Source organism: Callospermophilus lateralis, chromosome X (genome assembly GCF_048772815.1).
Source record: "Callospermophilus lateralis isolate mCalLat2 chromosome X, mCalLat2.hap1, whole genome shotgun sequence".
NCBI classification, from domain to species: domain Eukaryota; kingdom Metazoa; phylum Chordata; class Mammalia; order Rodentia; family Sciuridae; genus Callospermophilus; species Callospermophilus lateralis.
This window is the reverse complement of record NC_135325.1, coordinates 117693807-117837985: the sequence shown is the minus strand read 5'-3', so window position 1 is coordinate 117837985 and position 144179 is coordinate 117693807.

Here is a 144179-nt window from a genome sequence, read left to right as displayed (position 1 = left end):
ATTGTAAAAGTCAGTGTGATGGTGTACCTTGAGGATAACAGCCATGTTAAATTCATCTCTTTACCTTCAACATCTAACACAGTACTTGGAAAAAGGTGTATACCTGATTAGTGTTTAATGGGAAAATTAATGAATTATGGAGATGAACAAGATATGGACTATGGACTCAGATAAAGAGGCAAAGCTAATGATCATGCTGCCATGAAGATCTGGACATGAAGTATAAAATTTTAAGCTTGAGTGTTATCAGTGTGAAAACACATACACAAAGACATTAAAGAGGAAACATTATCTAAATCTAGAAACACATTGTAGGCAAGAGAGAATTCAAAGATCACCTAAAGATTGTGATATTTTGATGGTAATTTCAGAAATCTGGCAGCCAGTTTGTCAGTATTTTTTTGTTGTTGTTGTTTGTTTTGGTACCTGGAATTAAACCCATGGGTGCTTCACCACTGAGCAACATCCCTAGCCCTTTATTACATAATTTATTTTGAGACAGTCTTGCTAAGTTGCTTAGGGCCTCAGTAAGTTGCTGAGACTGGCTTTGAACTTGTGATCCTCCTGCCTCAGCCTCCTGAATCGCAGGGATTATAGATGTGCATCACCATATACAGCCTGTCAGTTATCTCTTACCAGGTTTTTTTTTTTAGTCAGCTTTTCCACTACTGTTACCTAAAGAATGGGCAAGAACAATTTTAGGAGAAAAATTTATTTGGGGGCTCATAGTTTCAGAGGTCTCAGTCCACAGATGACAGACTTCGTTCCTCATTGCCAGAGAAAAGGCAGGGCATCATAACAAATTAGTATGGGGAAGGAAAGTGGCTCAGGACATGGTCCTAGAAAGTAGAGAGAGAGTTCTGCTCACTAGGGAGAAAATATAAACCTTAAAGCCATGCCCACAGTGGCCCACTTCCTCCAGCCACACTCTACCTGCCTACAATGACCACTCATCTAATTCCTTTCTCATAACCCAATCGTTTCTCTTCTAAGCCTTCTTGCATTGGTTCACACATGACCTTTTGGGAACACCTCATAACTAAACAAGAACATAAGTGCAATGAAGTCTACAAACTGAAAGAAATAAAACACACTGCCACCTGAAAGCATAATAAATCTGAATCCTGTATACATGAGTTTGTCTTATATAAAGAGTGAAATACTTTTGGGTGTGGTTGTGCACTCTTGTTATCCCAGTGACTTGGGAGGCCAAGACAGGATGATGGCAAAGTCGAGACTAGCCTCTGTAATTTAGCAAGAATGTGTATTAAAATAAAATAAAATAAAATAAAAAGGAAAAAAGTGCTTGGGTGTAGCTTACTGGTAGATTGTCCCTGGGTTCAATTTCCAGTATCACAAGGGATAAAAAATACCTGGAATAGAGTGAAAGGGAGGTGATGGAGGCAATAAATACTCTTGACTTATCTTCTCATAAATTTTTTCACTTTTTTCTTTTAGTCAAGTTGTCTGCTCAGTGGCATTGACCAAGGTATCACTTGTTTATGCATTACAATATGGAAAAGTAGAAATGATTGTCCTTTACTAAAGTGACCCTACCTGTGCAGGGTATGTAGCTTTTAAAAAGTATAAATGCCTTAACTTTCAGAGTGCATAGAGCCAAAAAGTGAAGAACCTCACCAACTCTATCTTTGATACCTTAATTTTGTTGCAAATTTATCATGTCAGAGCTCTATCACACATGAAATACCTTCCTTTTCCAAGTGATTTCTGAAGTTATTAAGCTTAAAGTTAGTGTAGATTTAAAAAAAAATAAAATTTTCTCCTTAAGATTACTTTCATGGTTCTAAGTAATATGAAATAGTGTGCAGAAGCCTATTTATTTTTTTATTTATACTTTAATTTATTTTTGTTTATATGGTGCTGAGGATTGAACTCAGGGCCTCGCATGTGCTAGGCAAGTGCTCTACAGCTGAGCCACAACCCCACCCCCCAGAAACCTATTTATAAGGGAAAAGAAGTTTTAAAAATGCAATAGTTAATGGTCCAGTTAACTTAAATGATTCGCTTTATCAGGCCAGCAAGGGTGAAGGGATCATAGGTAGACTTAATATCCTAAGAATCATTAATTGACCCCTGCAGCAGCCATAGTCTATGGCCTGAGGCCAAAAAGAAGTAATAAAAAGAGACAAACAAGTGATCATTTATGTTGGTGGTTGCACCTTTAATGGATATATCCTAAACCTTCAAGGTGATGTCTTTGAAGCAAAATCCATAGCTATTAATACCTACTGGGTGAAGAAAATTTTTTTTCATACTGGATATTGAAACCAGGAGTACTTTACCATTGAAATACATTCACAGGCCTTTTTATTTTTTTATATTAAGACAGAATCTCATTAAGTTGCCAAGGCTGGCATTATGCCTCAGCTTCTCAAGTTGCCAGGATTATAAGAGTATGCCACTGTGCCAAACACAATTTTGGACAATCATAATTCACCAGATTAAAAATGTGAGCGCAAAAAAGGATATAGCCTCTAATAGTCAGGTAGTGTTCTGCCTTCAGACTGCTCATGAAAAGACGAAGCATATCTTGAATTTCTCTGTTCATGTCAGCATTGTAATGGATTCATTTCATAAAGGTATGGGTATCTAAAATTTCATTTCCTGGGCCCACTTTGAGGGTGATTATACTCAAATATCAAATATCCAGAAATTGCTGAAAGAGTGCTTGAATGAAAAGCCACTCAACAAGACCATCAACTCTGATGAGGCAGTAGCACAGTTGTAGCTGTGAAAATAGTTATTTTCATGAATGATATATCAGAGAGTACAAATGTCTCCTCTTCATTTATATTTCTTTAGGTTCTCTTTATTTCTTTCTCCCTTTTTTCCATTGAAACTTTAGGGAAGATTTTGACACCCCTTATCAAGAAAATCACCATCATTTCTGTAATGCAAGCCCAAATGTTCAAAACTCACATTGACAATCACACCATTCTCTTATTGACAATGAAACAGAGAGAGAACTTTCACCCAAAGTAATAAACTACTGGGTGAATGGAAACTTTCTGGGATACTCTAGCTTAATCACATTCACAAGTTTCAAAAAAACTTTGAAATAATAGCAACTACATTCTCAATGTAACTAGTATATTGGAAGTACTGGCAGAACAGAGTCTTAATTACCGATGACAGAGTCTTTCAGATAATATTGATCAGATGGTAGAGGAAGCAGAAAAAAATTTAAGAAAATGAGATAAATGGAGATAGGATGGCAGCCGCAGCCACATATAACGTAAAATCCTCAGCTGACTGCCCTGCCTCCCAATTCTTAAAAGAGCCTAGGTCTAGCATTGATGAAGTGGAATAAACTGTTTCTTAATAAAAACTTTCCAGTTTTATACACAAATTATATAGTTTATACTTGAACAATCCATGTTTAGGTTTGAGAACTGTGTGTAAGAAAAATGAAAAACTTAGTTTAATATAAGAATTTATGTTTATTTGATACACTAATGTTTCTCTTAATGCATCTTAGAGTTTGTGAATTTCAGTATTGTTTTTAAACCCTTAACATTTGTGAATATAGACTTGCTTAGGAATTAACACTTCCAAAACATTTAAATGCCTAACTATGGTAACTAGAAACAGGTTGTATACATTTTAATACTAATTATTATTTGCAAGCAAGTATCCTGGATGCAAACTTACATGATGATTTTATTCTATTCCCCTACAAACTACATTAGAATATAACACATTTAGTCACATTTCTGTATATTTCATCAAAAAGTATGCACACCCCACTGAAGTTTTCGTCTTTCAGTATAGAGTAGAACTGGGTGCATTTTTTAGGTCCAAGTTACCACTTGAGATTATTTCTTTCATGTATATGGTACTAGGGATTGAACCAAGGACCACTTTAGTCCTGAGCTGCACCTCCAGCCTGTTCATATTTTATCTTAAGATAGGGTCTTGCTAATTTGCTGATACTGGCCTTGAATTTGGCAATCCCCTGCCTTAGCTCTCTGGGTCACTGCAATTACAGGCATGCACCAGTATACAAGGTGTCATTTGAGATTTTACCACTTTTCACTGTATGAGTATGTTAGTTAATAAGTACCACTACATTTATTTTCCTACCAGTGATTGCCAATGAATTATCTTCTCTGCTATATATGTAAAAATATCTATTGGTATAAAATCCAGAAAATTCATTTCTTGATCTTAAACTCAACACAATTTTCACAAAAATGTGATTTCATATGAACTTGTCAGTGATTCCTATGACATTTATTGATTGTTAAAAGTAATATTAATTTGCTAGGGCTTCTATAAATTATACCACAGATGGGAGACTTAACCATCAGAAATTTGTTGTTTCAGAATTCTAGAAGCTGACATCCTGAAATCAAGATGTCAACAGGGTGGGTTTCTCATGAGATCTCTTTCCTTGGTATGTAGATAACAATTTTCTACCTGTGTCCTCACATGATCTTCACTCTATATGGATCTATTTCCAAATTCTCCCTTCTTAATACTTTGCCTGCTATATTCAATTAGGATTACAATAATCACCTCATTTTAACTTCATTACCCCTGTAAGACTCCTGTTTTATCGTTCTCTTCTGAGATACGGGGGATTAAGACTTCAAAATATGAACCTTGAGTGGGTGGGGGAACAATCCATCCTATAACGTGTAATTTGGTTTTAGTAAATGTTCATCATCTCCTATTCTATGTAACTACTAGATTCTGAGCCAGATAAAATGGATGAGCAAGACAGAGCTCTTGATCTTACATTGGTATCTATTGTCATTGGAATGGGCCAATTGACTGGGACCATTTTGAAAATTGAGACAATGCCTTGCAGTAACTATTTGGGGACATGAAAAATAAACAAGGCTGAGAGGATGGTAGTGTTTATCCATCTGTGTGATGTGAATTTAGTCATATCTAGAATTAAATGATTACCTAGAATCTTCTGATAGAAATAAAAATTTTCTAAATTTTTGTTTGAGAGTACAAAAATATTGTCCATAGTGAACCTCAAAATAAACCTGAGACAATATTTTGAAGCTCCCAGTAGTTATTTTAGTACTGGGAAAATTTTACTATGCTGGATATAGTAACTGATCAAAAATACCTTATTAAGTAATAAATTCTTGGATTTTATGGCCTTTAAAAGCAAAATTATATATTACTGGTAGATTTACAAATAAACCCTGTATTAAGATTATTAGTTAAATTTATCAAACATAGGCTATTTTGTAATATAAATTATATTTACATAGATAAATTTATATATACATTATATAAAATATACTCATGCTATTACCCTTTCATACAGTAATACAGTGGTGAATTATCGTACACATGCATGCATAAAATTGGTATGCCAAACAAGGGCACACATAAAATAGTGTTTAATGTTTTAACTTTCTATCACCATAATAAAAACAGAAGATTTAACCAATGCAAAAGACATTTAAAAAATGTGTATCAGCCTTGATGATGTCTTCAGACACTTCTAGTAATCATTACTGAACTTTTACTATTTGTAATTGGTGACCTACCTCCTCTTGTAAAGGAGAGGAATTATTCTCAGAATTGAGATTACATTTTTGGGGGAGAATTATACCAGATTCAGTTTGGTTATGTTCTATTGTGATTGAGTTTTTGCTGATTTGTATTTTGGGCTTCTTGCCCTTATTGCTTAGTCACTTCTACATTGTTCTATGGGCTAATTGTAAGTTGTATATTTATCCTAACATTAGCTTTTGAAACAAGATGAAAATCAGGAACACTGTGTCAAGGTCATTCATAATTCCCATTATAAGTATTCTGTTTGCAGAATTCCTAATAAAGAGCACCAGATGCTAAGGTATTCCACTCTCTTGTCTTATTATTCTCCCTAGCTTATGGATTTCACCAGGTTTTTTTCTGTACAATCAATTTCCAGTAGAAACCTTTGGCCACTCACCTCTATATGCAGTTACACATCTGATGCTTTGGTTCTATCTCATGGAAGAACAGACTAATATTGCATGACTCTATTCCACCATCTTGCCCAAGTCTATTACTTATTTTAAAATCCATTCAGAGAAAAAAAAAGAATAAACTGAATGCCAGCAATTGAGTAATATTCAAGTAAATTATTGTCCTTCATAGTATATTATATGCCCATTAAAATGGTGAATATAGGGTTAATATTAACACAGAGATCCACAAAGTGTGGTAGAGTTGGGCAAAATCCGTCCTACTACTTAGTTTCAAAAATAAAGTTTTAATGAAAAAAGTCAAAGCCAAATTCTTTAATGTATCTTCTATAGTTGCTTTTATGTGACCATGGGAGATAATTGATTACTTGTGACAGAAAATTTATGGTCACAGTACTCAAAATATCAGGCTGGGGTTGTGGCTCAGTGGTAGAGCAATTGCCTTGCATGTGGGAGGCACTGGGTTCTATCCTCAGTACCACATAAAAATAAATAAATAAAGTAGAGGTCCATCAACATGTAAAAAAAAATACACACACACACACACACACACACACACACACACACACACATACACACAGACTCTTGGGTCCTTTACAGAAACAGCTTAAAACTGCTGACTTAGAAAACAATTATAATGAAAGTAAAGTAAAACTCCAAACTGTGTATGCATTAATTATAATCATAAATTTGATTCTGTAGATACTACACAATATATACAGGTAACAGGTGGAATAAATGGACAGACATTGGTATAGCTAGAATATAGAGGTGATATTAGGTGTTTTGATTTTCCAAATCTTTTCAGTGTTCCTGCTTTAAATTAATAAAACAATACTTTAAAACTTAAATGTGTCCTTTTAGATTAGAGTGTATGACCAAAGAATAATATATGGCAGTAAGTGGTAAGTGCTCGGAGAGGCCATCACTTGTTGGTTCTGGCAGCCTAGCACTGTTAGCTAGTGCAAATAAGACTAATAATACATGTGATTCTGTAGGACACCCTTACACTGACAATGTTGCTTGTCTGCTTACCATAGACAACTCTTTCCCCTGCTGCATCCCTAGATTATAAGCAATTCAAGGATTGAGTAAAACACTGATGACAAGAAAAGCATGTTTTGCTATTCTGTTATCCTGACAGCCCAGCAGTACTGAAAGAAGTGAGATAATTTAGTTATCCACACTTCACAAGCACTTAAAAAGTGGTGGAACAGTTCAAGGCTTGAACTCCTAGAACCACTTAAGTCTTGAGTTGTCTATAAATTAGAGAAACCAAACATATAATGGATATGTTGAACTTGAAAGGGGATGAGTCAAAAACAAGCTGACATAGTAGTTACCTCTCATGATGTGAACAAGGCTCCTTTTTGTAGCCTCAGAATAATGTTTTATTCTCTATTTCCAAGAAGAATATGCTAGAATTGTAAGGTTCCAAAGTGAGAACTGAGAATAACTAAACCAATCAATTCCTAGACCTCAATTTCTCCATCTGGAAAAATGAAGCCTGTATCAAATGACTGTATCTCAACCTTGACTGCATATTAGAATCATCTCAGAATCAGAATTATAAGAGGGAGGAAGGAGAGATTGGGAAGCTGGTAATAATATATTCTTTGAAATCTATCTAGATGATTCTAACATGCAGCCAGGCTTAGAAACCTTTAGGGTAAATGATTTCTTCATTTCACTTTAATTATGTTTTAGGATATGTATGCGTGCATGTCTGCATTTTATAGATTATCTGTTTTGTTTTGTCATCAAATTTCAATTATAAACTATGAAAACAAATTATTTAACAGTATAGATGCCATCTACTGAACGTCTATATAAGCCTGGTACTTTCTACACCTTCCTACTTTTTCAAGTAAAAATTTTCAAGTTTAAAATTCCCATCTATAAACCTCTGACATAACCACTGTCTTCTCTTTGCTGTTAAAGGTTTTCTGTGTATTCATCAGGGTTTCCCAGAGAAAACACTAATAAAATTCACAAACAATACTTACCCACATGTTTGTTTATTTTAAAAGATTGCTTTATGTATTTGTGGAGGGTGGCAAGTATGAAGTATGAAGCTCTCAGGCCGAAGTCTTTCTAAATTATATTTATTTTAAATTAAAACAATTATTGATATTCATGGAATACAGTGTATTATTCATATATATATATATATATATATATATATATATATATATATAATTCATAATGAGCAAATGAGAGTAATTAGCACTTTGATCACTTCAAAATTTATCATATTTCATGTGTAAGAACATTCAAAATCCTCTCTAGTAGCTATTTTGAAATATAGAGTACATTATTATTAGCTATGGTCACCTTACTATGCAACAGAGTAATAAACATATATGGTATAAACATAATTCTCTAATTGTAATTTTGTATCTCTTTCTAAAATATATTCTTTTTAGTTATATGCTACACCAGGATACAACCTTACATTAGCACAAAGGTATTGAACTCAATCCCCTACAATTCAATCCCTAGCACTCTGGCCCCCTTCCCCTCCCTACTCTCCACTGTTCTCTCTCAAATCCATTTACAGTTTACATTTTTAAAAATTTTAAAATTTGTTCTTTTTAGATATGCATGACAGTAGAATGTATTTTGACATACTATACATACATGGAGTATAACTTCCTACTCTTGTGGTTATACATGATGTGGAGTTACACTGCTTGTGTATTCATATATGAACATAGGAAAGGTATGCCAGATTCATTATACTACCTTTCCTATTCCAATTCCCCTCCCTTCCTTTCATTCTCCTTTGTCTAATTCAATAAATATCTATTTTTCCCTTTCTTGTTATGGGTTAGCATCCACATATCAGAGAGATCATTCAGCCTTTGGTTTTTACTTAACTAAAAAAAAATAACCCAGTCAATAAATGGGCAAAGGACTGAACAGACACTGCACAGAAGAAGAAATGCAATTGCCAACAAATAGATAAAAGAATGTTCAACATCTTTAGAAATTAGAGGAATGCAAATTAAAGCTACACTGTGTTTATTTTACTTTAAAGAAACCTCTGGACATCCTAGGAGGGTACCATTTTTAGCTTGGGCCCATATCTCAGTTCCCAGGCCAGGCCCCTCAGATTTGCCAACTTCTGATTTCATGACAAATAATGATACTGCTTACCCTGCCTTTTCCATGGTTAATGAAACAGGTCACTAGTCACCTGTTAGGCAGGCATCTTGAGGCAGAATTTCTTCTTCAGGAAGCCATAGTTCTGCTTTTAAGTTCTTTCAACTGATAGGATGAGTCTCACCTACAATATCAAGAGTAATATAATTTACTTGAACTCTACCAATTGTAGATGATAACTCTAGCTACAGAAGAGAAGACCTATGTAGCAACACTTGTCTTCCCATCTATGAACTCAGAGTATTTTTTTTTTTTTACTTTTCATACAGACTTACAAAGTTAATGCATTTAGACTTGTCAGAATGAAGTTGGATGTTGGACATTCAGAAAGCAATGTTTTTGCTGTTAAAAAGATTATGTTTCATAGTTCTTAGCATGGCATCCTATACATAATAAGTACTTCAATATTTGAATGACAGGAGAAGAGCTCGTTATTTAAAAGTCTCTCTAATATTTATGCCAAAATCATCAAAGTTAATATTATAATCATCTTTTACTCTTTGAGTGAACTTCATCATAGATATATCAGTCAATCCAATACTTTGGTCCAAGCATTTGATGAAATTTCAGAAAATCTATTTATCTTAGCCAAAAATGAATTTTCTTGTAGTAATTTTATGAAAAAGTTCCAAATACAGATATTTCATATAGTAAACATAGGCTGTGGTTTCAATTTCCCCCAAAAAATATTATTTCAGTGAATTCAATATGAAGAAAAAGAGAAAAACCTACCTAGTTCCTTAGCATCGTAAAGTTAGTATCCAATCAGTACCTCAGTATTTTCAAATTGCTTTTTTACTGGGTGTTTTGCTGCTGTGAAATGGAACTAAAATTATAACATGTTTGGAACTAAAGAATTCTATTCAGTGAATGTTATGGCTCCCTTTCCACCCAAAAGAGCTAGGAAATTATTGAAGATATCATGAGTTACAATATTGAGAACAATATGAAAATTTAAGTTTTGGCACAACTCAGTAGATGGACATCTCTAAGTTATTTCAAGTGTTTGTAAATATTAATGAGATGATAGGTGTTCATTAAATACTTTTGCAGTGATAGACACTATATAAATATAATCCAACTTCCTCTTAGAATTCATCTACCTGTTTGTTATGTGGTATTTTTATATATTACAGTTGAGGAAACCAAGACTCAGTTGGACACACAGCTGGGAAGTGGAAGAAATGAAATTTGAACCTAGATATTTCTGATTCTAAAAATTGTACTCTTTTCATTATTCCATACTGTGTCTCAGTAACATCATTCTTTATTTTGTTGTGCAAAAAAGTATTCATTTTGTAACTATGCTAATATGCTTATCATTTAGTTATTTCAAAGTTGTAAAAAACTGTCATTTATCACTTATTTTGCTAATAGGTTATCCTATTGAGCTCTTTTAAGATGATAAAAGAAATAATCACTCATGCCTCTTTTTTGTCGTGTTTTTGTTTTTGTTTGTTTATTTTATACTGAGGATGGAACCCAAGAGCACTCTCCCACTGAGCTATATCCCCAGCTCTTTTTCATATATACGTGTGTGTGTGTGTGTGTGTGTGTGTGTATGTGTATATATATATATATATATATATATATATATATATATATATATATAATATACACAAATACATATATTTTTTGGGGGGGACAAGTTCCCACTAAGTTGCTGAGGATGAACTCAACGTGTGATCCCCCTCCTTCAGCCTTCAGAATCTCTGAGATTATAGGTTGCCACTGTACCTGGTTCCTTTTAAAATAACTATTAAAAATTCATGGTTATCTCAATACCCTTTCAGATGTTCAGATGTCAGAGTACTAAATCAAGGATGCTTCCATTTTATGAATAAAACATTTTTAAATTTTGCCTTTCAGCAATAGTTTTTCAATCATGCTTGATTGGATTGTTCTTTTCTTGTGAGCATCCTATCTCACGTGGTTCATATTCACTGGTTTGAAATCAAGCCAGATGTACTGGCACACACCTGTAATCCCAGAAATTTGGGTGGCTGAGGAAAGTCTCAGCAACTTAATGAGACCTTGTCTGAAGAGTAAATAAGTAAATAAATAAGGCTGGGCATATAGCTCAGTGGGAGAGTACTCTTTGGTTGTATACCCAGAACATTTTTTTTTTTAAATTTTGGAATTGTTTAGTATTGAGTGAAGTAAATGTGATATTTTAGAATGCTTCTGGATCTCTCAGCAATGGGAAATTAACCTTCCCACCCCTAGGACATTTTTAAAGAATTTTAAAATATGAAAATGGGTTTTTCAGTCTGACTATTCAAATCATATGTGATCTGGCTGACCACATAATTGGTCATTAGGGTAAAATTAAAAACAGACCAAATTTTGCCAGATCATATTGAAAATAGACTTTAAGCGATGTACACAGACTAATGACAAAGTGTCAATAGAATCATCTTGTTTCATGAACATGATCATGAAAACACTGTTTCATGTATCAGAATTTTAATGGTAAATTACCATGTACCTAAGTTTGTCATTCATTTTATTTGTAATTCAATCAACATTTATTAACCCTCTACTATGTATTAGGTTTTATATTGGGCATATTAGATTCTGTGGTGTAGAGATTATAATGTACATGGTATTAACGAATGGACTCAGTGTTGGAGGATGAGCATAAAACAGAAAAAAAGGCCACAAATGACCACTTCTAATGTAATTAAAATGGTGGCACAGTTGAGAGTTTTCTTGGTATATAGTGAATGTGATTATAAATTGTGATCCAAATTTGGCATGGAGAGGAGAGGACTATGGAAGACTTTTGAGCTGCTTCTTATAGGATGAAGTTTCAATAGAAGGTAAGCTATTCAAGGAAGAAGGCAAAGTCTTTGTGAAAGCAATTTGGTGTGAGTGTGCACATGATTTAAAAGAAAATGCAGCTTGTTGTGTATGGAATATGAAGAGGATAGGGAGATAAAGTAACAAGTGAGGTCCAAGAGTAGTTACAAATAAGATTTCAAGGGCTTTGTCACTTCAAGAGCCTTTCCATAAATTTAGAAAAAGAATACTTCTTATGTAAATCACTTGGAGAGAAAAATCAGATAATAGCACAAGTAAATTTCAATAACTTTGCCAAGCAATGTATGTTCACATGTTTTTCATCATTTAACCAATGTTACCCAAAGTGCAATCCTCAGACCACAAGCATTAACTCCACTTGGGAACTTATTTGAAATATAAATTTGTGTCCACAACCCGATCTGCTGACTCAAAATCTCTGAGAATGGGACCAAAAAAACCCCCTGGGTTTTAAATAGCTTTACAATGGGAATTATAGGCACATTCCATTTTGAATACTAGTGCATTAAACATTATTTTGTCAGCTTCTATGCTGGGTGCTACAGATGGCATTGAGTTGAATTAGATTCAGTTTTACCCTTGATAAAACAATTAATACCAAAATGGAACTTCCTTAATTAGAAAAAACAGTATATAATTCTTAGTAATAGGTACTAAATTTTCTTTTACTCAAATACTAATAATTTGCAATGCATTCCAGTATTTTATAGGAAAATATGGGAATCTTTTCTTAATATTAAATGTAAGCATTTATTTCATTGCATACAATTTTAATAGGGTTGAATTTATCTTAAGAGATATTTTAAATGCTACTGAGGAATTCTAAGAAAGCTAAATTTTTTAGATTTTAGATTTTAAAAATAACTTTATGTTATTTTGCTTTTCCAATGTGCTTATCCATTCAGAAAATTTGGGTACTTGATAATCCTAACCATGGGCATTTGATTTTTGCTATTATCAAACAATTCAAATATACTGAAATAACCATGTGCAAATTATGTAGATTTAATATTTCTTTTTATAATAAATAATTATTTGAATTTGTTGCCATGTTGAAGTGATTGAACCCAAGGCCTCATGCATGCTAGACAAGTGCTTGGTTGCTTAGCTATACCCAGAGGTCTGAAATAATTATTTAAATTATTTCAAATCAGATACAAAGAAAGATAGAATAGAAAAAACTGTAATGGTTAACATTTGAGGAGTACTGAGATAATGAGGAATTAGTGAGCCCTGAACATTTTCCACAATGGATGAACATCTTAAATCCGTGGAGAGAGTAGATGCCAGGCATACACAATAGAGCATGCTAAAAGAATGACATATTTTTTGTGAAAATGCAGAAACACAAAGAAGAAAAAAACACTAATCTCAAAATTAATTATCAATGAAATGAAACAGGATAATAATTCTCAGACAGTTGAAAGAAAATAGCCATTAACCTAGAATTATGTACACTTAGACAAAACATATGAATGTGGGTGGAAGTAAAAATACTTAATATAAAACTGAGAGAATATACTCATAAATGGCCTTCATTAAAGAGTGTTCTAATTAATTTATCCAGGAATAAGAAAGATATCTGAAGGAAAGTCTGAGATGAAAACAAGAATAGTAAAGAAATCAATTATTAGATAAATAGATAAGAAAATTTTCATCAAGTAGATAAAAAAAACAGCTAAATCATGTATAACAATGTTAACAAAACCTCAATTCACAATAGCCAGGTAATGAAATCAGTCTACATGTCTGTCAACAGATGAATGGATTGAGAAAATGTAGTATATATACACAATGAAGTTTACAGTCACAAAGGAAAATAAAATTACATCATTTGCTGATAAATGGGTGGAACTAGAGAACATCATGCTAAGTGAAATAAGCCAGACTCCGAATGTCAAGGATTGAGTGTTTACTCTCACGTATGAAAGCTAGAGAGGAAATAAAAAGGTAATTAAAAAAGGAATCTCACAAAAGTAAGAGAGAAACCAATAGAGAGCATCAAGGGGGAGGGAGGAAGGAAAGAAATGGGGAAGTACTGGGGAAGAAAACTTATCAAATTATGCTATGTCCATGAACAAATATACCACAATAAATATAGTTTTTATATATAATTTTAATCCACCAATTAAAATAGTAATAATGAAAATAGATTAGTCAATGGAGTGGAGCAAGCTGATCAAGAGAAGTTAGAAGGAGGATAGGGATAGGAGAAATTCACCTTGATCTCTGTCTCTTCATGTTCTCCAATGTGCCTGAAGTACTTCCCATTAGCCATAATTGCCTAAAAGCCAGAATGCATAATGTTCAGGTAATCAGTTTATTGTGGTTAGCCACTAAGTGCATAGGACAACATCAGAAAGAGCAGAGAATAAATGGTGAAGGGTCTCTAACAGAAAATAACTTGCAAATTTTGTGAGATATGCATGACATGCTTTATGTATGTTCTACTTTTGCTCACAAATAATATATATTTTTATATATAGAGATGAATTATAATTTAAAAAAAGGGTTAACAGAAAATATTAATGCAGGTAAAACAAATTGGGAGGTGAAGCAATCTAGAGATTAGCAATAGCAGGAAGCTCGCTATCATCTTTAAATCTAAAGAAATGCAAAGAATAGGTGGGTACTCACAGAAAAAGGAAAGTTTGTTCATCTTAAATGAAAATTTAAAAAGAATGTGGCAGGCTAAAGGTAATGAAACTTTATATATTTTGAGAATATTTGGTTAAAATGTTTTAATATTTATTGATTTCTTTTTTCCTTTATCATTATTACATTGTGACTCTGTTTTTGCTCTTTATGAAATTTGCATTTGGTGTTTTTATTTTCACAGGTGTTTTAGTATTTCCCTTTCATATTTTTGTTCTATCTTCAGCCTATGTGTAGTTTCACTTATAGTATTTCTCTTTTAGTACTCTATAACTCAATGTCATGTTGTTTGTTTTTTTGTTTAATATAGAAATGATTGATCCCAGGTGTACTTAACCACTGAGTCATATCCCCAGTCCATATTTTTCTGTTTTGTTTTGATACAGGGTCTCACTAAATTGCTTAGGACCTCACTAAATTGCCTAGGCTGGCCTAAAACTTGCTATCCTCCTGCCTCAGCCTCCTGAGCTGCTGAGATTACAGATGTGTATCACTGTGCATGGCTATGTCATGTTATTTTAATATGATGTGAAAATATCTTTAAATGGCTGAATCTAATCCTAATCCAATTACATTTATATTGATTGAGATTATTTTCAGATATTTTGTCACAAAATTTACTTGGTTACATGTGATGATCAAAGTTTTACTTTCTTCTGTTTGTTTGAAGAGTGTTTATTGATGACTTTACCATATACACTAAAGGTTGTAAATTGTCTTTTGGTACAACTGACATCATTTAGCATTAAAATGAGGCAAGGATCTTTAGAAATTTTGTCCTAAATCTCATCATACTTTGATATGATGGATAAATTTTTTTCATGGTAAATTTGGATTTTATTTTAAGTTGGGGAGATATTAAAGAGTTTAGAATATGGAAATGATATCATTTGACTTAAACCATAAAACAATCAGTCTGGCTGTAGTGTCAGTATATTTTGGGACTGGGTTGGAAGCAAGGAAATTTATCAAGTAAGAGATGAATACAGTTTAGGCTAGGAGGGTGGTGGTAAAAGTGAGAAGAGAGCAAACTCTGTATTTTGAGGATAAAGCCCAGGCACTTGGTGATGGAGGAAAATGAAAGAATTTACATAGATTCTTATGTTTTATATTTCAACAACTAGATTAACAATGATGCCACTTACTGAGGTATGAGCGGTATGATTTAAATGTTTCCTTCAAATTTTATAGATTGAAAACTTAATCCCCAGGCTGGGGTTGTAGTGGCAGAATGCTTGCTTCACACATGTGAGGCACTGGGTTTGATCCTCAGCACCACATAAAAATAAACAAAAAAACAAAATAAAGACATTAAATATATATTAAAAAACTCAACTCCCTAATTTATATGGTATTGATATTTGGAGGAGAAATTTTGAAAGATTATTGGAAAAATTATTGGCAGAGTACTCATGAATAAATTATGGATTAATGTGTTATTACAAGTTATTTTATCATAAAAGCAAGCTCTGTCTGGCACACTTCATTAGTCTTTCCATGTAATGCCCTTGCCTTGTTCTGATGCAGCATGAGGCCCTCATCAGATGCTGAGTAGATGCTGGCACCATCGTCTTGGATATCTCAGTCAGAACCTAGCACTAAACTCTATTGTTTATATTATGTAGTCTGGTATTCAGTCATAGGAGCAGAAAATGGATTAAGACAATGAGTTAGGGAGAGGATCAGGTTTGAAGTGAGGAATATGCAAAATTTGGTTCATTGATATATTTAGTCAATGACCATATACTCAGTAGTCACCTATGTCAAGTACTATTTTGAACGTGTAACATGCAGCAGAGTTGAAATTGACACCACCAAAATCCTTGCCTTCATTCCAATTATAGAAGATACCCAAAAGGCAGTAAGTATAATGTACAAGTACTGTGGGAAAAACCAGAACAGTGAAAAGCCAATGAACTGTTGATGGTGGTAGAGGAGTACTATGATTTGGATGTGTAGTGTTCCTAAAAAGGTCATATGTGAGATAATTTAAGAAAGTATGGAGGTTAAATGATTGGGTTAGGAGAGCCTTAACCTAATCAGTGCATTAATCCTATGACAGGGATTAACTGGGTGGTACCTGTAGACAAGTGGGATGTGGCTAGAGAATGTGGGTCATAAGAGAATGCCTTTGGGGTATATATTTTGTATATGCTGAGAGGAGTGTGTCTCTCTCTCTCTCTCTCTCTCTCTCTCTCTCTGATTCTTTTTTTTTTAAATTAATTTTTATTGTTGGTTGTTCAAAACATTACATAGTTCTTGATATATCATATTTCACACTTTGATTCAAGTGGGATATGAACTCCCATTTTTACCCCGTATACAGATTGCAGAATCACATCAGTTGCACATCCATTGATTTACATATTGCCATACTAGTGTCTGTTGTATTCTGCTACCTTTCCTATCCTCTACTATCCCCCCTCCCCCCTCCCCTCTTCTCTCTCTACCCCCTCTACTGTAATTCATTTCTCCCCCTTGTATTATTTTTCCCTTCCCCCTCACTTCCTCTTGTATGTAATTTTGTATACCCCTGAGGGTCTCCTTCCATTCCCATGCAATTTCCCTTCTCTCTCCCTTTCCCTCCCACCTCTCATCCCTGTTTAATGTTAATCTTCTTCTCATGCTCTTGTTTGGCATTTGTTTTTAAGGGATTGGCTAGCTTCACTTAGCATAATCTGCTCTAATGCCATCCATTTCCCTCCAAATTCTATGATTTTGTCATTTTTTTAATGCAGAGTAATACTCCATTGTATATAAATGCCACATTTTTTATCCATTCGTCTATTGAAGGGCATCTAGGTTGATTCCACAGTCTTGCTATTGTGAATTGTGCTGCTATGAACATGGATGTAGCAGTGTCCCTATAGTGTGCTTTTTTTTAGGTCTTTAGGGAATAGACCGAGTAGGGGAATAGCTGGGTCAAATGGTGGTACCATTCCGAGCTTTCCAAGAAATCTCCATACTGCTTTCCAAATTGGCCGTACCAATTTGCAGTCCCACCAGCAATGTACAAGTGAACCCTTTTCCCCACATCGTCACCAGCACTTGTTGTTGTTTGACTTCCTAATGGCTGCCAATCTTACTGGAGTGAGATGGTATCTTAGGGTGGTTTTGATTTGCATTTCTCTGACTGCTAGAGATGGTGAGCATTTTTTCATGTACTTGTTGATTTAATGTGAAGTCCTGAGACACTTTTCCTTCACCACTTCTGCCATGGTTCTGCCTCGCCTCAGGCCCCAAGTAATGGAGCTGGTCATTTATGGACTAAGACCTCTGAAACCATGATCCCCAAAATAAACATTTCCTCTTCTAACTTTATTTTTGTCAGGTTTCTTGGTTAAAGAAAAGCTGGCTAAAACAAGGAGCATGTGTTTATGTATGTCTCATTGAAAATGTGCCTTCAAGAAACATGTTGATGGAGCTGACAGAAAGTCACGAAGTTACCTGAAAGAAGAAGACTCCAAGGGGAAATAGCAGTGTATGCAAAGACCCTAAGTTAATACTATGAGTAGCAACTTTGAGGAAAATGCTACAATGCTTCTAAAAGAATGATTAAGGGCAATATTATTACGAAATTAGGTTATACAGTTAACTGTAATGGATCAATGCATGGCTATGTAGAATTTAAATTTTGACTCTAAGTCCAAAGCTCAAAAGTGATTGAGAAATTTTTTTAACCGTTGTGACAAAATAGAAATTCTGATTTTGAAATAACAGGATCTTTTATTTCTATCTGCTATATGGATAACAGGTTATGGGGAATATAATGGAAACAGGGAGAAGACTTAGGAGTCTTTCACAATGAACCAAAAGATGGTGGTGGCTTGGAAAACATGAGGTGTTAAAGGATTATATGTGAACTATGAAGGAAAGAGAAAAATCAAGGATGATTCTCAAATTTTTGAATTGAGCCCTGAAAAGGATGGAATTACTGCTTACTGTGTAGGAAAGAATGAGAATGATGTAAGTTTTGGTAGAACATCTAAAATTAAGTTGTTAGCACTTGAGATATACTAGTGTATATCTCAAACAGTTAAGAGAAGATATTGAATGTTTTCAGTAAGGAGAAATGATAGATGATTGAGGAAATAGATATGCCTAAACTTATTTAAATATTACACACTATGTACATGCAAGAAAACATCACATAGTGCACTTTTATTATGTAGTATATTTCTGTTTTGTACATCAGTTAAAAAGAAATAAATACATGAATAAAATACTGTAGCAACAATGGGTCCAAAATGACAGTGAGCAAAATTAAGGTATTAACATGCTCATTTTGAAGCATCTATTAGATTAGCAGTAGAGATATTGAATATAAAGTGAAATGTGCCCATATGAAGTACAAGACAGAGGTATGATCTAGTGATAGAGATTTGGGAGTTATGGGGCTGGGGATATGGCTCAACTAGTAGCACACTCACCTGGCATGCATGAGGCACAGGGTTTGATCCTCAGCACCACATAAAAAATAAAATAAATATATTGTGTTCACCTAAAGCTAAAAAATAAATATTAAAAAATATTTTAAAAAAGAGATTTTGGAATTATGGATGGATAGATGGTATTTAAATTGAAGACAGAAGTTAAGATAATCAAAGAGAATGTAAGTAGAAAAGACAATAGGTCTAAGACTGAGACCTAGAGCCAATAGGGTTAAGATTGCAAGGAGAAGAGGGGAAATAGAAAAGGAAAGGTTGATAGTGCAATCATGTGGAAGAAAAATTCAGTTTCTACTTTCTGGAAGCCAAGTGAAGAAGTAAAGTGTGTGTTAAGAAAAGATAGGAGGAATATCAATTATAGTCAATCCTAGCTATAGTCAACTAAGATGAGAACTGAAAATTGACCCTTGTATTTATAGTACAATGGTCAATTTTGAACATGAAAAGATCAACTTTGCTGAAGGCAGGAGTGAAAGACAGATTCTAGTGGGTTCAAGGAGAAAACCTAGGAGATCAATTAGAGTCAGGTGTATAGAGAAGGTTTCAATGGTTTTGTTGAAAGTGGAAGAACAGAAATGAGGATATATCTAGTGGGGGAATTAAGGTCCAAGAAAGTTTGTGTTACTGCTTGTTTTATAAAATAAGAAAAATTATAGTATTTCTATTTAAGTATTGATGGGGATATTCAAAAAGAATTGAGAAAAATGTAAGAGAAAGGGTTAGGGTTAGGGTTAGGAAGAATTGCTCATGTCCTTTAGTAGGTAAGAAAAAATAAAATCTATGGTACAAGTGCAGTGATTAGCCTTACATAGGAGCAAGAATTATTTTTTAATATTTATTTTTAAATTGTATTTGGACATAATACCTTTATTCTATTCATTTATTTTCATGTGGTTCTGACAATCAAACCCAGAGCCTCAAATGTGCTAGGCAAGCGCTCTACTACTGAGCAACAAACAGCCTCACAGGAACAGAATCTTTTAGATATGCTAATGAAGATGTGACTAAATCAGTAACCTAATTATAACATTTAAAAGTTCTCAAATGTTTCATCACATGGTCTGTTCTGAAATTCCACATGCCTACAATTGACTAGGGACAGTGTAGATTTTAGAGAACATAGTAGGATGTCTAATTAGTGCCTAAAAACATACTGGGTGCATTGTAAGAAAATGGCTGATTAAAGTGGACTGGACTGTAGAAGTGACCCCACAACACACTGCTTCTAGTCCTAGAATTTCAGCTGCTCCTGATTATCCCTCTAACCTTTGCTAGGCAAAGAGTGTGGTTGTTTTAGAGCATGAAATCACCTCAATTAAAATATTTAAAGTATTTAATTTAAGAATACCCACTCCCCTGCTTAAATTTATAAACTGAAGTCAACAAAGTACTTTGTGATATGTTTACAGTAAAAGTGTATTCCTTATTTCTAAGCAAATGAAAAACGTTTCAGGTACATTTTTTGTTCATCTCTTTTTATATTTTCTGTCACAGTGTTGGTTCATTTAATTATTCACAAATATAAAAATATAGCTATTTTAAGCATTATATATGAAACATATAAATGACTTAAGAATTATGATTTGACATAATAATCTTTCATAGTGTAATTTATAATTTGATGGTAATGAAATTCATAAATAGGAATAGCAGAGCTACAACATGTAGAAAAAAATTAAGTTATAATGACCAGTTACAATAAGAAAATAGCTTTTTGAATTGTTAAGGTTGCTAATAAGTTAAATGCAAGCTATTAAATCTGAAAAGTAATCTTTCAGTCTTCTTAACCTTTAAATTAAATATTTCTAATGCCAATTCTTTCCTGTATGAAGTAGTTTTATAGGAAGTAAAATCATTTTACCATACTAATCCATCTTTATAACAATTGTATCAAATTACCATTGTTAAAACTTTTGGGATAAAGATAATGTGGAAACTAAGCAATTCTAAACCTATGTATATAGCTAAGAGTAGTGAAAATAGACATTCAAAAAGAAACTTGTATGTGAATATTCTTAGAAACATTAATCATAATAGAGCAAATGTGGAAAGAACTGAAATTTTCATCAAGGAAAGTATTAATGAGGGGCTGGGGTTGTGGCTCAGTGGTAGAGCACTTGCCTAGCATGTGTGAGGTACAGGGTTCGATCCTCAGCACCACATATAAATAAATAAAAAATAAGGATACATCTACAACTAAAAATATTTTTTTAAAAAGAAAGTATTGATAGGAACATATATGTCCACAGTGAAATATTATATGATCATAAAAAGAATGGGACAATAATACATGCTGAAATGTGTATGAACCTTGAAAACATATTAAGTAAAAAAAATCAGACACAAAATTTGCAGATTGCACTATCCTATTTATATGAAATATCCAGAAGAGAAAACTATGTGGACATAGAAACAGGTTACTGGTTACTTGTGGTGGAGGGAGGAGGGAGTAGGAATGGGCAGTGATGATGATGGTTATGGGGTACCTTTTTAGGATGATGAAAATTTCCCAACATCAGATACTGGTGATGATTGCATAACTGAATACATTAAAATGACTTCATTATAAACTTAAATAAAGGAAATTTATAGTATGGTAATTATGTGTTAATAAAATTATTAGCAGCTTAAGTAGAAGACAACATGAAAGTTAGATAGTTACTGAAGACCACCTTCCAAATAAGTTCAGAAGTTTAATTTGTATTATACTCTTTAAAAAACAGTCAATATATGACTCATTGTAAGAAAAACTGAGGTAAAAAATAGGCATTTCTCATCATTTTTCTGCTATACTAAGTGGCTATTAAAAAGTTGATTAAAGGCCAAAGGAGCACTGTATTTGTAGAAATATTTTTAAGCTACTTGAAATCTCAGACAATATGTGTTGATTGTACAAGGAGACATACACAGATGGATTTGAAAAAGTGTCATTTCAAAACCAACTCCATACTTGGAAATTTCATTCTAGAGAGATCTTTCTTTCTTTCTTTCTTTCTTTCTTTCTTTCTTTCTTTCTTTCTTTCTTTCTTTCTTCTTTCTTTTGTTATTGTTTTTGGTTAATTTTTCTTTTGTTCAGTCTTTTCCCCAGCTAGAAACAATCGTGGGAGCCATAAAACAATTCCTCTTTTGGGTGAGCTTTTGAGGGTCACAACAGAATTAGAAATGCTGATGTGATGATATCCAGGTCCATCACATTGCTACAGACCCAGACTAGTCTCTGACCAGACAACTAAAAAGTTGATAACCACATTATTCCCTGCTAAGAGCCACAGCCAATTAATATGATGCATGGCATTTTTGATTGAAAGGTGATGCCAGCTAGCCATTGAGATGATATGATTATGTTAAGAATTACATTCATATGGATACCGGAATCCTGCTGTTTACCTCGGCCTGCTGCGGGACTCCTGGAGAGTTCCCATTAGTTGGGAAAGTGCAGTAGGAGGGAATTCCAGGGGAAGAACTTGCTCTGGGGTTCCAGGAGGAGACCAGGGGAACGCTGTGTAGATCGGGAATCTTCCCGGGCGCGTATGTGGTATTGGCGGCTATTTCAAAAATAAAGTTTGTTCCTATTTGAGTGGCTCGTGATCTTGTGCCCAGCCAGACAGTGCCAATTGGTGGCCCGTACAGGGAGACGCCTGAAGCTTGGAGGTGAATAAAATTGCTCGCCCCTGAGGGAAGGCAACAGAATGGGTGACCATTTCAAAAAACAATGTGTTCTTCTTTTGATTTATTTAGTTTTTGTTTCAAGCTGCCTATCCCTAGAATTTTCTCAGGCAAACTGGGAAAAATGGTTGGCTCAAGGTTTGAAGTTGTTCGGCCCTAAGAAAGAGAAAATTGATACAACTATTCTTTGCTCCGTTTTTGTTTCATTCTGATTCGGTTTTGTTTTATGTTATCTTATTGGGTTGCGTTACCTTTATAGTAGATTAGAAACTAGTAAAAAACAAACCAAAAGACTGTTAAGTAAATTATTAGAGGTCCAAACTGTGGTAGAAAACATGTCAGGTCAAGCAAAAGAGAAGGTCTCTCGAGTTAGTCAGACAGAGGAAAATTTGAAGAAAGAAAACTTAGAGGAAAAACAACCATCAGGCAGGGAATTACAACAGGAGGCTGCTACTAACTCCATTCTATCACCAGAGGGCATAATTCAACCAACAGCTCCACCTACAGCTGAGTGGCCCTCAACTCCCGTAGTTGATGGACAAAATCCTGAGGCAGGACCCCCAAAATTAGCATGCCCTGTACTTGAGCAGGCAGGAAGGCAACAAATTCACTGTGCTTTAGATTTCAAAACAGTGAAGCAATTAAAGGAGGCTGTAACAATCTATGGCCCGCAAGCACCCTTCACCATAAGTATGGTCGAATCTATTACCAACTTGGACATAACACCAGCAGATTGGGCTAACATGTGTCAATCTGTGCTAAATGGAGGACAATATTTGTTATGGAAGGTTGCCAATGAGGAATTTCGCACAGAGACAGATAGGCAAATGCAGCAGCCGGTTACCCTCAAAAAAATCTAGAAATGTTGTTAAGAAAGGGACCTTATGAGGGTCAACGGCAACAAATTGAATATGATCCTGGTGTATACGCGCAAATTGCTGTAGATGCGGTTAGGGCATGGAAAACTTTACAGGGGCATGAAGATTTACAAGGACAGTTATCTATGGTAATACAAGGAACTAATGAACCTTACGCTAAATTTGTAGCTAGGCTTATTCAGACAGCTTCTAGAATATTTGGAGATACAGAACAGGCAATGCCATTTATAAAACAACTGGCTTATGACCAAGCAAATCGTTGCTGCAGAGAAGTCATTAGACCATGGAAACATGAAGATTTAAACACATATATTAAATTATGTAGAGACATTAATGAACAAGGGCAAGTCTTAGCAGCAGTACAACAGGCTTTAGATGCCAGGCCAAAAACAGAACATTTTAAAAGGAGTTGCCCCCTAGGAGGAGGGTTTAACAAAGCTAGGTATCAAAGGAATAGAATACCCGGTATTTGCCCACAATGCTGTAGAGGGAGACATTGGGCTAATGAATGCCATTCTCAAACCACCATAGAGGGTACTCTATTATCAAAAAATGGACAAGGACCAAGTGTTTACCCATGATATCGTGGAGAAAGGCATCAGGCTCCATTGCAAAAACACTAGTTCTCCAAGAGGTATATCAGTAATTTCACCAGGAGATAAAATAGCACAGTTATTAATAGTACCCAGCCTACATGATAAATTTTCCAGCTGTACTGTAGAAAGAGGTACCAGGGGATTGGGCTCCACAGGTGTAGATTGGGCTATGCTGTCTTTAAATTTAGATTCTCGCCCCATGCTAAAACTAAATATTCAAGGACATGAATTTAATGGGCTGCTGGACACAGGTGCTGACCTCAGCATAATATCTCGTCAAGAATGGCCAAAACATTGGCCATTACAACAAGCCACTCAAACGCTTCGAGGCCTAGGAGTGGCGACTAATCCCCATAGAAGTGCAATGGTATTAGATTGGAAGGATCCTGAAGGATGTGAAGGAACTATACAGCCCTATGTATTGGATCATCTTCCTATAAATTTATGGGGACAAAATGTCCTAGATCAATTAGGTTTGACATTAACAACTAACATCAGTCCTAACGTGCCCACTTCTAGGGCTAGACAAGGCTTAAGGAAAGAAAAAAGATTAAGAGAACAAGAACAAGGTATGACAGCACCAATTCAAATAGATCAAGAAATAAATAGACATGGATTGGGTTTTCAAAAAGGGCCACTGAGACAATCAAAATTACTTGGAAATCAGACAGACCAGTGTGGGTTCCTCAGTGGCCCTTGACTAAAGAAAAGATACAAGTAGCCCATGATCTGGTCAAACAACAATTAGCAGAGGGACATATACAACCGTCTGTATCTCCCCATAATACTCCCATTTTTGTGATTAAAAAGAAATCTGGTAAATGGAGATTATTACAAGATTTAAGAGCCATTAATAATGAGATGGTTATTATGGGACCTGCTCAATCAGGGATTCCCCAATTGTCTGCTTTACCAAAAACCTGGTACGTTTTAGCTATAGATATTAAAGATTGTTTTTTTTTTCAATTCCAATTCATCCTGAGGATAGTAATTTTGCATTTACTATCCCTGCACTAAATCATGAAGGTCCTGATCAGAGTTATGAATGGAAAGTACTCCCTCAAGGGATGGCTAACAGCCCAACTATGTGTCAAATTTATGTTAACAAAGCAATCCAACCACTTAGAAATCAAAATCCTGAACTACAAATATTTCACTATACGGATGATAGGTTATTGGCACATAAAGATAAAAACACATTGCTAGAATATTATGCCACACTTACAAATTTATTAAAAGGTTGTAATCTAGAGATAGCAATAGATAAAGTACAATTAAATCTTCTAATTAATTATTTAGGAGTTCTGTTATCCTCAACCATGGTCCGTCCACCAAAAATTCAAATATGAGTAGATCAACTCAAATCACATAATGACTTTCAAAAGTTATTAGGAGACATAAATTGGATAAGGCCTTATCTAGGTATACCAACAGGAGAGCTAGGACCTTTATTTGATATCCTAAAAGGTCCATCAGATCCAAATTCACCCCGCATGTTAATGCCTGAAGCAAGAAAGGCATTAAAAATCATTGAAACATATATGGAAAATATGCACTTGGATAGAATTGATATAAGTTTGCCTTTATTATTTATTGTACTACCAACAAAAAATATTCCTACAGGAGTATTTTGGTAAGAAGGTCCATTATTGTGGATACATTTATCTTATTCTCCTAATACTATTCTTACTAGGTATCCTGAGACTGTAGGACAATTAATATTCAAAGGAATAAAAGCAGCAAAGGGAGTGTTTGGGATTTCTCCCAATAAAATTATTACTCCATATACTATGGATCAAATTGATAATTAGCTAATGAGTTAAATACTTGGGCAATAATCATGTGTAAATCTAATGTTTCATTTGATAATCACTTACCATCTAATCCTTTGTTGTCTTTTTGGTCTAAACATCCTATAGTTTTTCCAAAAATGGCAAAAAAGACCCCTATCATGAATGCTCCAAATATATTCACTGATGGGTCAAATAATGGTACAGCAGCAGTAGTTACCCCTGATCAAACTTTTACATTTTTAGTACCCAAACAATCAGCTCAAAAGGTAGAGCTTAATACAGTATTACAAGCTTTTATGATGTTTAAAGATTCTGTATTTAATTTATTTTCTGATAGTCAGTATGTAGTTAATGCTATAGTATCCCTTGAAGATGCTGGTAGGATTTCCCCTTCTTCTACTGTTTTCTCTTTGTTTTCCACTATACAAAGTCTAATCTAGGACAGAAAAGATCCATTCTTTATAGGACATATCAGGGCACATACAGGATAGCCTGGAACCCTTAGTTTGGGCAATGAATTAGCAGATAAATCTACACATGACATACATATTTTCTCCACAATAGAAGAAGCTATAAATTTTCATAAAAGGTTCCATGTCAATGCTAATACTTTACAAAGGTGTTTTAAAATAACTAAAGAACAAGCCAGACAAATAATAAAACAATGTCAAAATTGTGTGACCTTTTTACCACAAGTTAATCTTGGAGTCAATCCTAGAGGACTGACACCTAACCATATTTGGCAGATGGATGTCACACACTTGCCAGAATTTGGAAAATTAAAATATTTGCATGTTACAGTTGATACTTCTTCCGGATTTTTGATGGGCTCCCTTCATGCCAGAGAATAAACTAAAGATGTTATAGCTCATTGCTTACAAAATTTTGCCACTGTGGGCGTTCCAAAACAGTTAAAAACAGATAATGGTTCTGGTTATGCTTCTACCTCTTTTAAACAATTTTGCTCATCATTTGGCATTACTCACATAACAGGAATCCCATACAATCCACAGGGACAAGGCATAGTTGAAAGAGCTCATCAAACTATTAAAATGTACTTATTAAAACAAAAGGGGGGAATTGGAAAGGGGTATATATCCCCCAAAGATAAACTTAAAATAACCCTTTTTACTCTAAACTTTTTAAATTTGGATTCATCAGGGCTTAGTGCTGCAGAAAAACATTTGAATCCAAAAAATGTACATAAGCCTAAGGTACTTTGGAAGGATATTCTAACAGGACAATGGAAAGGTCCTGACCCAGTGATTGTCTGGAGTAGGGGCTCTGTTTGTGTTTTTCCACAGGGAGAACAGCAGCCGATTTGGATTCCAGAGAGGTTAACTAAAACAATTTCTACAAACCAAAAAGAAGATGATTTGACTGAAATCCATAACAGCTGATATCCAGAACTCCAGCTTGGCTATTCTTTCATCTGCGACAGTGATTAACCAGGATGCTTTTTTCAATATCTATTTTATTATTGCTTTTTCCCACATCATAAAGTTCTATTTTATTTTTGAGCTCATACAGACCTAGGTTAATGTTTTTCTGATCAGTTTTATTTTTTGACTGTGGAGTTTTTAACATTGCAATGGAGATTTCACCTAGATAAAGCTACAAGGCCTTTACTATTGTCTTATGTGTTGTATGTTACATGTGCATACTTCTGTTTTGTGTTGTATGTCTGTATATGCATATGTCCATATATCATATATGAGGAGCGCTCATGAATAAATGGATCCAAATTTTTTTATTATTTACGTGATTTTAATGGTTTAATTTAAATTGGGTAAACAGCTGTTGAAGATTATTTTAATATGTGTACAAATAAGCAGGTTAACAGATCTGTTTGTTTACTTTCATCTTTCCTTTTCATTATATTTAATAATTCTGTTCAGGATAATGTAAATTGTTCTAAAAAATGTTTTCTTAGTACCTGTTGAAATGTTACATTTTTTTTTTTAACATCATTGTCAAAATTCCTATTTTCACCCCAGTTCCGGTGAAGACAAAGATGAAACCAGACTACAACGTCTTCGATAATTATCACAACAAACTATATAAACTGATACATCAATGAATAATAACTCAACAAGTAATGCTCAATGAAGGAGTCGATTTATCTTGGGAGGAAATGGACATATTGATAGATTCCTCCACTTCGAACTGCTTACAAAACTTGCCTGGACTATGTATCACTTGTATGCACTGTGATCTGTCTGTTGATGCAGCGAATTATGGCAATGCTGGCGTATCTTTTCTGATGTGTCACCAGTGATACAATTTTTCCTAAGGCGTCGTCAATTGATTTGGTGTCGTGGCATTTCTGCATCCTTCTCCCTTCTACTAGTGATGGTCTAATTTTGGGGGCCAACAAAGGTGAGGCAAAGAACCTCAACCCCCCCCACTAGCACCAAGGCCAAATCTGGGGGCCAACAAAGGTGAGGCAAAGAACCTCACCCCCCCACTGGTGCATAGGCCTATCCACAAGTATGGCTTTATGCTGGACCGGTAGTCAGTGACGGGTATGATCCAATTGCAGTGGTATCAACCTAAGACAGGAGGCTGACGCCTAAAGGTCAGTTTTCCGATGACGGGTAAGAACCATATGTTGAATTGGACAAACCTAACAGGCAGGGTCCCTAGCCACATTGCTTGTTGCTTAATTAAACAGAAGGGGGGAAATACTAAGAGCCACAGCCAATTAATATGATGCATGGCATTTTTGATTGAAAGGTGATGCCAGCTAGCCATTGAGATGATATGATTATGTTAAAAATTACATTCATATGGATACCGGACTCCTGCTGTTTACCTCGGCCTGCTGTGGGACTCCTGGAGAGTTCCCATTGGTTGGGAAAGTGCAGTAGGAGGGAATTCCGGGGGAGGAACTTGCTCTGGGGTTCCAGGAGGAGACCGGGGGAACACTGCGTGTGTGGATCAGGAATCTTCCCGGGCGCGTATGTGGTATTGGTGGCTATTTCAAAAATAAAGTTTGTTCCTATTTGAGTGGCTCATGATCTTGTGCCCAGCCAGACTGTGCCAATTCCCCAGGAGAATTCTTATTTGTTTCATTTATTTTGAAGAAGTCAAGGTGAATAAAAATAGAAGATGGTGGAATAGACTACCAGAAATGCTAAAAGCTCTAAAAAGCCTGCTTTGAGCAGGATGGTCAACTGTATTTGCTTGTTTACATACTATACTCAGAGAAATTATTCTATATGATTCTCCACAACTTTTGATTTTGGTTGAATGTACACCCTTATCTCTATTGTGCAGGTGAGGAAGTAATCTCAGTAGTTGGAACTTACTTAGGGTCTCTAGTTGAATAAGCTTGCTAGAGAAATTGAAACTTCAGTTCTAACTCCTCCTTAGGAATTTTTCTCAAAATTGTTGCCACCATCAACCAGTTGCCAAATGAATAATCCTCCAGGAATCTACTTTGACTCCTGAGGCAGTTGCTCCTGATCTTTTATGAACACCAATTAAGTCCTGATAGAGAACTAATGCCATCAGTTTCAACTCCAGCTTTGATCTCTTTGCATAAATAATTGTTGTGCTTTCCATTATCAACTTTACAATTGCCATATCATTTCTACTACATATATTTGTGTCATTTCATCCTTGTTCTCCTCAAGGGATGCATCACAGTCTAATTGTCAAGTCTTTGACCTTAGAGTCAAATAGAACACAAGTTATTCATGAGGCTTTTGTCACTAGCTTTTCAAACATGTACAAACAACAATCTACTTGGGGTTAAGTTTTTTATGTAACACAGGAATAGAAAGTAAATGAATCTTAAGTGTTATAATATTTAAATGTATAGTTGAAATAAAATTCATAATTCAAATATTCACAATATGACAATAGGTATAAATGGAATTGACATAGGCCACCAGCACAGAGTCAACCTTTCTAAACAAAATAGTACATGGAAAGGGGCTAACACACTGCTTGTAGCAGTACCTTCCCTCTTGATGTTCTCTCTAATTCATTCTTTCCCCCAGCTCTTCCCTGGTTGGCTATTTCTCATTCCTTATGTTAATTAAAATATCATGTCTTTGCAGCAGTCTTCTCTGACCCACCAGTCCAAGTTATTCTTTATTTTTTTAAAGAACTTAATATTCTTTCCTAATGGAAGTTCCTTGAGGTTGGGACCATAATTTTTCACTTTCCAGTGTACACTCAAAGGTTGGGACCATAATTTTTCACTTTCCAGTGTACACTCAAAGGCTATCTTAATGCTTAACATACAGTAGGCATATAAATATTTATACAGTGAATAAATTAATGCATGAATCTCAATCTCCTTTTTCTATTACTTGTGTTTCTCAATTTGGCTTATTTTGTATGCAGGATATATTTGTCAATGTATGAAGACATTTTTGGATGTCACAGATGGGGCAGAGTTTCTATTGGTATCTAGTAGGTAGAAGTATGGATGCTGCTAAACATCCTACAATGTACTCTATTTCCCCTCACAACAAAGAATCACCCAACCCAAAATGTCAGCAGTGCTGTAAAGGAATCTTGCCCTATACCTGATGATTTGAGTGATTTTTTTTTACCCTGCCTGGGTGCCAAGGTAATGACAGTATTGGAAAGTTATTTGAATTTCAATCTTAAGAATGCATATCATTAAACAAGTAAAATATTATTAATTAGACTCATTTTGTATCTTGAGAACTAAGCAGTAGATGGCACCAGAAGACACCATAATGACTTCAATTTCTTTGTAGGTAGGTCTTCTTCATGATTTACATTTTTCATAGTTAATTTTACTCTCTTCCTACACATTCTTATTTTTCTACTAAATTACATATGTAAAAATTATATAGTACTATTTCTACCATTCATCTCAATAGACATTCATCCAGAGCCTAATATGCACTGTACATGGAGATAAGTAGGACACAAACTGTCTTCAATAAGCTTACATTCCCCAAATTGTCCCATATTATAAGTATCTTATTTTGACAGCCTAAGAATAACACTTGGAATATTTCTTGTTATTCAGTATTTCCAAGGTTCTTGATAGCTATATTACTACAATAGGGTATAGAATGGCATTCATGTCTGAAAAGAAAGTGCTATTTTTCCTCCATTTTTTCCATACAGTAGTAAACAATGGTTCTATGCTTCAGTTCTGTTAAATTGAAAAGATTCATAGAAAACACTTCAAATATTATGGACAATATTTGTTACAGGAAATCTAATATAACGTTTCTTTAACTTATATTTGTCAGTCATTATTTGTGTGTTGGATAGTGTAGTAAGCACTCAAGATAAGAATAGTAATAAAACACAATTTCTACCCTACACTGACTTTATCTCAGGTATTTCTACATTTTTTTTTACAGCCAAGTCTACCAGCATCATCTTCTCTCCTTGGCTATTGCAACAGCCTTATAACTGGATTTTTTTCTTCCATTCTCTTAATATTGATTTTTTCCTTCAACAACCCAAGTGACCTTTATAAAACAGAAGCTAGATTTGTCCATCCCTTCCCTGGTTTCCCACTGCAATTAGAATTAAATCTAAACATTTACAATCAAGCCTATGCCAATCTGTCTGATCTCTCCTACACTCTGCTGTAATCACACTGACCTCTTGTTTTATGGACAAATAAAGTACATTGTCACCTCAGGGCCTTTGTACTTGCTTCTTCCTCATTTTAGAATATTGTTGCTGCTTTTATTCAAACTTTGTATGACTCCTGCATAAAATATCATTGGTTAGCAAGGCTTTGTTTGTTTAACAGCTCCTGTCTTCCTCTGATCTTTACCCTGCTTTATTTTTTTCATATATTTCAGGTGAATAGTGTATTTGGTGGTGATGTATCATTTTTTTAAAGTATTTATTTTTCAGTTGTAGTTGGACACAATACCTTTATTTTACTTATTTTTATGTGGTGCTGAGGATCAAACCCAGGTCCTCACACAATGCAAGGCATGTGTGGTTCTGGCTCAATTTTATGTACCACTGAGCTACAGCCCCAACCTATAATGTATAATTTTTAAAGCTTATTTACATTTTTAGAGAAATAAGGGCAAAATTAAATCACTTAATTTCCCAGGATTTCATTTAACATGTAAAATCTCCCAAATTTTAAATTGGGTATTTCATTGGTAATTTAGACATATAAAGGACATATTTGAAAAAATAGTTATCCCAAGAAACCAATTAAACATAATTATTCAAACAAGACATTTTTGATTAATTACCAGCATTTGAGAGATTTGAGTTTCTAGTATAGGCTGTATACTATGTATAACTTGAGCAAATAATTTCATTTGTTAAATTTATTCCTTCATCTGGAAAATTAATGAATAATTCTCACTGTGCCTATCTCATGGAGAGTTGATGTTTATATTAATGCATGTAAGTGAATGTCATTGTAGATTATACTGTGTTGTATGTCTAAATGTGAAAGTTTGTATGTTTTCTTTTTTGAGGAAAGTACTGAATCTTTTAATTCATTTGGTTGGATATATTCTCATAACATAAGAAGGCAAAAAAAAAACACACCTATTTTGTGGTGGTTTTGGCTCAATTTTATGTATTTATTTTTTCCTCTACAATACTAGGAATTGAAGCCCAGGGGTGATCTACCACTGAGCAATACCCCTAACCCATTTTATTTGATTTTATTTTATATTTTATTTTATTTTATTTTTTCACTTTGAGACTAGGTCTCACTAAGATGTTGATGGTGACCTTGAACTTAGAATTCTCTTGCCTCAGCCTTCAGAGTTTTTGGCATTAAAGGCATGCCCCTTCATTCCTGGCATTTCATGTGTTTTTAAAAGCTATGCTATTGAGTTAGCATTGAACTCATACAACTGAGAAATTAAGAAAAAGGAAAGATAAGGACACTAGAAGATTTAATATGAGTACAAAATAATTAAAATTAAATTGGGAAATTAAAATAAAATATTAAGAAAGTAAAAATGGTAAAAAAAACACAATAGCTTCTTTTATTGTTGCATTCAACTATTTTGCTAATTTTTCTGTGATAAAGTGAATTGGAATTATCAAATCCAAGACTTAAATCTAGAGCTAACATAAACCCGTAGAAAGTGTACAATGTTTTATATACAGATTATCACCCAAGAGTTCATGTGTGAGCCAATGCAAGAAAGTTTAGAGGTGAAATGATTAGGTTAGGAGACCCTTAACCTAATCAGTACATTAATCCCCTGATAGGGATTATGGGTATATATTTTGTCCCTGGAGACTGAAGCAGTGTCTCTCTCTCTCTCTCTCTCTCTCTCTCTCTCTCTCTCTCTCTCTCTTTCTCTTTCTCTTTCTCTTTCTCTCTGCTTCCTGGTATCATGTCCTGAGCATTTTCCTGTGATGCACTCTTCCACCATGATGCTCTGCCTCACCTTGGGCCAAGAGCTATGGAGATAGCTGTCTATGGACTGAGACTCCTGAAACCATGAGTGCCAAATAAACTTTTCCCCCTCTATAACATTAATCTTGTCGGGTCTTTTGGTCACAGCAGTGAAAAGCTGACTAAAACAAAAAGTAAGTTAATAAAAAAAGAACATCATCAATCCTTCAGATAGAAGAGTAAACCAAAGTGGTTGCTGGGGTTTACTTATTGTTTGAATTGACTAATCATATGATTAAACTATTAAATAAACTGTTTCTTGTATTGAAAATAATAATGGTATTATAGGCCAACAAATTAGAACTTAAAAAAAGAATCCAAAAACTGTATTTATTTAAAGCACCTAATCATTTGAGAATTTGCCAGTATCTGAACAAACCAAATTGTGTAGGTTATAAACTAACATATTTTTTACATGTCACTTAAAATTTACTACCTGTAGCTTTTTCCTAATGAGCACTTAGAATTTTCAGCTATTTTGTATAAAGTCTGGGTTGCAAAATCTCTAAATTGATACTCACAGCATAGGTAGTTGCACTTTCTTTTCATAGATAAGGAAATTAGTTAAGATTAAGTGAACTGTCTACTGTCATAAAACAAATAAATATCATGCAATTTGTAATCCAGTGCTCTTTTCATGAGCCCACACTACTGTCCCATCTATTATAGAAACAGTACAGTAGTTTCATAGCAATTTTCATAATTAACTAATATTAACTTAGCATGCTTGGAGAAAAAGCCCATTAGATGCTTGCTTCACCCTCAAATAAGTGAGAATTGCTGGGCATAGTGCCACATTCTGTAATCCCAGTGATTCAGGAGGCTAATATAGCAGGATCACAAGTTGGAGGCCAACCTCAGCAACTTAGCAAAGCCCTAAGCAACTAAGGGAGAAACTATCTCAAAATAAATTAATAATAATAATAATAATAATAATAATAATAATAATAGGGCTGAGGATATGGCTCTGTGGTTAAGTGTCCCTGGGTTCAATCACTGGTACCAAAAAACAAAAACCAAAAAACAACCAACGGACCAAACAAAGAAAACTCAAGCATCTATTGAGGGATAAGTCATATTAGTGTTGTAATGAGGTAAAATGGGTCAATAAGTTGTTTCTCATTAAGGGAAAGATATTTTAGAGGAAACATTGAATTCTATCATGGAAAATAGAAGGAGATACAACAAGGTCAACTTAAATATAGTAGGATGAATTAACTCAAATATTAACTGAAAAGGAGGAAAGACAACAAATGAAAGCTTCATGAAGTTTCTTAGAGCTTTGACCTAGAGTTGTCTATGTACAGGCAAAACGTAAGGATTGCAAGGAAATATGGGTATGTTCCCACAATTGTTTGGGGTTATTTATTTCTAGGAAATAAAGGGAAAAAAACCTATTCTAGTTCCATTATATGCATTATTTCATTTGATTCTTACAACACTGATATGGCATCAGTGATATAATGCATTCTGAAAACTCTGGAAGTTGAGGCACATTACTTGCCCAAAGTTACATAGTAAATAATTGGTAGAACTGATATTTGAGTCTACTTGCTTCAAATGTCCATTTTAATTCTATCAAGACATGCTACATTCCTATTATGATGTTATAATTAATAATATCAACACTATTACTAGTTACATGGTAGAATCTCACAGATCACTAATGACTAAGTAAATGGAAACTACATTTTGAAAAGTTTCAATAAATGAAACATGTCAGGTTTACCCAAAGAAGTTCTTTTTTTTGCCTCAGTGACTCTTTGGAAAATCCTTTTCCTTTTTTCCCCCCTTTAAATGTTGGGAATTGAGCCCAAGCCTTGTGCATGCTACGCAAGTGCTCTATCACTGAGCTACACCCTTAGTCAACCTGGGGAACCATTTTCTATAAATGTGAACGTATTTGATCTGTTAAGACTGTTCTAAATGAATTGCTCATTTGACTAAACATAAATTTTGTTTGGAAAACACTTTCAAGTATAGAGACAGTTTCAATATGAATTATGATGCTTCTAGTGCTCAAATAAGATTGATAGTGGCTGGACTCAGAATTAATGTCATATTTCTCTGCAGAAGAGCTTTAGTAAGTTTAGTTATGGCACCATTTGAAGTCAGCTTAGTCAGTTGGGAATTTTAATTAAGTTCTGGGCAGCCACTAAGTATACCCATATTCTGAGGCCAATTTTTTCTGAGTGGCCATTGAAAACTGGGCATGTGTACATGAGCATCACTCATGAGCATAAATCATGGCAAGCCAGAAGGTTCAGAAGGTAGAAAGTTGGCTCAAAGCAATGAATACAGAAACTTCAAGTCAAACTAGCCATTGTACTGACTTGCATTTATTTTAAAGTAATATTCAAAATGTTCATTTTGTGTCTGGAAGGTTAACTTATCGCTTAAAACCATACATACCCTGTAAATTTATTTTTCAGAAATTCAATGAGGATGGCCAAAACTCAGCAAAATTGCCTGACTTTTAGTTATGGGCAAAATTAGGCAACTTAATATTTGTTTTATTTAAGTATATTTTTCTGTATGTGATTTTTTTTCCTTAAAAGATTTCCAAGTCTCTTGGTATGATGCACTATGATGTAATTAGTGATGCAGTCATAAAAATAATGGGTGGGTTGAGGCTTCTGCCTCTAGGTCAGTGTTTGTTATTTGTAGACCTGCTCAGCCTAATGACACTGTTCATGAAACTTCTTATTTGAAAAATGGCTATTCTCAAGTCAAAACTTCAAAATTATTCTATTTTGAATAAAACTCAAAACTATACCTCATATACCCTGCACAATAAAGCAAGTAGATGGTTTTGAAAATTATAAATAAATATTTTTTGTTTCCTTTCTCTCTTCCTTCAATACAAATCTTTACATTGGATGATGATAATACCATTTTTATAATCACTTGGACTTAAAAGCTCAATCGTCATTCTATTTCTGTTTCTTCCTTAGAATCCTTAGAATCGTATGTCCAATCAGTTGCCAAGCCCTAGAGTACTTCTTCTAAAATGTTCTACAGTTGTCCTTTTGTTTTCTTTGCACTCCCTGTCTCTCTCTCTGTTTTATCCAAAAATTAGGGTGAGATTATACTCTACCATTTTCCACTACAACATCTGTCAGACTCTCCCCATTTCTAAACAACTGGAAGAGTCTTCTAGTTTGTCTGAATTTCTCTACTCTGTCCCTACTGCACAAATATTTCTTTGACTACCTATCTAGATCATTAACCCCTTGACAAAAAGAATACTGTCATACTCAATGCTAGCTCTTCAGTAACTATTACAGTGCTTTATATACAGAATCAGATAATTCAATTTTATTTAATAAAACTTATTGAGCACCTACTCTGTGCAAAATACTATGACTTATAGAAATAGATAAGACTGTCATTGATGTCTTTCCATTTCATTTGAGATTTAATGGGTAGTTACAGACCAAGAATAAGTAAGAGATAAACCTGACTTAAGTTGTATTAAATAGTATGATTTAAACAATTGGATGAGATAGAGAGTAACAGATAAGAAGGAACTCAGATAAGAATCACAGAAGTGAGAAGAAGGAAAGGAAGACAGACACATAATGAATGGGCAAATGATATGGTAGACAAAGGAAGCAGCTGATGCAAAAGTCTTGATTTAGGAAGTGCTCAGTCCAACAAGAGGAAAACAACAAAAATGACTTAATTATGGTGTGCTTAAGTCAGCTTTTTGCTTCTGTGACTAAAAGACCTGACAGGAACAATTAGAGGAGTAAAAGTTTATTTTGGCTCATTGTTTCAGAGGTCTCAGTCCATGAAGAAAGCAACTCAGAAAAACACACCAGGAAGCAGAGAGAGAGACTCACCTCACCCCACACAAAATATGTACTCCAAAGGCACACACACAGGGACCTACCTCCTCTAGCCACACCCTACCTACCTACAGTTACCACTAAGTTAATCCCTATCAGAGGATTAATGGACTGATTCCATTAAGGCTCTCCTACCCAATCATTTTTCCTCTAAACCTTCTTGCATTGTCTCACACATGAGCTTTTGGGGGACACCTTATTTCTAACCAGAGCATGATAAGATAGCCCACAGCCAGTCAGATATGGAAAAACATTAAAGTCTATGTTATCAGTTTTCAAGGAAGGTCAGTGAAAAGGATCAGAATTAAGACATCATCAGATAAGCATTTGAGAAGGCTCAGACTTGCTCTATGTTGTGGAGTTATTAGATACCATTGTAGGGAATCAAGTAAGAGTTGTTCTTGCATGAGTAAATTGTCTTTTGCCTGAAATTCTATAATTGCCTACTATTTCAATGTCATTATATTTTATTTTCCATTCCAGATTTATTTTCCTAATGAAGCTTTAATCACTTCTCTGTTCTACTTTTATCAGTGCACGGAAGATGAAGTTACAATGCTCAAGGAATTTAAAACTTCATATAATACTTCTCTGTAGAGACTTATCTTCCATTTTGTTCCTACAGTATTTTGGACTCAAATTACACCTGTACTGGTCATTACTATCCAAAGGTATCCTTTGTTTTCCCTCTTTTGTCCTTTTAATCAGGCAATTGTACTTTGAGTACTTTCTTCCTCATCCCTTCTCCTAAATGTTGTGCACCCTTTTGGGACAGGTTCTGGAAATAATGCTTTAATGAAACTTTCCTGATATAAAAAAACCAGAAGTGGTACCTTCTCATTTGAACTTCAATTTACAGCACATTTCTTTCCCTTTCCTACTATCCTGTGTTATGTTAGATTCCCCTGTGTCTCATTCCTTTATGAATCTACCATAGAACCTTAGACATAAGTAACATGTACTCATTTGTTTATTAAAATCAATTCATTCTGTGCATATGGTATTTATAAAATAATGTAGTTATGCATTCAGTATCCTATGGCCTAGTAATTAATATAAAATTGTAAAATAATTAAAAGAAACAGGTTGGGTTAGAAGACTTTTATTGTTGGATATACACTCAGTTTGAATCTTTGAAGGTCTGATTCTTAGATATAACCATATCCTGTATCCTTATATACTTTAGAAAGTTCCACTCCTTCACAAGAATAGTTGTGCCTGGCAGTTATCACTAAATCACAATTGTGATATCATAAGGTAATATTTATGAGAGGCTAGTAATCAGATAATAGTTGTTATAACAAAGAAACAGTGACAGGAAAGAAATTATGCCAAGGTTGGCATTAACCAAAACATTAGGCCAGGAACAAGCTCAGATATGATTGAAATCTGAAATTCCAAAAAAATAAAGACTGTCAGTTGTATGGATTGGTGATCATATAAAAGAAACAGATGTTTATTAGTTAGATGGTTGAATAACTCTGAAGAAAATTCTAATGTGCTGCATTTCAGGATAAACAATGTAACTGGTATTATTGATGAAGTAAAGGGCATTGCTCTAGATGTATTTAGGTTCTTCTACTTTATGTCTCTCTGGTTTGAACTAACTTTTGAAGTATTTTAGAAGGTTTTTCAGTGAGGATAGTGTTTTAGCCCCTTCTCTTTAGTGGTAACTGAATACAAGAGTCTGAAAACTTTATCAGGACTAGGGATTTATTTTTCTCCTGATTCTGAAAACTGGAAAGTCCAAGAACATAGGAACAACATCTAGTGAAGAACTTCTTGGTGCATCATGGCATTTTGGAGGCTACCATATGGTCAGACAGAGCAAATGTATTAGCTTACATTCTTTCTTCTCCTCTTATGAAATCATAATGATGTCATGACTCCATTAATACTAATTTTTCCAATTAACAAACTCCAAATAGCATTAACATACAAATTTGAAGACTGTTTTGATCACATGAATTTTGGGGTAACATTCAAACCACAGCATTCAGATGTATACCTCCAAGTAGAAATTGTCTCAAATGATAATTTTCTAATTAGTAAATTGATTACTTTGGAAAATGTATTTATCACACATTTTACATTTGGAAAATGGCAATAACAATACCCCTTACCAGATAAAGTTTTCGTAGAGAAAAAAATAATTTTTCGATTGATTTCATTATTAAAAATACATGACATCAGAATTCATTACAATTCTTATTACACATAGAGCACAATTTTCATATCTCTGGTTGTATATAAAGCATGTTCACTCCAACTCGTGTCTTCATGCATGTACTTTGGACAATGATGTCCATCACATTCTACCATCCTTGCTAACCCCCTGCCCACACCCTTCCCCTCTAAACCATCTTCCCTATCTAGAGTTCATCTATTCCTCCCATGCTCCCCCTCCCTATCCCACTATGAATCAGTCTCCTTATATCAGAGAAAACATTGTACATTTGGTTTTGGGGGATTGGCTAACTCACTTAGCATTATTTTCTCCAATGCCATCCATTTACCTACAAATGCCACGATTTTATTCTCTTTTATTGCTGAAAAATATTCCATTGTGTATATATGCCATGTTTTTTTTTTAATCCATTCATCGATGAGGGGCATCTAGGTTGGTTCCACAGTTTAGCTATTGTGAATTGTGCTGCTATAAACATTGATGTGGCTGTGTCCCTGTAGTATGCTGTTTTTAAGTCCTTTGGGACTAGACCCAGGAGAGGAATAGCTGGTTCAAATAGTGGTTCCATTTCCAGTTTTCCAAGGAATCTCCATACTGCTTTCCATATTAGCTGCACCAATTTTCAGTCCCACCCGCACTGTATGAGTGTAACTTTTCCCCCACATTCTTGCCAACACTTATTGTTGTTTGTCTTCATAATAGCTGCCATTCTGACAGGAGTGAGATGAAATCTTAGAGTAGTTTTTATTTGCATTTCTCTAATTGTGAGAGATGATGAACATTTTTTTCATATATTTGTTGATTTATTGTATATCTTCTTCTGAGAAGAGTCTGTTCACTTCTTTGGCCCATTTATTTATTGGGTTATTTATTTTTATTTTTTTGGTGTTTAGCTTTTTTAGTTCTTTATATACCCTAGAGATTAGTGCTCTATCTGATGTGTGAGGGGCAAAAATTTGCTCCCAAGTTGTAGGCTCTCTATTCACCTCACAGATTGTTTCTTTTGCTGAGAAGAAACTTTTTAGTTTGAGTCCATTCCATTTATTGATTCTTGGTTTTAACTCTTATACCATAGGAATCTTAGTAAGGAAGTTGGGGTCAAATCCCACATGATGAAGATTAGGACCTACTAAAAAAAATAATTTAATGAAAAACATTTAACATAGAATCTGTCATATAGTAAGAAGTGCTGCTATTTTCTCTTTTTCTCCTTTTGCCATTCCAAGAAGACAAATGAAGATTGTGTGTGTATGTGTGTGTATATGTATATGTATATATTTATACAATTATTTTATATAAGAACTCCACATTACAAGGTCGGTGATTATTACTTACCATTATGTTGATGTTTGTTGATTATAGAGGAAATAATATGATCCATGATACATTTATACTATAAGTAATCAGGAGAGTGTATATTTTAGTCAGCTTTTTCATTGCTGTGATCAAAAGATCTAACTAGAACAACATAGAGGGGGAAATGTGTATTTTGTCTCTCAGTTTCAGGGGTTCAGTCTATAGATGCCTAACTCTATTGCACTGGGCCCAAGATGAAGCAAAACATCATGGAAGAAAGGCCAAGAGGAGGATGGCAGCTTGAGACATGGCAATCAGAAAGCAGAAATAGCTCTGCTCACAGGGGAGAGAATATAAACCCCAAGGGCACATTTCCAGTGACCTACCAACTCCACCCCCTTACCACCTTCCTAAAGTTGCCAACCAGTAAATGCATATCAGTGGATTAACCCACTTATTATGTTATACCTCTTGTAATCTAATCATTTCTCCTCTGAAAGTTCTTTGATATCTCACATAAGAACTTTTGTGGAATACAAAATATTCAATCCATAACAGCAGATAATTCACATGCAATACAAAATCAATCATTATAAGGCTTTGCAATATAAAATGAATGGGGTGTGTGCAATTTTGATGTTGGGAATACTAGTTAAGAGAATGTTGCCTATTAATATAAATTATTTCAGAGGGTGAAAATAGGAAAAAAAGAGAGACTATTGATTTTCTTACAAATGTGTATCTTTTAACTTGTAACAAGAAACAAGTGTTTCTTTTATAATTAAAAGAAGTAAAACAATGAATTAGGTAAAAATATTGTTTTTAATTTAGATAAGCAAGAATGGTATCCTACTCTAAGCTAGTGGCAGTGGAGAAAAGAATAATTTACAAATTAACTAGGGAGAATTGACAGATAATATTGTAGAAATTAAGGAGGGTAGGCAGGAGATGACAGACTTAATTTGATGGACAAGCTTTTGACTGAGAAAAGTAGACACTGGAGAATCACAAGGAGGTGGAAGGGAAAACAATTTGTCTATTTGCTCTTTGGCACAGTGAGTTGAAGGTAAATATGGGTGATTCTAGTGAAAATATCCAGCAAGAAGATAGATATAAAACTCTGGAGGTCAGGAAAGAGAAGTGGATTGGAGGTATACACAAGATATTCAACACTATAGAAAAGTTCATGGGGCATAGAATTTTATCACTCAGGAACATTATACTGACTGAGAAGACATAGAGTCACTTGGTTTAAGGGATAAGTAAGGATGCATGAAATAAATGTGAAAGTATGAGTGAAAACAAATTTGTCTTGCTCACCCTTATAATCTCAGAGTCTGGAATAATGCTGACTATATTACAGTAAATAATTAATATTTGTTCAGTAATCAATGGATTACTTGATGAATAAATAAAATGTGCTAACATATCAAAGAGATAAGGCTAGAGAGGCAAATGTTACTCCATTTTTCTGCTGCTAATATCACAATACCATTGATAGAGTCAGGGTAAATTATAAAAAAAGAGGTTGATTTGGGTTTATGGTTCTGGTCCCACATTGTAGAACAGTATATAGTGATAGCCTTTCTTGTTCTGGCACAGTCCCAAGGAAGCACAGGGCATCACATGGTGGAACCTGCACCCTGATGAATTCATATAATCAAAATCACCAACCAAAAAGCCCCTCCCACCTCTAAACTCCATAGTTAGATTAAATTTTTATCCTCTTAATACCTCATATTGAGAATTAAACTTCAAGAAGGTTTTCAGAGGGGACACAGTATATTCAAACAGTAGCAGCCTGGTTGTCTATGTAAACTTACTTATACTTTATGCTATATCCACTGGTTTTCAATATTTATTGTACATTAGAATTACCTTGGGAACTTAGAAAGCATTGATCCTTGATCCCTGCACTCTTTTCCAGCAAGTGTGGGATAGGGTTCCAATTTACATATATGTTATCAGCACAATATGCAATTCTATTGCTGGTGATCTAATCCTCATGTCACATTTCAAGAAATACTAACCTAAGTGTGAAACAGTTACCTACGTATGAAGGGGCTTAAGACTGAGCAATATTTTTGAACTGGAAATTTAGCTATATCAATTTTTTATAGCTTAGTGAAGAACTGGCCTTGAGCTCTTAGAGCAGGAGTGCCTTGTGTGGTAGAATAATTATAGATTTGAAACAAAAGTTCCTGATACACAGTGGTGGAAGAAGGACCATGTGGGAATACTATCAGATAGTTTCTGAATATGTAATATTGTTATTTCTCAAGGGAATCCATCAATTTATTAATTACTATTCAAAACTCATTTTACATAAATTTTCACTCCACTAAACCTACGTTTCCCTAGAATATATAACATTTCAAGGAGAAGAAACCCAGATATAGAATCCAAGGAAAAAAACAGATTAGTTTTACCTCAAAACAAATAACAGCATGAAATGAAGGATTTTTAATAAAAATATTTGAGGAGTGAATGAAACAAATAGGAAAGGAACTGCTGTAGATTAAAGCCAGCATTTCAAAAAGCAAAATATAATTCAAAGATGTATTTCTGAGATGAAGTAAGATTGAAGAGGCTTCCATGAGAGTCTGGGAACTCTAAAGCCCAGTTTTTTTTTCCTACTGATTTATATAAGCTTTAAAAGATGAACTGAGTCAACTTATTTCTCTTGCATTTTCATTGGTAAAGCTGGAAATGACCTTTGCAAGAAACTGCAGGAGGCGTTACCAAGATGAAGTGTATGTCAGAAGGGCAGGTCAACAAGGGCAAAACAGAACATTGTTGAAGTAAAGGCTGGGTTACAAGGAGCACTTGGCATGCCCTTTATGGAAATGGGAGACAAAAGAGCTGGAAAACAACAATATAAGTATCAGAAAATAGAGCAGAAAATGTCATTTGTCAAAGGTTTATACTTAGCTAATGGTTTCCTGTGCCTGAGTTCCTGTATTTTTAGCCAGTTTAGGACTTAACCTCAGTTCCATGGACTAGAAACAGCTTTTCTACTGAGAATGGAAAACAGAGAAGGATCAATGCCACCTGACAGTGAATAGTATCCCATGTATTCCCTCCATTAATATCTACAAACCTCACCTTGTTTGATATTCCTGAATAGCACATATTACCAACTAATGTGTTATGTTTAGTTTTCTTAAGTGTCCTCTCACTAGAATATGCTGCATTACAGCAGGGATGTTTTCCGATATTCACTCCTATATTCTCGGCACTTAGGACAGTATATCCCATGTACTATTTACATTCAATAATTATTAAGTAAATAATGCATAAATGCTATTTGGCATTGAAGATGGCAGAGGTCAGTAACTGTTGGTTGGATGTAGTTATGGGAGAGCAGCTTCCAATCTCAGATACTTTTAGGAAATCTTCTGTGAAGGGAGAGAACTTTTCAAGAAGAAATGGAAAATGGCAAGTCATGACAGCATATTTAAAAAAGATAGCCATATAGGGAAATAGAAAATCTTAAGTGAAATAATTAGAAAAAAAGGTTAACCTGAATATTCATGTCATACTAGGCAGGGACCACAAACTAAAGTGTCTTAGAAATAATGAGATTTGAGAGTAATTGAATGGTATTAGTTCAAGGATCCAAGAGTGTTGTAATCCAAGTTTAGTCCAGATGTCCTAATCTTTGTGATATTCCTGAGAGAGATACATAAAGTGAAATGGCAAATAGAAAAAGAGTTTCATTTTTATGATGATATTAAGTAGTGATAGATATATTTTCTAATTGGGAACTGCTTTTGAAACCTGGGTTTTGAAATATATCTTCACTTCTTGATATAAGGATTAGCTTCTGGGAGAGACTAAATCAAATTGGTGCTGGTCCCTCATGGATGTCCAGGAGATGAGAGTAAAGGGACAAATATTACTAGTTTTTAAAATCTTATTATTTCATCTATTAGAACATAAGCATCATGAGGATCCTTTGTTGTTTTGCTCAGAGCTATGCCCTTAATTCCTAGATGTACATCCAGGACATAGCAGATGTTAAAAGAGTAGATGCCAGGTGAATGAAAAAATAATATGAATTTTGTACATCCTAATGAGAAACAGGAACAGTTGTATTTTTTGAGAAAGTAAATATAGGGCTGAAGAACTATTTCCTACCCAATACACCCCCACATCACCCATCACTAGGTGCTATATATGTAGGAAGTTGCAACATATCAGGAGCTAGTTGCGAAGAGCTGGTCAATAGTGCAGGAGAGTGGTGCAAAAGGACAAATAAATGGCAACAGAGCTTTTATAATAGTTTTTGTAAAATAAGAACTTGAACCCCATTACAGGCACTAATGGGTAAGTATTTAAATTTCTGTTCAGATGAATTTCTGTTAATAGAAACATTGCTCTAAGAATACTCTATAGAGGTCAAAGTTTCTTTTTCCACATGTCAAGATTAGCATTATAGGAGACACTAAAGGGGACTGAGATTCATTATCTAAACCACTGAAGAAGAATTGCTAGACTGATCATCTGAGATGCTGAAATGGGTTAGCCAAGTTCACCCAGAGAGAAATTGACTGAAGGCTATGATGGTTAATTGGTATTGTCAACTTGATTGGTTTTATTGATGCCCAGAATGAAGTTGCTTCTGAGTGTGTTGATGAGGGTACTTTCCGTGATGACTGGCACGTGGGATAGCAAAATGAGGAGGAAGACCCCCCTGAAATTGGGCTGCATAATTGTTGGTTGAATGTAGCAAGAGCAGAAGAAAGAGTAAGGCTAGGCAAATATAAGATAATTTCTTCTTGAGAAGGGGATTCCCCTGCTGCTACCATCAAGGACATGGGACTCCAGCAGTTCTATAGGGAGTTTATAGACCTTCAGTTGTGGACTGGGATTACGTCATGGGTCCCTCTTATTCTGAGGCCCCAGCTTCTTGAACTGAGCAGCTACTTGTTCCTTCAACTCTCCATCCTGCAGGCAGCCTCTGTGAGAATCTCTAGTTTCAAATACTGCAAACCAGTCTCATAAATCCCCTTTTATAATCATGCATGTACATATCTTGTTGGTTCTGTTCCTTTAGAGAACCCTGACTAATAGAGAGGCTATAAAATAAACTGTAGAAAATCAAGAAATTTTCATCTAGAAAGTCTGTCATTCCCAGTAATGAGAACACTAGCTATATTTTGTTTTCTTTTGTCAAGCATCTCACATATTTCAAGTCAATAGCTTGAAACTTAGGCAAACCATTTTTTTTTTTTTTTTTGAGGAAGCCTCACTTCAGAGGATAGATGCATAGCTTGGGGTGACAAAATGTTAATGCTATTAGACTTGGAAGTCTTTTTGCCAGTAATCAAGCTATGGATCCTGGCAATAGATTGTGAACTTTGTACCTAAAAATGACTAACATGCATTATTACTTTAATAATGCTGGGGACTGGGATAACTTCTTCCTCCCTCCCTCTAAACCCAGTTAATATCACCAACAGACTGCAGATCACATAGTGTACTCTTTGTAGTTTATGCATTAAAAGAAACAAGTGGGATCACCATCTCCTGGCCTACTTCACTGACACAAGTTTCTAACTCAGATTACCCTATGGCAACATGACACAAAAAAGAAGGAAAAGAAGGTAAGGTGGCCATTTGTTCTAGTAGAATGTAGTCCAAACTCAATTTATCAGACAAAGATAAAGAAACAAAACCACATCTGTGCATATAACTTTGCAACACAGTGACCCAGATCATTATTAAACATGGCCTAATCAGTGTCCTAAACCTTGACATATTCCTTTTTGCCACAAATATTCATTTTGTGAAGCTGAGAAAATGTAGAAAAAGTTATCTGTCCTTGCTTGGCTGAAGACTTGCCTGACAGTTTCTAGTGACAGAGTCCAAAATCTCCAAAAGTCACATTTTAAGAAATCCTTATGTGAATAGCACGAATCTCCACAAGATTGATGATTGCGAATTAACTCTCTTAAAGTCTCTTGTTATTTTGAGGAATCCTCAAGGTTATGCTTCACATGTATCTGCCAACTTTTCTGGCAGCTGCATCACTATGCGTTGTCTGTTTGCTTGGCTGTATCTCCCCTGCTCTGGCCCCCACTTGCCCATGTCAAAGCCATTTTGAACAAAGTTTTCTTCACTATCTGTTGTAATAACTCAAATGCTAATACCAAATGCATTGTTTCTAGTTTCCCTAAAATTTCATGTGTTTGGGGTGCCAGGTCTTGGCTAATGGAAAGCCTTCTAAGGACTCCATTTTGGGGCCTCCCTTTGGCATTTGGATGGCAAAATGGCTCAGGTTTGCATCTCTGAATCTCCCTTCAGATTTCTCTTAGTTTCAGTCTAGAATCCTTGCCCAAATATAGCCAGTTAGCTTACAAAAAAACCTTTGTTACTCTGGTCTCAGACCAACCAACTGCAGAAGTCCAAAGAACAATATAAAATTGACTGGGAAAAATTTGTCATTAGAGCTTGTACTGAGCAGTGTGGCTATCAGTGTGCATTTTGTGAGCATTGCTGCTCCTGGATGTGCAAGGAGGCAAAGATATCAATTGTGTGATATTTTTAGTAATTTGAGCAAGTGCTTATTAAGTCCTGCACCAGAAGCAGGGGAATTGGAGAAGGATGAATTCAAGAAAAATCATTGAAGATTGCATGTGGTGAGCAAGGTATGAAGGAAGCCACAGAGGACTCAATTTTAGTCAAGAATGATGGGGAGATGATAGTTCCAACACTATCTAATCTCCACATACTTTCCAAACTTACACCTTTTGTACCACCAATTTTCCTATATTCATTCTATATGCCACTCAAATTAAAACTCTTTTTCTGTCTTATGTGTCCCCCATATTTTCCCCTATACAAATATTAATATTAAAGCCTCTGCTTGAACTCTCCTGCCATTATTATATTCCAAATCTTACCATTAAGATCAAAATCATGTATTTATTATGTTAACAGAGGAAAAAATAATAAAGTTCCTTCTTAAGGGTACAGACAGAGATGAAATACCACCTAGGCTCAAGTCCTGGTGCTTATATTTAACAACTATGAAAACTTGAGGATATTACTCATTCCCTCTATGGTTCAGTTTCCTCATTTCTTAAAGAGAAATAAAGGGGGCACTGACTTTATTGTATTGTTAAGAGGATATACAAAAGGAAATATCCCTGATTCTACCTCTATCAAATTTGCTTTACTCTTCTCAGCTGAAAAGAATTTTTTTTTCCTTTTCCTGAACAATACAAATTTTATAAGGAACTGTTACATTTTTTACCTTGTATTATTTATTTATCTAAACATGTCAGCTTCCCGAGTAGCCTGTAACTCCTAAAGTGTAAAGGTTGCATTTTATTATTTTCAGGCTTTTCTAAGTGAAGTGTGGGGGATGCTGCCTAAAGTGGGTGTGATCATATAAGAAGGGAAGGGGAGAGTAAGAATTCAGTAAATGGCATAGCTGGAAGGCCTATTGGAAGGGCTCTTGGAAACTGTTCCAAAGAATGTAGTGCCATCATGTGACTGCTCCTTTAGTGGGCCCTGCAACAAAGGAATAACTTGATAGTAAGCCTCTAGACTGAGACAATGACCATAGATTCTACAGAGAAATTTCTTCTCCACAATTCAGAAATACTCTGAGAAGGTGCTGAGTCTGACATTTTTGCATAGTTTCTGGCTCCAAAGTTTTGAACCGAATAATATTTGGTGTGATTTACAGAACTCTCTGTTTAGTAATTTTTTAAATCCATCAAGTAAATAGTGAATGGCATAGTTAAGAATTTCTCTTATTTCCTAGGGCACCAGGACGTGTATTTAAATGCAACAAGCAAAGGTTATTTGTAGTAGACAAAGTTTGTAGATGGGGCTTTTAGTATATTTAGGTACATTAAGTGGTTATTTAGAAGTTTTTCTTGTGCAAGTCGAATATAGGCTGACTATAGATCTATATGCATAGCAATTATGTTCCTGGGGGTTTTGGTACTGGAAATGATTTATTTTTTCATGCAAGTCTATTTTTATATTACAAATTCATTCTTTGTTCAAATAATCAAATGGAACTTGCACATTTAAATAGGCATAAGTTATGCATTTTGACATATAATTTTTTATCTTTGAATTATTTTTTTCTTAATAAAGAACACAATGCTGGTTTTGCTAATTCTTTCTCTTTCTTATTGTGTGTATTAAGGTTTCTGGGGGGAAATCCAGCATGCAGTAAAACCTGATTTAAAATGTCATTTAAAGATGGGGAAAATCCTGCTTACTGAATTATTAAATCTTTTCCTGCCTAATACTGGAACTGGCAGAAACAATATTCTGGTTGTTCAGATTTAGAAAGAAAAGGGGTGGAAATTTAAATACTTGCAGTTTTGTGTATTCTGAAGCTTCAAATTTTCTATATGTTATGTTTCCATTGTAGCAAACATATGTCTCTAAATGTGGGGAAATATAATAATAGAAGACAACCCATACTCATATTTCATCATTTCCCTTTTATCCATTGCTGATTTATGATTCTGCAGCCTTTATATTAATATAAGAATGATCATTTGTTTCCTCCATTAAATTTCTTTATATTTAAAATTATTTGCTATATATAAAATAGTTCTTTGAATATCATCTTGCTGTTTTGTTATTCTAGTTTTTTTTCAAGCTTAAATGATTTCCAGAGAATCTATGTATTCATAATTACTATGTACAGATGATATTATCCATACTTTTCCTTTGGCATGTTTGTGTATAACCACCAAGAAAACTCCAGGTCTGGTTTCAATGTTGCTTCTGCTTTCCCCAAGCTTCTCTCAGATTGCATCATGTATTGTGCAGCATTTCACACTCCCTCAAGGTTACAGCTGATGTTCACTGTGAGTCAATTAAGCCACTTGCACCTGTGAGGTGATAGTCTTGGAGGGCATGAAGAGATTTCCTCTGGACTGACCTGACTGTGTTTTGCAAAACAACAATCAAGACTGTGTGAATGTGTTAGAATGGAATTTTCTGTCACATTAGTTTCCTTTGTTCCAGTTCTTTCCCATTTCTGGTGGGAAGGATTTTGCTTTTAAGCATGTTTTAGACAGCTTTGTCATCACTGTGACCAAAAGACCTGACAAGAATAATTAGAAGATAAAAAGTTCATTTTGGATATGGTTTCAAATTTCTCAGTCCATGGATGGCTGAGTCCATAGCTCTAGGCCCCCACGGTGAGAGAGAACATCCTGGAAGAAGGGTGTGGAGGAGGAAAGCAGCTCAGCTCCTGAAAATAAGAAAGCAGAGAGAGCTCTGCTCACCAGGGACAAAATATAAATCTCAAAGGCACCATTGACCTACCTCTTCCTGCCACATTGTAACTGCCTGTGGTTACCAAATAATAAATCCAAGTCAGTGGATTAATTCACTGATCAGGTTACAACTCACAATCCAATAACTTCACCTCTAAACATTCCTGCTTTGTGTCACACATGAGATTTTTGGGGACATCTCATATCTTAACCATAATAATAATCCCTTCGAAAATAAGCACAGTTATGATCATTCATAGCAAGATTACTCTATTTTTCATAATACGTTACATCTGAATATACCTCCAGTTTTAGTGGAACATAACAAAGTGAAAACATAAAAGACTTGTGCTTTATTTTTGAGAAAAAGAGACATATGTTCATAGAAGTAGTTTGAACACCAGAATATTGGAATAGTATGTTTGTGGGGAAAAAAATATCTGAAATTGTGATAGTACCACAGAGTCAGGGCTAGAGTTTTGTCTTATCCCTGTAGGGGAAGTTCAGGAGATGTTTGGCTATAGAACTTACCCCACTGTTTTAAGAAGCTCCCTGTGGAGATATGAAAACTGCCTCTAGGTTTTGCTAAGCTACTTGTTATGTAGTCATGAAAAAAGGCATTTTTACTGACTTGGCTTCATCATGAGATTAGGTCAAGGTTTATGACTCTATATACACCTATGTGGAAGGTTTATTTAATTTAGAGAGTTATTCTATTTTCACTAAGTTTGAGTGCTTTGGTGATTTATTAGTGAAGTATAAGTTGTCTTGTCAGAAGAAAGATGGAAGGTTTTAATCAGATGAAACCTGAGAGAACGGTCAGGAAAACAGATTAATTGAAGAGTCTCCAGACTCCTTGATATGTTGCTCATTAATGCATGCCTGTATCTTTAATTTCCCACATGACCATGTGCTTTGAAATGCTTTATAGAATAGTCAAACACAGAATAAATGAGTTTAAAATTATGTCTATCTTTGTAAATGTCCAAAAAGTACTTTTGACATTTTGATTAATTATAATGCATCTTGTAAATGAATATTAAAAGCAATTTATAGCTGGACACAGTGGCACATGCTTGCAATTCCAGTGGCTCAGGAGGCTGAGGCAGGAGGACCACAAGTTCAAAGCCAACCTCAGCAATTTAGTGAGGCCCTAAGCAACAACTTAGCAAGAACCTGTCTCTAAATAAAAAATAAAAAGGGCTGGGGATGTGGCTCAGTGTTCAGCATCCTTGGGTTCAATATCCAGTACCAAAAAAAAGCCTTTTATAAATGGGAAAATATAATCATTTAGAGTCCCAGAAACTCAGGTAACACAAAGAAAATGGGGGAAAAATTGCTCAATAACCATAGAAACTTGTAACCAGGAGGAACATTGAAGACCATCTAGTCGACCCTTCTCATTTTGTAGATGAAGAAACTAAGGCCCAAATACTTAAATTGTCTTGTTAATATTGGACAGTTAATTACTCTTACTATTCAAGACTAGAACCCATGTCTTCCAATTTTTAGCTGAATTATTCTAATTCATTACAGTATTAAATCCACTCATTGGCTACATGTCTGTGAAATGTAGTGAGAAGCTAACCGTGCCTGATATTCCTTTAGCATCAACCACTAGAGACGTGAAAAATTGTGCTCCATTTGTGTATAACAAATCAAAGACCATTCATACTTCTTTGCTATGTTTTTCCTCAGTGCATCAATGCCTTATTTCCAAAGTTAATAGGAGTCCTTAAGTGTTTAAACTGAAGTTAAGAATATCAGCAGTGAGTGGATCCTCTCAGATTCTGCATTTCAACACCCTCCTTCTTAGCACTGAAAAATGGGGCCTGAGGATGGAGAGAGCCTGAATTCAGGCCACCCTGGGTATTTGTTGTATTGTGCCCTGAGTCATAAGTAATTGTTGTCATATTTCTCAACCACAGACGGGAATGTCCAGAGTTAAATCCTAAGACATTTTGGGAAAGGGTAATGAAATTTCTTGAACTGTGGCTGATGGATTTTGGAGCTCAAGCAATATCAATAGGACCTGAGTTTGGCTCCATATATTGTACACTAGCTATTGGAATTCCTGGGACAAGGATAGGGAGGCAAATGCCAAAATTAGGTAAGCTTCTAATATCAACTTTCCCCATGATCTGCAGCTTGGTGGCATAGCCTTTGGAAATCTTTCAAAAATTTTAGATGGTTACATTAATGAAAAATATGAGCTCTTTTAAGTGATAAAAATCCATTATATCTTTCAAGTTTGAGATGAGCTAACTAATCAAATGTTTTCTCCCTTATTTCTGAATAAAAAATGCTGAACCAGTAGACTATTTTCCCTGCTGGACTATGATTATTTTAGAAAATATATTAGTGAACAATTTTGAGAATTGTGATTAGAGAATGTAGACTGAATTAATGATTGCTGGTTGGCAGAAGTCTCGTCAGGTTTTTTTTTCCTTGAATTAAAGTCTTTCTGAAAGAGATTTACTCAGGGATAACCATGTAATCTTAAGGATGATCACATTCACTTCCTGAGGCATTTCAAATATATATGAGATGATATTTCATCTTTCCACTCTACTCCATATTTAACTTTCTTCTATTATTCTGCTTTTCTTATAGTCCAAAGTTTAAAATCCTTTGATCATGACTTTTCAAGGCCTTTATCAATCTGATGAGAGATTGTCTTTCAAGATCTCTCTTCATTCTAACCCCAAACTTCTAAAATACATAGCAGTCACAGAAAATTATTTTCTGTTTATTTAAAAAACATAACTTTTCTTTTCTTCATGTCATGTTTTGTGATATTTTTTTAACTGAAAGACTACCTCCTTATCATTTTATATGCCTTCTTCAAATACTATATTAACTGTTTTCTTCTCCATGATGATTTTCCTGATATTCTTAGTATCAATTACATACTTTGTACCAGCTTGATGACAGGCATTTATTAAGTGCTTTTTTCTAATTTAAACTTTGTTGTACATCCCAGTTCTGCCAATATTTGAGAGAAGTTATATATATTGTCACAAAATGTGTGACCTGTGACAATATATATAAGTGAAGGAGTCAAAATTTAAATTAAGTTCTGACTCCAAAACTCATGGTCTTGATAATATACATACCATGTATCCATGCATAACTGCTTTGTCTTTCCTAAGCAAACTTAATGATTCTGTCCTCTGTGCATGTCATTTGCCTGTTTGAGTTGTTTATATATCTGTCTCCCTTGCTATTCTGTGAGCTCCTTGAAAGTGAAGGCTATATCTTATTCATTTCATAGCCTCAGTATCTAGAACTGTGCCTGACATGCTAGATGCACCATAAAGATTTGATATTTTAAAGTACAATGGAAATTATTATTATTTATTATTATAAATTTATTATTATGATTTATACACGTAAACTAAACATACTCACATGGAAGAAATCAACTGAGAAATTCAGACTCAGGAAGTGGATGCAAAGCTATAGAGAGTTTATCATTGTTTCTCTCTTTGTAATAATGGCCTGTATTTATGTTCATTCTTTTGTCTTTAGATAAGACAGTCTAGAATCTCACTGAAAGGACCTGGAGGCAAGGGAGGATAGGTGAGTGGAGTGCAGCTAGTTGTAAAAGTCATAAGCAGAAGCAAAGCTACAGCTACTGAGACTGCTTGAGGCTTTGCCCCAAAGTAGGGCAGAATCATCATTGAGCTCCTGCCAAGTCATCTGTGGGTACTTTGAAGGAACCTAGGAAAGCTGGCCTCATTGGAGGTAGTAGCAGAGAATGGTAAATTTGAGCATGAACTCAGGAGTCTGCCTGCCTCTGTCTGAACCCTAGCTTTGACACTTGCCATTTGTATGACCTTGTGTATTTTTACTTTGTCCCTCTGTTTTCTCATCAGTAAGATGAGGACAATACTAAGTTTTGGCTCACAGAGATTTTGACAGGATAAATAGGTGAATAGATATAAAACACACAAAGCAGTGCCTGACATAGGGTAATCTCTTAGCACATTTCCTCTTATCACCAAGTTAAGGTTTTTTCTTTTATTTCTATATTCCAACTGGTGTATAATAAAGTCAGGTTAGCTAAGGGTCACTAATAGTGCCTTATTCCTTTTTTCATCTCAGATTCTCTCAAATTCTTATTGACTAATTAAAATACTATCAAGTGACAGTCACCATAGTGAAAACCCAATGTGAACAATAGAGATGGCTGTCAATGAAAAAGCTGGAGAAAGAGCTGAAGAGTTCACTTAATAAAATCCATTCTCTTTAAAGATGAGGAAAGTAAGATCCAAAGAAGTCCAGTTGTGTTCCCAAGGTTGCACAGGGAGTTAAGGTTAAGATTATGACTAAATGTAATTTATCATTCTTTCAAATATAGTGAAAAATGTTGCCAAAAAAACTCATACATAGTTTTTACTGAAAAAGTGTTACCTATTTATACTTATTTAAAGTAGTTGGAGCAAAGGTATGTGATCATGAAAATGAAGCAGAATGTTTCAGTATCCCAGGAACTCATTTTCTTCAGAAGAACTATTCAAATTTTATTTCAATTAAATGATTTTCTTGAGTGATCATTCCAAATTGAACTATTATACCTCAGTAGGAGAAGAATCTGTATCAACCTACTAATATTATGAATGGTTCTAAATATGATGATTATGTCATTATTGTTGTTACAGTAGGTCTCAGGAGTACTTATGTAAGATTATTTATTAATCATTTTTCTTTAAATTGGGGTTCAGGATATATTTAAATAGAGTATCTTAGAAAAGAGGCATTTTGGAAAATTTTAGATTGAAGTAAAAGAACATGTGCATGCCATTTGAAAGGTCACTTGCTTCTAAAACAGCCAAGTGTAACTAAGAGTATGAGCTTGGATTTTAAATTACTCACCTCTACAGATGCTATTCAGGACCTTATCATAATAATGCTAAATTCAATATTAAGATAATATTGCAGATTTGGTTACTATGGAAATCATGGAACTCCAACAGAGGCTAAAGTAGACTGCTCTGATGCTATAAAAATGGGAAATGCAAACTTACATATATACAATTTTATGATATGATTTATTTTTATAATTATAAAATGATATATACTTATAGATTAAAATTTAGAAAATGTATACATATTGTGAAGAAACTAAATACATATCTAGAATCTCACCTCCAGAAGTAATTATTGCTAATATTTTGGAGTCATTTTCAACAATTATTTTTTGACACTTCTCATGTGTCACACAGGTACTGTTCTCAGTATAGAGACACAACACTGAACAAAATAAAAGTCCCTGTCCTCCTGTAGTGTACAATGGTATAAGACAGACAGAGAAGATAGACAGATAGATGAGGCAAATTGAAACTATGACAATAGCTATAAATAAAGTAATATAGGGAAACACAGTAGAGCAGTGGTTCTCAAAATGAAGTGCCCATTATAATCACTTTGAGAGCTTCTTAAAACAGAGTGCTGGGGCCCAACCTCAGAGTTTCTAATTCAGTAGGTTTGAGGTGAGGCCTGCGAATTTGCATTTCTAACAAGTTGCCACATTATGCTCATGCTGCAGATCCAGAAACACTTTTGAAAATCACTAGTATAGGAAACAGTGATGGCAGTGGAGTAGCTATTTTAGACAGATGGTCAAGGAAGGATTCTGAAGCCATGATGTGAGATATGAAAATATAAAAAGCCAGGAAAACAACAAAAAGGAAGAAATTATTTTAGAGGGATGCAAAATAAAACAATGTGAAAACTGAAATGGCTCTATATGTTCTTAGAACAGAAAGAAGTAAATTATCCCAGTATAACAGAAGTATAGCACATGGATGTATGATGCAATAAATTAGCAGTTTGATCTTTTTCAGGGTCATCTATTCTGTTCTTAATAATCACCTTTTCAGTTTTTCCTCAAATATGACAATGTTTTAATATCTGTTTGCTTGATTCCTTAGCAGGTTTTACAAATACGTAAGTAAGAAATGTGTGGAGGGCTGGGGTTGTGGCTCAGTGGTAGAGTGCTTGCCTAGCATGTGTGAGGCACTGGGTTTGATCCTCAGCCCCACATAGAAATAAATAAATAAATAAAACAAAGGTATTGCATCCAACTACAACTAAGAATAAAAAGAAACAAAGAAATGTGTGGAATATACAGGAACTAGCATTTTAAAATAGATTTTCAATTTATTCTTTAATTATCACCATAAATCTTATAAATGAAATTATTTGTCTTTTCTAATAGTTATACATATTTTAATGTGTTGAATTTATTTTCAAAGTGATATTATTTTTTCTAATTTAATTTTTCATCATTAAGTATGATGTTAATACCCAATGAGAAAATGTTCTTCTATATCTATTTCTTTATTAACTATGCTCGGTAAACATATAAGAAATATTCAGATTCATGAATAAATAAACTAATGCAAATTAAAACAATAACAAAATACAGTTCCTCACCTATCATAGCAAAGATAAAAATGATTGATATACCTAATTGCTGGCATAGTTATAAGACCACAGATACTCATATTTTGCTGTAATTTAAATATTAAAAGATGATTTTGGTTTTCTCTTTAGCTCCACATGTATTCATTAGGGAAATTTGTTTATCTTCCATATGTGTGGGTAGGTTCTGTTTTAAATATGCCTTTTTTTACATTTACTGCAATATTGTCACAGAATTGAGATTACATATTTTTCCATTGTACAAATTTACTGAGTCCTTTGAGGAAACTAATAAATGATTTTCCATTTTATTGTATTATAGGTACTGGTACAAAAGCATATTTAAAGTCATATAAATGAAATGTTGAAAATACACACACACACACACACACACACACACACACACACATATATATATATATATATATATATATATATCCTACAAAATAGGTCATCCATATTTGCCTTCTGTTCAATACTTTATATTAATTATATTATTCAAATCTTCCATATAATTAATTCCAAATAATTAGTAAATTATGTCCTAGGAAACAAATTTGTCTAGATACTTGGTATGCAATTTGTCTAGATACTTGGTATGCAAATAAAGCTTGATTGAAACTTGAACTGCTTCTGACTGCTTTCATGCTTCAAGGGCTCAGCTGCATAGTGGCCTGCAAAGCCTACAATATTTACTCTTGCCTCTTTACAGAGAAAAGTGTGCTTATTCCAGTTCTAACACTTTATTGGTTTGTTTATTTGTTATAGTATATATGCTTTCTTATAAATATCTAGTGATTATATTTTTGTCAATTTCCCATTTTTAAATGGACTTCTATTTTACCTATTTGCCACAAAAACATAAATATACTACAAAATGACAGCCTGTCACATTTAATGCCTTTTCTCTTGGCTTATCCTTGCTGACAATTTTGTTAGTCTTGTATGTGATGTAGTTTGCTTGTTACACATTTGCCATATTATTAATCTCTATATTGTATCAGGAGCAGAATGGGATGAACAGGGAAGATTCTGTGTGACTCATAAAGCAGCTCCCAGGAAGAAGAAACTTGAGATCCTATCTACATGGTCTTTAGTTATGGTTTCAGTCATCTGATAGTGGGGTATGAGGAGTTGGTAAGTGGAATAATATTTTCCTCTTCCCTAAAGGGTTTTACTTGGGTTGGCTTCTATCATATTATATTATTACTTATATTATATATTCTTATACTATACTATATTACTTAACTTAAGACCATCTTTTCTAAGGGTAAATTCTTTCTGGAGATTAGCCTATAATTTATTGGTAATTGGTATCTTCAGTTTTGGAGCTGTTTCAACTTTGCACCTTTTCATGTATTATTTTCAATTTAATATTTTTGGTAAGAAAATGGGTGAAGAAGGTAAAATATTTTTTTAGAAATACTTAAATGGTAGGCTGGAGATGTAGCTAAGTAGTAGAGTGCTTGCCTAGCATGGAGGCCCTGGGTTCAATCCCCACAACTACTATGTTTTCTTAATGAAACAAAACAACCACAACAATATAAACAAAATACAACAAACACCCTAGATGTTGAGTAATTTAATTAAATCATTTCGCTTTCAAGCTAGTATTACATTTGAATGGTTAGTGCTGAATTGGCAAAGTTTAAATGAATGCAGATACTACCTTTTAAAAAGTGAACTCATAAATTTTGTATATAAAAACCATAATTGTTACTAATACTGTGCCTTCTCTTTGAAGACCCAAACTTTATTTTTTTTCCAGAAAAACTACCTTTTATTTTGTAGACACTGAGAATATTGTATGTAATAACATTCTCTCTTCACATTGGCTGCCATGAATCATAAACATACCCAGCTTGTAGATTTCATATTTTGTGTGTTACCCTTAATCTGAGCCTTAAATTGCTTTCCTACATAGTTAATTTTGACTCCACTTTTTAAAAATGCATTTTATATTTGGATACTATGTACATATTTTAAAATCTTAATTCTCTAGAGAACATCATAGGGAATAAATTCATAAAATAAATGAATGACAATCTAATTATAAGTGCAGAATTCATCAGAACTATAATGTTTGGAAATAAATACCTAAGTAATAATATGCTTTTCCTCACAATTCATAAGTTATCTTTTATTTATTAGATTTTTTTTATATTGGGAACTGAACCAAGGGGCAACCTAACACTAAGCCATATCCCCAGCCACATATATATCCCATATGTATTATTTTGAGATAGGTTCTGGCTCAGTTGCTTAGGCCTCACTAAGTTTTTGAGGATGGACTTGAACTCATGATCCTCCTACCTCATCTTCCTGAGCCACCAGGATTATAGGCAAGCTCACTGCATCCAGCATTATTAGATATTTTATTGCACAATTCTCAGCAAAATGATGCTAACATCTTGTTCTACTAGGCTTTATGGGAATAAATGGCATGCAATTGAGAATTTGCTCTAGAAACATAAATAACCAAGCATGCTTATTTCTCTTTCTTTTGGCTGACTGTAAGTAATAAAATATTGAAAAATGTGCAAATTTAAGTAGAGAAAAATGTTAACTGCCCAAATGTTAGTAGTCACTGATGAAATTGCATGTGTAATGATGTCTGTCAAGAGAGTGATTCTGTAAAGGACAATTAGTCTCACCAGAAAACACTTATTGAAATTTATTTGTCGTGAAATGAACCTGAATGCGGCACATGAATTGTATTTGACAATTACACTTGATTGGAAGCTGCTGATCTCAAGAACAGGCAGTTTAGAGGAGTAGACTTAACAGTAGTGATCAAATGCTTATTGTCTGGTACTTTCTGGTAGCAAAATTCCTTCAAGATAAGGAGCACCATATTTATCATATTTAACAAAACTATAAAGCAAATGAATTGCCTTGAGAATCTTGTGTACCATATGCACATCAATTTTTGAACTCATCAGCAGAACATTTCATGTTTGTAGGCATCAGTTGGACTGATTTTCTTCCTTGAAAACTTAAGACTCTGCCTGCTTCCACCAATCCTGAACATTTGTTTCCTCAACAATAAAACAGGAATTTTAAAAGACCATCTTTGTCCATTTCTACAAATAGTTATGAAGGCAAATGCTTCATTATTTCATAAGTGTGAGAATATAGGCACTGGGAAACATAAATTCATAAAATCAAATATAATACCAATAAGTTAAAATCATCAGGATTTATTTGTGCTTGGAGAAAGTAACAGGATAGAAAAGTGCATGGGATCTGGGATGATGACTCAGATCTGCAAATTTTTTTCTGAGAGAACTTGGGCCAATTAACATATCTGAACCTCAGATTTCTTATTAAAAAGTTTAGGATAGCTTATCTATAGAAGGAGTAATTTTTTGTGTGGTGCTGGGAATTGAATCCAGGGCCTTAGTACATGCAAGGCAAGCACTCTAGCAACTGAGCTACATCTCTAGCCCCAATGAGAGTGTTTTGATGTTTAGATGGTACCAGGTTTCTGCTTCTATATGTAAAGAATATCTTGTATCTTTGAGTGTGTGAGGTAATAGACAACAGGCAACTTATAGTGCATGCATGTATTCTGAGACCTCTTTATTTTTATTAAGAGTATTATAATTATATGTAGTATTTGGGTTCCTTTTGAAAAAATTATACATACAAGTAACTTGATTTTGATCACCATTCTTCCCTTCCATTTTCCTTCCCTCTTCCGCCCCCCTTTTCTCCCTTCTGTAACTCATCTTCTCTTCACTCCTTTATTTATTTATTTTAGATTGTGTATGTGTTTTTTTGTGTGTATACTTCTCTTTGATTTACTTATATATGTATATAACAAGTTTTGTTAAAATAAGCCTGTAGTTCTTCCCCTTTCTGTTCCTCTTTCCCTCTCACTCGTTCTCCTTATTCTACTCCACTGATCTTTCTTCTATCTTAAGATATCTGATCCCCTACCCCAATGCCTTCTTTCCCTTCTTTTGCTCTAGCTTCCACAGATGAGAGAAAACTCTTTGATTTTCCAAGACTGGGATATTGCACTTAACACGATTTTCCCCATATCAATTCATTTACTGGAAAATGTTATCATTTCCTTCTTCTATATGGCTGAGTAAAACTCTATTGTGCAAATAGACCACATTTTCTTTATCCACTCATCTGCTGACAGGCACCTATGTTGGCTTCATAGCTAGGCATTTGTGAATTGTGCAGCTATAAACATTGATGTGGTTGTATTCCTATAGTATGCTGATTTTAGATCTTTGGATATATATCAAGAAGTGGATAGCTGGGTCATATGGTGGTGTCATTCCTAGCTTTTGGAGAAACCTCCATACTGCTTTTCAGAATGGTTGCATTGATTTGCAGTCCCACCAACAATGTATAAGTCTACCTTTCTCCCTACATCCTCAACAATTGTTATAAGCATTATTGATAATTGCCATCCTGACTTAGATGAAATCTCCATGATTTGTATTGCCCTAATTGCTAGTGATGTTGAACATTTTTCCATACATTTTTGCTCATTTATTTTTCATCTTTTGAGAAATATCTGTTTAATACCTCTGCCCACTTATTGATTGGGCTACTTTTCCCTTTTTATTTTTTTGCACTGAGGGTTTTTGGAGGAAGGGGAATACAGGGGATTGAATGCAGGAGCACTTAACCACTGAACCACATCCCCATCCCGTTTTATTTTTTATTTTGAGGCAAGTTCTCACCAACTTGCTTAGGGCCTTGCTAAGTTTCTGAGGCTGAATTTGAACTTACAATACTCCTGTCTCAGTTTCCCAAGCCACTAGGATTATAGACATGTACCATTGCACCTAGCAGCATTGTGTTTTTTGAGTTCTTTATGTAGTCTGTATATTAACCACCTGTCAGAGGAGTAACTGGCAAAGATCTTTTTTTCATTCTGTGGGCTCTCTCATCACTCATTTTTTCCTTTGCTGTGCAGAACCTTTTTTAAAAAAATTTGATGGTATCCAACTTATTGATTCTTGCTTTTATTTCTTGAGCTTTAGGGGTTTTGTTGACGAAGTCAGTGACAGCACCAGTATGATGAAATGTTCACCCTGTGTTTTATTCTAGCAGTTAAATGACTTCTTTTCTAATTCCTAAGTCTTTGATCCATTTTTATTTGACTTTTACGCAGGGTAAAAGATACAGATCTAATTTCATTATTCTATTTACAGATATTCAGTTTTCCCAGCACCATTTGCGTAAAGACCTGTTCCAACATATCTTTTTGGCACCTTTGTCAAGTATTAGATGGATCTAAGTATGTAGATTTGTTTCTGAATCTTGTATTTTGTTATCTTCACATTTATTTTGATGCCAGCACCATGCTATTTTTGCTAATCTAGCTCTGTAGTGTAATTTGAGATTGGGTATTGAGATACTTCCTGCATCACTTTTCTAATTCAAAATTGCTTTGGCTATGCTGGGTCTCTTACCCTTCCAAATGGACTTAAGGTTTGTTGTTTCTAGTTATATGAAAAAAAATAATTGGTATTTTGATGGGCATTTCATTTTTCAGCTCTAGGGGTTTTCTGGTAGAATTTTTTGAATCTTATAGATATAGTATCATGTCATCAGCAAACAGTGAGTTTGACTTATTTTGCTATTTGTATCCTTTAATTTTCTTCACTTGTCTGATTGTTTTGGCAAGAGTTTCAAAAAATATATTGAATATAAGTTATGAGAGTGGACATACTTTTTAGGTTCTTGGTTTTAGAGAAAATGTTTTCAGTTATTTTTTTATTCAGTATGATGTTGTCTTTGGGTTTGTCATATATAGACTTTACAATGTTGAAGTAATTTCCTTCTATCCCTAGTTTTTCCAGACTTTTTAACATGAATGTTTGCTCTATTTTATCAAAGATATTTTCTGAATCTATTGAGAAGATCATATGGTGAATTACATTTATAGATTTGCATATGTTTAATAAACCTTGCATTACTGGGATGAAGTCCACTTGGTCATGGTCATTATCTACTTAAAATGTTTTTTTTAAATGCAATTGCTAATATTTTATTAAAGACTTCTGCATCTATGTTCATCAGAGAGATTTATATGTTGTTTTCTTTCCTAGATGTGTTTTTCTCTGGTTTTGGTATCAGGGTTATACTGGCTTCATAAAAATATCTTTGGAAGTGTTCAGTCCTTTCAATTTCATGGAATATTTTTAGAAAGACTGGTGCTACTTCATCTTTCAAGGTCTGATAGAACTCAACCAAGATTCCCTCTGGTCCTGAGCTTTTCTTTGTTGGTAGAATTTAAATACTGTTTTAATTTCCTTATTTGATACTGGCCTATTTAGGTTGGTTATAGTTTTCTGGTTCAATTTGGGCAGAACATAAGCATTTAGAAATCTCATTTATTTATTTATTATTTTAAAAATATTTTGTATTTTTTCTTTTTAGTTATAGATGATAGTAGAAGGTATCTTTTAAATATTTTGAAAGAACCAAATCTTGTTGCATTGATCTCATGTATTATTTTTTAATTATCAATTGCATTAATTTTGGCTCTGATTTTTATTATTTTCTGTCTTCTACTGATTTGGAAGCTAGTTTGTTCTTTTTCTAAGGTCTTGAAGTGGAGCATAAGCTTATTTATTTGGAATCTGGCTTTTTTTATATAGATACTCAATGCAATAAATTTTCCTTCTAGTAATTCTTTCATATTCTGCCAGAGATTTTGATATGTTGTATCTTTGGATATTTTTGTTTGTTTATTTCTAATAATTTATTCTGTCATTTCTTCTCTGAACCATTCCTCATTTAAAAGAGTATGGTTTAAACCCTACATGTTTATGTGGTTTCTATTATTTTTCTTGCTGTTGATTTCTGGTTTTATTTCATTATGATCTAATAGGATGCATTAGATTATATTGAAATTTTATTTGCTAAGACTGACATTGGGATCCAGATTATAGTCTATTCTGGATCAGGTTCCATGAGCTGCTGAGAAGGAGGTAAATCAGCTGTTTTAGGGTAAAATATTATGTAGCTTTCTATTGAGTTCATTTGATTTATAGCATTATTCAGGATAGATATACCTTTATTGATTTTATGCTTTAATGAACTGTCTATTGGTGATAGGGGTATGTTGAAGTCAGCCAGTACTATTGTATTATTGTATTGGGGCTTATCTGGGATTTAATGTCAAGGAGTATTTTTAATATATTTGGGTGCACTAATATTTGGGGCATACACATTTACTGTCATTATGTCTTCTTGTTGGATTTTTTCCTATACCAGGATGTAATGGCCTACTTTGTCTCTTTGATTAATTTTTGCTTGAAATTGACGTTGTTAGATATGAGAATAGCTATTCCAACTTCTTTACTGACTCCATTTGCATGAAATATTTTTTCCAGCCATTTTACCTTCAGCTTGTGAATGTCTTTGCCTATGAGATGAGTCTCTTGCAGAAAGCATATAGTTGCAACTTGTTTTTTTTTACCCATTCTGCTAATCTGTGTCTTTTAAATTGGGAGTTAAGATCATTAACATTCAGCATTCATATGGATATGTGTCTTTGGCTTCCTGACATTTTTGTTTTTGCTATATTTTATACTGTCTTGATTCTAAATTAGTGGATTATTCATCTATTGAACTTCCACTGTTTGTTAATTGGTTTTTAGGTCCCACATGTGCAGTTTAATCTTTCATAATTCTATGTAGTGCTGACTTGATTGCCATGGATTATTTCAGTTTATTCTTGTCATGGAATGTTTTTATTTCCCCATCAAATATGAAATAGAATTTGGCAAGGTATAACAATCTTAGTTGGCAATTGTTTTCTTTTATATTTTGGAACATCTCATTCCAGACCTTCCTTGCTTTTAGTTTCTGATTTAAGAAATAATAAGTGAGCCTTATTGATTTGCTTCTAAATATGAGCTAATGTTTCCTCTCCTGTAGCTTTTAATATTCTTTCCATACTTTCAATGTAAGGCATTTTGATTATGATGTGTCTTGGTGAACATCTCTTCTGATCAGGTATATTGGGGTCCTGTACACATTCTATATGTGGATGTCTATCTCCTTTCTGATGAGGGGAAATTTTTCTGTGACTATATCATTGAAAATATTCTAAATGCCTTTAGCATTCAGCTCCATGTTCTCTTCTATCTCAGTGATTCTGAAGTTTGGTCTTTTGATATTGTCCTAGAGTTTTTGTATGTTCTGCTCATGTTTGATTTTTTTCCCTTTATTGTATTCTGTCTTGTTATAGTTTCAGTGTGAGGTATGTTAGATCGGTTTGAGGTGGCTAAGGGAACAAAACACCAGGCAAACTGCAGGCTTGAAAGAATAACCAGTCAGGTGCTGACAGAAAAGCAGTGATGGTGCCGCAACCACCTATCAATCAATGAGGTCTCCTGACCAATTCTGGAAGGTCACGGATCTCAGCAAGATTCCCTGACCAAGCCCAGGAGAACAAGGGACTCTGAAAAACCTCCATTTCCTGATCCAAGTCCTCCCTTCCTGCCCTAAACCCAATAAAATTCCAATCCAGCTGAGCCTGGGTGGGATTCCCCCAGACCCAATCTTTGGCCTGGAGAGTCTTGCCCGGGAGTGAATCTACATAAAGCCTTATTCAACAGCTTTTAACCTGCCTCGTTTTGGTCACTGGTGCCTGACCTTACAAAGTGTCCTCCCAAAACTCACATATGAGGCAATACAAGAAGGTTCAGAGAAGAAATGATTAGGTTGTGAGAGTCTTAACCCAATTAGTGATTTTTATCTCCTGGTAGGGATTAACTGAGTAGTAATTAAAGTGGTAGGGTGAGGCTGGAAGAGATGGGAATTGAGGCATGACTTTGGGTATATATTTGTATTGTCTAGTGGAGTCTTTCTCTGGTTCCTGATCACCGTGTGAGCTGCTTCCCTCTGCCCCACTCTTCTGCCATGATGTTCAGCCTCACCTCAAGCCCCAAGGAAAGGAGTCAGCTCTGTATGGATGGAGATCTCTGAAATTGTGAGCCCTTAAATAAATTTTTCCTCCTCTGCAATTGTGCTGGTCATGTCTTTTATTCACAGCAGCAAAAAAAAAAAAAAAAAAAAAGCTGACTAAAACATGTGTACTAAAATTCATGCATCCTATCTTCAAGGTCTGAGCCTTAGTCTTTAAGCACTGAAGTGCTTTTTTCTGATCAATCTAATCTGCTGGTGATGTTTGCAAGTGAATTTTTAATATATTTTGCTCTTTCTTTTCTAGGAGTTCTAATTGTTTTCCTCTAAATATAATTATTTTTTATTAAAATGGTCTTTCCTCTCCTGTGTGTGATCCCTTAATTCATTTCTTACATCTGCTTTTATTTCATTGAACATTTAAATAATTAGTATTTCATAAACTTTCTCTGAAACTTCATTCTCTTCCATAATTGTGGGATCTTTTGTTGGGGGATTGTGAATTTGGGGGGAAGATCTGTTTGTTTATTTTTCTCACATTTTCAGAGGCCCTTGCTTTGCATATCAATTGATAAGAATTCCCTTTCCTCTTTTATATGCATGTGCTTATGTGTTTTTTTAAAAAGATTATTATTATAGGATTTCTCTGTTTTTCATATATGAGTAGATATCAAGGGTGGGAGCAGAAGTTCTCATATGGTTGTTCCTCATTGTGCCTTGGTTCTTGTTTTGGGGTTTTTGTCTTCCAAATTCTATGAGTTGAAGTAATGTTTGGGTTTGGGTGGGGCTAGATTATGCATAGAGTGAGAGTCATAGTTGCTTGGTTGCATTGTGAGTGTTTGCAGCAGGATCTCTACTATGTAGTCTTGAAGTGTCCTACACGTGCCAATCCCTCATAGAGGAATGAATGAGCAAGGAATTATATGATGTCAGCCACAGATGTATAGTTTTGAGATAAATGTCCAGTGTCATCGTTGACATTAGTAATAGTAATTGCCACCTATATAAGAATGGTGGGGTCCTCATTTAACATCAATATGAGCAATGCAAAACTGCTAGTTAGATCTGTCATTAGGCATCAGGTGTCTACTGTGTCATCCATTCTATTAATCACAACAACATGAATGGAATGTGAAATAAATAAACTATAAAATTGTATTATGTAGTGGGATTATAATTTTTTAAGCAAAGAGCAAATAAGATGGGAAGGTGAGAGGAAGTTTGAAATATTTTTTAAAAAGTGATCAAATGAGAGTCAGGTGGAAGGTAGTTGATGTTGGCTGTAAAGAAGAAGGAATAAAATATTTTCAGAAATTAATAAAGAAATCGAGGATTTAGGAACCAGACAATTTGTGGGGAAAGAAAGTGATAAGTGGGAGATAAGAGGGATGAGAACTGAGTATGTACAGAGCAGCAATGAAATATCAAATAGCTTGAACTTATTTATAATCAAACCACACCTAAAATAAATCAAAACTAAATAATAAACAAGTTCAGAAGAAAGCAATTAATGTGAATGTAAAATTATATAAATATACATATATTTTAAACTTATCCATATAGTAAGTACATACACACCCCCACACACAGAGCCACATGTATACACAAGAAACAATGTATAATGGAAAAAAAAGTAAACTGAAATACAATAAAATTAAATGATGTTTGAAAAAATTAAAAATACACTTAAATTTTTTAAAAGAATAAAAAATTTGATTAAGAGTATGAAGAATAGAAAAAGTGAGGAGAGAAAAATTAAAAAATAAATAAAATAGAAAATATTGAAAAATCTTCACCAGGCACAGGGCATATGCCTGTAATCCCAGTGGCTCAGAAGCCTGAGGCAGGAGGACTGCAAGCTTAAAGCCAGCTTTAGTAATTTAGTAAGGCTCTAAGCAACTTAACAAAACCGTGTATCAAAATAAAAATTAAAAAGCTGGGGATATGGCACTTTGGTTAAGCATTCCTGAGTTTAATCCCCAGTACCAATAAACAAACAAACAAACAAATAAATAAATAAACTTGCTGAGAAATAAAGGGCTTATTTTAGCTGAAGTGGTCAAAACTTGGTAGACAAGGATATTCTTTCTTGGCATTTGCTTTTGGGCTTTGTAAGGGTTGAGGATATCCAGTTGTCATCTTTGTGTTCTTCTCTTAGCTGCCAGCTTTTGTATGCAGGAAGCAAAACTGGTTATAGTAGATCTCAGCTTCCAGTCTCCTGGTATACAGTGGAGTAGCACAATTTGTGTGTTGACAAATTGTGTTTTTCTATAGAAGGGGTGTTCAGAATTTTAAATTGGAGATTTCAGCAGCAATCGGGGCTTAGTGTAGATACAACTTTGAGACTCTCTGGGTGAGTGTCTGAGTATTGTTCTGCATCCTCCATCAGAGGAGGAATGCTTGATTCTGCACAATATGTAAATCTCTAGAGTCATTAGAAGAATCAATTTTTAGGGTATTGGGACAAAACTTCCACATATTTCACCTCCAAAACTATGAATATGAAATACTAGGTATTTGCCCTGAAGTGCAGGTGGTCCTGTATGACTCTGAAGTGCCAGCAACAGAGGCAGCTCTCTCACTTGGTGTCCAGAATCTGAATGGTCCAGGCAAACTTTTCTTTGTATCTATTTCAGTGTCTCTGGTTCAGGTGTCTTCTGGGATTTTTTTGGTCAGCTGTAGGGCTTCCCCATGTTCTGTCTCCCAGTGGCTGGAAGGGGGAGTGAGGTTTACAAGCCATGGGTAGTGCCAACAGAAAGGAAGTCTGTCTTCTCCAGTAGGTGGAGTGTATGTCTTCTCCTATGGTGGGGAGTGCCGCTCTAGCTTACCATTTTCCAAGCCCAATATGCTTCCCCTCTGGTGTAAGCTATTTTTGGAATTGCTTTCATTATTCACTTCTTCTATCTACTCTGTATCTATTAAATTCAACCTCCCTCTCTAATCAACAGATTTTCCCAAATCAATTATCCTTTATTTTTTAATTTCTTTATCCAGCAGCCAGACTATCTACTTCCTCTGCTCTGCTCCTCTTCTTCTTCATCTCTGCCCCTGGCAGTCACAGTGGTGCCCATGTTGTCACGTCTCTAATATAATATTTCTTATGTTTGTATTTCTGAATTCTGTGACTCTTCTGTGATTTTTTTTTTGTACAGTTCAATTAAGTTTCAGTGAGTTCCTCCAGTTAACCACCTTGCTGAGGAAACATCTTCTTGGATGTGAATAGCTGCTGGGACGTGAAACTTTCCTCTAATCAGCCATTTTCCCTCTCTCAGAACTATTTTCAATTATAAGAAAAGGTGATACCACTAGCTACACCAATCTTGAGGTGCAGATAATTGATTGAATCCTAGTCCTCACTTCAAGGCACAGGATCTTGCAAATGCAAGCTCTTCACTTATTCCATTTTTTTCTCATTTGTCACTGATTCCCACACATATTCCTATCACTCATTTTAAATCAATCAACATAACTATTTATGTATTTAAACTTGTATATAAATGGAATTGTGTATATATATATATATATATATATATATATATATATATATATATATAATTTGTGTTTTAAATTTGTTTTTTGTATATTTAGTTGTCGATTGACCTTTATTTTATTTATTTATTTGCAGGGCACAGGTTTGAACCTAGGGCCTCACACATGCCAGGCATGTGCTCTATCACTGAGCCACAACTCCAACCTCAAATTTGTCTTTTCTTATGGTGCTGGAGTCAAACTAGGATCATTGCTTCAAAGTGCCACAGACTAATCTATTGCATGTCTCTTTATACTTCTTTCATCTATTCTCAAATGACTGACAACATTTCCTCCTCAGCACAAACAACATATCTTTAAACAAGCTTATACAGATCTTCTAATGAGCCCATGTGAGAGGTATGGAAATTTCTCTAGGATATATGGCCAAAAATTGGATTGCTGAGGAATTTGACATATACACATTTGGTGTCCTGATACTTTGCCTACCGACTCATACTTTTGTTCTCCTAATAGGAAATGATAGTTTTCATTTTATCCTACCCTTCCCAAGACACAATAGTACCCTGCTTTTAACTTTTGTCAATCTTATAGGCATCAAAGGTTATCTCCTTGTTTTGATGTTTTCTCTGACAATGGATGTTTCTCCACATATTAGTCATTCAGTTTTCCCACTGTCTAAATTGTGCCTCACATTGGTTGTCCCATTTTCTATTAAGTTCTTCTGAGTTTGAACAAGTTTTGAGTATTCTTTAAGTATTAGTCCTTTCTTTGTTTCATATGCTACAAAAATATTCTTTCAGTCTGTTATCCATCTGGTAAGTTAGTCTTTGGTTTCCTTCATTGACCATAATGCTTTTATTTTGTTATAGTTAAATAAGTGTTCTATTTTTAAAAAAATATGCTTTGTATTTTTGATGTCTTGTTTAAGAAAATGTTCTCTAATATTAAATTAAAAATGTGTCCTATATTTGTTTGATTCTACTAACTTTCCTTTAACATTTATGTCATTAATTCACAATATGAGTCAGGTTCTCAACACTATATATCAAACATTGTGTCACACTAATTGGAGGTGTCACTTTTTATCATTATATCTGCTTCTGAACTCTCTTTTTCTTCCCTTAATCTATTATTTTGTGTGTCTTTCTCAGGACCAAATTTTTGTTATTGTGCTCCAGTGATAAACTAAAATTAGTTGATACTTAATACATGACAGATAACATTCCCATTTCTTTAGCTATGTAAACTCATTTGTTTCTCACAATGTATGAGGTAGGTGCTGCTATTATGTTCACAAAATGAGATGGGTGTGTGAGGTACAGAGATATTAAATAACTTGCACAGAGTCACACAGCTAGAAAATTGAGGAATAGAGATTTTAAACCTGGTAGTCTGATCCAGTACCCATAACCACTTAGGCCAACCTGCTTCACTAGTATATCTAGTACCTCATAGAGATAAATATAGTATTAGTTATTTATACTAAATAACTTTAACAAATATGTGATTCATTTGAAAAAAATGAATTTTTTAATCCCTCTATATATTATTCTTGAATTCTTAGTAAATTTATATTAAATTTATGGGTTATTTTGGGGGAGAGTTGGCACAGTTGCAATGTTTAAGTTATCAAATTTATGAATGTCACATATTTTTCCATTTGTTCATGCCTTTTTATAGGTATTTTAGAGTTTCACAGTTTTCTGAAAATGACTGTCATGAAGTCATTGTTAATTTTTAGAGCTCTATAAATTCTGTTGCCATTATGAATAATGACTTACTTTCTTATTATAATTTATTATTACTGCTGCAAAGGAAAATGCTTGATTTGTATAAGTTAATATTACATCTGGTAATCTTGCATAATTCTCTTACTGATTCTTAAACTTATTGTGTGGCATTTTATATAGATCATCCTATCATGACAAATCATAATCATTGTATCTTTTCACTTGTAATTCATAAATAACTCATTTCTTCTATTTGTCATACTGTGATAGCTAACAAATACAGCACACTGCTTAAAAGAATCATTGACAGTATGTTGTAGTTTGCTTGTTTTAGATCCTAAAATAAAAATCTAGTAGTTTTTTAAAGAAATATATAATGCTTACCGTAGGATTCCAAGAGACTTTTGCTTTTGATTTAGAAAGTCCCTTTTATTTTAATTTCTGAGTTGTTTTTATTCAGAAAAGCTAAATTATATCAGATAATTTTTTAGAATCAAATGAAATATACTTTTTTCTCCTTTGGATTTATATTCTTTTAAGGATTTTAAATATTTACTTCTTGGCATCCTTTTTCTTATTAATTATTCTTTATTTCCCCAGCTTTATTGACATATATAATGAAAGATTAAAATTATGTATAATTGAGGTAGAATATGTAATGTTTTGATATATGTGTAATTGTGAAATTGTTAGTACAATTTAATTAATTACTAAGTCCATCATCTAATGTAGTTACTTTGGTGTGTGGGTGTTAAGAATGCCCAAGATCTATTCTTTTAACAAATTTTAAATACACAATGCTTAATTATTAACTATAGCCCCATGCTATACAACTAATCATCTTATAACTGCAAATTTGTACTTTTTGACCAACATATTCACACTTCCCACCCCAACTTCTGGCACCCACCCTTATAATCTATTTCTATACATCTATTTTATATTCTATATGTAATTCAAATAGATCATGCAGTACTTGTCTTTCTCTGCCTGGCTTATTTCACTTCTCATGATGTCCTCCAGGTTCATACGTGTTGGCAAAAATGACAGAATTTCCTTCTTTTTATGGTTGATTAATTCCATTTTCCATTATTTATTTTCTTTTTCCACTTATCAGTTGATAGACACTTAGGTTGTTTCCATTTCTTAGCCATTATGCATAGTACTGCATTGAACATAGAAGTTCAGAGCTATCTTTTGAGATACTAATGTCATTTTTCTTGGACAATAACCCAAGTGAGATTGATGAATCATATGGCAGTTCTATTTTTAATATCTTGAGTAATATGCCTACTATTTTCCATGATGACTGAGCTAATTTGCATTCCTAACTACAATATATAAGGATTCCCTTTTATTGATATCCTTGCTACCACCAGTCTCTATTAACATTTTGACATAATCATTCTATGAGGTGAAAGATGATATTTCACTGTGGTTCTGATTTACACTTTCTTACTGGTTAATGTTTAGTGCCTGTTCCTATGTGTTGGCCATTTATATGTCTTGAGAAATGCCTATATATATATATATATATATATATATATATATATATATATAGAGAGAGAGAGAGAGAGAGAGAGAGACAGAGACAGAGAGAGAGAGAGAGAGAGAGAGGAGAGAGTCCACATTAAATTATTTGCTCTTTGTTATTCAGTTGAGTCACTTCTTATATTGCATAATTACCACTTATTGTATATGTCCTTTGCAAATACTTTCCCATTAGAATGGTTGAATTTTTATTTGCTGCTTGTTTCCTTTGCCATGCAGAAGCTTTTTAGTTGGATGTAACTCCATATTTAAAAAATCAGTGCCAAGACCATTGTCAAGGAGATTTTCTCCTATATTTTGTTTATGGAAGTTTTTATAGTTTAAGGTGTTACCTTTAATTTTTATTCTGAATTGATTTTCTGTACTGTGTAAGAATCCAATTTCTCCTTTTAAAGCATGTGGATATCCACTTTTGTCAATACCATTTATTGTAGAGACTATCTTTTCATCATGTGTATTCTTGATCATCCTTCATTGTTTCTTCATTGCTCTCTGTGTGTCTTTACTTCTGATTGCATTTAAGATTTACTTTTGGTCTTTGATTTTTAGTAGTCTTACTCTGATGTGCTTATATCTTCTCCTTGGTGTATTTTTTTTCTGGTTATAGAAGACTGAGCTTCTTAGAACAGTAAAATAAATAAATAATTAGATTTTTTCTCCATTTCTGATAATAAACTTCTCTATTCTTATTTTCTTTGGGTTCATTTTTTTTTACGGTTTTCATTTTTCTGTTGAGATTCACAATTTTGTGACTCATTGTGAGTAAATTTTCCTCTGTATCATTGCAACTTGTTTTTTTAATTTTTTTTTTTATTTTTAAGTTGTAGGTGGACACAGTTCCTTTATTTGTTTATTTATTTTTATGTGGTGTTGATTATCAAATCCAGTGCCTCACCAACATTAGGCAAGTCCTCTACCAGTGAGCCACAACCCCATCCCTGCAACTTGTTTTTAACAGTTACTTAAAACACACACACACATGCCCTAATTCTGACTTATATAACACAGAGGCATCTATTAATTTTTGCAACTTTTGTTATATTATTATGGGTCACATTTCCTTTTTCACATATCTAATATTTTTTAATTTATAAACTATGTCTTATGGCTGTTGTTACAGGAAATCTGAAGTATAGCTTATTTAAAGGATGTTAATAGTCAAGCAGTTAAATTATTTTGGAGCCTTTTGGTTCTGTGAGGATTTGTGTTTCCCCTTGGTCTATCTGTTTTCAAACTAGTCCTAAATCATGAAAACTTACTCTAGTTTAACACTGCACAGTAGTAGTCTTTCTATGGTCTCATCTGAGTTTCAGAAGTATTCAGCCTTTCAACTCTGCTGTATTCAGAACTGCAACATCTTGTTGTCTTATTGGACCTCTTTCTTGGCTTTTAGACCCACAGCAGGCAGTGCCTTCTAGGTCTTATGAGTTCCCATTTAGTACAGGTGTGATGAATCTATTAGCCAAAGATTCAGAGCAAATATCCACTCAATTATATGGAACACCCTTTCTAAGATGCCCTGCATTTTCTCATACCCTGTCACCTCAAGATTCCTGCTGCTTCAACAGACCATAATTCTTATCCCTGCTGTTTGGTTTATCTGTGCTGCTGTAACAAAATACCATAAACTAACTGGCTGATGAACAGCAGAAGTTTATTCACGATAGTTCTAGAAGCTGGGGAATCTATCATCAAGACAGATCCAGCAGATAATGACCCACTTTTTGTTTCAAAGACGGCATTTCCTTACTTCTTTCTCTTCTGGTGGCAAGGGGAAGGACAATTCACTAAAACTTTATTTTTAGGGCACAACTCCCACAGGCCCCGCCTCCTGATACCATCACATTTCTGATTACCTTTCATGGATTTTGTAGGACTTCAAACATTTGACCATAGCAGCCTCCTTCCATGACTTTTCCTACTATTTCTCTGAATCTACTTCATTATACTGCAGCAAGAAATGCCGATATATAGGGTAGGGTTTTTATATATTTTCTGCCTTCTAATAATCATAGAACTGCCTGCTTTCCAATGCTTAAAAACTGGTGGCTCATGTATTTTGACAATTTTAAAGATGTTTTTGGCAGTATGACAATTTCAGTACCAGTTATTCTGTCATAGTGAAAAGAGGAAGGTTCATTCAACCTGGACTTATTTTATAAAGAGGCATCTTGAAGGCTATTTCAATGTTTTAATGAGTACATGTCTAATCATAATTTTTAAAATTGCTTCTTGTTCAAATTTTAGAACTTTATATCTTTATAGAAATTATTCATTTTTTTTGTTTTCAAATATGTTGGCATATTTTTTTCATAATATTTTCATAATCTTTTAGTTATAATAATATCTTGGTTTTAATTGCAGGCCCTTACACTTCTTTCTTCCTTTCCATTCTACTTATTTTCTTCTATTTTACATCTCTTCTTTATTTTCACTTGTCAGTGATTTTTCTATCTTAGTATCTTCAAAGGCCTATCTTCTCTTTTAGTAATATTATCTAATGTCATGTTTTTATTATTTTCTTTCTTTTTTCTTTTGATTAAATTGACACATATTTTTTTCTACTTTTTAAAAAATATTTTTAGTTGTCAATGTATCTTTTATTTTATTTACTATTTATATGTGGTGCTGAGGATTGAACCTAGGGCCTCACACATGCCAGGCAAGTGCTCTACTACTGAGCCACAACTCCAGCGCTGTTTTCTACTTCTTTAGTTAAGTAATTCACTTATTTGTTTTTCTTTTTTGTCCAACAATCACAATCAAAACTATAAAATTTCCTCTGAATAGTACTGTCTATATCCCAGATATTTATATATTAGTGATCAATATTTTATCTAAGTATTTTGTTTCCTTCTGATTTTCTCTCAAATAATGCTCATGTCTGACCCAGGAAAATACTGTGCAACTCCTGCTCCAAACCTAGTTGTGCAGTTTGAATATAATTAGTCAACATGTTTCTAACTCTGCCAGAAAAGCAAACATCCATAGATAGCCTTCTGTATTTATAATAAAACCAATTATATTCCTATCTATTATGGTCCTCAAAAGTAGGGAATACATATCAAGCTTTCCAAATCTCTTTAGGCTTGAGATGAAGAATACAATGAACTCTTTCCAAGGTGATGGTAGAGATTCGTAGATGGGCAAGAGTTCTGTACAAGAAATATCTTTATCATAAAAAGTATGAGATGTAGCTAACTTTTCTCACTGTGAATAACCTCAATCAGAAACGAACTTCACACATAATCCCACCACCACCACACCTCCTCATGTATCAGTATCTGTATAGGAAAAATATGCCTTTACTTTTTTAGTTATGAGTGAATAATCTGTGTAATTATAAGGCTAGCCTTTTGACTTGTAAAGGAAATCCAAATTCCCCTGTATACTTCACGATGTCTTTTCAAACAATTCTTCCCTTTTTTACCTGAATTATAAACACTTGATTTTTATTTAGGTTTTTGATTATTGAGATGGGGTCTCACTGTGTTCCCAGGCTGGTCTCTAGCTTATGAGCTCACATGTTTTTCCTGCCTCAACCTGAAAAATAACTGAGACTGCAGGCATAACAATATTATTTTACTACAATATTTCTCGTGCCTTAATACCATGGAATTATTTCTCGTGTCTCCATACCTTTAATGTGAAATTTCTCAAAATACCTTCTATACACACAAAATGTCTCCAATCTCTCTGTTATTTTTCTCTAATTAGCACACATAGGTCTGGTCTTGATCCTACTATTATACCCAAAATGTACTCATCAAAATGACTGTGTCTTAAACTGTGCTAAAACCAATATTTAATTATTATACTTATTATTACTTAATAAATTGACACTTCTTATTATTCCTTAGGTTCTTTAATAATAATAACAAGCAAATACTTTTTGAGTATAAGCAGTCTATAAGTAATTTCCTTTAAGTAGGTGATTTAAAATCTTCATATGAAAATTCAGTAAGTTATGTCAGAAGCTAAAGGTGAGTTTAATTTTGTTTCATTTATACTTATATTTCTACTGAGATACAATATTTATCTGTCTTTATGGAGTACATAATGTAATTCAATACATGTACATAATGTATAATAATCAAATCAGTGTATAAACATTTCCATCTCTTCAAATACTAATCATTTTTATGTATTGGAAATTTGTTTTCTTCCCCTCTAGCCATTTTGAAATTCATCATAGGTTATCTTAAACAGTAGTTACTCTACTGTGCTAAAGAAGAACCAAAAGTAATTCATGTATCTGTGGTTTGGTGCCCCTTCTATCCTCTCTCCCTCTGCCTTTCCCAAACTCTGGTTACAAAATTGGCATTAGTTTTCCCAAATAAATTAGACATGTTGTATTTGTCTTTCATGTGTAGCTTATTTAACTTAACATAATGACCTCCAATTCTATCCATATTGTGGGAAAGGAGAGGATTTCAATCTTTTTATGGCTGAGTAATATCTCTTTGTGTAAATATACAACACTTTTATTGATTCATACTCTTATTTTTCCCTTATATATTCTGGATATCAATTCCTTTTGGAATGAGCAGTTGGTAAATATTATCTCCCATTCTGTGGGTTGTATCTTGATTTTGTTGATTATTTCCTTTGCTGTACAAAAGTTTGTTGATTTTATATAATCCCATTTTTTAACCTTTTTTGCCTATGCCTTTGAGGCCCTATTTAAGAAATCATTGCCTATATCAATGTCTTGAAGTGTTTCCCCTATGTTAACTTGTAATAATTTCATAGTTTCAAAGTTTTACTATTTGAGCTTTGATCGTTTTTAGTTGACTTTTGTGGATGGTGTATATGCATATCCAATTGTTCCAGCACCATTCTCTCCTTTATATATTCTTGGTGACTTTGTCAAAAGTTAATTGACTGTATGAATGTGTTTCAGTTTCTGTGTTTTCTGTTTTATTCCACTTTTGGGTGTTAATTTGGATGCCAAAGTACCATGCTATTTTAGTGTTACTAGATTTGTAGTATGTTTTGTACTCAGATATTTTGATGCCATTACCATTGTGGTTTTTCCTCCTTTGATTATTCTGGGTCGTTTATGTTTCCAATATGAATTTAGGATTTTTTTTCTATTTCTATGGAGAAAGACTTTGGTATTTTGATTGGAATTGCATTCTCTGTATAAATCTCTTTGGGTAATGTGGTTATTTTAATAGTATTGATTCTTCAAGTTCATGATAACAGGATAGCTTTCCACTTTTTGTCCTGTATAATTTCTGTCATTGGTGTTTAGTTCTAGATATCTTTAATTTTTCTGATTAAGTTTATTTCTAACTATTTTTCTAGCTAGTGTTAATGTGATTGATTTCTTAATTTCTTTTTCTGCAAGTTAATCATATAAAATGCTATTGATTTTTTGTAGGTTGATTTGGTATCCTGCAATTTTACTGAATTCATTCATAAGTTATAAAAATTCCTGATGGAATACTTAGGTTTTTCTATGTAAGGAATCATATTATGTGCAAACATGGATAATTTAAATGCTTTCCAATTTGGATGTGTTTTATTCCTCTCAACTAATTGCTCTTGCCCATACTTCAGTACTATATTAAATAACAAGTATGGGCAAGAGCAATATATATAGTACTGTCTTCTACCCAATCTTAGAATAAACATATTCAGCTTTTCCCCATGACATTGGCTGTGGGCTTTTCATGTATAGCCATTAGTATTTTAAGGAATATTGACCCTATAAGCAATTTGTTGAGAGATTCTATTATGAAAGTATGTCAAATCATATTAAACACTTTATTTACATCTATTGAAACAACTATATAGTATTTGATCTTTATTCGTTTGAAATGTTTTATCACAGTTATTGATTTGGATGTGGTAAACTATTCTCTTATCCCTAGGATGAATTCTTCATCATTGCTTGTGTTCATTTTGAAATTTTGTTAAATTTGGTTTGCTAGTATTTTATTGATGTTTGTTTTTTGTGACTTTATTCATCAGAAATATGAGCATATAAGTTTTTTAAATTTTTTGGTCACATCTTTGGTTTTGGTATTAAGGTAATGTTGGCCTTGTAAAAGAATTTGGCAAACATACTTTCATTTTAGGTATTTTTGGAATTGTCTAAGAAAAATTGGAATCAGTTCTTCTTTAAATATTTTATAGGTTTCAGTGTTAAAGATTCAGGCATTTTTTTTTTTTAGAGAGAGAGAGAGAGAATTTTAATTTTTTTTTTTTTTTTTTTTTTTTAGTTTTCGGCAGACACAACATCTTTGTTTCTTTGTGGTGCTGAGGATCAAACCCGGGCCGCATGCATGCCAGGAGAGCACGCTACCCACATCCCCAGCCCCATTCAGGCATTTTTTTAGAGGCAATATTTTAATTCATGATTATTACTGATTATTTGTCTGCTTGTATTTTCCGTTTCTTCTTGTTTCAGTTTTGGTAGCTTCCATGTATCAAGAATTTATCTATTTCTTGTTGGTTTTCGAGTTTTCTAGTATACAATTGTTCACAGCAGTTCCTTATTATGTTTTGCATTTCTGTGATATCAGTTGGAATGTGTTCTTTTCCATGTCTGATTTTATGTATTTGTGTCCTCTATTTTGTCTACTGATTAATCTAGCTAAAGATTTGTCAATTTTTTTTATCTTTTCAAAAAATCCTATTCTTTGTTTAATTGTTCTTTATATTATATTTTTAGTTTTTATTTATTTACTTATGCTTTGGTTTCTTTTTATCTGCAATTCTGGTTTGATTTGTTCTTGCCTTTCTAAATCTTTGAGATGCATTTTTAGAGGTTTTATTTGATATATTTCTATTTTTGATCTATGAACTTATTACTATAAACTTCCCTCTCATTACTATTTTTTCTGTATCCCAAAGATTTTATATATTGTATTGTCATTTCATTAGCTTCTAGAATTTTTTAAATTTTCATTTTAATTTCTTTACTTACACTTTGCTTTTCTCTTGTTTATTTATTTATTTTTTTTTTTTGGATTCTCTTATTGTCTTATATTTTAACATATTTTTTGTACAAGGGGATTAAACCCAGGGTCAAATAGGAGCATGTTATTCAATTTTCATGTATTTATATACTTTCCATTTTTCATGTTGATTTATGATTTTATTCTGCTGTGTTATGAAAAGGTTCATGATATGATTTCATTTCTTCAAAATTTATTGACACCTTGATTTGGCCTAGTATATGATTTACCCTGGAGTATGTTCCAAGTGTTGAGAAGAATATGTATTGTGCTGCTTTTGGAAGGAATCATCTATAAATGCCTGCTGGATTGGGTTGCTCTAATAGTATGGTTCTACCAGATGTTTCTTCATTATCTATCTGTATGAAAGTAAACATTATTTTTTATTAAAGTCTATCTCTCCCTTGTTTTCTAATAATATTTGATATATATGAGTGGGTCCATGTTGGAGATATATATATATATATATATATATATATATATATATATATATATATATATATCATACATATATACAATTGTCATACTTTATTGTTGAATTGATATTTTTATCAATGTATAATTAATATCTGTTTCATTTTAGTTTTTTAAAATCTGCTTTGTGTGATATCAGTATACCTACTTCTCAGTTTTTTTCTAGTTTTTGTGGTCTATCTTTTTCCAAACCTTCTGTTTTAGTATATATGTATCTTTAATAGTAAAGTTTCTTGTAGGCAATATATAATTGAATTTGGTATTTTAATCAGTTTAGCCTGTCTGTCTTTTGGTTGGTGAATTGAAATTATTCACATTCAAGGTTACTGTTGATAAATATGCACTTTCTCCTATCATTTTGTTAATTGTACTGTGTCTCTTTCCGCATCATTTTTTATTATAATTTGATAATTTTCTGTCATGTTAACATTTGATTATTTTCTATTTTCTTTTCATGTATCTGTTCTTTCAGTCAGTTTTGTACATTCATTTTCTTTTTTTTTTTTGATGATATTTTTTATCTTTTTTTCTAGTGTAGAATTCCCTTAACAATTTCCTGTAGGGCTTTACTGATGATGAATACCTCAATTTCTTTATATCTATTCAGTTTTGAAGGATAATTTTCCTGGATATAGTATTATTGGTTGGAAGGTTTATTTTTTTTCTTGTAGTGCTTAGAATATAACATCCTACTCACTTGTGGCCTGGGAGTTTTCTATTGAGAGATCTGTTGTACACCTAGTGGAACTTCCCTTATACATGATTTGATGCTTTTTTCTTGTTATTTTTGGATTCTCTTTTTGTCTTACATTTTCACATATTTTTTGTATAAGAGGATTGAATCCAGGGATGCTCAACCCTTAAGCCACTTCCCCAGTCCTTTTTTTTTTTTTGAAACAGGTTTTCTCTAAGTTGCTAAGGTTGGCTTTGAACTTGTGATCCTCCTGCCTTCAGCCTCCTAAACTTCTGGAATTACATTTGTGCCACACCACATCCAGCTTATTTTTGAGATTTTGACTATAATGTGCACTGATGAAGTTTCTGTTGGGCTCATTTCAGCTTTTTTAATCTTGATTTCCATATATCTTTGACGTTTTTGTAAGTCTTAAAATATTATTTCATAGAAAAGGCTTTTAATGCCTTTCTCCTTTTCTTCACACTCTAGGATTTCCAAAATTCAATTATTTGTGCAGTTAACAGTATACTGGAAGTCTTATAGGTTTTCTTTCTTTCTTTGTTTCTTTCCTTCTTTTTTGTTTGACTGGGTTAATTAAAAAGACCTGTCCTTAAGTTTGGAATTCTTTGTTTATTTGTTTGTTTGTTTTATTAAATTCTTTCTTCTTGTTTTATTCTGCTGTGAGTAAGTTCTCTGTTGGGTTTTCCATTTCATTAAATGAATGTTTTATTTCTAAGGTTTATGATTTTTTATGATTTCTAACTTTTTGTTGAATTTCTTATTCGTATCTTTAATTTTTTCATCTCTTTGTTTATTTGTATTCTTTTGCATCTCATTGAGTTTCCTTAGGATCATTATTTTTAATTATTTTCAAGCATTTTATAAATGTCCTTCAAATTGAGACACATTTATGAGTAATTATTGTCCTCCTTTGGAGGTCTTGTTTTCTTTCATGTTTTTTATGTCCTTAGGTTGATATCTGTATATCATATTTGGTGTCATATTTGTATTTTCTAATTTTATGATATGACTTTTACAGGAAAATGCTTTTTTTTCTCCCTTTTAGATGGGAGATACAATTTCTGTTGAATAGGTGCTTTGGGTTTGGTTATAGAAGAACTTAAAAAGGTAGTCTGTGATTTTTCTCATCCTTCATTGATGTAACCAGTATCTATGATATATGCACTGCAGCAATTCATGAAGGTAGTAGTCTGACTTTGCAGTAGACATGGATTTCTTCAGCTATGTGTCTTCAGACTCCACAGAGTTGAGCCTTGATGGCATTGTGGCTTATAGTGGAAGCTGCTACCATCTTAGTTGTCAGTGATATATAAAGAACTTTCTCTAGTTCCCTCAGAGCAAGCACAGGTGATATAAATTTTATGGCCACATGGTTTCTGAGAATATAAAGTCCTTTGCAAGTATGATGTGAATAAATGTGTAAGATGGCTGGGCCTATGATACAATCAGCCATAGTTCTGGAGTAATAGAATGGCATTGACTAATTTGTTGCTAGAATCTGTGGCACCAGTAACTTCAGCGTTGAGATTTTGGATCACAAAGAGGAACTTCACTATGTACAGTGTAGCAATTGTATTTGGTGCTGGGACTTTTAAGACTCAACTAATTTCAAGGAGCTGTGAGCCCTACATGATAATATTTTCAGATTCCGGGGTACAAGGGCAGTGGCACCAGTCTTTTGGCACCTTTATCTTTAGTTTGAAGTCTATGGGTGTGGAGAAGATGCTCCTCAGGTCACACACATGTAACATTTGGTTTGTGGCACTTGTGTCTACACTCCGTAGAATATGAAATGTTGGAAAGGTCTTCATTACATCACATAGGTTGAGCATGGGTAGTGGTGAGGCTTTTGACTTTGGCATCTCTGGATCTGGAACTATGGAGAATGAGTACAAATGTCCCTGGGTAAGAAGGGGAAAAACTGGTTGGGGCAAGGTTTGTGGCATTAATAGTTACAGTCTCAGAGCTTAAGAACACAACTGGCATTTACCCTGATCCCCTGGAACAAACTTGAGTGACCTGAAACATTTTGGATTAGTAGTTACAGTCCCAAAACTATGGACAAGGAATGTGAGCATCCCTTGATCCTGTCAGTGAAGCGGAGATGTCAGTATGTAATGAGGTCACTGATGGTCACATTTCTGGAACTATGGTAATTGGTTGGGGACTTCCACACTCATGCCCAGGTGTATTTAAAACCAGGACTTCCCAACAGTGACTATGGTCCCAGGGTTGTGTGTTGTAGGCTGTGGTATAGAAAGGAGACCCTCCCTAGATTCTACCATGTGAACATATGTGTTGATGGGGATTGGGCCCACCAGTAGTCACATTATTATAGCTGTGGGACTTGTCTGGGCAATTTCCCATGTCCCGATGCATAGGTGTGAGTAAAGCTAGGAATGCAATAGTGACTATAGTTGCAACGTTGTGTGTTGGGAAGAAGACTTATTCTAATTTGTGTGATGCAAGCATTGGTAGGACCCCAGCAGTGACTGTGTCAGCCACTGGTACTGCAGCTGCAGGATGTTGATGGAACTCTCTCCCACAGAATGAGGAACATATTCACCCAAAGTTTCTAGCAGGGTCTAGTGTTCCACTGCCAGCCCTACGGTCAGATGACTAATAGTAGAGGCTGTTGTAGTCTCAATTCTGAGAATTGGGTAAGATCCAAAATGACTGCCTTCCTTGGAGCAGAGACTTTTAGAACAAAGTGGATTTAAAACTATATTAAAAGTAGACATGGAATAGGACTACTAGTCTGCTGTTCTGATCAAGATTGCTGGCATTTTTCTGCTTCCTGTTCTCTGACAGTGTTGTGACCCCTGCCCCAGAAATGAGAAGTCAGGGTTGAAGCTGCAAATGTCTTTGTTCTTTTTTCTAATTTGCCTTTCTTTCTGTTTTGCTTTTGATTTTCATCATTTCTTTCCTCTTCTCCAGAATTCTTCCTACCTTGCTCCTCAAATCCAGTTTCTTCTTACTACCCTGACCTGACTCTTCATAGTGGCACAATCACATATAGAGGATCTTCATTCAGCAATCTTCATTCTTATAAGGATTATATTGTCAGTTTTTGATACAGATTTTTATTTCCATTTTATTCATTTTGTTCAGTTGTTACATCATACTCTTCCATTTTTCTGTCCATCCGAATGGCTACCTAATCTCTGTCTCCTTTGGTGATTTGATTCTATATTTCTGACCTCTTACATTACAGATGCTTAGAGCTCATTCTTCATGTTGTTCAATTATATGAAGACTTCTCTGTTTTCTTTCTCCATACTTCTTTGGTTTTTTATTCATATTCATTGTTCATAATACTTTAATTGCATTAATAACTCCTCTGTATTTATTGCCAGATAAAACCTATCTCTTAAATCCCAAATTCCTGTATCAAATGCTTACTCTATGTCACTGATTTCCCAGTAGATATTATAAACTTATGAAGTATCTAATTGCACATCTTTTTACATAAATTTGTCTTCATATATTTTCATCCACCTCAGCAAATCACCTCTCCATGATTCCAGATACTCAAAAACAAATATAACAAAACCCAACTTTCTATATCTCTTATAACTCAAATTTGCTTGGCATCAGCAAATGTAGTTGCCTTTGTCTTCAAATTATTTCCAGGATATGGACACTTCCTACCAGCCTCACATTCACAGTTTCATTTTCCTTGAAGAAGTCATCATCTTCCTCCCTATATGGTAAAAGTATACCAATATTAACTGTCCCTAATTCATTCTATTTTTCTGTTTATTTTCATGGAGAAATTGGCATGACCATGTTTAAATGTTAAGTTGATTCATGTTTCTTCTCTGTGTAAAACCATAGCCTACAATGTCCTATATGATTTATATCCTCCCCTTGTTAACTCTATGACTTTATCATCTATGGTTTTTGCTCTGTCTCACATTTCCTTAGCCACATTGGCATTGTTATCGTTTCCAACAATATCAGGTAAACTTTCAGGGCTCTGCTTGCTCTTCCATCTATCTGGAATAGCACTTTTCCTGAAACATCTGGAATAGTTGAGTACATTCATTAGTTTCAGATCTGTATTCACACATCAGTGTGACATTTCTTAGTTATGTTGTCTATAATTAAATCCCCCACTCACCTAAAGGAAGGTCTTCCTTTATTTTTTTGTTAGCACTATTCATCACAACATACAAATTGATTTTTTTTACTATGTACCTTTGTGCTCTAGAACATATTTTTCTCTCCTTTTTTCACTGCATTTTCACCAATATCTATCATATTTTCTGGCACTTAGAAAGCCATCAATAATTATACATAGAATGAATAATTAAAATATCTTAATTGAAACAAGAACTTGAAGGTTGTCCTTGTTTTAACCTGCTAAACACTGTTGGTGTTCTTGTTTTTCTGCTTCTCAGTGGCAATGGGGCAGAGAATGATTCACTTACTGCAAGTGGAAGCCTAGGGAATAACACAATTTAAAAATCTCTCCAATGACTTTCCCATTCTGCAGCTTTCATCTGCTATATGTTGCTATTTGCACCCAATATGGAATCGAAGGACCTTCTCTCTGGCTTTACAGGCTTTTCTCACTATTTTCAGGGTTTCAGTCACTCATTTTTGTCTTTGAGGCATTTGAGGATTGAGTGTTGGCAGGAAATTAGCAGGCTTCTTAGAAACTGGAAGGAGATGTATACTTCAAAAAATTTTTATATTTTTTCTTAACTTTTTTTATTTTAGAAGAGTTTAAAATTTACAGAAAGATCGGAAATGTAGTATACAATTCCTATGTTTCCCTCTCTGAACATAAACATAGTTCTCCTGTTATTAACTCTTTATATTATTATAGTACGTTTGTCACAACTCATGAAATAATATTAATGTGCTATTACTAAGTAATGCATGTAATTTATTTCCATTTCTTTACTTTTCAGTAACGTCCTTTTTATTTCCCAAGATTCCAGCCAGTTTATGTATTACATTGCATTTAATTGTCATGTTTCTTTAGGCTCCTCTTAGCTGTCTTAGTGTCTCAGACTTTGTTTTTGATCAACTTGGCCATTATTGTAGTACTGGTCAGGTATTTTCTGCAATCTTTCTCTTTTGAAATTGTCAGATATTTGTGAAATCATTACACTGGGGCTAATGATAGAGGCACTTCCTATCATGTCAACCACATAGGCTATCAACCTGATTTATCACATGGGTATTAAGATTGGTTATCAAGCTGAGGGAATGTTTGTTAAATTTCTCTACTGTGAAGTTACTCTTTGACTGTCCTTTTCTATACTCCAGTCTTTAGAATGGAGTCTGTATACATAGTCCACACTTAAGGAGTGATAAACTACATTATTTGAAATATGAGAAATCTCTGACATTTTCATTTATTGTATATTTAATCACTTATATCTATGAGATTATGGATACTTATTTAATTATATGGATTAAAATTCAATATCATTTTACTTATTTCATTGCTTAAGTTATTCAGCTTTGATCATTAAACATTCCTTTAAATGACTCCTGACTTTTTTCTTTGAAACACTCTAATCATTGTGGCCTATTTTAAAAAATTTTTATTTTATTGGTTCTTCTTAGCTATATATGACAATAGAATCCATTTTGAAAAAAAATTATACAAGCATAGGGCATACCTTGTTCATATTAGGGCCCCATTGAGGTTGGTGTGTACAATGGTGGGGTTCACTTAGGTATCTTCATGTTTACATAGTAAAATTATGTTAGATTTGTTCTACTGTCTTTTCTCTTCCTATTCGCCTCCTTTCCTTTCATTCACCTTTGTATAATGTACTGAACTTTTCTTCTTCCCCTTCCTACCCTTCTTTTATTATAGTTTAACTTCCACACATCAGTGAAAACATCCAATGTTTGTTTTTTTGAGATTGGCTAATTTAACTTAGCATGATAGTTTCTAGATCCATCAATTTACTGGCAAATTTCATAATATCATTCTTATTTATAGGCAAATAACATTTCATTGTGTATATATACCAAAATTTCTTTATCATTCATTAGTTGGTGGGTTTCTAGGTTGATTCCATAACTTAGGTATTGTGAATTGTGCTGCTATAAATGTTGATGTGGCTGCATCACTGTAGTGTGCTGATTTTAAATCCTTTGGATATATGCCAAAGGGATAACTGGGTCACATAGTAGTTTCATTCTTAGTTTATTGAGGAATCTTCATACTGCTTTCCAGAGGGTTTGGACCAATTTTTTTTAAAAAAACATCTTACTTTCTGGCACAACAATATACTCTAAATTTATTTTATTCATTTCAGGTCCCAATCAGAATTAGTAATTTCTACAAATGGTCCTGGTTTCTTTCATTTTATAATCAAATTAGAATCCAAGATCTAGAAAATAGGTATACATATTACTACTAGGTTGATGCTTCTAGACCTTGTCAGCCAAAAAAGCAGGGAAGTACAAGTGTTTAGTAACCCTAGGGATATCTAGAAATATTTCTATTTGCAGCTATCTATGTCAATAATAAGATAAACATGTTCATCCTAACATATCATATTACCAATGTGACATTGATGATTACAGGTTCCCCACTTGCTTATGTGTAATCTTTTTTTATTATATAAATCATTTTATAATATAATTACATAATTATGTATTATGTCAAGGGAAGACATGTTTTTATGAAAATGTTTTTATATACTGTATTTAATATGTAACAGATCAAAACAATGTTATGGAGACTAGAACTGTGTAAACTAGACCTTTGGAGAAGTTGTCATTGAGCATGGTATTTAAATGAGTAACTGAGTTGAATGAGAGTTGGATTTGTTGCTAGAGAACAATAACAAAATGATTCTTATTAAGAAAGTATTTAATTTCTAAGGTAAATATTTTTAAATATATATATATAATAGTACAAAATTGGGATAAACATCATAGTATATGGAAAACTCTATTTGACAATATATTCAAGAATAAAAAAGAAATGCTTTAAAAATTAATAAACACTTGCACAAAAGTTTAGTTTCATTAAAGACAACAATTTTGACTGAATGGCAGAATTTTAATTTCCATCTTGTACTTCTACTGTATTATTCTTTCAATAAATTCATAATTAGAACCTATTATCAATGGTGTGTGACTTGTAAGATGTGGAGAAAGCTTCTGAGCTACTCTTCTTTCTTTCCCTTAAGGAGACAGTCTGATAATTATAGAAGCCAGTTCCACCATGAGCAACCATTTTTCAACTTATACCTCACTTTTAGAGTAAATCCAATGTATAATGGCATAGCTTCATTATTTTGTCCTAGTTATGTTTTTACTCTCAACTCTGCATCTATAACTAAACTGTGACTATGCTTGCACTGGCTTTTTCCTGGGCATTGATAGTCAGGGTCTAGAAATGTCAACCCCAACATGAGAAATATGGCTTCAACTATCCGCTATGCATCAACTCATATTCTCTTGAGAAACAATTTCATCAACTAGAGTACAGTATTTATGTAGTCTCTATATAGTTTCTTTTGCTTCACAGACTGCACTCATTTGCCCAGTGTTGCTTAGCTCATTGCCTTTTCTCAGTACCCCATCCTTTAAAATTGATTCACACATTTATAATGAAGTTCTCTTGTCACAGTCTCTGTTTCCTGAGATCTTCTAATCTCTTAAATAATTTTTCAAAATTGATGTGTATCACTTTCACTCTATGTGTTGTGGGGTGTTTTGGGGTGTTTCACGAATGTAGCTTTGTGTAACCAGTATTATTGACTCATAGAAAATCTATTTAACCTCCTTAACTCATCCCCTTGACAATCATGATCTGTTTATCTTCTCTATATTTTCAAAATTTTCAAAATGTTATATAGTTGGAAGCATGTAATATGTAGTACTTCCAGAAAGGCTTATTTCATACAGATAATACATTTAATGAATATTAAATGTCTTTGCCTGCTTTTATAGCTCATTCATTTTAATTGCTGAATAATATTCTACTATCTAGTTAAGCCACAGTTTGATTATCCATACACTTATTAAAAATATCTTGGTTTCTTTCAATGTTGATTATGCATAAACTACTATAAATATTGGGCAACATTTTGTGTGGAAATGAAATATTATTTCACTTAGGTAAATTCCAGTGAGTACAAACTTTGGATTGTATGGTAAGTCTGATTTAAGCTTCTTAATACTGTCATACTGTCTTCTAAAGTGGCTTTCTGAATTTGCATTTCCATGATTAACAAATAGGAGTTGTTGTTGCTCTATAAATTCTACAAACATTGGTATTTTGGGGTTATTTTTTGAAATATAATCATTCTCATAGGTTTATAATGGTATCTAATGTAGTCTTAATTTGCATTTTCCTAAAGACAGATGATGTTGAGGCATATTTTCAAGTACTAATTTTGCCATTTGTGTATCTTTTTAAGTGTGATTTGTGTTTACATATGTCTAATTGTGTTTTTCTCCTATTACAACATCTTAAAACATTTTCTATATTTTCTACTTAATGTATGCTTTTTATTTTATTGTTTTTAGTCTACAAATAATTAATGTACACATTTTTAAACTGTAATCTGATATTTTGATATGTGTATGCATATGTAAAGCTAATTAACATATCCATCACTTCTTAAATTTGTTATTTCATTTCAATATATTCATCCCTTAGACATTATATTTCTCCCTTATATATCTTTTCTTAAAGTCTGTTCAATCTGATGTAGATATAGTTTCTCCTGCTTACTTTTGATTTTTGATTGTATGCAATAATTGTTTCAATCCCTTACTTTAAGTGTATTTGTGTCTTTCCCAGTGAAGGGAGTTTTTGTAACACATACCATTGGATTGTGGGATTTTTAAAATTCATTCAGCCAGTATAAATCTTTTTTTTCAATTATTTTATGAAGTGTTGTAATTTTTTTATTTTTTAATATTTTTTTTCATTTATATGACAACGGAATGTATTACAATTCATATTACACATATAAAGCACAGTTTTTCATATCTCTGGTTCTACACAAAATATATTCACACCACTTTGTATCTTTGCACATGTGCTTTTGATTGGGGAATTTAATCTGCTTGCATTATTGATTTGTAAAATTATATTCCTGTAATATTACTGTTTTACTATTTATTTGTATGTCCTTGTTTTTTGTCTTCCCTTATATTCATATTTGTCATGTTATATAATTTATTTGTATGTTCTTGTTTTGTATTTGTCTTGTTATTCATATTTGTGCTTTGGTCATTTTATCTATTGGAAATATTTAATACTTGCATATTTTTCTTTTTTATTTTTCTTTTCTCTATTTACTCTGCTAGTGAATTTTATACTTTCATGTGTTTTCACAATAGTAATTCTTGTCCTTCTACTTCTAGTATAGGACTTCCTCAAGCATTTTTTGTAAGTCTTATCTGATTGTGATTAATTCTCTCAGTTTTGTTTTTATCAGAAATGTTTTCCACCTACATTTTTGAAGCATAGTTTTGCCAAGAATGATATTCTTTGTTAGTATGTTTATGGATTTTTCCTTTTTATACTCTTTAAGGACTTTAACTATATCATCTCATTCTGTTTGGGCATGTGATGTTTTTACCTCTTTTTGTATTTTTAAAAGCTTTGCTTTGCCTTAAAACTTGTGATATACTGATTATTTATGCCTTAAAGACCTGTTTTGGTTTAAAGTGTTAGGGTTTCTTAAGCTTCCTGAATTCATACATTTCCAAAGATTTAAAAAGTTAAAAGCTGCTATTTTGTTGAAAAGGACTTCTTTGTCTTTTACTTTCTCTTCTCATTTCAAAATACTCATAAGCTAAATATTTGTTCACATAATCAAATCCTGTAAGTCTTATAGTCTTTCATAATTTTTCCCTCTTTCTGACTAAGTTATTTCAGAAAACCTGTCTTCAAGTTCAGGAATTATTTCTTCTACTTGATGTATACTGGTGAGTTAAGGCTCTCCTATGTTTTATTTAATTCACAGAGTTCATTAGTTTTGTATTAGTCATCTTTGGGTCACTATAAGAAAATAGCTGACATAAAGTACTCAGGAAGTAAAGAGAGTTTTTAGGTCACATACTACAGATTGAATTCATTCTTGGGCAGCCCCATTATTTGGGGCCGCTAATGTGGACAGCACATCATGGCAGGAGTGCATGTAGTAGTAAATTTCTCATATCATCAACCAGAAATGTGAAAGGGAAGAGACCAAAGTTCCAAAACACCTTTTGAAGTCACTCACTTCCCCAGTGATCTAAAGATTTCCACTAGGTTATACTTTGTAGAAGTCTACAGTACATGCCAATACCACCACACTGGAGACTAAGCCTTTGACACAGACTTTTAGGGTATAGCATCCATTTTCAAATCATTGTATTCTACTACTTGTTTCAAAGATTCATGTCACTTTCACAGTACAAAATCTCCTGATTCCATTATGAAGAGTCCCAAAGTCTTAACTCTTTCAGTGTTGTTCACATGTCCAAGTTCAAAGTATCCTCTGAGAATTAAGGAAGATTAAGCTCTGAGCTTCCTTAATATTTGATAAATGACATTCTTCACAGAAATAGAAAAATAACCCTAAAAATTTACATGGAAGTATAAAAGATTCCTAACATCCAAAGCAATCTTGAAAAATAAGAGCAAAGCTAGAGACATCACAATATTTTACAATTCTAGTTCTTGAAAATTATAGTAAGGGGGTACAATCCAAATGGCAGGCTAGAGGGAGGTTGTATTCTGTGTTGTTCCATGACCTGGGATTCAAGTAGAGGAAATACTGTTTCTCTGTGAGTTATTAGAGGACCCCTGACAGCAGCTCTCACACAGGAAACCTAGGTGCTGTGCTTGCAAAGATCTCCAGGCCTCAGTGTGGGACTCCTGGCCATTCACCCATGCAGGTCTTCCAGTGCCAGAAGAGGACAGCTGCATGAGCACCTGCACAGGACCCCAGGCCACCCACCTGCACAGGAATCTTGGCCACTACTCTCATGCACGGTATCCAGACACTGCCTACACACAAGACTTCCAGCTGCCACTCCCATGTGGACTCCCATCTTCCAAAGTGGGGCTCCCCTCATTGCCTCCATCTTGGGACACTGCAACCACTGCCATAGTCCCCTACATACAGTAACCTGCACCTGGAGACACCAGACACGGTCTGGAGACAGCTGCCAGCTACAACACTGCATTCCACAGAGCTGCATCTCTGAATATGCTGCCTAATGCCACCACCTGGCTTGACGTGACTCAACACCCCATCTCTGAAAGCAGCTGTCTCCATCGTGAGATACCTTTGTTGCCATCTTTAGTTAAGGCAAATCCCAGCATGAGACATTGGCTGGGGCATAGAAGCAATATCAAAGAAAGGTATAGGAACCCTGCAGGGACACTGCAAGCCTATAGGGTAAAAACAGTAACACCTCAGATTCCAGTGTTAGAAGGGAAGACATGCAAAGAACATGAAAAACAAGGGAAGAAAGTACCCAAAACAAACAAAGATACTACATTATTAGAATCCATGGGCAACACAACAAAAGAAAGGACAAGGAAGGAGTTCAGGATGTACATAATTAAAATGTTCTGTGACTTACAAGATGATATAAGAGAACAAATACAGGCATTAAAAATCATTTTGATAAAGAGCTACATAAGAAATTACAGGAAGCAAAAGATTATTTCAATAAGGAGATAGAAATTCTGAAAAACAAACAAAAAGAAATCCTTGAAATGAAGGAAACAGTAAACCAAATTAAAAGCTATGTAGAAAGTATCACCAACAGATTAGATAACTTGGAAGATAGGACCTCAGAAAATGAAGACAAAATATACAATCTTGAAAATAAAGTTGACCACACAGTAAAGATAATAAGAAACCATAAGCAGAACACTGAAGAATAATGGGATAACATAAAAAGATCAAATTTAAGAATTATTGGGGTAGAGGAAGGAATAGTTACAAACCAATGGAATGAACAATTTATTCCATGAAAATTTTCCAAACTGAAGAATGAATGACAACATCATATTCAAGAGGCTTACGTGATACTGAATGTACAAAATCACAAGAAATATACACCAAGGCACATTATAATGAAAATGTCTAGGATACAGAATAAGAAGAGAATTTTAAAAGCCACAAGATAAAGGAATCAGATTATATATAGATATATTAAGAGATTGCAGATTTTTTAACCTAGACTCTGAAAGCTAGCAGATCCTGGAACAACATATACTGAGCTCTGAAAGAAAAATGGATGCTCACCAAGAATCTTATATCAAGTAAAATTAAACTTTAGGTTTCCTGATGAAATAAAAGAATTCCATGATAAACAAAATTAAAAAGAATTTAGAACTAGAAAGTCTTTACTACAGAACATCCTTTACAAAATATTCCATAAAATTGAAATGAAAAACAACAATAAAAATCAGCAAAGGGAGGTATTACAATAGAGGAAAAATTATGTTAACTTAAATTACCAAAAATGACCAGGAATACAAATAATGTGTCAATAATAACCCTGAGTATTGATGGCCTAAACTCATCAATCAAAACACATTGACTGGTAGATTGGAATAAAGAAAATACCCAACAATATACTACTTTCAAAACACTTATCTCACAGGAAAAGACATCCATAGACTGAAGGCAAAAGGTTGGAAAAAACATGCCACTCATATGGACTGCAGAAGCAAGCAGGGGTTTCCATATCCATATCAAATAAAGTAGACTTCAAGCCAAAGTTAATCAGAAGAGATAAAGAAGTATATTACATTCTGCATAAGGGAAATATATATCAACAAGACATAACAATCATAAATATGCATGCCCCAAACAATGGAGTATCTACTTCATCATACAAACTTGTCTCAAGTTCAAGAGTCAAATAGACCACAACACAATAATTCTGGGTGACTTTAACATACCTCCTTCACCACTGCATAGATCATCCAAACAGAAAATTAACAAAGAAACTATAGAACTCAATAATATTATCAATAACAGATGAATAGACATATATAGCTATTTCATTCATCAATAAGTAAATACACGTTCTTCTCATAATGGAATGAAATTAGAAATCAATGATAAAACAAAAAGTAGAAGCTACTCTAACACCTGGAGACTAAATAATATGCTATTGAAAGAACAATAGTTACAGAAGACATTAAAGAGGAGATTAAAAAATTCTTAGAGGTGAATGAGAACACTAATACAACATATCAAAATCACTGGGACACTATGAAGGCAGTAGTAAGAGGAAAGTTGATTGTAGGGAGTTCATTTCTTAAAAGAAGAAAATGTCCACAAATAAATAACCTAACATTACATCTCAAAGCCCTAGAAAAAGAAAACCAAATCAACCCCAAAAGCAGTTGAAGACAGGAAATAACTAAAATCATCACCAAAATCAATAAAATTTAAATAAAAGAAATAATTGAAAAAAAATGACAAAACAAAAAATTAGTTTTCTGAAAAAAATAAATAAAATTGATAAATTCTTAGCCATACTGATGAAGGAAGGAGAGAGAAACCTCAAATTACTAACATCCATGATGAAAAAGGAAATATCACAACAGACACTACAGAAATAGAGAAGATAATTAAAATTATTTTGAAAATTTGTACTCCAATAAAATAGAAAATATCAAAGGCATCAACAAATTTCTAGAGTCATATAATTTGCCCAAACTAAATCTGGATGATATACACAAGTTAAACAGATCAATTTCAAGCAATGAAATGAAAGATGTCATCAGAACCCTACCAAGCTAGAAAAGTCCAGAAGCAGATGGAAACACATCTTAGTTGTACAAGACCTTCAAAGAATAATTAATACTGATACTCCTCAAATTATTCCATTAAATAGAAAAAGATAGAACACTTCCAAACTCATTCTGAGGTCAATATCACCCTGATTCCAAAACCTGACAAAGACACATCAAAGAAAGAAAACATCAGACCAATATCTCTAATAAATATAAATGCAAAAATTCTCAATAAAATTCTGGCAAATTGAATGCAAAAACATATCAAAAAGATAGTGCACCATGATCAAGTTGGGTTCATCTCAGGGATGCAAGGTTGGTTCAACATATGGAAATTAATAAATGTGATTCATCACATCAGTAGACTTCAAGATAAGAATCATATCATCACCTCAATAGATGCAGAAAGAGCATTTGACAAAATACAGCACCCTGTCATGTTCAAAACACTAGAATACTAGGGATAACAGGTACATACCTCAACACTGTAAAGGCTACCTATCCTAAGTCCAGGGCCATCATCATTCTAATTGGAAAAATACAGAAAGCCTTCCCTTTAAAAACTGGAACAAGACAGGGATGCCCTCTTTTACCACTTCTAAGTGTCTTCATACAAAACAGGAATGCCCTCTTTCACCACTTCTATTTAACATATTTCTTGAAATTCTAGCCAGAGCAATTAGACAGATGAAAGATATTGAAGGGATATGGATTGGAAAAGAAGAATTCAAACTATCACTATTTGCCAATGACCTTATTCTATAAATAGAGGATCCAAAAATTCCACCAGAAAACTTCTAGAACTAATAAATGAATTCAGCGAAGTAGCAGAATATAAAATAAACATCCATAAATCAAAGGCATTTCTGTACATCTGTGACAAATCCTCTGAAAGAGAAACTACTCTATTTATAATACTTTCAAAAAATACATGGGAATCAACTTAATGAAAGAGGTGAAAGACCTCTACAATGCACACTACAGAACACTAAAGAAAGAAATTTAAGAAGACCTTAGAAAATGGAACAACCTCCCTTGTTCTTGGAATGGCAGAATTGATATTGTCAAAATGACCATACTACCAAAAGCACTATACAGATTTAATGCAATTTCAATCAAAATCCCAATGGCATTCCTCATAGAAATAGAAAAAACAGTCATGAAATTTATCTGGAAAAATAAGAGACCCAGAATAGCTAAAGCAATGCTTAGCAAGAAGAGTGAAGCAGGTGGCATCACTATACCAGACCTTAAACTATACTACAGAGCAATAGTAACAAAAACAGCATGGTATTGGCACCAAAATGGACTTGTAGACCAAGGGTATAGAATACAAGACACAGAGACAAACCCGCATAAATATAGTGATCTCATATTAGACAAAGGCACCAAAACCATACAGTGCAGAAAAGATAGCCTCTTCAACAAATGGTGCTGGGAAAACTGGAAATCCGTATGCAACAAAATGAAATTAAGCTCCTATTTCGCACCACGCACAAAATTCAACTCAAAGTGGATCAAGGACCTAGGAATTAAACCAGAGACCCTGGACCTAATAGAAAAAAAATAAGTAGGTGCAAATCTTCATCTTTTCATGTTAGGCCACAACTTCCTTGAAAAAGTCATAAAGCACAGGAAAGAAAATCAAGAATCCATAAATGGGAATGGTTCAAACTTAAAAGCATCTTCTCAGCAAAATTAACAATCAGTAAGGTGACGAGAAAGCCTATATTATGGGAGCAAATTTTTACTACACACACATACACACACACACACATCAGATAGGGCACTAATCACTAGGATATATAAAGAACACAAAAAATTTAACACCCCCCAAAAAATAACCCGACCAATAAATTGGCCATGCAAATGAACATCTCAGAGATGATATATAATCAATCAACAAATATATGCAGAAATGCTCAACATCTCTACCAATTAGAGAAATGCAAATCAAAACTATGATTTCATCTCACCCCCCCCCCCAGAGTAGCAGGTATTAACAATACAAACAACAATAACTATTGGTGAGGATGTGGGGGGAAAAGGCACACTCATGCATTGCTGGTGAGACTGCAAATTGTTCAATCAATATGAAAAGGAGTATGGATATTCCTTGGAAAACTTGCAATGGAGCCACCATTTGACCCAGTTATCCTACTACTTGATCTATACCCAATGGACTTAAAAACAGCATACTACACAGACATAAAAACATCGGTGTTTATTGCAGCACAATTCACAATAGCTAAGCTGTGGAACCAATCTAGATGCCCTTCAGTAGAGGAATGGATAAAGAAACCATAGTATGTATACACAATGGAATATTACTCTGCATTAAAAGAGAAGAAAATAATTGTAGGTAAATAGATGAAGTTGAAGAATATCATTGCCGCAGTCCGGCTGCAGCAAAATAACCGGGGGGTGACGAGCAACTTGTGTAGATCAATACAGCAGGAGTGGGAGCCGTTTATTGTAGGACCTGAGCGATATTTATACATTCCACACAGCTTATCTTAATTAGCATAAACTAGATACAGCAGTCAACCAATAAGGAATCTCCACACTTAATGGCTCGCTTTTGTTACCTCACAAACCACTTCCTCTGGCATTTTGCCGGGCGCCATCCAGACTTGTTTACAGACTCTAAAATATCATGCTAACTGAAGTAAGCCAATCCCCCCCAAAACAAAAGATTAATATTTTCTCTACTATGTGTATGCTGATCCATAATGGATGTGGGGATGGGAGCATGGGAGCAATGGTAAACTTTAGATAGGGAAAAGGGGCGGTAGGGGAAGGGAGAGCTCATTGGGGTAGGAAAGATGGTGAAATGAGATGGATATTATTACCCTAAGTACATGTATGAAGACATGAATGGTGTGACTCTACTTGTGCACAACAACAGACATAAAAAATTGTGATCTATATGTGTATTATGAATTGATATGCATCCTGTTGTCATGTATAACAAATTAGAATAAATAAATAAATTTTTAAAACAAGTGCCGGTCCAGATGGCCCAGTTGCTATGGTGATTCCAGCATGAAGAAACTCTGTGTAAAGGCTCAGAGTTATCAGTAGAGGCCTTGAGTTCAGATACAAACTCCCAGGAAGAAAGAATTCTGAGGAAAGGAAGATGATCCTAATGTCTCACCAGTCCTGTGTCCTTCAGATTGCCTGCTTTGCTAAAACTTTCCACAAATAACTTTTTGATGAAACCTATATATATAATAAATATGCTGAGCTAGCTCTGAGTTAGATAAAATCCATCAGAGTTTGGCTTCTCCCCTGGACCCACCACTGTTTTCTCTCTAAAAAAAAAAAAAAAAAAAAACAGAAAAAGAAAAATATACAAAATTATACTAAGGGAGTATCTATATCTAAAACTCTTATGAGTCTTACACATGCATGTGTTGTTTCAATGATAAATTCCTATGCATTTAATCTAATAATTTTGATCCAGTCACTATACTATGCTGCCAGTATTACTCATTAAACATTGACTTGAATCAGAGATTAAATCTGATTTTATAAATATTCAGACTAATTGCCTTTTACCTTGTAAAACCTTTGTGATCCAACAAATGAGCTCAAATTAGAATGAGTACAGAGAAGTTAGACTTCTCCCACCATAGTTATTATGTAATTTGGTTATTCATCACATTTAAATTGTCTTACTATTTCCGTGTTTTAGTTATATTTTTCCTAACATTTTACAGGAATGTCATTGCAAAAGCAAGGAAGTAATGATATTAAAAATTTTAGATTTCATATGAGGATCTTATTACCTAAATTATAGGAGCCTTTTATGCTGATAAAAGGATTATGATTTTACAATATATTATTATAATGTATCACATCTGATAATGAAACATCTGTCAAATTTAATTGAAATTCTATAAAAAAATTCATCTCTAAATTTTCTCTTTCATCCAAGCCCTTTGCAGCATGTGAAGTTATTTGATGATTTAAGTTATTTTGTGTTTTATTAGTCTACTGTCATTCATTTATTAAAATAATTATTCAATCTATCCCTATGGTATATTATTTCCTCAGATAAAGTTAAAGCCATTTGCATGAGGAAAAAATGAGAAAATAGGACAGTTAAGTTTTATAAAATACCTTTGTTTCAAGAAGTATTTCTTATAATTAAAGAGATATCTCTGCATTTTCCCTTAAGGTTCCACTTGCTTTCAGCAGTTTAATATACCAGTGATTAAAATGAATTGATAATAAGCTTAGAAGTTTGTGGATCAACAGTCTACTCTCATTTTGTTGCTTTGGGGATGTGATAACTTGGGCAAATAATTTCCCTTCTCTGTGCTGTAGATTCTAAATGGAAAAATAAAGAGGTGAATTTTTTAAGTGTTCCATTAGTATTTTAAAATATACTTCAGTTTAATTATATCATAATATAAATGTGTAAATAAATATTGTTATTTTCAAAAATAGCATATACATATTTATGTATAATATATAATACAGTGATAAAATTAATTTTATAGCATTACTTTTTTTCAGTACTAGGAATCAGACCTTGTACAAGCTATACCAGGACTTTACCTCTGAGCTGTATCCTCAGCCCTGGTTTTTATCATAGCCTTAACATATTTTATTTTATTATTGATTGATTGATTTTTTGTACTAGGGATTGAACCCAGGGCCTTGTGCATGCAAGGCAAGCACTCTACCAACTGAGATATATCCCCAGCTCCTAAAATATATTTTAAATACCTACTAGTTAGATTTGGTTTCAAAATATTCCCCATAGTATCACAATCAATATTTCAATATTTTTGGTTGAATGTTAGTAGTAGATTCAGTACCTTAGTCATGGACAACCAAACTATATGCTATATAATAATATTATTCAAGATATCTTTATGATCCTATGCAAATGGTCTTAAAATATGTCAACAAAAAAAGGTGTGCAAGTTACAATTTTGGTCAAAATTTCAAAATAATTATTTATGTCATATGCAACACATTTATATTTTGTTCTTTAGAAAGATTCCTTAAACTGTTTTGATAGTGATGACATTGTTTGAAACAATTAAAAATTATATCATATTTATGCATATGTCCCTAAGTGAACTATTCTGAGTAAATGCAATTAGAACAATTTAATTTATATATTCTGTGAAAATACAGACCCACAAAGAATAAGTTGTATCTTTGGAAGAAAATGAAATCATTTTAAATTTATGTGATTCAGATATCAGGTATTTTTCTAATCTTAATGATATTAGCAAACATTTGCAAGCTCATTTTAAAAGATTGAAAATATTACACAAATATTGAACAAATGTTTTTATGGAAAGAAATTTCATGGGAGATATGCAATGAACATACAATTCCAAAGCAAGGAAATTGGCACAAGGAAGTGAATACATTTCCAATTCTATAAAGAAATTTATGTAAAGATATTGTCCAAACTATTGTTCATATATATTGATCCAAAGGGAGCTGCCAGTAAGGGTAGGATGAAGAGCTGTTTGGGAATCAAATAAATAGACATTGAGAAACATACAAATACATACATGTGATCCTAGGTTTTCTTCTTTTCTTGCAAATCTCTCTTAGTTGCTGCCCCAATGAGCAGCCTGGGATATCAGAGAGCCAGTAACCAAGGAGCAAAGCAGAAGGTATTGATACCAGGCTGGCTGCAACTCTGCAGAACTGGAGCTGGGAATGCTATCAGCAAGGACAAGGTCCTACCATTGATATTATTATTTATTGAACAACAGTTCTGGTGAGGTCCTTTGCCCACGCGATCATGATTTCTCACAACCACCTATGTATAATCCCCACTGAGAGATGAGACACTGAGTCCCTGGAGCTTCTGATCTGTTTTCTGAACAGATTTACAAGCTCAAGAGGGGCTGAGTCTGGACTCAACTCTGTGGTCTTGATTCTTTTTATTTTCCCCTCTGCAGGTTTCAAGGTAACCATGCCACTTAGCAGCATGTTATCATCCATATCCTGTACAAGGCACAAGGCCTCTCTTAGAGATTACTTTCCAGCTCCTTCTCCAGTCTCCTTTCAGTCTCCATCTATCTTGCTCTCTTGACCCCACAGGCACCATGAGGTGCTCCACAAGAGCTTCTTCCATGTCCTGAATTATATACATATATCCCTGTTAAGGACATAATATTGCTTTGAATATGTATGCATGTATTCATTTAATAATATGAAAAGGCATTGTGTTATAAAACTCTTTTTTTTCTAATCAGTTCTATATTTTTAAGATCTATGTTGCTGTGGGTGTATGTATGTATGCATGTGTATGTGTATATATATATATGTAATATATACATAATACTTTCTATATATGGCTCATTGTTTCCAATGGATGATATCATATTCTGAAAGATTCATTCACATTTTATTCATCTATTCCTCCAGGGGTGGATACCAAGGTTTTTTCCAATTCTCAGCTACCACAAGCAACAGTGTGTTGAACTTCCTCCTCATGCATATCTTCTTGTGGACTTGTGTGAGAATTTCTCCGAGATATATACAAGTAATGGTATCACAAGATCAAATGGAAAAGGCATACACCCACATTCTTTAAATAATGCTAAAAAGGCTCTGCCAGTTTATACTTCTACAGCAACTGCACAAGAGTTTCTACTTCTCTACATCCTTGTCAACACTAGGCATTACTCACTTTTCTAATTTTGCCATTTTGATGGATGTTAGTATGTCATTTAAATGTTCATTTCTCTCATTACTAGTGAATTAGAACATTCCTTTTTATATTAGTCATTCCAACTTTTTCTTTTGTGAATTAACTCTTCATGTCTTTTACCTATTTTTCTATTGGGGCTTGTTGATTTTCAGAAGTGTCTTATGGTAATATAGATATTAATGCTAAGGCTTCCAGTTCATCATCTACCTAATAATTTTATTAGCTTTAATGCTAAATTTATCCATGGTGTATGTGTATAGTTTAAGAATGAACTGATATAGTCATATCCATATATATATATATATGTGTGTGTGTGTGTGTGTGTGTGTGTGTGTGCGTGTGTGCGCGTGCGCGCGCACACGTGTATGTGTGTATGCATATATATATTTTTGTTTTACAATTTGTGCTTCATATGTCTTTTTGAAGTCTCTCTATCCCTAGGACAAAAGAATGCTCTTGGGCTGTGGTTGTGGCTCAAGTGGTAGAGTGCTTGCCTAGCACGTGTGAGGCACTGGGTTCAATCCTCAGCACCACATGAAAATAAAATAAAGATATTGTATCTACCTAAAACTAAAAAATAAATATTTTTTTAAAAAAGAAAAAAATAAAAAAAATAAAAAATATTTTAAAAATGATACTATGTTGTCCAAAAAACATAAATTACATGATAAATATATTACAGCATGATTTGTAATCTTCCTGAAATGAATAAAAAATGAATATTTTAAATAAATAACAATTTATGAATTAGGAATTTAATATATCATTCATTTTCAAATTGTAACCACATCACCAGGAAACCTAGATTAAAAAATGATAAGCTGTCTGATATTTTGCTGATCTTGAGTCATGCAAAATTTATGTCTGTTCACATATATTCAGTGTTGGTTTTGTGAATGTATAGATGTCAATGTAGGAAGATATAACACATTTTATAATAGTGATTTATACATTTTAAATATTTTAACTTATGGCAGGTAGTTTCCATTCTCATCCTTGTCCCAGGCCTCACTAGTATCAGGGGTGGGCCTAAATATAACAGCATATTTGTTTGATAGATGAGGAAATTAAGGCCAGCTAGAAAAATTGATTTGCTCAAGACAAAATAGGTTAGTGATCAAGAAGTCCTAATAGTTGTAAGTTTTTCATTGTTGTTGTAAATAATTACCATACATGTACCAACTTAAAAGTAGATTTATTTATTATCTCACATTTTTGTGGGTCAAAAGTTTGACAAAGTCCCGTTGAATAAAATTGAAGTGGCATCAGTTATGTGTTCCTTATTGATGGCTAAGAGAAAGAATCTGCCTCTAGGATCATTGAGGCTATTGACAGAATCCAGTTCTTTGTTTTTGAGTGTGTAAAACTGAGATTTTCAGTCTCATGCTAGATATTGACTAGGCCTATGCTCATGACCTTTGCCCACCATTTTCAAAGTGGATCAAGTCCTCATGTTTAGAATCTCTCTGACTTCTTCAGCATCTTCTGCCCTTTCAGTCACCTATGGAGAAATTTCTCTGTTTTAAAGGGTTTATATATAGAAAATGTAGTAGAGTTCTATTTCATGGCCCATAACCTTAATCATATCTGTAAATATATTTGCCATGGAAGGCAATACCTTCACAGTTTCCAGAGCTTAGTCCTGGGTCATATTTGGTGGACATTCAGGCTACCAGAAATGGAGTGAATAGTTAAATCACAAGAACAATTTTAGGCTTCTTCATACCAATTAACAAAAGAATTATATTAATGCATATAATTACAAGCAGTATATGGGAACATGTTTGGAAATATACTTACAAAGCTACTATAATTTTTAACCACTACTAATTCAATTATGGAAAAATTCTGTGCCTTTGCTTTCACTTGTTTATTCAACTACTGGGGTAGTGAGAATATATTTCCATAAATTTTATAGATATTTATATATTCTCATTTATGAATTATCTACATAATATCTCTGTTCATTGATTGATTGGGTTATTTGAGTATATTTTATAGGTTTACATGAACTTATGAATATACAATTATATTTAACACTATGATTTATGAATAGAAAAATAATAATTACAAGGAAGCTAAAAACCTCCAAACTGAAGTAAAGGAGATTGAAACATTAATTAACCTGGTTTCATCAGTACCTATTGTACACATGTATTAAAATATCATACTTTGCTTTACAAATATGTACAATATCATATGTACAATATCAAACATTAGAAGACATGTTTAAAGAGATGAAAATGTTGAATAAATTCATTTGATCATTGTACACTGCAAACATGTAACAAATTATCACTTTACCCAATAAATTCATGTAATTACACTAATTAATAAAATATCAACAAATACAGAGAAATATTTAAAATATTTTTTTAGTTGTTGATGAACCTTTATTTTATTTATTTTTATGTGGTGCTGAGAATTGAACCCAGTGCCTCACACATGAAGCAAGCCCTCTACCACTGAGCCGCAAACACAGCACCTATAGAAATATTTTTAAAATAAGATTATTTATGATGCTCTTTGCTGTTGTCTAGGGTTATTTGAAAATGTACAAAAAGTCTAATATCTGTACATTTTTCACATAGTTGATGTCAAACTGTATATGTGAAATAGCATACACATGAAATTATGGCATTCAACAAATTTTAAGAGAAAACTCATTAATAAATATAGAGGTTGCATAATACTCTATCACATGGACATGCTGTGAATTGAAATATTAACTGTTTGCTATGTTTCACTAGTTTCAGTAATTTTTCACTAGTTTTCAGTTTTGCCTTTATATTTTGCTTACTCTTTCTTTTTATATTCAGATATTTTATATTCACCCCTCTTTCAAATGTTCATTTTACTGAATTACAGGGGTTTTTTTTGCTTTACATATACCTATATAGATTTCTCTCAAATACATTTGTTCACCATTTTTCTAAACATTTATATTTTAAAAATATTTTATAGTTAATTCCTTCTTAAATTTATATTTCCATATATTGTGAGGTGAAATACATGACGATTCCTGGTATTCTAAACTCCATGACAGAACTAAATTAAATAATTACCATTTATAGTACTTTATGATGATTACCATTTATAGTATTTTATGATGTTTTATTTGCCATGGAATATACTGATATATATATATATATATATATATATATAGAGAGAGAGAGAGAGAGAGAGAGACAGAGAGAGACAGAGAGAGACAGAGAGAGAGAGAGAGAGAGAGAGATTATTCCTTCTCATGCCTTTTCTATACTAGTTTATGGATATTAAATAATTTCCTTTAGTATCTGAAAGTATAAAAATTATAAAAAATTTTTAACATCTGTCAAATTATCTTTCCAGTTTATCCTCAGTAACATTGTTAAAATTTCCTTAAGTAAATTATTTAGATTTTTATTGCATTATCATCAAATATATATACATATAAATATATATTACATATATATATATTCCTGCCTATAAAACATGATGTTACTTATGAAATTCTTAACATTTTTGCATTAAGTTTTATAATTTGATTTATGTATATAAATCACTTGCTTATTGTTAAGATTATTAGATGCTTACTTTTTAATTGATACTATACATTTAATATTTCTTTTTTTTTAATTGGTTGTTCAAAATCTTACAAAGCTCTTGACATATCATATTTCATACATTAGCATACATTAGCTTCAAGTGAGTTATGAACTCCCATTTTTACCCCAAATACAGATTGCAGAATCACATGGGTTACACATCCACATTTTTACATTTAATATTTCTTCTTGTTTTCTATAAGGCTATCGTTTGAACACAGGAATACCATTAATTCTTAAGGTTTTAATTTCATATCTCCTATAGTTTTTATGTTGTTTTTCGCTTCAAAGTTTATATGTTGGAGCCTTCCTCCCCAATGTGGTAGTGTGAAATGTGATGGAATCTTTCAATGTGGTGTGCAGTAGGAAGTGGTTAAGTTATTGGGATTGCTGTACTTGCAAGGGATTAAAGTAGCTGATTTGGGACCTTGGTTAGTTCTTATGAAGGTAAGTTGTTATGAAAAAGCAAGCCTTAGCTCTCTTTGTTCTCTGGCTTTCTCTTTTGGCATGTTATTTCTTCCTTTCACAGACATTCCCACCAAGTTTCCAGGAATGCTGTCAGTAAAGGCCATACTAATAGGGTCACCCAATTTTGGACTTTCAGCCTCCAGATCTATAAGCTAAATAAACTTGTCTTTTGTTATGTTTTTATTGGTGCATTGAATTATACATAATAGTGGGATTCCTTAAGATATACATGCATGCATATGATACAATTTGTTTAATTTTCAAGTATCTCTGCTTTCCCTACTCTCCTACATCCCCTGACTCTCTTCTTCTACTAGTTTCCCTTCTATTTTTTTTTATTTGTGCATTATAATTCAATATAAAAATATGATTTACTGTGATATATAACAATTCCCATTGTTATGGCAATGGGAAATGGACTAACACAATATCCAGTGAAATCTTATTTTGGTGACTTTTCAGGCAATTATTTAAATTTCTGTTTTAGTAGTGATAATTCTTTAATATAATCAAGCATTATTCAATATTCATATTTGTAATTGTTATAAGTAATTTGGTACAATTTGTTTAATCAAGATTCAAATAAAGTTCATGTATTATTATTACTTTCTTTATTTAAACATTTATGAACTTTGATAAGAAATGTTATCAACTTATATGATCAAATCTATAAATCTATTCTTCATAACTGGTAACAATTTTTTTTTATTTCTGGCTTTATTATCTTATAGTTTCACATAATAATTGTCTTCCTTTCAACTTGTAGCTTTCATTTCTATTTTAAAACATTGGCTATAATTTCAAATAACATTAGTGTTAAATAACAATGATATTATATTTACCTTGTTCCTGATTTTAATTGAAACAACTTTAGAATTTTACTATTAAGTATGGTATTTTTGTCTGAAATAATTCCCTTAATCTTATTCTGCTTGTGAAATGTGAAATTTATTGCATTTGTTTTTTCCTCTACTTTCTTTCTATGTCTTTGCAAATATAATTTGGGGCTATGAAATACATTTCTGAAATATGCTTTAATTTTTGTTCTTTATAAAATTTCATTATTTCAAATTAAAAGTATATTTAACTTGGTAATTATAGTGAATCCAATTATTTATATGATAAATTTATAATAATGTACATTATAGTATAACATTGTTTTTTTCAGTTTTTCCAATATTGCCTTAATTATTTTATTGCTCGCAGTTGCTATTTATTTTTTATTTGTTCTAATTAGTTATACACAACAGTAGAATGCATTTTGACCTATCATACATAAATGGAGTATAACTTCTCTTTCTTCTGGTTGTACATGATATACAGTCACACTGGTCATGTAATTATGTCCTATTTGTTCTCCTATCCTTTCTACCCCATATCTTCTCCCCTTCCCCCCTTCTCTTACTCCCTTCCCTCCCTTCATTTCCCCCTGTCTAATCCAAAGTACCTCTATTTTTCCCTAGCCTTACTTATTGTGAGTTGGCATCCACATACATTGTTTCTTTTATATATGTGCTTTTAAAAAAATGGGTTTATTGTGAGACTAGGCTTCTTGTAAACACAGAGATAATGACAGTGAAATTGCTCTACACTTTAACTCTGAAAATACTAAGTGAATCCTTAACTTCATGTATTTACAAACCAATTCACTTCTTTGCTAAGAGTGTTCTTTTTTTTGCCAAATTCTACCTATAATTCCTCTAAGATGAATTTCTTTTCCTCTGATTATTTCTTAGATTTTTCTTAAGAAGAATCAATTGATCATTCATCTGTGTTCCTATAAAATGTTCTTCATACATTTATTATAGCTCTTATTTCTCAGCTTTACTGAAACATAAAATACAAATGAAAATTATATATTTAAAATATTCAACCTGATGTATTGAAATGCATATATTGAGAGACTATCTACATAATCAAGGTAATTAATACATACATCACCTCATAGATACCCTTTTTTTCAGTGTGTTTGAGGGGGGACACGTATGGCCCATTCTCAGCAAATTTTGAGTATACAGCACATTATAATTAAGTATATTCACCATGATGTACATTAGGTCTTCTGAGTTTATTCATCTTGTAAAGAAAAATTTATGCTTTCTGTCCAATATTTTCCCATTTTCTTAAGCACAACTCACCCAGCAAACTCTGTTGATCATTCTTACAAACTTTTACTGTGAGTTAAATATTTCAGTCTACATAAAATTACTGAGATCATGCAGTATTTGTCTTCATATGTTTCACTGACCATAATGTCCTCCACACTCATCCACATGATCTATCAATACTAATTCTGGGTATAAAGCAAAAGGAAGTAAAATTTCTATTTTAAAGAGTACACTACCAAATTCATTGCAGCATTATAAAAAATAGCCAAGATATATGAACAACCTAAGTATTTGTCAATACATCAATAAGGAAGTTGTATATGTATTTATATTTAATATATCTCAAATATATGAGATATATATGAATGTTATTCATACTTAAGTATTTTATCATTTGCAGCAAGATTTTAAATTTTCTGTACATTGCTAACCCCCCTTTTTTGTCTCTGTCTCTTTCATAGAGCACATTTTCAAGTTGTTTAATTTAGAAAGGGCTTCACATATTTTATTCATAAAGAGTCACACATTGGCAGAATTCCTGAGTTATAGCATGAGTACAGTCTTCCTGTGTGAACCACATTTTTTCTGAGTAAAACTTCCTTACTTCTTGGTTCCAACCCCTTCAAGGGTTTTGTTTTGCAGAGGAGTCTCTTATCAACTAAGTCTGTATCTCTTGTAGACCAGTTTACCTTATGATCATTGTTCTTTGAATTTTAATGTTTATTTATACAGTTTTTTCTTTATTACTAAAATATAGAAATTCTACCAAGAAAGAAATTCACCAAAAAGAGTGGTATGAAGTTTGCTTTATGTGTTGTCCTTAACGTTTTTTAGCATTATTTATTTTCAAGAATAAAAATTCTTTGTCCAGAGGGCTGGTGTTGTGGCTCAGTGGTAGAGCGCTTGCCTAACATATGTGTCACAGGGTTAGATCCTTAGCACCACATAGAAATAAAATAAAGTTTTTGTGTCCACCATAAATAAAAAAATAAATTAAAAAAGTTCTTTGTCCAGAAAAGAAAAGTTTTCTATATCTTTGACTCTGTTCTCTTTCATTTTCATTTTCAAGATCAGCAAATACTATAGATTGTATGTCTAGAATATGTCTTCATTATTTATCATGTATTTATAATAGAAAGTTTTGTCTTTTCATCCCTATCATTTATAGTTTGGAAGAAGTAAGTTTGTATTTTGTTACTCATACATCTTCAGAACTAGGTACTAACACTTATTGTATATTGTCTATTTGCTAAGTGTTCTACACACGTTTTCTCAATTACCTTTCCTAATAACTGAACATCCTGTGAAGGAAGTTCAGTTACCATTTCTATGTTTGAAAAATGAGGTAACTAATCCTCAGATAATTTAAGTAATGTTTGTAAGGTCATATGGATGGTAAATCCCAAACCAAAGGTCCATGTTCCTAAGCACTTCATCATAATATTTCTTCAGATTTATTTAGGTAGTAATTGTAGCTTTTCATTTCACAATTGCGATTTCTATATTTTCATTGTTTCAGATTTTCTCTCTTTTGTTTTTCTTTATGGTTGATCTAGTTTACTAGAGGCATTTCATTCCCGAATCTTGTGAAGATTATGAATTAGATTTTTTTTAGAAATAATAGCTTTGTTATGTCTGTTTTTTAACATAGAACAGTATTTTTTTAAAAAAAAAACTCTGCAAAATTATTCCTGAGTCTTAGAAAAATAAAGAAACTAGTCATGTTATAACTTCAATACTATGCCTAATATGAGTAGTTAATTATAGAATAAAGATATTTATCTCCTTGATTAGAATACCTTGATAATATGATCTATTTATTTTTAAAAAATATAAATCATGCACCTACCAGGCATATCCCAGGCAATGCAGGGAATTGTATTACAGAATGAGTGTAGCAAGATAAAAAATTATACTTTTTCAGCTATAAAGGAATTCTGGCTGTAATCTTATAGGTAAAAAAATGTATTTCTTGATACATCTACACAGGGTATACTAAAAGCTAACAAAACCGGTCCAGTAACATTGCTTCTCTATCCCTCTTACATAAGACAATACTATAGACCTTAAAGGATATCACTGAAGGAATATTTTTAGGAATAGAAGTTATAATGCCTTTTGAAATTTCTTCCAACAAACTAGAGGGTTCTATAAGATCCACTTGTAAAAGGTTAGTGTGCCTTCAATAGGAGATTAACATTACATGAACTGGAAGAAAGCTTTTTCAGCTGAAGAAGTCCATATGCCCAATTCATGAGCCCAAAGTGTAGTGAATGAGTCTGGGAATACTAGACAGTGTCTAGGCATTTGAGGTTATAAATGCACATAAAAATTGTGAGGAAGATATAACTCCAAATGGAAACAGCCATTGGGAAAACTGAAATTTTACATTTAGGTATGACAAAAATAGTGATTTTCCTTAGGCCAATTGGATACCTCAGAAAGTACTCAGCTTGAAGTATCTCAGATTTGTTCTCTCTTTTTTTTTTTTTTTTGGTACCAACCAGGGATTGAACTCAGGGGCACTCAACCACTGAGCCACATCCCCAGCCCTAATTTGTACTTTATTTAGAGACAGTGTCTCACTGAGTTGCTTAGTACCTCACTGTTACTGAGGCTGGCTTTGAACCTGCGATGTGCTGGCCAAAAAGCAGTGCTCTGAAGAGAAATTAAGGGGCCCCTACAGAAAGCTAGCATTTAGACACATATTTCACAAATTCTGTCCTATCATTTGAGATGTGGAAAACCTATAAAAACTTAAATATACTGTGTAATATGTAATTATATGATAAGGATAAAATTACATTATATAACAATTATAATGTGCTTATACATAAGATCTAAAGTATGATGTGTAACCTATGCTAATCCACCTGTGTCCATTTAATTGAAATATTCACATAATTGAAAACTTGGGACTTAATGGATTAATGGAGTTTTATATCCTGGATTTATAAATACAATAGCCAACATATGTTAGTCGGCTTTTCAGTGGTGTAAACAAAACACCCAACCAAAACAACTTAGAGGAGGAAAAATGTGACTTGGTTCATGATTTTAGTGGCTAAGTCCACGGTTAGTCATTTTTATTACTCTAGGCCTGAGGTAAAGAATATCATCATTGCCCAAGGGCAGCAGTGGAGAGCTTCTCACCTCATAGTGGCTTGGAAACACAAAGAGAGAGGGAGGCACCAAGGGGACAAGATCTAATCCCTAAGATTATGACTCCAGTGATCCACATATTTTACTTTTGCCCCAATCATTATCAGTTACCACTCACTACAACAGTTATTTAAAATTATTAATCCAGCAAATAGATTAATCTACTGATTAGATTACAATTCCCATAATCTAACAATTTTACCTCTAAATGTTCCTATATTACGCAGGAGCTTTTAGGGGACACCTTATATCTAAACTGTAACACCATGCATGAATGATTATGTCAGGATGAACCACACTAGTATGTATACTATAATGTGTTAATAACAGAGAAAAATAATAATTTGATGTCATTTTAAAGGCTGGCCGCCTCTAGCTCTCATGAGTTGGAGGAGTTGAGAGAAGAACAAATGAAAAGACCAAAATGTAGAGTAACATTAAGTCCCTGTTTGCTGGGTCCAGCCCCCATATATTTTTCTGGAAATCCAGAAATGTATTTCTGTGTATTTCACTTTAAATACAATATTTTCAATAGTACTTGCATTAAAATATGTCAGATGTTCTTGGGAAGATCTATATTTTTTAGTTCCCTTTTCTGAACTTGTCTTATCTAGGAGTATACAAGATGATTGTACAATGAACAGTGCTAACTTGTTTTTCCTCTCTCTATTCTTCATTTTCAAAGACATCATGCAAGTAGTTTGCAGGTAAAATGAAATATCTGACAAAAGGTGCTGAGGATGACTACCTCTAGTCTTAGATGGTTATGGGAAAAGGAATTGATTCTGCTCTCTATAAGCCAGTTTTGCTATGTTCTATGCCAAGAACTGCAAAATGTATGAAATACTAAAATATCACTTCTCAGGGGCAATGGGAAACATGGAAAATTATTGTTTGTGTCCAAGAAATATATGTGGGAATTTGAGGCTGAACAGCCATGATGTAGAATTAGAGAGCAATCTGAATGCTTTTCCTATTGTGGCCTCTCAGTTTTATGTTACAAATTGAAAAATATTTATCTTATTCTCTATCACTTTTTTCAGTATTCCTTTTCTGTAGCTTTTAGCTCACAAAATTGAATGTGTATTTAATAAATGATAAGTTGTACTCATTTTTGGGCTCTTAAGAAAGTTGATGATGCTGGATGTGGTGGCTCACACTTGTAATCCCAGCAACCTGGCAGGCTGAGATAAGAGGATCACAGGTTTGAGGCCAGCCTCAGCAACTTAGCAAGACTCTGTCTCAAAATAAAAAAATAAAAAGGGATGGGAATGTGCCTTAGTGGTAAAGTAGCTCGGGGTTCAATCTCCAGTACCAAAAAGAAAAAGCAAAAAGAAAGTTGATGGTGAACAAAATGTTTGTTTGTATTTAGCATGGCCATCAACCACATTGGGGTTGTAGTGATATCTCTATTCATGTGAAAACCAAAAATCAGAATTCTGTTCAAGAAGCATCAGCACCACCTTCAACTGTTAGTTGGTATTGTGAGGCATAAGATGTTATTTGACCTACAACACATAGTTGCAAAAAGTATGTTTACATGTTGAAATATAAAGCGTGACTTTTTAATCAAATTACTATTCTAAATCAATTTATTCTTTTATTCTTCAACACACTTACACAAGCAGGCCAAGTAAAAAGATAACAGAATGTGTGTGCTTTATTAGCAGGAGATAATCTTTTAAAGAGAGTTGAAAGAATTCAACTTTTTATCAGTATTAAATATTCAGATTAAATGTGAATTCATACCACCAGTAGTACCTTTTTTGAAGAAAATGATCCTAAAATTTGTATGTAAATCCAAAAATTTGTGAATAGCCCCAAATATCCTGATCAAAGAAAAATTTAAAAACCCACAAAAACAAAACAATAATCACTACCTGACTACAAAACAAACTACAACCTGCAGTCATCAAAACAGCATGATGTTGGCATAAAAATAGATATACAGACACATAGACCAGTGGAATAGAATATACAGACTATAAAAAAAATTTGATAAGATATACTAAGAACAGCCATTGTAGAAAGGACAGTCTTTTCAATAAATGGTGCTGGGATAACTGAATATCCACATGCCAAAAAGAAAAATAAATAAAAAGAAACTAGACCACTATCTCACACCAGTTACAAAGGTCAAATAAAAATGGATAAAAGAGGGGCTGGGGTTGTGGCTCAGTGGTAGAGTGCTTGTCTACCACGTGTGAGACCCTGGGTTCAATCCTCAGCACCACATAAAAATAAATAAATAAAATAAAGGTGACAACTAGAACTAAAAAATAAGTATTTTAAAAACATGGATAAAAGACTTAATGGTAAGACCTGAAACTAGGAAACAACTAGAATAAAATATAGGGAAATTTTTCAGGACACTGGAATAGGTGAGAATATTTTGGGACAGGACCACAAAAGCACAGGAAATGAAAGCAAAAATATACAAATGGAAATGTACCAAACTAAAAGTCTTCTCCAGATCCAAGAAAATAATCAAAAAGTGCAGAGATAATCTGTAGAATGGGAGAAAATATTTGCAAACTGCAGATCATAAAAGAAGTTAATATACAGATATGTAAAAAAATACTCAGTACCAAAAATTGCCAAATTAAAAGTGGATAATAGATCTTAATAGATAACCTCAAAAGAAGACATAAGCATATAAAACAGATATATGAAAAATGCTCAACATCAATAATCATCAGAAAAATACAAATCAAAAACTACAGTGATATATCACTCCTGTAAAAATGAGTGATATCAAAAAGATAAGTGCTGGTGAGCATGTACAGAAAATAAAGACCTTGCATGCTATTGGGGGGTGTGATATAAATTAGTATGGCCATTATGTAAAAAAGTATGTATGTTTTACTGTTTTTAAATCCCAGTGACTTGAGAGGCTGAGGCAGGAGTATGGCAAGTTCAAAACTAGCCTCAGCAAAAGCGAGGCGCTAAACTACTCAGTGAGACTCTGTCTCTAAATGAAATACAAAATAGGGCTGGGGATGTGGCTCAGTGGTTGAGTGCCCCTGAGTTCAATCCCTGATACCAAAAAAAAAAGGAAAGAGAGAGAGAGAGAGAGAGAGAGAGAGAGAGAGAGAGAGAGAGAGAGAGAATGGTGAATCAATGATACTAAGCTACAATGGGATAGAAGCAAGAAGTTGTGGTGTGCTATGGCACAGTAGGGTTATTATGCATAACACTAATGTGCTATACATTTTAAAAAGCTAGAGGAAAGGATTTTGAATGTTTTCACATGAAGAAATGATAACTGAGGATATAAATATGTATAAACTTATTTAAAACTTACATAACATTTACATGTATAGAAATATCATATGGTAACTCATAAATATGTACAACTTTTATATTTTTGTTTTAGTTAAAAATAAATTTGAATTAAAAAAATCTATGGCATCAGAGTAAGGCCATGTAAGATCGTTCTGTCAAAGATATTATGTCTGACATATTGTGAATATATTGCAAATTTAAAATTCAAATGTGAAAACATTTTTTTGTAGAGATAATACAAACAGAAATTTTGGTATGTCTTTGAATAATGGAAAAACATTATTCCTACTGAAAATAAAAGAAGAATATAGGGCACATATATGCTTGGAATTGGTATTACATACAGAATTGTTAATGCCATCCTCAAAATAGCAATATTTTACCAATTCACATGGAAAGTATGGTTTCCAAAATTTTTAAAAAATGTCATTACACAGGTGCAAAATATTTAGTTTATAATATTTTGCAAAAAACTGGCATTACATAATATTAACAACAAAAACTGAGAATATTTTATACATGCTTGATGCCCATGATCAATCTAGTTTTAAAGTGTTTGAATCTTTGAAAGGCTACTGATAAATCAACTTAAGTGGCCTATGTTATTTAAGGTTTTTTCTTCCTACACAAGTCTTTTATCTGGCTGCATTTTGTTCAAAATCAATTGTTATATTCTATACCAGCATGAAATTAATTGAGAATTTGTGGTGGCTCTGTAATATGACAGTGTAGCTGAAGACTGGATTATTTCATGCAGAATTCCTTTCCTTTTATGTTTCTGCTTAGTTGGGCTACAAGTGACATTTTTACATGAGATTTGGTGGGTCAAGGGAAGCAGCCATGATTTTTCTCACTCATGAGAAATATGTAGTTCATATACTTTGATGGTTATCTGATGATTCATCTTATTAGTATAGGACAACAGCCAGGCCTCAACTGCTCCATCTTCCCCTAGATCCTGTTTCAGTTTCTTTTACTTATAAACCCAGTGAGTGTTAAACTTCATGGAAAAAGGGTGCCAAGATTTTTTGTTTTCTTTTCTCTTTTCTTTTTCAGAACATTCACTTTAAAAATTTGGAGGCAATGAGAATTTGACATAATTCCAGTCCATCCTCATGATTTCATGTCTATGATCAAGGGCAGCTGCTCATTTTACTTTCAAGCTTGCATTTGTTGTTCCCCACTTTACAACCATTTTTCCTTTGTGATTGTCTTCCCTATAAACATCAAGTTCCAATATTAGACTTGAAGAATACACCTTTAAAAAGATGACTTACTCTGCTTCCCCAGTTGCCTACGATAAAATTAGTGTAACAAGTCATATTAACATTACATATGTTTATGAACTACTTTTGAAACTGAAATCAAAACTTATGTCTATTTTGATATATTGTTAATAGTATTTCAGTAACCGATGTGGAGGCAGAACTGAAGGAAGATCATTCTGATCAACTCATAGTGACAGAAGAGAGGTAGGAAAGTATTTGGAGAAACATGCCGTGTCTGAATATTGGAATTTAGATTTCATTCTGAGTGTAATGACAAACCGTTATGGAGTGTGAGTAAGTGTAAAATGGTTTGATTCACATTCAAAGAGATTACTCTGAGAAGAAAGGAAAGGAGTACCAAATAGATAGGATGAAAAATTAGGAGGCTCTTTTTATAGATAAGGCAGGAGATGATCAAAGGTGTTTATTAGGGTGAAGACAGAGGAGATGGAGTAAAGTAGATGCATTTTAGGTCTATTTGTTGATAAAGTTGATAGGATTTAGTTAAGAAAATGTTGAATGTAGGGGTGAGTGTGTAAGAGGAAAGAGAGGTACCAGGATAATCTCTTAAATTCAAACTATTGAAGAAATGGATAAGTATAGATGGTGGGGTTATTACTCAATGGAAAACCTGTGTGCATGTGAGTCTGTTGACATGTGTGTTTTGTATGTTTATAGGAAACAAGTCTACACAATATATAAAAGGTTCAATTTAAAAATGTTGGTCAGTTTCTATCTCTCTCTCTCTTCTTCCCCATCTCTTTCCTTTAATCATCAAGGACCTCAGGAAAAAATGTTTGGTACTCATCAACATCAGATCTTCTAGTCTTTATGATCTATATGCCTCTATTCTTCTTCTTAGATTTGTGTGTGTGTGTGTGTGTGTGTGTGTATTCCTTTATAGCCGTGCTCAATCATTATTTATACTTTTTAAAAATACTACTGTATATGTTACTTATGAAATGGTATATACCTGTGCTTCTCAACTGGTAATATTTTTCCACCTAGGGGACTTTTGGCAAGGTATAGGGATGTTTTTGGTTGTCAGAACTATTGACATCTAGTGTGTAGGGGTTTGGTTTGCTGCTTAACATCCTTTAATTGACAAGAACAGACCCCCACAACAAGGAATATTCCAGCAAAAGATGCCAATAGTGCTGAGGTTTAGGTTGGTATACAGTGACTTAATAAACATGTACAAATTATGAAATTAATGAGAAATTAGTTCTTGGTTAAGAAATATTGGATACCACAAAATAGTGAGCGGCAAAAACCACCTTGCTACATTATATCTTATTTTCTTTGTAATAAAAATTCACAACTTCTAAAAGATAAGCAATAGCAAATAAGGCTCACAAAATCTAACCATTTCATTCAGCACCATTTTTTTTTGAGTTGTACTTTTGGATACTGTAATTCTTCAAACTAAACTTATAACTACAGAAAGTAAAATAACTACTTAGTTTCAATGAATGAATCAATTACTTTTGAGTCATACTTGTAATCAGGTTGAAAACATCATTTTCCAGAATGGATTCTATCCAAAGCCAAAAACTATTGTGGAAATCAATTTTACTTTTATACACTTCCAGAATTGTAGCACCCTTGCCCAGGTTTATTGTTGATTATACTAATTTGGGTATGTGAAGCTCCTCTACTAAAAAATAGAGATGATTGCAAAGGAATATTATGGTTTGGATGTGAGGAGACCCCTGAAGCTCACATGTGAGAAAATGCAAGGTTAAGAGGAGGAGAAATGATTGAGTTGTGAGAGTCTTAACCCAATCACTGAATTAATTCCCTGATAGGCATTAACTGATTGGTAACAAGTGGTAGGGTGTGGCTGGAGGAGGTGGTGGGGCATTGGGGGCGTGGCTTTTGGGTATATATTTTGTATCTGGGAAGCGGAGTCTCTCTCTGCTTTCTGATCATTATATGAGCTGCTTCCCTCTGCCACACTCTTCAGCCAGGATGTCCTGCCCCACCTGAAGCCTCAAGGAATGGAGCCTGCTGTCTATGGCCTGAAACCTCTGAAACTGTGAGCCCCCATATAAACGTTTCCTTCTCTGCCATTGTGCTGGTTGGGTCTTTAAGTCACATCAGCGAGGGTGCTGACTAAAACAAGGAGGAAAGAAAAAAGGGAGTGAGGAAGGGAAAAAGGGAGAGAGAGAAAGTGGAGTAAAAGAAATTGAATATGATATCATTTGTCTCTTTTAATGAGTGTTAACTTTCTTTTGGGATTATCTCAAAGGTGCAGCCACTTACTCTTTTTGTTTAGCTGTACTCAAACCAAATAAAATGTACTGTTATTTATAACATCACTCATACAGATAGCACACATATATCTTAAAGTGTGACCCAGATGCCTTTTTGGAGTTCCCTAATTTTAAGATACAGACTTTTTGAAAGTTCAGTGGCCTCTGGAAGAAATTCACATTTTTCCCTAGGGAACCTCAGGTTCTTATGGTCATTTCTGGCTCTGAGATTATTTCTCTGCTAAATTGCCTTATTCATGGATCATCTCCCCACCCTGCGTATGCTGGCTAGCCTCTGCAATAGATCTATACTTACATATAATTCAGACCTTTCCCTCTCCTCAGTGCTCAAATACCCCCCGCCGACATGTACATAAAATACAAACAATACATAATGATTTTTTCTAAGGAAATTTTGTGAAACAGAAGAGGAAGGAAGAAAGTGACATTGCAATAATGTGGTTGGGGCACTGAAAATGTTTAAATTCTCTAAGATAATTCTAATAAGCAGCCAGGGTTGAGAGACATTGTTTAAAATGAAGTCTGGTGTTGCCTCCTTCTTTTTTTTCCTTCTTTTTTTTTCTTTCTTTCTGCATATACTCTAGGCAGCTTAAGTAGCATTTCAGTATATAACCTTCATAGGTGCTGGGTCTCTATCTTGTTCATTGCTCCCTAGCAATAAAACAGGTACATAGAAGTGCTACATATTATTGAATAAATAAATGGAAGATTTTTTCAATTAATTGGTATAGACAACAAATTTGTAGATACTTTTCACCTGATATAAGTACAATACACTAATACTTTTCCTAAGCATTCACTGCCTTATGTTTTAATATACTCTCAGAAGCGATGAGTTAGAGCAGATATTCTTTACAAATTGTGAGATTTTGCAGAGTGATCTTGGAATTTCCTAAAGTTATGTGCAAAATTTTGTTCATGTGTTGTTTATTTCCTTGAAAGAATGTCCATGATTTTCAATATACTTTTCAAGTGATAAGATGACCCTGAAAGTTAAAGAATGACCAAGTCAGAGGATGCATTTCTTTCACTGGCAAATGATTTCTTTTTAGAGGTTTTCTTTTTAAACAAGAAGTCTCTAGGGTTCCTTTAAAAAGTCAATTTGTTTTGCATATTTAAATAGGATTTAGGAGGTGAAGATTTATACTGTTTACATGTACTCTCAGCAACGCATAAGGTTGAATAATATGATATTCATCTGTGGTGCTGCTTACAATTCAGGAGGTAAGACTTGTAAAGGGAAATGAGTAAAGATAGTTTGGCAGTAACCTGACTTTTGGGTACTTGTATACCCGCTGCCCTTGACTACAGACAGATTTGGTCCATTACAGGAGTGCCAATTGTGACTCTCCATAAGTCTGATTTATTTTTCAAATGTGCCAATTCCCCTGCTCTTTCTAATTACTTGATTGAAAGCACCAGTTGCACAGAACTGCTAAGCAAACAGCCTCTTGTTTGCGGGAGCCGCAGTAGGTAAGGGGAACTTTGAGCTGGTAAAAGAGTATGTCATGCCCTCTGACTAGCCAAAGGTCTTATTTTGTGTATTGGCAAAGTCCTATCTTCTAATTGCTTTTCTTTCCTTATTAGATCCTGTTTGGATCTACAGTCTATGATCATACAAAACCAAAGACTCCATTTAATGAATACTCTGTTTTCAGTTTGAAAATTATTGCAGAATCATTTTACTTGATAAATATAATTCTGTTCTTTAAAGATTAAAAGGGGTTAAAATCACTAAGATTAAAAAAATGAGCATACTTGTATCTGACTAAAATTAACACTATTGGAGAATATTTCAGATTATACTGATGTTGTAAAACAGTATTCATCATGAGAATTATTTTTCTACTTTATATGTAAACTGAAGTTATAAAGTAATTTTTATCTTGAGATGGAATTTGAGGTATAAGGGAATGCCTGTAAGAATTATGTAACTATTGTGGGTTTTAGAAAGCTTCAGCCTGTCAGTTTCTCCATACTGTGAATTTAAATCTGGTGAGCACACTCTAACATTTAAATAGGGCCCTAAAGTGTTTTACTTTAATAGCAGTTTTGCATTAATGTTAATTCACAATAATTTTCTGTGACTATGGCATTCTTTACGAATTTACTGACCCAGAGATCTTGATATCTCACATCAAACAATTATCTTTATCATCCCTGCCAGTAGTTTTTTTGTGAAAAACAAATGGTTTTCTATTGGAGAGGTGAAGGATAGCTTTAATTCTCGCAAAAAATGTTATTTTTGTTTCAAGCTTTTGCGGTAAGATCTTTTCAGTTCCAGCATTTTAAAAGAAAATGTTAATTTGGAATAATAAATTTGACTCTTATAATAATGTAATACAATATTTGACATGTCAGATATAATGGATTACTGAAATGAAATCATCTTTGTTAACAGCAGCATTTCCCCACCACTCTTTAAACATTTCTCCTCTCCACTAGCAAAAGGAGAAATAACAGGAATTTAACTGGCTAAAGGCACATTAGTAATCAATCTAACAAACAAGGTAATAAACCTTCCACAGCTGACCTCTGCCTTCCTTCATCAGAACAACACATGAGAATAGAACTTGAGAATTTGAAGACAGGCAGCTGTGTGTCCATTGCCATTTTTCGCTTAACAACTGTAGCCTAGACTAATTTACTTAAATTCCTTGAACCTATTTCCTGGTCTGTAGCTTTAGAACAATAAAACAACTTTCAATGACAAACTGTTTGTCTCAAAGCCTTTCAGCTGTCAACTCTTTGGGGATATAATGTAGACATCTGCATCCTTAAAACTTTTTTTTTTTTTTGTAGAGTTGAAAAACACTCTCATAGTAAAGGTGTCACCACACTATTTTCCAAGGATTACAGCTGACACACCACCCGCTTTTATACAAAGTTGTATTGGAATATGTTTGTGCTCATTCTTTGGTAAATCACCTAATGTCTTGTTTCAAGCTACACTGTCAGAGATAAGTAGTTGTGAAGACACCATATAACCAATAAAGCTGGAGGTATTTACCATCTCTCCATTTACACAGAATGTTTTTTAACCCTTGTTACAGAGAAAAGAAAATATGATCTGAAGTCAAAACTAGATATAAAATCTCATTCTGCCTTTTATTCACTATGCAATATGGGGTAAGTCACTTAAAGTCTCTTAACCTCATGTAGGTTAAGAGAAGGATAGCTTTAATTCCTCATAACCTCATGTAGGGTGGTTATGAGGATCATAACAGATCATGTATTCAAAGTGCTTTGATTTAGTCAGGTATGTAAAAATACCCAGTGAATGTTTGTGGCTCCTTTCCTCTTAGTATTCATTCACCACCATTTTTTCCTCTTCCTCCTTCTAGATTCTCAATTCATCTCTCTCTCTCTCTCTCTCTCTCTCTCTCTCTCTCTCACTCACACACACACACACACACACACACACACCACACACACACACACACCCCACATACACACATGCATGCATGCATGCGTATGAAGTAAAGTAGAAAATGAGACGAGCTCCCAAAGGACAGATTTCTTTCTATCTTGAATTCTGAACCTCATTATAAGACATTTAGACTTAACCTCAAATCTCCTGCAAGTTGGGTTCCCAGAGATGGTGAGCATATTTGCTATAAGGACCAGTGAGAAAAGCCCTTAAGTCCTTATTGTGGTGCTTTAAATGAAAAAAAAATAGCCAACAGTGCACATTTATTTAATAGATATTGAACTAATATATATCAGGTCCTAGGCTAGGTACTGAGAATATGATGAAAGAAATGGTCACCACCCTCAAGATCCTTAAAGTCCAATGGAAAAGACCAATAAGTAATTTAGATGTGGTTTTCTCCCAATAAATCCATGTGTTAGCAGATCAGTTCTCAGCAATGTTAAGAGACTGAAGAATCCTAGAATGATGATTTTAGGTTATGGGGAGCATTGTTCTTAGGAAAGATTAAGGTAGTTCTCATGGAATTCTTAATTGTCTTAAGAGGGTTGTTATAAAAAAAAAAAAAAGCCTAGCCACATCCCAGCTTCTCTGGCTTCAGATCTGGTGATGTGATCACAGTATTGAACATAACTCCTGCCATAGTGACCACTGACCCTAGGTCATCATCGGAGCTAAGCAGATGCTGGTTCCATCCCGTTTAACATACACAATTGTGAACTCAATGAACTTTTATGTTTTAAAAGTAGGCAGCTTCAGATACCTCATGATAGTAATGGAAAATGAACTAATACAATAGTCAAATTCAAAATAATGTGATTGGTGCTAAGATGAGTAGTAGTAAGCACAAGGTATAAGTAGTAAGCTATGGGTAACAGTAACACACAGGTCACTTAACTCTTTTTTTGTGGGGGCGGGGAACTAGGAATTGAACTTAGGGGCACTTGACCATTGAACCACATCTCCAACCCTATTTTATGTTTTATTTGGAGACAAAGTCTCACTGAGTTGCTTAGTGCCTCTCCATTGCTGAGGCTGACTTTGAACTTCTGATCCTTCTGCCTCAGCCTCTTGAGCCACTGGGATTAAAGGTGTATGCCACCGTGCCTGGCACTTAACTCTTTGGGGATTTAGTAAGTCTTCCCTAAATATCTACAATGGGCATTATAATATGAAGAGGGAAGTAGACCAATAACTGTGGTGTTATAGGGAGAATGAGAATTATGTGCAAAGAAAGGTCCAAAAATAAATGAAAACAGGTCAGTTTAGGATCTGAAAGAACATCAAAATGGATAGGACAAAGGCTTCTAGATGATGATGTCAAAGATAGTAGAGGCCTTACCATATGAATACTTACAAACCATTCTAAATACTTTGGATTTGATCTTGAGGACAAAGGGAACTGTTTAAAAAATTTTAAACACTAACTTGTTTCTAGAGAATTTTTTTCAAATTAATTGGGAAGAATGTCATTTTCTAAAATGCTGAGGTCAATTTTTTACATGACACAGCTTTAATTATTTTCTATGATTGAATCCCAACAGTTATAAAGATTAAAATTATCACTAATAATTAATGGAAACATAAGATATAACTTGAAAGTTCTCTGAGCTAATTCTGGACTGAAGTGGCTAATCCATAAGGTCTATTCCAATGTCAAGGAAAGTGTACCTAATCAGATAAAGAGCAGTCTATGATTTTTCTCTGTCTTCAATGCCATTTTCAAGTATCTTTCCTAAACATATACATCTTTCTTCTCAATGAAAAAATCTTTAATTTTCAGTTGCTTAGGCCAGAAACCCAGGATCACTCCTTTCACATTGAACATTTATTCAATCTCAGTAATCAAGTTCTGTGGTTGATACAAGGTGATATATCTCTGATTTTTCTCTGTCAGTAACATAGACTGGGTATTCATCTTCATTACCAGATTACTGAAAGAATACTTTATGTAAAATGTTCCTTAAGAAATACCTCTTCAACTTTCTCAGTACTCTTCATTCTCTAGGAAAATATCAAAAGGAGTACAGAATGGGAACATGTAGATTGGTTATGAGGCTCAAAGTCATTGATATATGAAGGTAGCTTGGACAAAGATGGTGGTGAAGATGGTGAAAAATGGGATGATTAAAGAGTGATTTAGAAAGTAAAACTAATTTTCTACTAAAATCTATATGGGGAATGGTAGAGAAGCAAGTATTTCAGATAAGTTCCAGGAACATGACTTATGCAAATGGATGGCTATTAATGTTAATCACTGAGAAAGGATGCACTAGAAGAAATTTGAGTTTAGTAAATAAGCTATATACTTTGCATTTACTTTTCCTGAATATTTACTTTTCTTTACCAATTTCTTCCACGAATGGCTGATTTTATAGCCTATATCAACTTAGCTTCCTTGCTCTCTGGCATCTGATTTTATGTGGGCAATTAGAAGCTCTAACAGATCATTGGGGTGGGGGAGAGAATATCAATATAAGAGAGGAAGGAAGTAATAAAGAGAAAGATTGGAGAGATTGGTACATAATTTCCCTGTTCCTTCTTGCTTGTCTATAGTTTGTGGCTTTGTTCCTGTAATGAAGTCACTATTATTTTAGGGTAATTTGCTCCAAAGCCAAGTTCTCCCAAGATTCCAATTATTGACTTTTTCTTCTCTCCCCTTCAATATTAAGAATGGCAAGATGTTGGCTCTGTTGTTATTCTTGGATGTTTTAAGATCCCTTATTTTTTTAGGTTTTTTTTTTCAGGTGGGGGTACTGGGGATTGAACCTAGGGGTGCTTAAAAACTGAGACTTATCCCCAGCCTTATTTTTAATATTTTATTTAGAGATAGGATCTCAATAAGTTGCTTAGGGCCTCACTAAATTGCTGAGTCTGGCTTTGAACTCGTGATCCTACTTCCTCAGACTCCTGAGGCACTGGGAATACAGGCATGCACCACCGCGCCCAGCCCTTATTGTTTTATAGAACTCTAACCAGATTATTTGTAAAGTCATTCTAATTTATCATTAAGTTATAATCTGTCACTACTGTGACATGGGTAAAGAGAATCGGGGGATTTTATGGTTTCAGGTTCAATGTTGTATTTGAGGAGATTTTAAAATATAAATAAAGTCCCCAGTACAGTTTAATTGATGTGGTTGGAGATCAAACAAATAATCTGGAATAGAGATATACCATGTGATAGATACTGCAGTAGATACTTATAAGCCTTACCTCCTACTATCAGAATATAATGTAGTATTTCTTTTATACTAAGATGACCACCTATCCTGGTATTACTGGAATTGAGGTATTTTAAGGAATTATTGTATACTACTTTTATGTAATTTCAAAGATGCAGATACTTTATTGCTCAACTGCAATCTTAATTAGGCTCAAAACTTTGATATATATATATTTTTAAGCAGGTACCTAGTATCTTAAAGATACAACAGATATATTTTGGTTAGAGATCAACTATATCACCTTCAACAAGTTTCTTAAGCTCTCTAGTATTTCGTTTTTCTTTCTTCTTTCTTTCTTTTTCTTTTTTTGGTTACTGAGGATTGAACCCAAGGGTGCTTAATCACTGAGTCACATCCCCAGCCCTTTTTAAAAATATTTTATTTAGAGACAGGATTTTGCTGAGTCACATAGGGCCTCATTAAGTTGCTGAGGCTGGCTTTGAATTTAGTATTCTCTGTCCTCAGCCTCCTGAGCCTCTCTCTGGGTTTATAGGTATGCACCACCATAACTGGCCCTCCCTGGCATTTTTAAAATATAAAATGGTATATACAAACTGTATATGCTATCTTGTCAGAATTAAATGCAATGGCATGTTTGGCCCAATACCTGATACATAGTGAACATTCAGAAATGTTCACCATTATTAATGTTATCAACTACCTGATAAAAGTTGACTTAGACACAGTATATTAGGCAGTGGTCAGTTATTTATTTCTCAATTTCCCCTAAATTATTTTCCTTAGAGAATTTATACTAGAAGAACTACAGACTATCCATTAAGAGTTAAATTTTTGAAAAAGATCTCTTCAGGGAAAACAGGTTTTAGTAAAGATGGGACAATTTATAATACTCTTATGAAGAACCAAAAGGGAGAAGAAATACAATAAATATTGAGCATCTCCTATGTGTCAAAGTCTTAATTGCATTAACCATAATCTGAAATTAACAGTGATTGTCAGTGATTTGCTGAAAGTGACACATGTAAAAAGCAGCAGAGTGGGAAATTAAAGTGATATTCTTTTTTATAAAGACTGCTTCATGGAAGTGCTGCCACAGGAAGGTTTATAATGAGGGACACCAGCACAGTAATCATAGAAACCTTGTCTGTATAAAGCACTTTTCACCAATTACTGTATTTTTGTACTAGTTTTCCATTAAGTAATCTTGTTTGGGGACTCAGATTTTGACTGATAACATTTAAAGGAGAATAACTTAAAGATGAATAATATATACTTTCTGTCCTTAAGGAGTTTACCATCAAGGGGGAAATTTGGACATATACAGCACACACCAAAAAAAAAAAATCAAAACTTCAATATGGAATTTCACAGGTAGCAATTGGCAATGCTTGAATTTGATACCAGGACTGCTTCACTTCAAACACTATAATAGAAGTAAATGTAAAATGCCCTCAGACAAAAGATGGTGAATAAATGAATGAATAAATGAATTCATCCCTTAGAATATCCTGAGGGGATTCACTTATGCAGTCAAACTTTACTGACTGATTAACTGTGTCAGACATTGTACTAAGTTTGGAAGAATCAAATATATCCTTGCTTAAAAAAATAAAAAACTACACATGGGATGTTAGGTAGGCAAAGAAACATACTTTAATGATTAGTGAGAAAATAGGCAACCCACTTACTCTCTGAACTCTGAACTCACAACTCACTCAAAACACAGTAAAATCAATGAGATTGCCAAGAGTAAAGGGAGAAGAACAGTTAAATAAAGAAGATTAGGGGAACATAGAATCAAGAATTAAAGAACAAGTGGTACAAACATTATGGAAGTACTTAATATTATATGTAAAAATGGAGAACAAAGGCAATGTAGTCAGGCCTGGTGGCATATACCTATAATCTCAATGACTGGGGAGGCTGAGGCAGGAGGATCACAAGGTAAAGGCTAGTCTGAGCAACTTGGTGTGAACCTTAGTGATTTAGTGAGACCCTGTCTCAAAATAAAAACATCAAAAGACTGGATATGTAACATATAAGGTGAATTTGTACCCAATTCCTAAACCTAAAAAAAGTAAGAGAAATAGAGAGCTGGGGGAAGGGAAGAGAGAAAAAATATGAAGGCAACTTAGGATAGTGAAAGGTATTGGGTTTGGGGATCCCAATCAAGTGTGGATATTTATCAAAATCATGTTATGATTTACAATATTTTAATTTAAACAAATCCTTGTGTAGCACAGCAGATTCTGAATTTCTAATGTGCAAATTATAGTAAAATGATATGTTTCTGCCCTGGGAGAATGTGTGGTCTAGTGAGGGATAAAGTAACTTACAAAAGCAATTGTGGGAAAGACAGAGATGGCTTCAAGTGGTAAAATAAATATAAATTTTCAAGGGAAAGGAAAAAAAAGAAGGATGATCCAAGTGAAGAAGCAATGACCCAAAGACCACAAGCTTGGAAGTCTGTGAATTCTTTGGGAAGTAGCTAATACTTCAGCAACATTGTCCTCTGCCTGCAATCCTAGATGATACTTCTCTTAGACAAGGTATTTATAACAGTGCAAAAAAAAAAAAATCCTTGGGGCTGGCGCTGGGGGCTCAGCAGTAGAGCGTTTACCTTGCATGTGCGAGGCATTGGGTTCGATCCTCAACACCACATAAAAATAAATAAATAAAATAAAGGTAGTATGTCCAAGTACAACTAAAAAAAATATTTTTAAAAAATCCTTACATGTAGTTTTACAGAGGTCAGACTAGAAGAGTAGATTAAGAGAATTAAATTAGGCAGAAGATGAAGGGTTGAAACAATGGTGTGCTAATGAATATGGGAGCTTAGAATTAGATCAGTCCTGTGGGGGCACTTAAGGCATAGGCCAGGTTCTCTAATTGAAACTTCTATGTATAGAGGTCTACAGGCAGCAAACCAGATTCCTCAATGGAGATGTTCAAATAGCTTTGCTTATACAAGGCAATGATTGACAAAAACCAACTGGGGATCTAATTCAGAGGTTTTAGCTCTTTAAAAGATGTAAATAAGACTGAATAGTCTCAGAAAAATATTATAACAGCTATTTTAAAAGTAAGTTTGCTCCAAACAAGTTTTTAGTGGCACATAGTCTTTTAATTGTGTTAGGTTGCTATTTACCATTCTATGTGCAAGTGGGTATGTTTTCTGAGCTCTGTCAGCAAAATATAAGTAATGTGTTTCTAATCTGTCTTAAAACTGTAGGGGTTTGTTGAGCTGCAAGCCAGGTTGGGTAGCATATCATAATGAAAAATGCATTACAATCTTCTGAGAGGGGTTGGCAATTGAAAATCATTAGTGGGAATGGGGGATTTGCTGATCAAATATTTTAATAAGACAAATTCTTACAACTATTAGTGATGCAATGACAGCCTTCACCAGGCCCTTGCTCTGGAATTATGAGAACATAATGATACTTTGCAATTACTATGGCATTTAGGATTCTATCACCACATTACTCAGGGTGAAACCTGCCTCTAAATCACGTGAAGAATCCTCACAATATCTTGTGAAATGTGCTTGAAATATATTTTGATTCCTCCATTGATTCCTTTCAGCCTTGTAAAGGACAAAAACTGCCTCTTAGACATATGTATACTATAAATAAGACAGTAAGTAAAATTAATGAAATGGTGAACTGATTTTCCTCCTAATGCAATTATCCTTTCTAAAGCATTTTCTAAGATTCAGGAACTCAACTCAGATTTTCACATATATGATATCATGCAATTATAATAATCTGTTGAAAAGTGTTTATTCCATTTTGTCAGTGATGAAACTGATGGTTGAAGAAAAAAAGCATTTTTTTCAGTCTCACACAGTAATTAAACCAAAAGTGAACCTAAATTTCTTCAATATAAATATTTTTTCCTTAAAATTTTTAAGAATATCTTGTGTTAAGATACTGTTAATGTTAAAAAAACAAAGGAAAATATGCAGTTCAGACATATTGTTCTAGGATAAGGATGAACAAATATTAAATTGGAGAAGTAGCAAGAGAAATATATATATAATTACAGGAATTTTTTTTGCTTTCATTGACTGACTTGCTTAATGATATGAAGACACGAAGTATAATGTTCTAAACTCAAGGCAACTATGAGGTATGGAAAGCAGGACGCTGCATGCCTACTTGTATTTGTCACAGAATAGGCCTTTTATCTCTTTTTGCATGTTATGTCACTGATAGTTTAAGATAGGATAAAAATCATAAAATATATACAATTTTTTTTTCTCTTTTTGTAGGGGGCACTCTACCACAGAGCTACATTCCCAGCCTCCCTTTTTTTGTATTGGATACAGGGTCTTGATGAGTTGCTTAGCACTTCGCCATTGCTGAGGCTGGCTTTGAACTCATGATCCTCCTGCCTCAGCCTCCTGAGTTGCTGGGATTACAGGCATATCCCACTGTTTCTGGCTATAAAATATAAACAATTTAATATATCAGTTTAATTGATATTTTCTGTTAGTCCCAATTCTGGACACCATGCCTTCAAATTGATTTTCTGTATCATAATATAATCACAATGCAAATATATTAATAGGCAAGTTCAATTAGAATAAATATTAAAGTGCATTTTAATGAAATACAACAGATTAAAAAAACTGAATTGGACATTATGACCCTATGTAAATATATGATTACACAACTTGTGTGATTCTGCATCATGTACAACCAGAAGTATGAGAAGTTATACTCCATTTATGTATGATGTGTCAAAATGCATTCTACTGTCATGTACAACTAGAAAAAAATTTTAAAAATATATACTTTTTTTACTAGCTTCATCTCTTTGTATAGTATGTAATAAGTATCTCTAAGTCGTATGTGAACCTAAATATATAAACATTTAAAAAGAATTATATTTGCTTAGCTGGTAGGATTTATGTATCATTTAAACTTTTTTTAAAATTTTAAAGCATGTATTATTAATCAGGATGTTTGAAAAGTTGTATTCAAGAGAGTGTACAAAATGGTCAATTACTCTAACCTCTAGCACACTAGTCAAATCGAGAACTCTGCTTGCCTTTGCAAATAAGGTTTTATTGTAATACAGCTTGCCTCTTTGTTCATGTATTTCTATTAACTGCTTTCTGCAACGAATGCAGAAATGACTACATGCAACCTATAGCCTGCAAACTGTAAGACAATCTTGTCTTTTTAGACCCTTGCCCTAAACCAAGAAGTTTTCTTTAATGTTAAAATTCAGAGGCCCTAATTATCTAATGCACATTTTAAATACCCAAGAAAGTGCATTTAATACACATCACTTTCCAAATATTTTGATCATAGTCCTTTTTTGACTTAATCCACGAGCTCCTGACATTAGTATCCTACTGTATAAGTTAAGATGTATGTCGATTGATTGGAAATGTCCAACAAATGCACATTCATACTTTAACTTCCAGATTAATTTGCCCAGGGATTCAGAAATCTAACATATTGCATGTCTCAGTGCAGCATCTCTTGGCTCCCAATTTCCCATTAAGTAGTACATAGCTAATACTGAGAGTATCAGAAAAAAGATAGCTATACCTAATGAAATAAGAATAATTTTCAGTTATCCACAGATCTTTATATTCAGGATTTGCAGCATTATTCAGGAGAAATGTTCATAAGCCCTTTGCTTAGTGTTTCCAGTTAAGGGGGTGTTTGCATTTATGAGATTTTTCCCAAATTTAATATCATTGAATGCCATCACAACATTTTTCAATAATACTTTTAAGATTTTAATACATACATCACCACTATAGCATTGTTTAATATTTTGTTTAAGTTGAATATTACTTTTGTTGAGTTTAGGGATTTTTGCTCATCCTATTTTACTATTTCCTTAAAAGTATGGAATCTAGAATGGGTGACAAATGTTATAAAATACCCCTTTTGTATTTGTCAAGATAATGATATAGACTCATGCAGTATTTAATGACAGGAATAGATTCTGAGAAATGAGTTGGGATATAGAAATATACAAGGATCTTTTGGACAAGACCCCCAAAAGCACAGAAAACAAAAGCAAAATAGACAAATGTTATTATATCAAACTAAAAATCTTCTATACATCAAAGGAAATACTCAGTGGAGTGCACACACAATATACAGAATGAGAAAAATTATTTGAACTCTATTCTTCAGATGAGGGGTTGATATCCAAAATATAAAAGGGACTCTCATATTTCAATAACAATAAAACAACTCAATTAAAAATGGCCATTGGTTCTATATAGACATTTCTCAAAAGAAGACATACAAATGCCCAACAAGTACATGAATAAACCGCATACTATCAATTTCATAAACAAGCACATATTGATATGTATGTGTGTTCATACTTATGTATATTTTCCCTACAGAAACTCTTGTACAAATACAGCCAGAGATGTGTAGAGATGCATGAAACAAGATGTTGTATATAAAAGACTCAAACAAGAAAGAAGTCACATGACTACTAATATTTGAATTGATAGACATATATTATATTCATATGATTGAATATTATATATTATATTCCTATGATTGTTACAAAAGAGAAAACAACCACAATTTTATGAATTAACATGAGTATGTTAAAAATGACATTGAGAAAAGGAAGTCATACAAGCATATATTAAGATTTTTTTTCTATAAAAGTCATAAATGAAGCTACATGATATAGTTCAATATATAATATATATATATTATATATGAGAGAATGAACTATTAGGGAAAGCAAACAGAAGAAAAGTCATTGTGTGATTAACACAAAATTCAGGACAATAATTGAAGGAAATATGATCTTCTAGTGCACATAGGAGGCTTTGAAGGTCCTCCTCACACTACTATGTCTTCCTATTTTTTTAAGTAATGATTATTTTTGTTTACATGTACACAAAGCTAAATAAATCATATTACTTTGTTCATGAAAAGTTCTCCTCCCTGGCACAAATGTGTGTATACATTTATGAGTAGCCTAATAAAGACCTGTGAGCTTGCTAAAAATATAAGAATTAGAAGAATGTGGACAATCACTAACAACATATATGCTGCTGAGATAATAACCATCATATCTTTGTGCCTTTGCCTATGGTGATAACCATCCTGGACCTCACATTGCTTGTTTTCTAATGTAGCTTTACATATTAGTTTGGTTATGATTTTTTCTGGTATCTTTTACAGAAGTATGAGTTGAGAAACATCTCACAGATTGCTCTATGGTGAATTCTGTTTCCAAGATAAATGCTTTGTTCTTTAGTAATTCCCATAAATTGCAAGATTATATTCTGGTATTTAAGTTTCCTATAGAGTTTTTTTTTTTAATTTTATCAATGGTATGACTAGTGACTAACACGTGGTCTTGTTTCTTGTAATGTGTTTAATATTTTTCACAATTATGTTCTTATTTCTCAAGTGCTATAATAATCTCTTTATTTCATGCAGCATTGTTTGTATATACCGTTTATATTGAATTTCTTCAAAATTATTCCTAGGTCCCTTTCTTTTCACACTTCATATCATTTCCATGTAGTCCCAACCATGTTTAAAATCCCAACATATCACCTATTTGTTTTCCTTTATGTTTGCATTTATATATTCTGTGTTTATTGGAATATTGTCAGTCCTGCCTTTAAAATGATCCCATCTGAGTTCTACCAAGCAAGAATTGTCCATTTCCTGACAGGCTTCTTTTATGTGTGTATGCTATTACCTAGTCCATCACATACTGAAATGGGAATGGGGAGAGCCACTGTGATTACATTAACTGAACTAATCTTATGTCCTCAAAGCCCTTATACTATATTTCCCCATTCTTTTGATTCTTTTCCAAATACATTTGCATTATGAAACATGAGTGTTACCACTATTTTAATTTTACTTGGTTTTTTAGCTCTTCTATATTTGATATATTTAGCTCTTCTACAATTGTTGTCTCCCATATTCTATAGCCTATGAAAATGTTCATTAGTTGTACCAACTTTATGGGAAAGAGAAATCTTAGAGCAGATGGGTAGTCTAGTTTGGAAAATGAGCTCTGAAATTTGAAAAGCACAGAAATCATGTCAAGAGATTAAGTGAACTGAATAAAGAGTGAAATAAATCAGGTTACAACTAATCTGATGGAGTTGAGTAGGGGAAAATGCCATTAAAATGGTGCTATTGAAGATGATGATACTTTTGTGTAATGAAATAGTTTGATTTCTTTCAATTCTTGTGACCTATATGTGAGGGAAATTTTGGTTCATTAAATCACTATGCCATTTATCTCTGATAATTTAGGTTGAGAGGCAAGGGAGAAGAAGGTTTATAGAAATGAGCATGTCTAAATGGATCTTTCCTAATTTGATGACATTTAGCAGAAAAATAATTTCACTAATGCTTGTTTCATACTATATATCTTAAATAAGTTCAATCTTTCTTATCTGTTTTACCTACTGATAATTTGTACAAATGTTGGTTATTTGTTCTATGTTAATTTTTCATAGTTTTGATTTCTGATTGTCTTCACTATTTCATTACACATGGTTACTTTCATTGCTTTGCTTGAGAAATTTTCCTCTTTTAAAACATTGTTAAAAGAGAGGTGGACTTAGAGAACTGAATGAACTATATAAAGATAGGGAATGTTGTTGAGCAACCTGAATCTCCATTTTGATCATCTGTAAAATGCGCATCATTATATTAAACTTCAAATCTTGAGCAAGGTTTCAACCCACTTAAGCCACTTAACCCCTGAGATGAAACTGTTACATGTATTTTAGCAACAATATGAAATTATTCATGTATTTAAATCATAAATTCTCTAAGCAAAATGTGTATGTTTCAGTACAGCTGTATCTGAGGAAGAAAAGCATGATCAAGGGCTCAGTTCTTTTTCGAACTCCAGGCTTATGCTCATTTCAATGTTATGTTTAAGAACATATTTCTAATAATATATACATAAGCTACAAAGGGAGATAGTTGGCATCCTGACAACTTAATGCTTTAATATGGAAGGCCAATCAAAATATTAAATAATAACTTTATGAACATCATCTTAAGTCATTATTTTTCAGCATTCTATGCAAGTGTTTTGTCTGGTATGCCTAATTATAGCTTGAGGATTTAGAAAGAGAAGTGCAGTTGTCTGTGTTAAAAACAATTTTCTTAATATACAGCATCACCAGTGCGTACATTCACCTCTGGGATTATTGTTCCACATTACTAAACTGAATATTTTACTCTGTGTTAAGCCAAGTCTACTTCTCTTTCATTGCTGTTGCTAAGAATCCTTAGTAACTCCAAGTGGCAAGAGGGTCTGCCGTGGTACACTTACTCTTCAACTCCTCTCCATGACTACTTAAATTTCCCCTCCCTGCTATGCTGCAGTGCAAACATTAATTTGCACTTTTTTAACTCCTACACTCCCTTTATCTTCCCATATTTTCTGTAACTCCTTGTTTTAATGAATATGAATACTTCCAAAAACAATTTATCTTCACTTGAACTAATTGTCATCAAGGACCAGAGAAGTAGTAAGGCCTAGCTAAAGGTAGATAGAAAAAGTTTCCTCTGATATAGTGGAGTAGAAGAGCAAAGGAATATGGGATGTGTTTTTTTTTCTCTTTTTTTGAAATAAACAGATCATAAGGAAAAAAAATAAAATCCCCAAGAGAAATAAGTTCTTCCATTTAGCAAGTATATTACTTAATTTTTGCCCATGTAGAGCATCTTAAATGTCTTAGAAAATTTTATAGTTCTAATTCAACTTTAGAATAATAATTTCTCTATAAAAAAATAGAATCACATTGATATTTTCTAGGTTTATAAGTTGAACTGCAGAGTTAAGTTTTATCCCTGATGTTTTTTTTAAATTAATTTTATTACTTTTTTTTAATATGACAGCAGAATGCATTGCAATTCTTATTACACATATAGAGCACAATTTTTCATATCTCTGGTTGTATACAAAGTATATTCACATCAATTTTTGTCTTCATACATGTGCTCAGGGTAATGATGTCTGTCTCATTCCACCATCATTTATTACTCATGCCTCCTCCCACTCCTCTGCCCTATCTATAGTTCATCTATTCCTCCCATGCTCCCCCCCCACCCCACTATGAGTCAGCCTCCTTATATGAGAGAAAACTTTTGGCATTTGGTTTTTTGGGATTGGCTAACTTCACTTAGCATTATCTTCTCCAACTCCATCCATTTACCTGCAAATGCCATGATTTTATTTTCTTTAATTGCTGAGTAAAATTCCATTGTGTATATATACCACAGTTTTTAATCCATTCATCCACTGAAGGGCATCTAGGTTGGTTCCACAGTTTAGCTATTGTGAATGACACTGCTATAAACTATGATGTGGCTGTGTCCCTGTAGTATGCTGAAACTAGTTTCTATCTATACTATTTGAATAGTATTAATAAGCAGAAGATCAGTGAGTTTATCATACATAAGAAAGTGTGGATAAAAGGAAGCACTTTTTTCAGAATTCTGATTCTCAGTACCCAAAGGGCTGCAGATGAACAAGGAAAAATGATAACATAAAATAATTCACAAGTAAGCAAACAGATTGCCTAATGTGGGACTTTTTACCTGTCACCTAGGACAAGTTTCTTTTTCTTATTTTTTTTAAGAGAGAGAGAGAAAAAATTTTTAATATTTATTTTTTAGTTTTCGGTGGACACAACATCTTTGCATGTGGTGCTGGGGATCGAACCCGGGCAGCACGCATGCCAGGCGAGCGCGCTACCGCTTGAGCCACATCCCCAGCCCAAACAAGTTTTCTTATGTACACAATGAAGCTGATGATAGTACCTTCTTTGGATAGTTGTGAGTTTTAAATGAATTAATAAATGTACCAAAATAGTGTCTGTCTCTAGGAAATGTTCCTGAACAAACTGTTTGCTCTTGTTTGGCATATGTGACCACCAAGAAAGTCTTAGAATGTGGATAGAGGTTTACGCTTCCTGACTTTAGGATAGTGTCTATTCTTTCATATTGAAATTTCTATCATATCTACCACATATCTCATTTCAAATCTCTTGTGGTTACAGAATCATTGTTTCTATTGTCGATGTTCATGTGGTACAAAAAGCTGTAACTTATAAGGTCTAGTTCTTTTCACTTTTGTCATAATAAATTTAGGTAAATCAACAAAAACAAGGTGTACATTTTATCAGAAAAAACAGTTGTAGTTAGCATACTAGAATTACTTGACTCTAGAGTTAGTCAAGTTTCTAGTGAATGGTGCTGGTGACGGTTTAATGCACAAATATGTGTTAATATATTTAGTATAATTCCAGAAATGCATGCAATACTAATAAAGGGTAGCTTTTTTTCCTGCTGTAAACTGGGATTCCTCCACAAACAGGAAGTCACCATCTAATTGAAAACTATGATTTACAAACTTGATATTTACCTAAGTATGCAAGTTACTTTATCTTCCTCTGATAAATGACAGCAGACAATTCTAGGACTTTGTCAATGTATGGAGAGGCATAGTGTATTAGGGGGAACTTGAAGAATGGATTCATGGTGAGTGAGAGGCAATGAAGTCTGGGGGACATTCAGTCATTTACTTCCTTTTATGAAAGAAAAGTGTGCAATTAACATCAAACTCAATGCTAATTTATATACAGTGCTCATTATGACAAATCATCATTCTTTGGTCAATTAATAACAAGACAGATGCCTACATGAAAAGATATTTATGAATTAATATAATTCATCAAGGACAATACTATTACAGTATGAACTTAAGTGTCCTATCTAAATACCTATCTTTCCTCCCTAGATACATTGATTAATTCATAGAAAAAGACTAACCTTGGCTGTTCCTTTTTCATGGCTTTTGGACCCACTGTGCCAATCATTTACAATTTTCCATCCTACACTTTTCTCTGAAACCAAATTTTACCCATTCTTTAAAACAGTTTGTAGGTGGCTTCTTCTAAGAAAAGTTCCTAGATTTTTTCAACCTTGGCCATCACATAAGTCACTTAACCATAAGCTGCATAATGAAGTGTCTGTAACCCTGTCATCACTTTTTTTTCCCTTTGTAAGAGTTATTTTCTCTGATTTTTTGGAGTTAAAGATGTGTTAGATTTTTCACATCATCCAGAGCACTGATCATGAATAAACACCATGTATACAATTAGAGTAATAGTGACTAATATTTAATCAGTGTTTATGATGTACCAGGTACTGTACTATAAATTATATTATTTCATCCTCATCATTTAATCCTTACCATACCCTAGGGTACATATTTCCAAATATATATTTCATAAGATTACTGTGACAATTAAAGGGATTAGTTCAGGCTAAATTCTTAGAAATAGTCTGGAAAATAGAAAATTCTCAGTAAGTTTAAGCAATGGCTAATAGCATCCAAATTTCAAAAATAAGAACTCTGAGACCCAAAGAGAGTAAGTAGCTACCCAAGGTCACTTAGCTCATAAACAGCAGAACATATATTTAACTCAGGCCTTCTGTCTCTAGGAAACATTCCAGTAAACATTGAGAAAATACTTTTCTTGGAATTATTTTGATGCTTGGAAAGTTTCAAAGTCACTATAAAAATAGTCTAGGTAATTTATGGTTAATTTCAGTAATCTGTGAATTTTTTGTTGCTATTTTTTGGTTAAATAGCATTTAATATTGTTCACCACATTTAAAAAATTATTTCAATTATTAAGGCAATGTAAGGGTAAATTAAAGTGAAATTAATAGATTGTTAATGTGTTAAATTTGTGAAACATACAACAAATATTGATATCTAGTGTGGTTGACAGGTCCTAAGTTGTCCTCTAAACTCCTGTCTCCAAGTGACTATGCTCCTCTACAAACCCCTCCATGAGAGTTTGAGATTGACATGTGAAAGGCTTCTAACAAATAGATTACATAAAAATCATGTATAGTCATTTTTATGACATCATGATGTTATAAATCACCTGTTCCTTAAACTTGTGTTGGCCTTAAGAAAATAAGTTGTGATCTTGTGAACCATTTATACAGCAGGGCACATGGCAGGGCTGAAGGATGTTTCTAACTGAGTCTACTAGCTGAAAAACTTTTTAAAAAAGGAATCTCTGAGTGCTTTAGCTATGGGAAAAAATGAGCTCTGCCAATAATCAGAGTGAACTTAGATGAAAATGATTCTTCAATTTTACCTTCAGATAAGAATACAGTCCATCTGACATCTTTATTGCAGTCTATTAAAACCCTGAAACAGAAAACACAGCTGTAACATGCCAAGACTCCTGACAAGGAGAAACTGAGATAATAGTATGTTTTATTTTAAGTCATTATTTTTGGGGAATTTATTATACACCAATATGTATCTGATGATATCCACTCATGATGAAGGTACTAGAAAGTTATAATCTCTTACTCATTTGACAGGAAAACAAATCAGCAAAGCAACTTATCAGTATGTTTTAATAGGTGGGGTGGGGTGTGTGGGTGTGCGTGGGGGGGTGTGTGTGTGGGTGGGTGGGGTGGGTATGCATGTGTGGGGGGGTATGGGTGGGTGTGTGTGTGGGGGGAATGGGTGGGTGTGTGTGTGGGGGGAATGGGTGGGTGTGTGTGTGGGGGGAATGGGTGGGTGTGTGTGTGGGGGGAATGGGTGGGTGTGTGTGTGGGGGGAATGGGTGGGTGTGTGTGTGGGGGGAATGGGTGGGTGTGTGTGTGGGGGGAATGGGTGGGTGTGTGTGGGGGGGGATGGGTGGGTGTGTGTGTGGGGGGTGTGGGTGTGGGTGTGTGTGTGGGGGGTGTGGGTGTGGGTGTGTGTGGGGGGGTGTGGGTGTGGGTGTGTGTGGGGGGGTGTGGGTGTGGGTGTGTGTGGGGGGGTGTGGGTGTGTGTGTGTGTGGGGGGGGTGTGGGTGTGGGTGTGTGGGGGGGGTGTGGGTGTGGGTGTGTGGGGGGGGTGTGGGTGTGGGTGTGTGGGGGGGGTGTGGGTGTGGGTGTGTGTGGGGTGTGGGTGTGGGTGTGTGTGTGTGGGGTGTGGGTGTGGGTGTGTGTGTGTGGGGTGTGGGTGTGGGTGTGTGTGTGGGGGGTGTGGGTGTGGGTGTGTGTGTGGGGGGTGTGGGTGTGGGTGTGTGTGTGGGGGGTGTGGGTGTGGGTGTGTGTGTGGGGGGGTGTGGGTGTGGGTGTGTGTGTGGGGGGGTGTGGGTGTGGGTGTGTGTGTGGGGGGGTGTGGGTGTGGGTGTGTGTGTGGGGGGTGTGGGTGTGGGTGTGTGTGTGGGGGGGTGTGGGTGTGGGTGTGTGTGTGGGGGGGTGTGGGTGTGGGTGTGTGTGTGGGGGGGTGTGGGTGTGGGTGTGTGTGTGGGGGGGTGTGGGTGTGGGTGTGTGTGTGGGGGGGTGTGGGTGTGGGTGTGTGTGGGGGGGGTGTGGGTGTGGGTGGGGGGTGGGGGGTGTGGGTGTGTGTGGGGGGTGGGGGGTGTGGGTGTGTGTGGGGGGGTGTGGGGTGTGGGTGTGTGTGGGGGGGTGTGGGTGTGGGGGGGTGTGGGTGTGGGGGGGTGTGGGTGTGGGTGTGTGTGGGTGTGGGGGGGTGTGGGTGTGGGTGTGTGTGTGGGGGGTGTGGGTGTGTGTGTGGGGGGTGTGGGTGTGTGTGGGGGGTGTGGGTGTGTGTGTGGGGGGTGTGGGTGTGTGTGTGGGGGGTGTGGGTGTGTGTGGGGGGGGTGTGTTTGTGTGTGGGGGGGGTGTGGGTGTGGGTGTGTGGGTGTGTGGGTGTGTGGGTGTGTGGGTGTGTGGGTGTGTGGGTGTGTGGGTGTGTGGGTGTGTGGGTGTGTGGGTGTGGGTGTGTGGGTGTGGGTGTGTGGGTGTGGGTGTGTGTGGGGGGTGTGGGTGTGGGTGTGTGTGGGGGGTGTGGGTGTGGGTGTGTGTGGGGGGTGTGGGTGTGGGTGTGTGTGGGGGGTGTGGGTGTGGGTGTGTGTGGGGGGTGTGGGTGTGGGTGTGTGTGTGGGGGGGTGTGGGTGTGGGTGTGTGTGGGGGGGGGTGTGGGTGTGGGTGTGTGTGTGGGGGGGTGTGGGTGTGGGGGTGTGTGTGGGGGGGGTGTGGGTGTGGGTGTGTGTGGGGGGGGTGTGGGTGTGGGTGTGTGTGGGGGGGGTGTGGGTGTGGGTGTGTGTGGGGGGGTGTGGGTGTGGGTGTGTGTGTGGGGGGGTGTGGGTGTGGGTGTGTGTGTGGGGGGGTGTGGGTGTGGGTGTGTGTGGGGGGGTGTGGGTGTGGGTGTTTGTGGGGGGGTGTGGGTGTGGGTGTGTGTATTTTGGTACCAGGGATTGAACTTATGAGCAGTTCACTACTGAACCACATCCCAGCCCTAGTTTGTATTGTATTTAGAGACAGGGTCTCACTGAGTTGCTTAGTGCCTCACCATTGCAAAGACTGGCTTTGAGCTTGAGATCCTCCTGCCTCAGCCTCCAAAGCTGCTGGGATTACAGGCATGCACTACTACACCTGGCAAAATATGCTCTTGAAAATCGAGTTGGCCATGGAGAGAAGATGTTAAGAAACCATGAACATAACTTTCAAGAACTATGGGATAACATGAAATCCAAATGAAAAATTTATTGGGATAGATGAAGGCACGGAGATACAAACCAAAGGAATGGACAATATTTTCAATGAAATAATATCAGAAAATTTCCCAGACCTAAAGAATGAAATGGAAATCAAATACAAGATGCTTACAGGACACCAAATGCGTAAAATTGTAATGGACCCACACCAAGGTACATTATAATTAATAAGGATATAATATACAGAATAAGGATAGAATTTTAAACACTGCAAGAGAAAAATATCAGATTACATATAGGGGGAAACAATTTGGATCTCACCTGATTTCTCAAACCAGGCCCTGAAAGCTAGGATGTGATGGAATAACATACGTGAATCTGTGAAAGAAACTGGATGCCAACAAAGAATCTTATATCCATCAAAATTAAGCTTCATGTTTGAAGATGAAATAAAAATCTTCCAAGATAAACAAAAGTTAAAAGAATTTGCAACTAGAAAGCCTGCATACAGAATATTATCAAAAAAAGTTCCTGAAGATGAAATGAAAAAAAAAAAGTGAAAAGCAAGAAAGGGAGGAACTACAATAAAGTAATAGTCAATCAAAGGAGAAAATAATCTAAATTTAAAATGAGAAATAAGCCCAAATGACTGGGAATACAAATCATATCTCAATAATAACCTTGAATATTGAAGGCTTACCCTCATCAAAGACACAGACTGGCAGATGGTATTTTAAAACAAGACTCAACAATATACTGTCTCCAAGAGACTCACCTGATAGACAAAGACATCCACAGAAAGAATGAGAAAAAACATATCACTCATATGGATCATGTAAAGAATCAGGGGTTTCTATCCTCCTACCAGATAAAGTGAACGTTAAGCCAACAGTAATCAGAAGACACAAATAAGGCCATTTCATTCTGCTTTAAGGATTAAACATCAGCAAGACATAATAATCATAAATATTTATTCCCCCCAAAATGAAGCATCTACGTACATCAAACAAATCCTTGTCAATTTGAAGAATCAAATAGAACACAACACAATAATACTAGGTAACTTTAACATGCCTCTGTCACCAGTAGATAGATCCTCCAAAAGAAAACTAAAGAAGCTATAGAAGTAAAAAATACAATTGATAATTTAGACTTATCAGACATATAGAATATTTCATCCATCAATGACTGAATACACTTTCTTCTCAGCAGCACAGGGGTCATTCTCTAATATTCACCATGTTATGTAAGCTATCATATATGTTGGCATATAATTGAAATATTACCTTAATATATATTTAGCATCTATATGGTTATTTTGCTAGCTCACTTTCCATTGATATTAATTTTTGTATTCTTTTTTCTTGATTAGACTTGTTTATTTTTATAAAATTTTAGCTGTATTATTTCGTCTCTATTTCATATATTTTTGCTCCTACTGTTACTTTTTCTTTCTACTGCATAATTTGAAAATAATTAGATTGTTATTCTAGCTTCTTTCTGATACAAGTACTTTAGTTATAAATGTTCATGTGAGTAATGTTTCATTCCAGAGATTCTGATATTTTAAGCTTCTCTTATCACTTAGTACAAAGCTCTTTTTATTTACTATTCTTGTGCTTTCTTCCTTGACATCTGAGATATTCATAAGTGTGCCATTTAATTTTGAAATAGTTGATGTGTGGGGGGTGGGGTTCTATATATCTTAAGGTAACTGATTTCTAACACAATCAATCATGCAGCAAACACAGTATGCATAATTTCATTTTTTAAAAAACATAATGGAAATGCTTTTTATGTTGCTTGTATTGGTTACATACATGTCAACTGATCGAATTGCATACTTCAAATATGTGCAGTTTATTGTACTTCAGTTTTACCTCAATGAAGCTATGAGGAAAAAAAGGAGAAAAAAAACTCGCACAAAATAAAAGGAAAAACAGCACAAAACTGTATAGTGAAATTTAATGTTTATAAAACTTGTGGGAGCACAGGTGTTTTTATTTAATCATTTTGGTCTTTTTCCTGATGCTAGTGCTAGGATTCTAAATCTGACTAGACCCTGAGGCAACCATTATCTAGAGTTAACTTGTATATACCTCTGATGGCAGCAAGACAGAACAATACAACATATATTTGATCCACATTCACCTTTAATCAGTAATTTAATTATTTCTGTAAATAATGTGTTCGCTATACTGATCATACATAGGGTTTTGTGGAGCAGCATTCACCTTTGCCCCAGATCATTCCTGGAGGATTTTAAGAGGGGAAGATCTGTCCCTTTGAACCTCTAGTCTTCGCTATGAATATATCTTTTACCTCTTCCAGGGAGCACCCCCACCTTTCATCCCAGGACCTAAGTGGTTAGCATGATAGCTTTCCCCCTCAACTAAATAGCACACCCCTTTGCTTAAAAAACAAGTGAATAAACCTGTGTGTCCAGTTGTCTCACCATCTCTTCTCTCTAGTACTTTCTTCTGCCCTTCAGTTGCCAGGAACTTAAGTAATTTTCCTGCCTTTTGAAATATTTAAGCAGAAGTAGGCAGCAATAGCTAATTCTTTACCTGTTTTCATCTCTCTAACTAGTCAGTCTCTTGCAAACTATGTGTCCTCTACTTACAACCTGAACTTTTAAATGTTTCTGTAAGTTCTGTATTAGGTGTTGCTAAACAGTAAAGAGTTGGGATATGAGGAGAGGTGACAGAATCTCAGGACCAATGATTAGTAGCATGCATAGTTTGTGAATGTTTATTCAATAATTGCATACATTTTTTTGTAAAACTTAAAACACTACTTTCCTTATATAAATGTCTTCAGTTAAAGCTCATTTGTGGTTATGAGTCTGTTTATCAACTTGAGTGTACCAGAAATATCACTGTCTTTCCCTTTAATCAATGTGGATTTAATTCTAGATTTTCATCCCAGCTATTTGGTGTGATAATCTACAATTATCATTGATGGGATTCTGTCATCATCCCTCATATGTGCCAGAGTCCAGGAGAAATACATAGTAATGACAAAATGGATGAAAGGGCTTTAACTTCTGCTCACAGAGGTCTAGCCCTGTTTTAATTCCACAGAAATCCCATGTAGTCGGGCTCTGTGCTATATTCCTGCTGTGTTTTTGAAGGCCCAGGTTTAGGATTGAGACCCTGTATCCTTAAACCTTAATATTGAGGCCCTGCTACATTTCTGAGTTTCCATGGGTTTAAAGAGCACACTTCTTTTATTAATTGTCCTATGGATTTCTCTGCATTCTGTATCCCGCAGGGCCATAAATCTTTCTAAACATGGAAAACCCATTTCCTGATTCTTTCCTAAAAACAATATATATTTCCTCTAACATGAAGATTCCTACAACCTACATCTGCTTTCTACAGATATATGCACATTTTTCAAGAATATAATGTACAGATTATATTATCTATTTAAATCAAATCTAAGGGAGGAGAAATATTATCTTATAAATTAATATCCTAAACTTTTCTAGTCAGAAAGAGAAAACATTAACCTTAAAAAGAAAACATCTTAATTTAACTTGGGAAAAATTAAAAAATGAGAAAACTTGAAATAAAACAATCCTGTGAATAAAAATACTTTGAGAATTCAAATCCTTGTGTAGTTATTGCCCTTCACTGCAAGCTATGGAAGGAAAAGAAGAGGGAGCTACACAGCATTTACAGTTGCCCCTCTTCAAAATGCCAGTTTCCCTAATCTTATAGACATGTTGAACAAAGAACTCCATTAATAAAAAACTGTTAGGTGCAGAGATTTAGTTCAAGTTTAAAATCCTCTGTTTAAGTAAAAAAATGTCATTTTAAAGCACAAAATAAACATTTCAGAAATATAACTTTTTATATCAAGATTTCAGATGACAACAATGATATATATATTTTTTTAATATTTATTTTTTGGTTGTAACTGAACACAATATCTTTATTTTTATGTGGTGCTGAGGATTGAACCCAGGGCCTCACATGTGCTAGGCGATTGCTCTACCTCTGAGCCACAACCCCAGCCCCCACCCCCCTACTGATATGTTTATAATAAGGAATTATATATGTAGTTTTTCATTTAGGATATAAAGGAGCTTATCAATCTTACTACTAGTAATTTTTTTTTTATTTTGTATATGAATTCACATGTTCTGTGTAAATATTTTTCAGTCATAAACTATCAGACTTGAACTTTATAACTTTATTCATGCACATATGTGTATAATAAAATATAAATTTAACATAATATATAATTCAACATAAATAGAATTTAATACAACTTTTAAACAATACATTTAAATATTAACATTAATATATACAATCATCATGTAGCAATATTTTGTTCAATAACAGACTGCATATATGATAATGGTTCCATGTTGCCTAATGACATAGCTGCTGTAGGTTGTATAAGAAGACTATACGATGTTTGTGCAAAGATAAAATAAACTAAAAATTCATTTCTCAGAACATATTCTCACTATGTGACATATTACTGTATATTTAAATGTTCTCTAGTATAATTAAATCCAAAAGTAATGCAAAGTTTAGGCTGCGGCTGTAGTTTAGTGGTACAGTGCTTGTCTTGTATGAGTGAGGCACTGGATTTGAGGCTCAGCACCATATAGAAAAATAAATTAATGAACAAAGATATTGTGTGTCCATCTAAAACTAAAAAAAAAAAATGCAAAGTGTGATCTGTTCCTGCTGCCCACCACTGCACACATTGCCTCAGCAAAACTTGTTTATAGGTGATACAGATAATCAGAAAGTGAACTGTCATAGGAAGGCAAGGTACTTCTATTTGTGTGTGTGAGAAGGTGAAACAAGTCCAAGAAAGCAATAAGTAGGAAGAAATAAGTATTTAAGTCAAAAAGGTACATTGCTTATTTTTTTAATATCAGTACTACTGTGTATGTTTTCCCTAGGATATATTTTATTTACTTCTATTGCTCTGACAATTATCTATTATGGGGCTGGGGTTGTGGTTCAAGTGGTAGTGCGCTCGCCTGGCATGCGTGCGGCCCAGGCTGGATCCTCAGCACCACATACAAACAAAGATGTTGTGCCTGCCGATAACTAAAAAAAATAATAATAAATATTAAAATTCTCTCTCTCTCTCTCTCTCTCTCTCTCTCTCTCTCTCTCTATTTAAGAATGGTTATTTCCTTTCACCTCTGTTTCCTATGGAGCTTCAAATATTCCACTTTGGTGTCTCAGTAGTACC